Below are 114,967 nucleotides of genomic sequence, written 5' to 3'. Positions count from 1 at the left end.
GGGATCCTTTTGTCGCAAAGGGGTGACTTATCGCCCGGCGCAACTCTATCCGCCACTTTATTTCAGACATTGGAAATGTTCTACTTGTCTTATTTCCTTGGTGATTGGTTTCCTTTATTTAGTTTGTTTGTTACTCTTTATGTCTAGCATTATATATTTGACGATATGAGTTATTCGCAGCATTTAGAAGTACCTATTTGGTTTTCTTTGTTAGTATTTGTTTTTTTAGGATTAAGGTTTTGTTTATCGCCTACCTAGTACTGCATGCAAGTTCTTGTACCTTAACAGTGCATACATAATTATAAAAATAAAAATAACAAAGGGCCTCCTGTGCAGCACATTCCGGCACTCCTAGTTTCCTACCATATAGTTTGTCAACACCATGTCAACTATCGTGGGACCCCCACTCTCCACTCTGCACCCTCACTGGCTTCTGACTAGAAGTACAGTTAACTCTTCCATCTCCCGCCTTTATCTCGCTTGTCCCTTGCCCACTTAATACGGGAGTTATCTGAGCTTGACCAGTAGTCCTGTCATACTAATTGGGCGTACTTAGCTTTAGCACAGTCAGCCTCCTCTTTTCGTTTCTGGTAGGCACTGGAAGCTGTGGCTGTCTGTCTCCCTACTTCCATGATCCCCATAGAGGAACACCTCAGCTAGTAACTTCAGGGTCTTTCTCCTAGTGAGATTCAACTATAACCTCCTAGTCATTCCATTCAAGTTAGGATTGCCTTCCTCTCCTTGCCCTTCCACCTCTCTACCACCAGAGAGATCCCTTGCACTAAGAGAGGCGATCTCTCTGAAACCAATAAACAACATGACAGACACAGTAATACAGCTAGAGTTCAGTAACAGTCAGGTTTGTACTGAGGCCTTTGGCCCTTCCTCACCTTTCCTCTTCTGTCACGTTGGCTTGTCTCCTACTACTGTTGGTTGGTATTCTACTACCTTACTCTCTTTTTCTACCCCAGGTAGCCTCATTGGCCCTTCTAGATAGATGGCTTGGCCTCTCGTTTTACCAATACCACTTACTTACAGTAGGAGCACTTTCCTTATAGCTTCTTCTGCATACTCTCGTGAACTATATGCTTAAGGCATATATTTATGCCCCCTATCCGACATTGCCTGTTCATCATTTCAACCTCATGGATATAGTTAGTCCCACTGGTCTGACCAGGAATCTGGTTGTTGTAGGCAAGCGTTTGGCTTCGGCCTTCGGTCTAGGATTTTCTTAGTTAAAGTTTTTTTCTGTTCAGTAGAGCATGTACTTTCAGGACACTAGATTTCATTGCTTTAAATAATTGGTTTTTTGGACTTTCTGTCTTTACTGCTTGTAGATAGCTGTGCAAGAGACTAGCAGGTAAGCTTTTGATAATAAGAGCTAATTGGATATCTGTGGCTCTAGGCAAGATCCTCCCAAGTTCGACTCATGGGATCTGAGTATCAGGCACCTAGCTACAGGTGTTAGACTTTCTAGTTTCATAGTTTTTCTACTTGCTGATATGGAACAAGGTTTAGAGAAGGTGCAGGTCTCCATAGTGCAAGCTGGCAGGATTCCCAGACCTTAATATACATATAACAGGAGAAATGAAGAGATAAAAATAAATAAACAAAGGACCTACAATGCAGACTCCTCACGTAATGACTTAAGTTCTTTCCTATACTACAAGACAAATTGAGACTCTTATCTGCACAAATATCTGTTGAGACACTAAGTGAGATGGAGGTCATACCAAGAGGAATTAGATGAGACTATGAAGATATTGATAAGTATTATCAGAAATGATAACAAAGACGAAAGAGTGGCAGAGCTATTGAGAAATCAAAGAAGTAAGGTCATTAAATATTGAAGAACTACTATATATGGAGTAGGATTTTTACTAATTTCATATCTTCTTCTTCCATACAAGGGTAGCATTTAGTGTCCTTGAATTTCCATTTCATAAGTTCCTCAATATTGGATACAGGATAGTCTAAATAACACCACCCAGAAGAAATTATCCTTTCATAGTATTTAGCTACTGCGATATCACATGCAACATTGGATAAGTGTTTGTTTTACCTAATTTCAAGCCAAATTGGGTAAGTGTAAAATTTTCCTCCTGGTGGAGATAATATCCCATCAATGCCTTAAACACTGATGGTATTCAGTCTCTATATGAAAAGAAATTTTGATTCTTTCATTAGATCTTTGTTGATTAGGAGCACATTAGATCCAAAATCTAATAGTACTCACATCGTATATTTTTGCCTCTTAGAGTTGATAATGTCAATATACACATAGCCTTCAGAAATATCGTGGCCTAGAGTTTTTGGTATACCAAAGAACCCTCTATTGGTATAATAAGAGCTCTCTCTTGAAGGATGGATCCTGAAGTTGAGACCGTACCGAGATGAATTCTTCTCAGAACAAATATTATAAGATTTCGAAGTCTCTAGAGTAGAGTTTGAAGAAATAAAGTGGTAAAACTTGATATCATTCAGCTATAGCTTTCATTCAATTAAGTCCTGATCTCGGGAGGTAGTTCATTTCCAGAATTGAGGAGAGCTAGCATATATTTAAATTGATTTCATATACTGCCAGTTGCTCCCTATCACTACTCCACGTTCATGAGTACCCAACACTCTTGGGCTGTCTAGCTGACCTCCATGGGTCAGACCAAAAATCCTCTGCAGTGACCTAGATTACTCAGTGGTTTGCTAACATCTACCGGACAGAAGTATTTTAAGTGCTGCATCTTAAATCCAGGCCCTGGAGGAGTAAAAACTCTTCTTATTGCAGACAGGACAGTGGCGAGCTGACATGTCTGAGTGGATATAATACCAACTATGAAACTCTCTACCCATATACACTTAGTCTTATACAAGTATCTGCAGCTCCTGGATATCTATTTAGTTCTACTCTATACCATCTCATTCTGGATGATGGCCAAGTGGCTTCCCTCATTGACCCCTTCAGAGGTTGACTACCAATTAGCGCTACACCAAGTCAACCCTCCTAGAAGTAGGTCTCATCATGACCTCATACTAGTGTCTCAAAGTCCTTAACAATTCTCTAATACTATTACACTTTCAGGGCAACAGACATCTGTTACCTTGCCTATAGGCTGGGGGTAACTCCAGATACTACTTCTAACTTGAAAGTAGTATTACTCTGTCAGTTGTGGTCCATTTTGCACAAGACTACCTGGAAACTATTCTTCTGGTTCTCCCCCACCCTATTATATATCTCATGCACAGCCTTCAATTAGACAAAGGGCATGAGTGTATATGGTGTTCCTGGAGCGTCTCTATTTGTAGAATTTTACTAGGCTTAAAACGACTCTCTAGACAGTAGCCCATGATGCTAGTAACTTATACCTGGGCCGAGGGGGGGTGTTAGGTACCCTACCTCCAGGTTACAGCTTGTTCAAAGCACTACTAGTTGTGCAGAAGTGATCCGCATAATCTGATATTTGAATACCCTTTATAGTCTCATATGATAAACAATCTCATAACTTCCCCAGATGCCCTATGTAGCAAGTTACTTTCAAGGTAGAGTAACTTGGCTATATAGCATAGTAATCCATGGCTAAAGGTAGAGTAACTCTGGTCCAAAGGTAGGATAACAACACTCTGAATTACTCTAGATAGTAGGGTAACTTTACCAAGACTCACTGTCGTGCAATTCAGGGTAACTTAAAAACTGACTACCTGGATTACCCTACCCAGTAGGGTAACCAACACTCCTTACTTGTACTCATCTACTTTTTAGTATAGCATAGTATGTCTTCTGAGGTACCTAATCGACAGTACTTCTACTTAGTAGGATCTGGTCTATAATTAATCCTACTGTGATAGTCTCTTGACACCACTCTGGGTATATGTTTGGCTAACTGTAATAGTACTCCATGGAGTCTCATTACATAGTGTAATGCTCATGGACCTTACCAGCAATGCAGAATTCCTCTGGACTCCTACCCATGATTAGGTCTTAACGCCCTTAGGGAGTTGATTGGAAACACCAATATTATATTACATACCTACTATAGTAAACCAGAGTGAATATGGCTGATAACTAATGCATCAAATATTGGAGTTGGAGCACAGGTTGAACAAGGACCTTCACATAAATCAGCAAAACCAGCAGTATTACATAACAGGAAGTTCAATAATTCACCAATAAACTATGAAACCACAGACAAGGAGGCCCTTGCAATAGTCAATGCATTTACAACCTTCAACTATATCCTGATAGGCAATACTTTTGTCATTGTTACTGACTACCAACCCCTTACTAATCTGAAATCCGACTAGATCCTGGGAAGATGAAAAATGCCAGAGATAGGAGAAATCAGCAAATACGATGCTAAAATCATCTATACTCTTGGAACAACCTACTATTTAGTTAATACTCTCTTCTATATTTTTGAAAACCAAGTACTCCCAGATTCTGCCCTTGTCTATGACTACACTGAACAAAGTATAGATAGCCCAAATGATACCACCTATGAATCAGAACCACTAATAACTACATTCTGTGTAATTCCTCCTTCTGTTCCTTTCTCCTATACTATATATACTATAGCAGAATCCAAAAGAGGAAGAAATATTGATCACAACTGGAAAGACAATTGCATCCTGTGTAATACATCTTCTCATGAGTTTAATCAAGCATCCTCCTTTAGACCTACTATTACACTGATACCTGCTCTTTTCACCAGACTGAAATTAAGTTTGGCAACAACTCCTAGTGATCCGACTTTACTTCCTGTAAGTACTCCAAGAGTACTAGCTACAGTACTTCTTAGTAAGAAGAAAAGCAACAAATGATGATCGATGCTGTAGCTGAATCTGCCCAACCTTCCATTACCCTCAGAAATGCTACCCCAGGAAGACACTAAGATCTTGATCAGCTTGAAGAAGCGGCATCCTTCTTATACTCTCTACAGTCAGCTCCTCCATCCTTCCCTCCCCCAAGAGATTTACAACCACTATTTAGCAGACTCTTGCAAGTATACATAACAAAACTATCATCTCTGTTATCCTACAAATAATTCCTCAATACTGCTGACAACTGTATGAGACTTTTAAAGAAGAGGATTCGGTCAAGCTAATAAAAGAATCTCTCATTGCAGATGAATGGGATGTCAGATCTATCTTGGATTAATTATCCTCATCCTTCTGAAGCCAAATGATAGCAGGATACTACTATGACCCAGTCTATTTCAAAGCTATAGATAGCACCAAACATGGTGACCTTACTCCATACAATATATCTAATAGAATGGTTCACACAAGTACTCGCTATTGTGAACATTGTCTGTACATCCCCTCAGGCCACATATTCAATAGTAAGACTATCAGAGAATATGTTATCACTAAAACCCATAATGAAAAGCATCATGGCACAGCCCAACACCTCTGTTATGCCTTAGAATATGTTTACTGGCTCAATATGAGAAGTGACTTCTGAGACTTCATCAAATAATATGAACTATGCCAGGTAAATAAGGAAAGAACTCAACTACCTGAAGGAAAAGCACAGACCCTCTTGTTATCATGTGAAATTTTTGAATCCTTTGCTATCAATTTCACTAGACTATTCAACAAATCTGCCAGTTACCACACTACATTGCTAGCTGTGGATTGTTTCTCTACATATACATGGCTCCTACCATTGAACATTACCAACTCCTCTAAGGACACCTGGAATAATGTTCAGTGATATCTATTTACTCCCTACAAATACCCATTGTCTATTGTCAGTGATGCTAACACCTATTTCACATCCAATTTCTGGAAACAGATATTAACCTCTCTTGTATTTAACTATATAATGGCTGCTCCCAGGTATTACAAAACTAATGGACAAGCAGAACAAAATATCTGTGAAGTAAAGACTGGAATTCGAAATATGTTCAATAAACGACTGACCAGCTAGGAACCTGCCCTTGCTGAGCTTACTGCCTACATCAATGCTGGATTTTCAGACACTCTTGGTATGTCTCTATACAAGGCAATTTTCTGATGACAATATTCTCACATACCTATAATTCTTTTCAAAAACTCCTCCATCCCCGCTTCTGAGAATAACTTAAACTACCACCAAGCTATCCAGTATTATGCTTTCCAAGCTCTTAAAGCCACAAGATTCTGAATTACAACTCCTGCTCCGAAGCAGCAACACAAACATATTCCTATCCTACCTAGTGATATACATATTATCCATGAAAATATATTTATTACTAATGTTGAACATATTACAAAACTATAACTCCAATGGCGAGGACCCTTCAAAGTTCTATCCTTTGATGAGAATACCGTGAACTACACTGCCCACATGGATGGATACATGTATTACCACAATATTGCCATATTCTATGCCTCCGCTGTCAACAGATTCCATCCCAATTACAACTCCAAGTTCCCTGGATGAATTATCTCACATCCTGCTCCTATCACTATTGATAAAGAAGAAGAATGAGTGGTTGATGAAATCTAGAACCACTGCCTTTAGTATAGAAATAATTAGTTCCTTGTCAAATTAACAGCATATCCTACTAGCAAGAATAGATAGAAACCTCTGGAAGCATTAATGCACACTATGGACATATTCAATGAGTAGTGGAAAGCCAATATGCTGAACAATATTCTACCACCAACAATCAGTTACATTACTATATGGTAGACACTGACTATGCCAGAAACTAAGAGATGACATTGGGCATTAGAGACCAGAGATGATTTTTGGGCATTATACTTTGAGTCGGAATTCAAAAGCAGGGAGAAGAAGAATCAAACTTTGAAGCAAGCGCTCTACAACCTCATCTAGTCACTAAACATCATCCAAATATCTTAACAATATTACACTATGAGAACTTCAATGTGAGGCAGTGACAGTAGATTGTTAAATGATTATTGAACCAAGATATTACTCAACTTGATCCCTACTTTGCTAACCTCTTGGTCAACTATTGGCTCAAGTGCGATGAAGTATAGGTGGAAGTACACTGTAAATCTGGTTTTCGTGACTACTGCAACCTTCATTTCTTTGAGTCACAAAGTTTTGTTAGAGTTTCTACCTGTACTTGGTGTAACATTTATGATAATATGTTCTTAGCAGAAACTAAGTTTTTCGAGCCTTCTGAGGACTCTAATTTTCAGGATTATTAGGTTTTGTATTTTTTTTTTTTCAACAGTTGTTTTGTTTTGAGAAATATAACTAGTACAGGTACTCAGTTAAGGATTTTGTTTTATATTTTGTTTTATATATCGCATTGATACATGGTTTGTTTTAAGTATTCTTTGATGCTTGACTTTATTTTATGTTTTGCTTTAAGTATCATTTTGATACTTAAGTGGTTTTACCAAAATTGTATCACTTGATATCTTTGATAGGTTTTATTCATGCTAGACTTGAATAGATTTGTGTATTTAAAGACCACCTGATTCTACAATGGAAAAAGGCAGACTTCAACAAACAGTATTTCAATATACTTGGTTGAATGTTTACTCTATAGTTTTCCCAGTATACCTTTAAAGCCTCCTTAAGTTCGCAGCTCTCCTCTCCTCTCTGGTAGAGCAGGCCACCTGTCAACTATCGTACCTTACCCCAAAACGTGACTAGCACCTTGCGAACACATTACATGCATTGGAGAAACGAACTACATAGGCAGCGGGATTGCCATACCAAGTATTGGTGACTTTCCCAAGATAGGGCCTATCGGCCTCAGGGTCATTGGTGGGTTGCAGGACCAGACGAGCCTCCTGTCGGCAGGGAGCAGGGACCAGCTGTCTAACCGGAGGGGGATTGGGAAGAGAGGCTGCAGCGGCCATGACCAGGCGGGGAGAGGAGTGGGCCGTTACTATGCCGGTGAGGTTCTTGAGACTTGGTGGATGATTGGGGTGGTATGAGAGGTTTTGCGAGGCGAGAAGACGCATGAATCCAGGATCCGGCTGGTCTGGACGAGCGCCCGTGAGCTGGCTGGTAGTGATTTTTGGATTTGTGTTTGGGAGGAGGGTTGCGGGATGGGTCTGCCCATGGTTGTGATTAGTATATATTTGTTGTGTTTGGCTTGCCGGTGGGTAATGCTGTTTCGGCCGTATGCCTGTTAGGCGGTGTCGAGTAGGAAGCGAATAAATGATTTGAAAATCAATCCCAAAGCGGGACCAAGCTCTCACAAAGGAAGTCGGAACATTCAATTGGGTGAGACCAAATCTTTTGACGACTCACTCTCCAATCGAAGAAATGATTCCGAGGCTGATGCTGGCGCCGACGCAGGATGAAGTGTCACTGCAGACATCGAAGGTCATGAGGGAGAATATATCGTCGCGGCAAGCCCTGGTTTTGCCATACTCCACAGTACTCGAATAGGCGACAAGTGCATTGAAGTATATCCAGGTCCACCATATGATGATGATGCCGAGAAAGGTTAATCCCGATAGGCTTGCTTTGTTATCACTGCCGCTTGTTTTCCCATATTTGATCTCAATCCTGTTCATGATGAGTCTATCCGGTTTCAGAATGAATAATTTATTCCAACTGACCCTCGTGTCTTTATGGGATGAGATTCATATTTCCCACAAGCCTGACGTAAAACGGCTCCGCTGGGACCCAAAGAAGGTTTAACGATGGAGCGGGCGATACGAAGGGCTGCTTCTGGGCAGCAGCCGTGAATTGTAAGTGAGACAAGTTGTTCTCTCTAACTCATCTTTTCCGAGACTGACTACTACGGAGCTTTCATGTGGGAGAGCCACAACAAGAAGGTGCGCCGTTATTTGGCTCATTTCCCCGACAAACTCTTCATGCTCTTCATGTTACCTTCGGCTGGCATGGATAACAGATTGACGAAATAGCACTGGCCGAAATATTGCAGAAGGTCTGTTTCCCCCCGATCCCGATTTGACGCTCCATCAAATAATTGTAAATGTTTCCCTACCCGATGGCTGTAAGACTCACTTTGCGAGGTTATTAGAAGGGCAGGACTAGTGACCCTCAGTGCCATCCAGAGGCAGCGCAATAGTCCTAATGCAGTATATTACCATACTGCTTAGGAAATATATTGGTGTAAAGTTATTACTCAGCCAAACCTTTATTTCCCCATACACGTGCCACCTCCCCTGCTCCACCCAAATTTTACCTCAACTTCAAGAGCTGTTACAGGACGAACCACTCCTCTAGGATGAAATCCACTCCATAAATGTATTCTTTACATGATTTAGGATCTTTATACAGAAGGAATGAGCAGAATAATGGCATTTGATGTTGTTTGTTGAAAAGTTGAGAAATTTGGTTGTCGTGAATGTTGATTCTAAGTGGCCGACACCATACCAGCGGGAAACAGAGAATATTGTGGCGGAAAACTAAGGTTTAAGTTAGTATTGTTTCGGATTGGTTAACGGCGCCGGGAGATAAATTACTACGATACGGAGCGGGGGCCCTTTTGACAAGACAATGCTCTGTCCTTCACCAACCTTCCAACTAAGAGCATCGTAGTTACGATTACGACTCGGAGACGGGCTCCATCGAACAAGCGTACTCGTACACATTCTTTACCGTGGAAGAGGAGGGCGTAGTATCAGATGCCTGTGCTACGGAGACGGAAGACTTTTTCTGGATAGCTCTCTACGAGGGCAGCCGCGTTACACGCGGTACCCTTTAGGGCGGAGCGGTATTTCACATTAAAACATCCTCCAAGGGTTTGCTCCCCCCAAAAAAACAAGTTCATTGTTTCTGCGAAGACTTGACCATAAGGAATTGCCATTCGGTGTGGGGTGGGTGGGGTTGACAGATATATTCATAATATTACTCTTCTTTTTTTCCTCATTTCTTTCCTGCTTGGTACCAAAGGTTTACATGGCTAGATTCAGGGACGGGACCGTATCATGGTAAAAAATCCGAATTGCTGTTCCCTTTTGCCAACCCACGATAGAATGGTCACGATACAAAGGTCCGGTACCGTAGAGGTATGGGTCATGACACTGTATGGTGGTTAAGAAGGTTGGAATGGTACGATATCATCTCATAGCTGCGGTCTTTGTTATTAGTCCTGTTGGGGCTTCTCTATTTCTTTGGGAATGTTTCGGAAAGACATTCTCTTTTTAACAGGCCAAGTGATCATGCCCTGGCTTTCCCCCAAATTCCCAAGTTCTAGCAGTCAGATTGGCAGGATAGGATGATTGCGCCCATCCCTATCCCATCCCGTACCGTACACCACTCAATCACCACACACGCACCTCATCACGTACAACACAAACAGCGTTTTGTGTTCCCAACCCGATCAGTTGAGCGGAACTGGCATACCCAGTTGGCCGTACTCCCTTCCTTTGAAAATAGGAATAGAGCGAAACACAGTGGCAAAAGCAGCAGCGGCCCAATAGCCAGCACAGCACACAACTGGGCGCGAGCAAGCAAAGCCGGCAAAATGCTGGCCAAATTGGAAGCAAAAGCAGGCAATCATGGGGCGGGTATAGAAACTGATTTTGGATAAAGCTCACTTGAGCCCTTTTAAGCTTCTATCTAGATATGCGGCAAAAAAGGGCAAACCGATATTTCCGTCCTTCCAGAACGGGTTCTCCGGAGGCAAAAGACTTGCTCCCCAAGACTTACTGCTACCGGTTGTCAATTTCCAGAATCGTTGTGTTGCTCTGTTTTTTCCCTTTCTCTTTGGTAAAGGACGGATGGGGTGGGTTGACCCCACGGCGACTAGGGTTCCCAATTGGCCTCGTCCTCCTCCCTTCTTGTCATTTTTCCCCTCAATCCTCCTCCCCCCTTGCTCTCCTCTCGTTTTTATCCTTCTCCTGAAGTCTCATTTTTATTATTTTTATTATCCCCCCCCACTCCTCGTCAGTTTTTGAACGCTATGACAGCTATGCAACTATGATGCTTTAGTGACCGCACCCAATCCAATGGATCATCGTTCCCGATACAGGCCTGTGGAAACTCGAATCATCAGATTTTTCAACTCTTGGGAATTCACTATGCTGAGTTTTTCCGTTTTGGGCGCCGTGGGGGTACTCTGCTATCCATTTGGAGCACATTGTCCATAAAATCTCCCATTCTAAGGAAAAAATCTGACATGGGTTGCTCAGGCCTCTATTTGAGAATGGTTTAATCTATCCGTGGACCTGGTCTCTCCCGGGCTGGGCAAGGGTTCGGAAACCCATCACGATGACAGCGGGAGCTTTGGGCCGGTCTGAGGACGAGGTCGGAGATTTTCCCTCACCTTCTCTCCCCTACCGTATGAGCGAGTTTGTCTGCCTCTTTCTGGCTCTGGTTCTGGTTCTCCTTCTTGTACTAGTACTCAGTACTTTTCCTTCTCCACCCTGTCTCCCCCGCAAGCTTCCCTTTTTACTCCTATCGTGCTAGTCATGGTTACTGAGTTCTAAAGAGTTTCTGGCGGAGGGGGAAAGGTATACCCTGCAGGTTTACGGTACTGTACATGTACGAGTACAGTACAGCACTCACACATACCGTCTCCTATTTCGCATACACACACATATACGTCCGTACATCCTGTAACCTATAGTACTATGGTACATACGCAGCCGACCAGCGGTGCATTTCCTGCTCTCACGCTACTTCGCGCGTTAGATTTCGTACCCTAGGAGAAGCATTCTATCGCACAATTTTATCCCGTTCCTAAAGGAAGGCCGAAAAGGCAGCCAATTGTACTGCTATTGCAGATGGCTATCTGCTCCCCCCTCGACATCAAGTATGTTTGAACGGGCCACTAAGCGGAAGCGCACTCATCATGTGAGCAAAATTTCATGCATGCAGGATATTCTTTGCAGGTGACTTCGTTGGATGCGCGGGGGCGCGACACGACATACTCGTACAAACCGGTAACGCTCCCACGGCCACACCTACACACACCTTTCACTCAACCTATGCATTTCCACCACACACACAAGTCACATCGGGGCGTCCTGTGCTGTGTGTGTGTAAACCTTTTATTCTTCCACTATCTCACCTACTAATTAAAGTAATCGGAGTACGGCATGGGATACTGCCCCCAGCCCTGGGCCCCCCTCAAACAAAATCCTTCGCTACACCCCCCTGTAGGCCATACAAAAGAAACTCCCACTCCCTTCTTCCCCTCTCCCTCAAACAGCTTTGGTCCGTCACAAAGGAAACCCATTCCTGCCCCCCGGCCCCATGGTCGTAAACAAAAATAAAATCCAACAACAAAAGAAACCCATTCCTGCCCCCCTGGCCCCATGGTCGTGAACAAAAGAAATCCAAACCAACAAAGGAAACCTACGCCTGCCCTCTATGCCCCGTAGTCGTAAACAAAGAAAATCCAAGCGAACAAAAGAAACCCACGCCTGCCCCCTGTGCCCCGTGGTCATGTACATTATGAAATGACTATCTGACCAGCATTACTCCCCTGGTCCACTGGGCGCCTCCTCCGTGTCTTCTGTCGTCATAGCCTAGCGACCCCTTCTTGCCGGGTCGTGTATCCTGGCGTGTGCCGACTCATGTTGCTTGTCTCTCAGTACCATTTCCCCGCATATCTTGCAGGGCCGCCGTGGTCTGGGTTTCACTGGTGCCTGTGTTGGCTGGCTTGTGGGTAGATTAACGTTGGCTCCGATTACTTGGGCGGTGTCTGGTTGTTGGGTGCCGTCCCCACTCCCGGCCATCTCTGGTTTTCCCTTAAGTTCGTGTGGCCAGTTGTCCATCCACTGAAGGAGTTCCCCTTGCCTCTTGTTATCGTAAAGCCCGATCGCTGTGGCGGTCGTTATCCCGCATCTGTTTGCTAGGTGGTCAAAGGTTATTATGTCCCGATCGCACGGGCATCTCCTTCTGGCGCCGGTTATCTCCTGGTATGGCCAACCTGCCGTTGCCCTTAGCCCTAGTAGCCTTTTAAAGTTTTGCCTAGTTATGGCGTGCAGGTGTTTGTGCGCTTTGCCGGGCTTTCCTTGGTATCTGGTCCCCTCATTGGTGATCCTTTCTGCCCAGTCTTGTTGCATTCGGTTTTTAAGTGCGTCTTTGCCTAGCTGGTAATTGCCGGTGGTGGCGATAACGTTTTCTGCCCCGTGTTTGGCCATCCATTTCTTTGTCCAGGTGTTGTGGCGGTCCTTGGTGGTGGCTCGTAACGCCAGTAGGTTTTGTCTGAATTGCATCATGAGGTCTAGTGGTGGGATCCCGAGCTCGGTAAGGAAGGCCAGGACCGGTGTTTTCTTTTCCAGTCCGAAGGCAGTTCGGACTATCTTGTTGAGGGCCGCCTGCGCTTCTCTTAACAGGCCTTTGTTTCCCCATGTCTCTATCCCGTACGTCAGCTGTGGGATTATCAGACCCTTGATTAGCCGCAGTGTCGTCCCCGCATTCAGTCCCCCTTTGCTGTATCTGGATGTTACTGCCCTTATGCGGTATCCGGAGCTGGTGGCTTTGTTGATCCAGTGCCTGACGTGGTGGTCCCATTTCCATTTGTCTGTTAGGAAGTATCCGAGCCATCTCAAGTGGCTTTGAACGGGTATCTCTTGTCCCCGTAGGCGGACTTCGAACTTGCTCTGTGGTAGAGTGTGCACGAAGATTGTTTCGGCTTTACTGGGTGCGAACTCGTACCCGTCTTTGCCTGCGGTTGTCTCAAGTTCCCTAATGGTTTCCTGGTGTAGCCTTTTTCCTTCTTTTGCGTCCTGGTATGTCGTTGCTATCAGGATGTCGTCCACGTACATCAGGACCTTGGTTTCCGCTTTTTGGGATGGTATTGCCTGTACCTTTGCTGCCTCTAGCATGCTGATGAGGAAGAGTATTGGTGATAGGGGAGAGCCCTGTGGCGTGCCCTTATCAGTGGCATATCCTTTGGACGTCCTGCCATTGAACCGGTAGCTGGTCGTCCTGTCGGTGGCCCAATGTCGGACCCATTGTGGCAGGTGACCCGAGTGCTTTCCGAGCCTTTCGCACACCTTACCCATCTGTAGGTGGTCGAATCCCCCTTGGACATCGAGGGTGGTGATGCACTTGCCGGTTTTTCCAGTTGTGTCCATTACATTGTTTAGTGCTTGTATGTGTCTGTCGTACCATACCTCTTTCTCCCTCCAAACATATTGTCTTCCAGGATTTCGAGCCTTGCTATCCGTATGACTGCTGCTCTTTCTAGTGTTTTTGCCTGTATAGATTGTAGCTGTATCGGCCTCCAGCTTTTTGCCACTGTATATGATGGTTTGTTAAGCTTGGGTATCAATATGGTAGTACTGACCTTCCAGCTTTCTGGGATTCCTTCTTTCCATGCCCGGTTCATCATTCTTAGGAATAGGGGCTCCCGTATTTTCCTAAAGCATTTAACGAGCCTGGTGGTGATATTGTCTGGTCCGCTTGCTGCTCCGTTCGGTGACTGCTTGATGGCGGCGTCTAGGGTCTCTATTTGTAGTGGTTCCGGTTCGTCGTTTATTTGTTCCTTGGCCCGTCTCCTCTCTCCCCCGTACAGGGCCGTGTGGATTTCTTGAGCGATGTCCCCGTGTTCGGCTACTACTTCGCCGTTTTCCTTGGACAAAGCCGGTATGGGGTGCTTGGTGGTCCTTGGCCGGACCGTCCTGAAACATTCAGGATCTGTTTCTTCTTGAAGGGCTTTTCCGTTGGCTTCGAGTTTGGCTTCCATTATGGCTTTCCTCAGGTTTTTCTTCTTTTCCTTTAGCTCTGGGTGCCGGGGGTGCTTGTGTGCGAGTTTGAGGACCTCCTTTCGTTCTTGTTGCAGGGACTTGTTCCAGAACGCCTTGCATCCTGGTTTTTTTTGGGGGGTGTGCCTTCTGACTATGCGCGTGAGTTCTTTTTGTACTTCGGCTGGGTGGTCCTTGTGGTCGTCCATGAGGCTGATCTCGGCCCTAATGGCCTCCCAATCCGCCTTGTCGTGCCTTAGCGGCCTTTCCCCGTCGTCCCTCCATGTGAAACTGGTCTTTATTGCCAGTGCCCTATGGCTTGCTGTTGCCAGGTCCAATGTTCGTACTTCAATTTTTTGCCCTTTATCAGTAGCCACAAGGTCTAGGGTTGTTCCGTTTGGGTTGGTCGCATTGGGCGGGTGGGTAATTACGTGGGGGTTTCTCACTACCATATCCCTGTCGTCCATCCATCTGGCCAGCTTTAGTCCAGCCGTGTTCTGGCACCCCTGTGACCAAGCTGGGTGGTGTGCGTTCATGTCTCCTATTAGGATGTTGTTTTCCCCGTGTGTGTGCCATTGGTTTGTTGTGTCGAAGTCCTTTGCCGAGGGTCTCTGGTAGCCAATGGTAATCTCCGCGCCTCCGGTCCACAGTGTAATGTATTGTGTCGTTATTCGTTCAACCACAAACATGTGAACGTATTTATCTAAAATGTATACGGCACAGCCGTATCTCGTCGCCTTTGTGCTAGCGTAGCATGTAAATCCTTCCAAATGTATCCAGTCCTCGTTCTCAAGAGGGCATTCTGCAATCGCTATTATTTTCGGTTTTCGTTTTTTTGAGAGTTTCAGCAACTCGGTGACAACGTTCATGGACCCGCCGACGTTGTGATAAATTATATCTGTTGTCGCCATATTTATTCAGGCGTCGGGGAAGGGGCCAGCGCTGCTGGTGCTTTTCCTTTATCCGCGGCCGTGGGGGGTTGTACTGGGGACTTTGCCCTAGTCCTAGTTGTGCAATGGTTATCTCCGGCGAAATGAGAGGTTTCTTCGCAGTTAACACATCTTCTTAGGGTATGGGAACACATCTTCCCTTTTCCCACCGTGCAGTACGTCTGTGCGCAGAGGTGGTCTTTGGTGTGGTGTCTTCCTCCACAGTATTTGCATATTGCTTCCATCCTGCAATGGACGGCATGGTGTCCGAACTGTAGGCACCTCACGCAACAGGTTGATGAGTCTTTCTTTACATATTTCCGGAAGGTACACCTCATGCCAAAGATGGCCATGCTCGGGAGGGGTTTTTTGGTTTCGGCCATGATCCAGTCGTTTGCCTCTACCGCCACTATTGCTGAGGACTTGACTTTTCCTTCAGCTTTGAGCGCTGTCGGGGACCTGAGCCACTTAGGCCTGTCTAGCAGCCGGACCTGTGGGTTGTATTCAGAGATTTCCTTTGCTAGGTCCTCCCATCTGTCCGAGTCCGTGTCCCATTCTTCGGGTGTCCAGTCTTCGTCCCCTAGTGGTATGCTATTGATGACGATGTTGATGGATGGTGTGTCTGTGGTGATATTGAAGCCGAAAACGTCGATCCCGTTTAGGGCCTTGGTGATTGCCGGCACGTTGTTGAGGGCTGGTTCGGCCGGTAGGTCTCCCATGGTGGTGAGTACCAGGTCGTCATTTCGGTTAAATTCTGCGTATGCGAACTTAACCCTGGATGCCAAGTTGACCGCGTCTCTGATTCTTGCTGGTGACAGCCCTGCTGCTCCTATCCTGCGACCTCTTTCTACCGACCGGATAAGTAGCCTCCTTTGCCTGGCATGCGGGGTTGAGGGTGCCGAGGGTGCTGTCTCTCGGATGCCTGGGGCTGGCTATTGTCTTTTTTTCTTTGTTGGCACTAGCCGGAAGCCGTCCACGTCAATTCCGGAGGACGTAATGGTGGCCCATGTCTGTTTGAGCGTTGTTTTCTGCGGGGTGGTTTCGTTTGCCTTGGTACTCGTCCCGGTTTGCGGTGCCGGTACTGGTGCGTCTCCCTTAGGCTTTCTTAGAATTTGTTTTGGGGGGGGGGGCTGCGGTGCGGCGTTGCGGGTGGGGGGGGGTTTTGGTTGGGGGCTGGGGTTTGGGTTCTGGGTTGTCTAGGGGCAGCGGATGGGGTAGGGGTAGGGGTGTTGGTGTTGGATTGCCTGGCCCTTAGTCTTATTTCCCCAGTAAGCCGTTCCTCCATTGCCTGCATCTGCTCCTGGAATTTCTTTTCCAGCTGGTGGATGAAGCCCACCATGATGCCTACGGTGACGGGGCGTCCTAGTTCCTCCTTTTCTTCTGGTGTGAGTTCGACTTCCGCCGATTCATACAGGGAGGAGGAGGGGATGGTGGGGCGGTTTTGGGCATGTGAGGAGTTCGGGTCGTTGGTCATATTGCCTGTTAGGGTCCCCGGGATTTCTCTTGTCGTGGTCAGGGGGGAAGAGAACCGTACCTGCCTTGGTACACTCTGGGGGGCCGAGCTCTCCGGCACTTCGCTTGGTCCGTGGGCGTGTTGGCTGTCTCCTAACCCGGTTTGGTCTGTGTTTTTCCCGTTTCCCAGGGACATTGCTACATCTTGTGTGGCTTGCGTTTCGGTTATTCCGATGTCTTGAGACTGGTCCATGAGTTCGTCCATTTCGCCTAGCGGTGGGGAGGAGGCGGGTACCTGTGGTATCTGTGGATACTGGTACAGGGCTTTCTTGTGACGGGTGGTAGGAGGAGGCTGAACTGCTGCCAGGAAAGCTAAGGCGTCGGTGTCGGCTGCATCTACCGCTTCATTGCCAAAGATTTTCTGGAGTGTGGTCCTGAAACCTGGGAGCTCCGGTTGGGGTGCCGCTATGGTCGGGGCCTTCGTGTTTCCGGTAAGGAGGACGTAGCATGCATTAGTGCATCCTAGTTCCTGCCTGACCTCGGGGAAGGTACTTCCCCTGGCCACGATTCTGTTTCCCACGTTGATTAAGGCGTTGGGGCAGCCCCTTTGGTGCCTAATAGTGGCGAACATGGGGAGGGTTGAGTTGAGGGAAACTCCTTGAGGGGAGCCGGGCGGGAGGAGGCTGGGGGAATTGATCTTTGGGCTCTTGGTAGGGCTTCTCGGTCCTCCCAGGGGAGAAGGAGAGTGGGGGAGGTGCGGCAGGGCCGGAGACGAAGGTTGGGAGGTCATGGTGAGTGAGTAGGATGGTCTTATGGCCAGCGTCCTAAACTCTCAAAGGAAATGAAGCCTTAGGATGGAGGGCTGTGATTGGCCACACCACCTAAGGGAGGAGTATCGTGAGTGAGGGGGTGGAGTAGTTCTTTGAGTGAAAATTCTGGTTGTACCGGATAAAAAGATGATGTGTACACAAACAAAAATAAACTTGGTGTGGTTGCAGGAATGCCCCGCTAACTGTACCGGAATTTCCGAAATTTTTCTCGCTCCGTGTGTGTATGTGTAAACCTTTTATTCTTCCACTATCTCACCTACTAACTAAAGTAATCGGAGCACGGCATGAGATACAGCCCCCAGCCCAAGGCCCCCCTTAAAGAAATCCCCCTCGCGGGCCACCTGCCACAAAACATCATTACCCGCCCGAAGCGAGCTCGCAAACACTCCACCACACAAGAAACCCACCCCGCCAGCCCAGCCCAACCGCGCAGGTTCCGCCCTCCTCCTCGGATGCCCCACCACACTCGGCAGATGCACGTGCGCATAGCCCCGACCCCACTAAAGCACTTATTTTCTACGGTTCTCACACCGCCGCGTGACGAGACCGGGATGCTGCATCCGGGCCACCCCTCCCCAGCCAAGCCAAGCCAGCAAACCACCACAAAAATCTGCAGCCGCACCCCCAAAAGGGAAGCACCACCGCACCAGTCGGGCCACACCCAAAAGAGGGGGTGGCAAAATCATTTTCTCCGGGTCAAAGCCATCCCCCCCATAGCGGTTCAGGAACACCGGGTTCGCGCGGGGGCCCAGCTCGAAGCTGGGAAAAGAGAGTGAGGGGCGCAATGCCCCAAGGGCCCAAGCAGGCGAGAAGGAGGACCAAGGAGGAACCGGAATCGCATGAGTGTCCGAACGGTCGCTCCGAAGAGGGGGGGAGGACGGCCTCCCTATACGACCAACTGTATCCTGGCCGGAAACCAAGGACGTCCGACCGACAAGCAAGAGCAAAAGAACGTGGGGAAAAATAAGGACCGCAAGGTCCACTCGGTGCCGTATCAATAGGCAAACAAAGGAAAGCGAGCCAACGGAGCACAAAATGTGAACCTTCCGAAGGTGGGGAAGTTAAAGGCTTGAAGCCATCACGAGAAGCTCTTCAAGGGCGTTTGATTGGGTGAGCCCCCCGAACACCGCACCGATACACCTAACCCTCAGAGTTGAAAAGAAGGAGACTGTGTGTGTGTGTGTGTGTAAACCTTTTATTCTTCCACTACCTCACCTACTAACTAAAGTAATCGGAGTACGGCATGGGATACTGCCCCCAGCCCTGGGCCCCCCTCAACGAAATTCTTCGCTACACCCCCCTGTAGGCCATACAAAAGAAACTCCCACTCCCTTCTTCCCCTCTCCCTCAAACAGCTTTGGTCCGTCACAAAAGAAACCCATTCCTGCCCCCGGCCCCATGGTCGTAGACAAAATAAAATCCAACAACAAAGGAAACCCATTCCTGCCCCTCTGGCCTCATGGTCGTGAACAAAAGAAATCCAAACCAACAAAGGAAACCTACGCCTGCCCCCTGTGCCCCGTAGTCGTGAACAAAGGAAATCCAAGCGAACAAAAGAAACCCACGCCTGCCCCCTGTGCCCCGTGGTCATGTACATTATGAAATGACTATCTGACCAGCATTACTCCCCTGGTCCACTGGGCGCCTCCTCCGTGTCTTCCGTCGTCATAGCCTAGCGACCCCTTCTTGCCGGGTCGTGTATCCTGGCATGTGCCGACTCATGCTGCATGTCTCTCAGTACCATTTCCCCGCATATCTTGCAGGGCCGCCGTGGCCTGGGTTTCACTGGTGCCTGTGTTGGCTGGCTTGTGGGTAGATTGACGTTGGCTCCGATTACTTGGGCGGTGTCTGGTTGTTGGGTGCCGTCCCCACTCCCGGCCATCTCTGGTTTTCCCCTAAGTTCGTGTGGCCAGTTGTCCATCCACTGAAGGAGTTCCCCTTGCCTCTTGTTATCGTAAAGCCCGATCGCTGTGGCGGTCGTTATCCCGCATCTGTTTGCTAGGTGGTCAAAGGTTATTATGTCCCGATCGCACGGGCATCTCCTTCTGGCGCCGGTTATCTCCTGGTATGGCCAACCTGCCGTTGCCCTTAGCCCTAGTAGCCTTTTAAAGTTTTGCCTAGTTATGGCGTGCAGGTGTTTGTGCGTTTTGCCGGGCTTTCCTTGGTATCTGGTCCCCTCATTGGTGATCCTTTCTGCCCAGTCTTGTTGCATTCGGTTTTTAAGTGCGTCTTTGCCTAGCTGGTAATTGCCGGTGGTGGCGATAACGTTTTCTGCCCCGTGTTTGGCCATCCATTTCTTTGTCCAGGTGTTGTGGCGGTCCTTGGTGGTGGCTCGTAACGCCAGTAGGTTTTGCCTGAATTGCATCATGAGGTCTAGTGGTGGGATCCCGAGCTCGTGTTAAGGAAGGCCAGGACCGGTGTTTTCTTTTCCAGTCCGAAGGCGGTTTGGACTATCTTGTTGAGGGCCGCCTGCGCTTCTCTTAACAGGCCTTTGTTTCCCCATGTCTCTATCCCGTACGTCAGCTGTGGGATTATCAGACCCTTGATTAGCCGCATTGTCGTCCCTGCATTCAGTCCTCCTTTGCTGTATCTGGACGTCACTGCCCTTATGCGGTGCCCGGAGCTGGTGGCTTTGTTGATCCAGTGCCTGACGTGGTGGTCCCATTTCCATTTGTCTGTTAGGAAGTATCCGAGCCATCTCAAGTGGCTTTGAACGGGTATCTCTTGGCCCCGTAGGTGGACCTCGAACTTGCTCTGTGGTGGGGTGTGCACGAAGATTGTTTCGGCTTTACTGGGTGCGAACTCGTACCCGTCTTTGCCTGCGGTTGCCTCAAGTTCCCTAATGGTTTCCTGGTGCAGCCTTTTTCCTTCTTTAATGTCCTGGTATGTTGTTGCTATCAGGATGTCGTCCACGTACATCAGGACCTTGGTTTCTGCTTTTTGGGAGGGCGTTGCCTGTACCTTTGCTGTCTCCAGCATGCTGATGAGGAAGAGTATTGGTGATAGGGGGGAGCCCTGTGGCGTGCCTTTGTCAGTGGCATATCCTTTGGACGTCCTGCCATTGAAACGGTAGCTGGTCGTCCTGTCGGTGGCCCAATGCCGGACCCATTGCGCCAGGTGGCCCGAGTACTTTCCGAGCCTTTCGCACACCTTACCCATCTGCAGGTGGTCGAATCCTCCTTGGACATCGAGGGTGGTGATGCATTTGGCTGTTTTTCCAGTTGTGTCTATCACGTTGTTTAGTGCTTGTATGGCGTCTGTCGTACCATACCTCTTTCTCCCTCCAAACATATTGTCTTCCAGGATTTCGAGCCTTGCTATCCGTATGACTGCCGCTCTTTCCAGTGTTTTTGCCAGTATAGATTGTAGTTGTATCGGCCTCCAGCTTTTTGCCACTGTATATGATGGCTTGTTAAGCTTGGGTATCAATATGGTAGTACTGACCTTCCAGCTTTCTGGGATTCCTTCTTTCCATGCCCGGTTCATCATTCTTAGGAATAGGGGCTCCCGTATTTTCCTAAAGCATTTAACGAGTCTGGTGGTGATATTGTCTGGTCCGCTTGCTGCTCCATTCGGTGACTGCTTGATGGCGGCGTCTAGGGTCTCTATTTGTAGTGGTTCGGGTTCGTCGTTTATTTGTTCCTTGGCCCGTCTCCTCTCTCCTCCGTACAGGGCCGTGTGGATTTCTTGAGCGATGTCTCCGTGTTCCACTACTACTTCGCCGTTTTCCTTGGACAAAGCCGGTATGGGGTGCTTGGTGGTCCTTGGCCGGACCGTCCTGAAACATTCAGGATCTGTTTCTTCTTGAAGGGCTTTTCCGTTAGCTTCGAGTTTGGCTTCCATTATGGCTTTCCTCAGGTTTTTCTTCTTTTCCTTTAGCTCTGGGTGCCGGGGGTGCTTGTGTGCGAGTTTGAGGACCTCCTTTCGTTCTTGTTGCAGGGACTTGTTCCAGAAAGCTTTGTATCCTGGTTTTTTTTGGGGGGTGTGCCTTCTGACTATGCGCGTGAGTTCTTTTTGTACTTCGGCTGGGTGGTCCTTGTGGTCGTCCATGAGGCTGATCTCGGCCCTAATGGCCTCCCAATCCGCCTTGTCGTACCTTAGCGGCTTTTCCCCGTCGTCCCTCCATGTGAAACTGGTCTTTATTGCCAGTGCCCTATGGCTTGCTGTTGCCAGGTCCAATGTTCGTACTTCGATTTTTTGCCCCTTATCGGTAGCCACAAGGTCCAGGGTTGTTCCGTTTGGGTTGGTCGCATTGGGCGGGTGGGTGATTACGTGGGGGTTTCTCACTGCCATATCCCTGTCGTCCATCCATCTGGCCAGCTTTAGCCCGGCCGTGTTCTGGCACCCCTGTGACCAAGTTGGGTGGTGTGCGTTCATGTCTCCTATTAGGATGTTGTTTTCCCCGTGTGTGTGCCATTGGTTTGTTGTGTCGAAGTCCTTTGCCGAGGGTCTCTGGTAGCCAATGGTAATCTCCGCACCTCCGGTCACAGCAGTGTCAATGTATTGTGTCGTTATTCGTTCAACCACAAACATGTGAACGTACTTATCTAAAATATATACGGCACAGCCGTATCTCGTCGCCTTTGTGCTAGCGTAGCATGTAAATCCTTCCAAATGTATCCAGTCCTCATTCTCAAGAGGGCATTCTGCAATCGCTATTATTTTCGGTTTCCGTTTTTTTGAGAGTTTCATCAACTCGGTGACAACGTTCATGGACCCGCCGACGTTGTAATAAATTATATCTGTTGTCGCCATATTTATTTAGGCGTCGGGGGAGGGGCCAGCACTGCTGGTGCTTTTCCTTTATCCGCGGCCGTGGGGGGTTGTACTGGGGACTTCGCCCTTGTCCTAGTTGGGCAATGGTTATCTCCGGCGAAATGAGAGGTTTCTTCGCAGTTAACACATCTTCTTAGGGTATGGGAACACATCTTCCCTTTTCCGGCCGTGCAGTACGTCTGTGCGCAGAGGTGGTCTTTGGTGTGGTGTCTTCCTCCACAGTATTTGCATATTGCTTCCATCCTGCAATGGACGGCATGGTGTCCGAATTGTAGGCATCTCGCGCAACAGGTTGATGAGTCTTTCTTTACATATTTCCGGAAGGTACACCTCATGCCAAAGATGGCCATGCTCGGGAGCGGTTTTTTGGTTTCGGCCATGATCCAGTCGTTTGCCTCTACCGCCACTATTGCTGAGGACTTGACTTTTCCTTCAGCTTTGAGCGCTGTCGGGGACCTGAGCCACTTAGGCCTGTCTAGCAGCCGGACCTGCGGGTTATATTCAGAGATTTCCTTAGCTAGGTCCTCCCATCTGTCCGAGTCCGTGTCCCATTCTTCGGGTGTCCAGTCTTCGTCCCCTAGTGGTATACTATTGATGACGATGTTGATGGACGGTGTGTCTGTGGTGACATTGAAGCCGAAAACGTCGATCCCGTTTAGGGCCTTGGTGATTGCCGGCACATCGTTGAGGGCTGGTTCGGCCGGTAGGTCTCCCATGGTGGTGAGTACCAGGTCGTCATTTCGGTTAAATTCTGCGTATGCGAACTTAACCCTGGATGCCGAGTTGACCGCGTCTCTGATTCTTGCTGGTGACAGCCCTGCTGCGCCTATCCTGCGGCCTCTTTCTACCGACCGGATGAGTAGCCTCCTTTGCCTGGCATGCGGGGTTGAGGGTGCCGAGGGCGCTGTCTCTCGGATGCCTGGGGCTGGCTCTTGCCTTTTTTTCTTTGTTGGCACTAGCCGGAAGCCGTCCATATCAATTCCGGAGGACGTAATGGTGGCCCATGTCTGTTTGAGCGTTGTTTTCTGTGGGGCGGTTTCGTTTGCCTTGGTACTCGTCCCGGTTTGTGGTGCCGGTATTGGTGCGTCTCCCTTAGGCTTTCTTAGGATTTGTTTTGAGGGGGGGGGGGGGGGGCTGCGGTGCGGTGTTGCGGGTGGGGTGGGGGTTTTGGTTGGGGGCTGGGGTTTGGGTTCTGGGTTGTCTAGGGGCAGCGGATGGGGTAGGGGTAGGGGTGTTGGTGTTGGATTGCCTAGCCCTTAGTCTTATTTCCCCGGTAAGCCGTTCCTCCATTGCCTGCATCTGCTCCTGGAATTTCTTTTCCAGCTGGTGGATGAAGCCCACCATGATGCCTACGGTGACGGGGCGTCCTAGTTCCTCCTTTTCTTCTGGCGTGAGTTCGACTTCCGTCGATTCATACAGGGAGGAGGAGGGGATGGTGGGGCGGTTTTGGGCATGTGAGGAGCTTGGGTCGTTGGTCATGTTGCCCATTGGGGTCCCCGGGATTTCCCTTGTCGTGGTCAAGGGGGAAGAAAATCGTACCTGCCTTGGTGCGCTCTGGGGGGCCGAGCTCTCCGGCACCTCGCTTGGTCCGTGGGCGTGTTGGCTGTCTCCTAACCTGGTCTGGTCTGTGTTTTTCCCGTTTCCCAGGGACATTGCTACATCTTGTGTTGCTTGCGTTTCGGTTACTCCGATGTCTTGGGACTGGTCCATGGGTTCGTCCGTTTCGCCTAACGGTGGGGAGGAAGCGGGTACCTGTGGTATCTGGGATACTGGTACCGGGCTTTCTTGTGACGGGTGGTAGGAGGAGGCTGCCGCTGCCAGGAAAGCTAAGGCGTCGGTGTCGGCTGCGTCTACCGCTTCATTGCCAAAGATTTTCTGGAGTGTGGTCCTGAATCCTGGGAGCTCCGGTTGGGGTGCCGCTATGGTCGGGGCCTTCGTGTTTCCGGTGAGGAGGACGTAGCATGCATTAGTGCATCCTAGTTCCTGTCTGACCTCGGGGAAGGTACTTCCCCTGGCCACGATTCTGTTTCCCACGTTGATTAGGGCATTGGGGCAGCCCCTTTGGTGCCTAATAGTGGCGAACATGGGGAGGGTTGAGTTGAGGGAAACTCCTTGAGGGGAGCCGGGCGGGAGGAGGCTGGGGGAATTGACCCTTGGGCTCTTGGTAGGGCTTCTGGGTCCTCCCAGGGGAGAAGGAGAGTGGGGGAGATGCGGCAGCGCCGGAGACGAAGGTTGGGAGGTCATGGTGAGTGAGTAGGATGGTCTTATGGCCAGCGTCCTAAACTCTCAAAGGAAATGAAGCCTTAGGATGGAGGGCTGTGATTGGCCACACCACCTAAGGGAGGAGTATCGTGAGTGAGGGGGTGGAGTAGTTCTTTGAGTGAAAATTCTGGTTGTACCGGATAAAAAGATGATGTGTACACAAACAAAAATAAACTTGGTGTGGTTGCAGGAATGCCCCGCTAACTGTACCGGAATTTCCGAAATTTTTCTCGCTCCGTGTGTGTGTGTGTGTGTATTGTGGGTAGGTGCAAGGATCGAGGAGCCTTCACACATGCTCACTTCTCGTGAGCAGACAAAGGATGATGTACTCGTACTGTATCCAACATTACAATTACTGTACCCGACCACCTACCTACCTACCTACCTACCTACCTACCTACCTACTCAATGCCCACGCTCTAATAGACTAAATATATAACGTGAAGAACAGGCCTATGCACCTCACACACACACACACACTCTCTCTCTCTCCCACCCTCCCTCTACCGCTACCTCTCAAACCATCATTAAGACCAAAGAAACTTTTATATAATCCCACCCCTTCAAAACACATCAACCTCAGTCGCTACCTCGAAGCTCCCCCAATCCTGCTCATCAATCTTAATCTCCCACTGCTCCCTCTCCCGTCCATCTCCATACAGCACCTCGCACACGCCTCCAACGGGGATATCCATAACTGCATCCGTGCCCCTATTCCACAGAGCTTTCCAATCTCTCTGCCCGTCATTCTCTGATACCCCTGTACCCTTCCATCGCTCGCTGACGCTCTCCACTCGGCCTGTGCGCGCGGCTTTCTTCTCCTCCTTTTTTGGGGGTGCTCTGCGGGACTTCATTACCAAGCCGCCGTCCAGAGGACTTATCGGCGAGATGGCCTCCTCACCGCTGCTGCCGATGCTGACACTCACACCGCTATTGCCCGCACTCTCGTCCTCCGGGGCTTCGCCCCCGCCGCCAAAATCCACGTTGGCGATCTTTGCGGCGTCGTCGACTATGCATTCCAAGTGGTCTAGTCCCCGGGTTAGGTAGCCGGTGTTGTAGGCTGCCAGGGCAACGTAGATGTAGACTACAAGCATGACCAGGAAACTTGGTAGAGCGAGTGCCCACCATCTGCCCGGATAGTAGTATATTCCTACGGCATGCAGTAACGGCGATGGAGAGAAGGACCAGATTATGTAGATTAGGAACGCGAGACTGGATACGAGGTATAGTACGAAGCCATAGTACTCGTATGTGGGCACTTTTGGCGCAGCTCGTGGCGTGGACTGGGCGATTCGGGAGGAGGTCGCGACGGCTTCGCTATCGGAGGAGTCAGGAGTGGTGGGACGGGAGGGAGTGAATGGCGGGCGTAAAAGTGAAGTTAGCGAAGGCGATGGTGGTAATGGCTAGAGAGCATCGAGCGAAAGATTCATCATCATCATCAGTACGATGGGCCAAGGCCAGGGGGGGCGGATGCCGGTGCGCACTCACAGTCGGCGGCCGATTGTAAAACGGCGGAGCAAACGAGCTTGGGTGTAACATCCCACCTCCAATCCCTCCCATCCCATTGAACCCCCCTCCACTCAACGGTAGGGGCATCGAAGAACTGCTGGAAGACATTGTATCGTCATCATCGGAATCCGTCAGGGCGCTGTTTCCGCCACCACCACCAGTTCCACCAACACTGCCATTCCCTCCCGCTCCGATACCACCGATCCCGCCGTTACCGCCGCCGAAGGAGTTTCGCGTTCGTCGGTTCTCATCGCTATTCAGGTGGGATGTGAGGTTAGGGGAGGAGGCCGAGGTGGTGATCGGAGGCGGGTGGAGTGAGGCGGAAGTTGGTCGGGGCATGAAGATGAGATGAAGTTGAGGGATGAAGGGGCAGCGTAGTAACCGCAAGGGTTGGCAGAGAAGCAGGAGACTATGATAATGACACCTTGGAGCTCGACTGCTGCGCAGTACTGCCCACTACTTTACACAAATAATCGTTCTGCAATGCACATGCATGAACGGAAAAGAAAAAAAAATAACATCTACTGGATTCACCAAGCGATTCAAGTGACTTGCTTACATTCTAGTACTTTGCCTAGGGTGTGTGTGTATCGAATTTTGAGAAGAATAAGAAGGAAAACGCCTCCTCCCACAACCATACATTATTATACGCATTCATATTTCCCGCCTCTTCCATCATCCAGCCTTAACGCAACAACTTCAAGACCATGTAGCAAAAGAGGAAGAAGACCACAATCCCACCGTAGAATATCCATTTGTCCTGCATAGCCCTCCGCTCAATCATCCTGATTGTATCCCTACTCACCCCCAGTGTATTTGCGGCGTTGTAAAGCTTTCGTTGGGTGTTCTTCAACATCTGCCTTTGTTCACCCAGGTCCGCCAGTACAGCCCTGCCTCGATCGAGAAAGTCATCAAGCTGATCGTTCGTACGCGACATGAAATCTCTTTCCCGGAAAACGTGATCTTCTTGGGACATCGTATGAGTCTGAGCGCCCCCGGCCGGTGCGAACGGGGAATGTGGAGAGGAGATGTTTCGGGTATGCGTAGTATTCGCATAGGGGTTCTCGGGGGTCGCAGATGAATGTCCACGACGTCCGAGGAGTTCACCGCGAGCGACGGTATGCTCCTAGAATAAACCCATCGTTAGAGCTTATACGAAATCTTGCAATCGGATTTCCCCCATACAGCGTCGGCCCTTTCGCCCTTCAGCTTAACAAACTGCTGCCTGTACTCCGAAATCTCCTTTCTAAAATTCTTGACACGCTGAAGTGCCTTTTCTTGCTTTGCGGGAACGATCTCTCGCCTTGCCATAGAGTCGTAATCATCGATAGTTCGTGAGAGAGAAGCTAATGAAGCAGATATCTGTCCTAAATTTGGCGGATGAGCATCTTCATTTGGTGTCTATGAGAGGGGCTTGAATAATTTTTCCATCATACCTTGTAGGGCCGGTGACGAAGTTCCAGGGGACTCCGCGAATGTACCCAAGTCCTTCTTGATAGACTGTGTCTGCTTTAGGGCAGAGTTGAATAGAGAATTCTAAAGGGTGCTGTGTATTAGCCATCTGTTGAGGGTCCCTGGCATCGAAATGTTGCGGGAATAGGCTAGGTATACCATTTTACGCCGTGAGTTCCTGGCAGCTCCCAAAACTGGGCCCCGAAACGGTACGCTTGCTGAAAATACGGGGAAAGACTAGCTTCGGCCGGAGGTGTCACAAAAGAGGCGAATTTCGTGAGAAACTTCGGGTGATGGATTGGGAGAGGGGCTAATAGCCAAATAGGTGTTTCGCGGGGAATCGAAGGTTGTTTCTGGAGGAAGAGGACACTTGGAGGTTGTTGCACCTCACACCTCTCGGGAACAACCATTTGGGGCCATCGTAACGAGGCAGACGGAGAACTTGTAGTTTTGAACTACGAAGGATTTAGGCAGGATTACTTCAAGGTTCACGGCAACATCATTTCAATCTTTAACACGGGCAGCATTCGCCTAAATTGTCACAAATATTCCGGGGAGAGACGGAGTTCAAGGTTCAGTAATACTAGTCAATTGCCAACGTAATCTATACTACAGACCACGATGGTAACTTGATACATGACATGCAAGCTATCGAGGAAAGCAAATTATCCCCAGAAGCGACACAAATGTTAACCTCTACCAAGTAGAGGAACTTATTACGAACCTCAGCAACTGCTTGGGACTCTATACCCATACGCTCTGCTCGGGAAGTTTTAGCTCAGTTTCCTTCGAGATCAAACCATCCCAGCTCTCCCCCGCATCCCTGATGACACATGATAAAGAAGTGTAAGGGGAAAAAGATGAGTGAAAGAGAGGCAGTGATCCCAAGCAGCCAGTCCGTCCGGCTTTGGGTACGGCCGGACTGACCCACCACCTTTTAGGGGATGGCCTGACGAACTGTGGGAAAGCGGCTTTCCAGAAAAAAAGCCTGGCCTGGGCATTTGACGGCTTTATCTGGGCATCTGGCGGCTTTACCTGGGCATCTAGCGGCTTTGCCTAGGCATTTTATGGCATTGCCTGGGCATCTGGCGGCTTTACCTGGGTATCTGGCAGTTTGGACCCCTACTGCCAAGCCCCACAGCCGGGCGGTTGCCTGGGTGCCTGCAGGTTTTGGCGGCCGGACAAAATTCAAGCCGGACTGAACCAGGCTCTTCAAAATCTTGGCCGGACTGGCCGGACTGCCGACCTGCAGGCAAAGCCGTAGGTCGGCCTAACCGCTTGGGATCACTGAAGAGAGGTAAAAAAAAAAAAAAAAAAAAAGAGGGGGGAAATGCTGGTGGATTCACAAAACAAGGGGTTCTAATAAAAGTGCGATGCTCCAGAAATACAACCCATACCCATGTGATAGTAAGTAAAAAAGGAAATGGAAAAAAGGAACCCAAAACAAAAACACCCCGGACGATGCAAAATAATATAGCAACGGTGAAAGCGTCCTCCATCGACTGTTGTCGCGGTGAACTGCTTTACCTATTTGAAACCGGAATGAGCCCTCCCAATTTACTTTTGATGAGATGTCATGCAGTCATAAAAGAGAGAAGAGGTAATAGTACAAGGGAAAAGATAACGTTGTAATGAACCCTAAAGATTTAAACTTTTCTAAAATCTGTAGGAATTGTAAGCACAAATTCCCCAACGCCACGGGAGAAATAGAGGGAAAGAACAATACCATTGAGCACAGGGTAGATGGATTCGAAGGCAATGTATATCTCCTCGCGAACTTTCGCACCCGTCAAAACAATTTTCCCGCTCACAAAGATAAGCAGAACAATCTTAGGCTTAATCATTCTGTAGATCAACCCCGGGAACAATTCAGGCTCATAAGAGCTGAAGTGATGATGGCGAGAGGCGAGACCCTCGAGGCGAATGGGGAACTTGATATCACAGGAGCCAACAATGTTCTGGATCTTAAAATCCGTGAATTTAGCATTGAACCCAAGTTTTTGGATGATGCGAGCGTATTTGCGCGAGGCGAGCTTGGAATCATCTTCAGATTTGGCACCGGTGACAACCATCTTGCCGGATGCGAAAATGAGTGCAGTGGTTTTAGGTTCGCGAATACGCATGATAACAGCGGCGAAACGCTAAAAGTAACAGCATAAGCATATTGCTACAAAAGACTAGGGAGACAGCCAGAGTAGCAAAAAGCATGTTAGTACCTTGGGGTTGTATTCTGCGTTCCTAGCATGCAGGGCAATCGTCTTCAGATCCAATCGACAATCAAGATTGACGGTTGCGACGATGTTTCTTTACGCATACCAGTTAAGCTTGATGAATCAAAACCGGTTATAATTTGGTAGTACTCACTGCAATGTAGGCACAATACCACTAACGGTTGGTCCACCACCTGGGGTTGCAGCCGGGGTCGCGGGAGTAACAACTCCTCCGGACTGATCGTTGACTTGCTGCCCGTTCATTTGGGCTTTATGACTCTCCACGTCGGATGGAGGAGTCAAGTCGCCAGCACCACCGGGAAAAGACAAAGAAGCGGGGCTAGTGAAAGCCTTGGCTTGCTGGGCATTCTGGGGGTGGGAAATAATAGCCGCCATGATTAAGATCGATAATGGAAGTTGTTGTTTTTTGATGGACGAAGCGGTTGATGAGGTTGCGGATGGTTGAGGAAAAGGCTTCGGATGTGTGGAGTTGACGGGAGGGTAAGTTGATGTAATGGTGACGGAGCGGGGTATCAGGAAAAAGCGGTTTAGGGCAATGAGGTTGGTCGAGGAGAAGAACAACCAAATGTCTCCCCTACTTTACTAAAGGTGATATGGGGCTTGTAGAGAGTGTAGCCGTTCTAATCTGCAATAGACGAATCGTGAACGGGAAGGGTGATGAGATGGTGATGGATTCTATTGTTGAAAGATCGATGTCTGACAAGTGCCTCTCACCACGCTGACTAATCGCTCGGATGTGACCGTGTGGCGATGTGGAAAAGGAACAAAAGGAGTGAATTTGAGAAGAGTAGAGAGATCGCTTCAAGCAGAACGAACACTGATCAGGTCGTTGTAGAAGTCGATATTTCGGGTCTTGTCAAGGTGATGGACAAAACGGGGATATGATGTTTACGCGTGGAGGAGACCAGAGGTTTTTAAAGGGAGGGTGGAGGGATGCCCGTGCCTTTATATATTCTAGTGCCAAGACCCAGCCTGGTGCCGCGCGTCTGACTCAATCACACAACGCCGCTAAGCTAACCAGTTTCGGGACATAGAATGAGTCGCAGACTCTTTCTCAACGAGGCTGCAACAAAGATTTGCCTCCTACCACACAGCCAAAAGCAGCGACGGTCGCTACAACACGAAGGCAAAAATACTATGATATCTACAGAGTGCCATGCACATGCTATTACATACCAGCTACATCTGCATCCAGAGATGTAACCGAAGAAACTGATGAGAAGCTCTGGGGAACATAACTATCCAGAGGGCGGATCTCTTCCTCAGCCGGGGGATAGAAGGGGCGAAGAAGAAGGATAGCAGAAAGAAGGGGGAGAAAAGGAGAAGGGGGGAAAAATGATGGTTTTTTTTTTTCACCCTCCGGTGTGAACAGGGGGCCAGAATGCCCCAAGGCGTAAGAGCCTCCTTTCTTTTGTCCTAGATTGGGTGGTCAGTGGTTACCGCGCGCGCCCCTGCTCAGTCAGTTCCACACAGCTCCTTGTTTTTTCTTGCGTCCCAGCTCGCATCCCTCACTCACTCACACACACTCTCCCCAGCCTCCCTCCCTTCTCTTGTGTGCCGTTGATGTAGTCGCTTTGTCCCCTTCATTCGTCCTCCCTTTCCCAACAAGCAGTGCCCCCAGGGCGCGTCTCAACCGAGGGGGAAAAAAAATCGCTTGCTCTGTTGTCCAGAGTCGTGTCCACCCACTCCTTACGATTCTTCGTTAGCCCATGCTTTCTTGTTCCCCAAGCCCCGCCTCCCTAGATTCCGCCTCCTTGCTGGCAACAAGTTCGACTCTCTGCGTCCTCCCCTCATAGAAATAAAATGCCGAAATACTGAATGGGAAAATGGTTGCGTTGGTTTGACGATGTGAAGGCTGCTCCTGTTGACTGATGCTGGCTGACCAGCAAAGAAAAAAAAATAAAAAAAGGACATGCGAAGGGAAGGGAAATCCCTGCCGTCAAGGTGGAGAGAGAGGGGGTGAGAGAAAGAGGATCAAAGGAAGGAACGGATGGAGGGGAAGGAGCGAGAAGAAGAAAAGAGGAGGTGGTGAAGGTGCTCGCAATTTCGGAAAGCCCCTTCAGACGTAATCTCAAACAAATATATTTCTCTTGGCCAACGACTGAAAGAGAAGGCTGGGGTTATTTTCGGCTCGCCGCGGATTACCACAATATCGGTATTGTGACAGAAAAGCAAGTTACAGTAACATATGGCCGCACGCAGCAACTCTTTCCTCCCCTTTATCGATAACCCCTCACAGCAAGGACTGAGATTGGTCAGGTCTAGTCACCGCCTGCCCTTCGTTCATCCCCAGTACTAGTACAAACGCCATTTACCGCCCAGGCAACCATTCGCCTTGTCTGATATGACAAGGTCATTGTATCACGACAATCGAGAGCGTGCCATGCACACTGCACTGGACACCCTTCTCCGCTTTCTTCACAAATGCGTGAGTGAAGGAATATGATAGTGGGATGCTACTGGCATAATTCTTTATCGAAGAAAGTATGCTCTCTCATCAATCTCGGCGGATCTGCTTCTCCCCCCTATGAATGTGGCCATCATAGTCTTTCAGTAGACCGGTTGGTTGGCGGTGGATGGAATCGGTGAGGATTAGGGGCGGCGAGGTGTCACCAGTTATGGATTCGAAGATGACTGTACAGCAGCACCGGTGCAGTCCTCGTGCACTGTACCGGTATGGTATCGTACCGGTACTGTGCGAGTATGATACTGTACCCGTACAGCACAGTCTGATACGGTAATGAAACCAACAGCAACAATGACGGATTACAGCGCTGTACGAGTGCTGCTCACCCCTGTGATAGGAAGGCCGTTTCCAAGGCGAGCAGCCGTCAAACAGAAACAACTGCTGTCTTCTGTATGGCTATCAGTCCCCCTGATCCATCAAAGTTTGATAACGGTACTGCTGCGGACTGCAACCTTCCTTATCACGTGTTGTCATCCGAGACCTTGCCCAGCCCCTAACACTCAGAAACGGAAGTACCGTATGTCTCTCGAGCCAAACTTTTCCTTTCCTCTTCCTTTCTCACCCCATTTCCATCATACCGGTATCGGCCGGTGCACCAAATGATAAAATCGACTCGGAGCCCTCTTATCCGGCTGGAAACGAGGGAGGAATCAATATAACGGTATGTCAATAAATCCGCTCGATGCCGAGGGTTGAATTTCGAGTAGATGGAGCACAGCTCAGCACGCACCGTTCTCTTGAAGAATTTTATGGAGGAAGAGGCTTTTGTGCTTGAGCTTAAGCCGCCTCGAGTAACTTGTTTGCACCATGGTCGGAATCCGAGTAACGTTAAGCGATGGAGAATTTCGGCAGGGCACTGTGTGTTCGGTCTCACGGAAGTCACAAACCTCACAAACTTCGAAGCAGACTCCCGACATCAGAATTCCATCACATCATAAATTTTACGGTTGTCGGACAATGTCCTGTCTCGGGGGTTTCTGCGCGATTCGCCGTTCCCGTGTCCACACTGTACGAGTACTCGAGTACTTAAGTACTGGTACTTGTACTAGTACTGCAATGGACAAACATTCAAGGGACTTGTACCACAATGAATGAGTATGGATCTTGGATTTAACGCGATGTTGGAGACTTGATCTTACCGCTTTTGTTCAGGCTATAGACTACTTGTACTCGGGTACTAGTACTTGTACAGTTTGCGGAGAGAAACAACTATCTCCACGCCAAAGGTACAGGGTCACTGTGCTATTCTATGTAATGCTGACCTAAACCGCGCGAGCACATTTGCCTTCATTAAGGAAGCTTTTATCATAAAGCCTTATCGCTCGGAGTTTGATTGACTAAAAAGTGCCGATACTCGTACAAAGTTCAAGGCACTAGGTTACGGTATTCCTAGCCTGCTCTTGGTCTCTCTCGGTCACACAAGAATCCTTGCACCAACACACTTTCCAGGTATCGGCATGAAGTGCCAGAACATTGGTGTCTGAATCTGCTCGAGTAGCGCGGGCGCCCAGATTGTGCGCAGATAATGCGCCATACCGGTACTTTACTGTTCAAAATTTTGCCCCCTGTGTTCGAGCTTAATGCACCGGGTGTGTGTACCGTATATTGCATTATCGGTACGTGCAACAGATCTGGGAAACCGGTGGTATCGAGCTTCGTTTTATGGGTACAGAAATCGTGGAAAAGAGAATGACGATCTTACTGTCACTGGCTTCACGAATTGCGGAAATCGGACACTGAGCAATCAAGTCGTTTCTATTTTCCATTATGATATGAGCATTGAGGGAAAACGGCTTTCCTCATGATATCATATTATCATACTCTCTTCAACAATGACGATGCCGCAGTCTACCGGTATTCTAACCCAGTACTGTTCTAATCAGCCTTGCAGTTTTACAAACAACATTAGACTTAATTTATTGGGTACAAGTGCTATCAAATAAATAGCGTTATCAAGAGAAGCAAAATATTACTGAGCGCATACCATTACAAGTAATCTCATGGGAAAACCGTCAGATCGATGAAACCTAGACCCCTGATAACTCCCGTGAACAATCACCTCCAGCGCTATCATAATATGATAAATCATCTACACCGACTCCTCGCCCTCATCCCCAAAGCTGTGAATCTACGAACCATTAGGTCTAAAAAAGCCCAAAACACCTGACCGATGGAAAACACACCTTGCTCGCCAGCCCAACCCACTCATTCATACCCTTTACAACATACTCCCCACCCTCCTCTGGCGCTATATCATGACCCCAAACCACCACATCATCAAAATTCGCCAACCCCTTAAACACCTTGACTTCTCTCTTCTCCTCTCCCTCCTCCTCCATGGGCCGATTCCTCTTCGACTTCTCAATCGCACCCTTGGGGGCTTCATCCGTAACCGTTAATACATGCCCTATCCCCCAATCCATGATTAGCCTCCCATCCAATGCCATACCGGTAGCGAGCAAACAAACCAGAATACCCCTCCGGCAGCGAAACAGGCTTCCCAACTAACTTCCTCCCACGAAAATGCGCAACTTTAGTCCCTACGAGCCCGACCCAACAAACCCCACACCACGCCACACCCCCAATTAGCACATCCCAACCGAGCATGAAAAGAAAAGAGTGGGAATTAGAAACCGTCAACTTCACCAGCATTCACAACCCAATGCTTCGTAGCGTTTGCACTCCCGGTATGTTTAACATGACAGGGGAGGAGGTGGATCGTTCCGGGGGTTTCCTTGGAGGGGTGGATCGCGAGCATGTTTTGTCTGTTTATTTGTTTTTGGTTCCGGATCGCAGTTGAGTTACGGGTGAGTGGGTGTAGGAAGGAGGAATTGACTCCGAGTTAGAGGGCAGGAGGAGGGTCCAGAAGATGCGTTTGGAGTATAGCGCATTCTTGGCGGTTTGCGCGGTAAGTTTGATTGAAAGGTTAAAAAAGAATTTTTCCCGCATGCGAGTGATAAGTTACTAAATTTATGTTTCTCGCGGACCAAAACTTGTCAAGTATGATATTTTTAGGGATCTTTGATCCGTTAATCCCTTCCAGTAAACAAAGAGATGGACTTGAAAAAAATAATTGAAAAAAACACTTCCATCATACCATGCAGGGATCTAGAGGAATAGCATAGAGGTTTTGATACAGCAATTAAGGATTTAATATTGCTATATAATCAATTGAAGTAATATATTTTTAGTGGAGAATGTGATAGAAAATATGTTATTATAAAATACTAAAATATTATCATAACTTGGTTTAACTTTTCTAAATTCAGAATATCTAATTACTTTAAGTAAATAATAGGATTTTATCTTATGAAGTACAAGAAATTTAAATCATAATTATAGTAAATTAAAATGAATATAAGTTTTATTAAATAAAGTACTATCATATCTATTAGGAATACTTAAACTTAAAGGTGTACAGATCCTCTTTTACTATGTATAATATTAAGAAATATATCATACTTCCAATAATTTCCTCTCACCTAATTATAAGGCCTACTACATATTACCTTCCAGACTTTGGTCAATTGTATTCTGATACTAAAATGCAAAGGATTGGTAGCTTTCCTATAATACTATATAATAATTATTAGTATATTGTCACTATCAATTTAATAGGAAAACATTTACAGAGTACAAAATAGTAAACCTTTAATATAATTAGATAATATTATTATTGTAATAAATGGATATTTATACTTAGTACTATAATAAAGTAAAATCATTAAAAGACTTGTATTAATAAAAAAAATAACTTTATATCTAGAATATTAAGGATATCTGAAGTATATTCAGAATACGTCTAATATATCTTATTACCTATATAGAAAATCTTTGTATAGTGATATAGATGTAGAAAACAAATAATTTGTATTAAATAGCTTAACTAATAAATAATTATTTTGTATACCTTTCAGGATTCAAATTGATATGATTATTTTATTTAAATCTTATAAATATCATTTTTAAAATAATGATATGAAAACAGATTTTATTCAATTAGATACTAACTTTGACTGGATGTAGAAAAATGTTTTATCTTATTATTCAGATAATATATTTTAGCTAATTTTTAATAGATCATATTTGTAACGATCCCTCCTTGGATAGTTAGTTCTTGGCGACGGGAAATGATACTTCCTTTCTCCTTCAGTATCTTTCCTTAGTCTTACAATAGCACTAGGCCTCTTCCTACGTTACCGATAGTACAAGACCTTTGTCTTCTGTTGGGAACGCCTATCGTAAGCTTTCTCTAACTCTTCTTCGTGATGAACTTTCCTCGGCAGAACAATAACATTGCAATAAAGATAAAGATCGTAAGGTGTTTTATATTCGTTAAAGTAATAAGTAGGAAAAGTACTTAGAATTCAATCTAATTTTATTTAAACTTGTACCACCAACACTGGCATACGACGAGCCCCCGCCGGCACAGGGATACCACTAACCGGTATACCACTAATCCTAAGCTAACTAAGTCAATGGTCCTGCACCTATTATTCCCGAGTCATGCATGCATAGAAACAAATTACAAGACTATCAAACAACCCAGTGTCCGCCTCGGTCCAAGTCCGTAGCCCCTCTAGTATGAAGCCAACTAGTATTAAGCATAGCCTAAGCCGAGCAAAAGACCGACCCGACCAGGTTCCTCGCCCAACAAACATAAAACACTACCACCCGGTCTAAATACCGTCACACAAAACCTCCACCACAGTAGAAAACCAATATAAAACAAATTAAACCTACAAGCAGCATAATGGCAGGAAGGAGGCAACCCAGACGTCTACTTCTCGCATCCGCATGCCAGGCCGTCGACCCTATGAACCCACTTTGCCTGTTGCCTCCAAAGAGCGTACTGGTGAGGAGAACCTGTACCTGCTGCCTGTTTCCCAAACAACACAACATAAACATAGGAAATACATAGAGGTAGTGACAGACTGAAAAGGTCAGTAGAGCCTATCTCCCACCCGTGGTGCCATGCCTCCTCTTGCCCAAACCATAGCCCATCCAAAGAAACCAAACAAACCCCACAAAGCCCAGCGCGCAAGACCCAAACAAGTCCAACCAGGAGGTTGCAACCCACTATCTTCACAGGTAGCCATCAGCCAGCCAGGCCACTGGGGAGCTTTGCAGCACTCAGCAGCTTCATCCAACAGCTCTAGCCAGACTGGAAGTACTTAATTGGACCTCGCCCAACCTGATATAGGCCCAACCGGTGCTCGCAAGTGCCTCTCCCCCCCCAATCAGCCTCCCCCAAGCCCCACACACCAGACACTGTAGAGCCTATCCAGCCCCTCCAGCCCCTCAGACAGATCAACCATCCGACAGCTACAGGACAGCCTATACCCAGCTACATCAGACAGCCATTGGTCTTGGCCACGCTAACAGAGTCTCAACCGTCAACACCGCATAGCCGAGGAGGGCCCATCAGCCACAGCTGGGAGCCACAAAGGAGGCAGCACTAATACCCGAAAGCACTGGCAACAGCTACACCATCCAATCCAGCCGAACTGAAGTCGAACCGAGTTGGGAAAGAGTAAGCAGAGCCAGTCAAAGCCAGCCCCACAGGTCCGGCAACAGGTACGGACCGAACGACGGGTAAGAGGCATCCTCAACTGACGCGACAAGAAGGGAGAGGGTGAATGAACAGAAGCAGACAAACAGAAGGTAGGCCCCACTTGCAATGGGTGAAGCTACCAACCACAATCCACAACTGAACTACCCAAATGCACAGACAATGCAAGTGTCTGGCAGCCAATCGTCCTACACCATCCCAGGTAGCAACAGAGGACTACATCAGGGGGCAAGGTTTTTGAGGGTCAAAGCTATCCCCACTGAGGCAAGAAGGAAATACCTGACTGAATCACAGTAAATGCCACAAGGACTAAAGCTCCAAGGGAACGGCGATAAACAACATCGTAGGATTCCAACCGTAGAAACATAGCATAACGAGGAGGAGCTGGGTGGGTGCTGCCCCGCCAGCTGAGGAATAATGCGGCCAGTACGATGAGTTCAAGCTTCAGAAGGTCATCAGTCTAACCCAAGGGTATTTTGTATCATGAGAACTAAGGACTCCATTAAAACCCAACACAAACATGAGCTGGCCCAAAGAACGACACGAGTGATCCCCCCAAATACCATGTTCCATCCCCCCTAATCTAACGCGAAACCTGCGAGTAGACTATAGACAGGAAGCTGAAGACATTTTACCGAAAGGGGCTCGTAAGCGACCATGATGAAGAGCTCGAAGTGACAGCATCATGAGAAACCATCAGGCAACGAAACAAGAAGCAAACAAGTAATCTGCCACGCAACGCCTAACAGACCTCAACACTAAAGACCCCAGGAACTACTAAGCAAACTCAGTTATCTCCCACAGAATCCAAGACATTAAGGCCCATCATGGATACGAAAGAAATGCATGGGGTGAAGTAATGGTAAAGACGGTGAAAAGTACTTAGAACAAAGTGTGAAGAACCTATCCTTCTTGGCCGCATCGGCCTCCTTATATAGTGTTCTTCCCGCCCGTAGTCATGTGACCCAAAGTGGTCACATGTGTGAAACCAAATTATAACAAACTAGTCATGTGACCAAGATGGTCACATGCTCAAAACCCATGACCTCATAGCAAGATCATGTGTAAAAACTCATAAACCAATCATAACACAATAAACAAATCATATGACTCAACTGAATCATATGCATGAAACCCATGACCTCATAACGAGGTCATGTGCGAAACATAAATCATATGTGCAAAGCATACCTGCAAGGCACACTTGCATGGCATACTCGTCAGGCGCATGTCCCATGACTCATATTCGAGTTATGTGCGAAATCATCACAAATCCCACACATAACAAATAATATGACTCGAATGAGTCATATGTGTGAAACAATAACATACCTGTGACTCATAACCATGTGTCACTTGAAAACCTTTTCCTCGCCGAGCCACATTCGTGACAATATTTCTCCTCCCAGAAACTCTTAAGACATATTATAATTACATAAAATGTTCAAAATAATACAAAATTAGTGATAGTAAGTTTAATTATTCTATTTTAAATATGTTGGTAGTGAACTGAAAGTTAATTAATCATGTTCTATAGAAATTATATCATAGCAGCTTGCTAAAATAATTGTGATATATAGGAAAACAGTACAATATATGAATAATAATGAGAATATAACCAACAGGTTTATTGAAAATATTACGTACAAGGTTGAGAGAGCTATTTATTCCAGCACAGCAGTCAAATAGCTTTACAAACTAGGATTCATCTTTAAAGAATATTAGAAGATAATATATAATGATAGCTATGAATATCTGTTAGGCGGAGACAGCCTTATAGACTTTAGAGTTATCTAAGCCAACTAAGATTTGTTTTTGAAAAAGGAGATTGTCTAGGAAGACTCGGATTTCACTCATTTCATTTATGACTACTAAGAGCGAAGTAAGGTAAATAAAGTAGAATAGAATTGTGAACACAATATTATATTGTTAAGATCTCTTCTCTGTTGCTTGATGATGTCTAAAAGCTTAGATGGCACTTTGATATTTATATTCCACATCTGAGTGTTCACGGAATATATCTATCTATTATACAACTAGGTACCTTTCTTGCAATATCGGGTATTGTTCAAAGGTGTGAATACCTGGAAATCTTGAAAATCACCAAACTCTCTTCAGTAATTACGATATAGCTATCTAGGAACTATACTGTTTTCAATAGTAATTCTCTGATTATTAGAGTTTTTAGACTTATAGCCTAATTATTCAGTTGAACTGAGTTGACCCCAATTGTCTCCATCACTGATGAAATGATCAGTTTCATCTGTGGGTTTTATCTGCAAAGGTAGTAGTAATTACAACTTTTTTTCAGGTTACCTGACTTCAAATACTTATAACTCCATATCTAACTGTCAGATATCTTCCAGAGAATTTCCTACTAATTTGCAGGAAGCTATTTGACCAAATTAACAGATAATCTCTTGGTCGGCAATCCTTGGTTACTCTGAGTAACAGGATTTCTTCACCATTCTAGTATTGGGAATTATTCCTACAACCTTAGTGCATTTCTGGGCCTAGTTGTAATACTCTGTGAAGTCCATTAGCTTCTGTAGTAGTGTTTCTCAGATATTTAAACTCTTTTTATTATCATAGAATGAGTGCGAATATATTAGTTTCTCGTTGAGAACCTTTAACATTCGATACTATATTTTTGTACGAAAATGTCCTATTACTTACAGTCTATATCAAAGATGTTAAATTTTTAAACCTAGTAACTCTCTGAGTAGTTGATGGATTTACTTTGTTCTACTTCCCAAACTTGGCCAAAGGTCCTCTCTCATATATCCTGTGAACAGGTTCTGGTTAGACTGATGGTGGTGATGTATACAGTAATATTCCTACACTTTCAACTCTGTAGTATTATAGTCACAGGATGTAACTGAAATCCATAGGTAAAGTAATGTGTGGACCTGTTTAGGGGGCTAGAGTGGGGTGTTAGAAATCAGAGATTTCGATTCCAAGTGGGGTTACCCTACTTATGGTAGTTCCTAGGTATTGGATTTCGGTATTCCTAATAATATCAGAATGTTAAAAACTATCAGAATAATATTATTCTACTAGGCATGACAATATAATAAAAACAATTTATAAGATGGTGAGAATTTGAGTGAGATTTTAAATAGACAAAAAACATTTAGGTGGAGATTTGTAATTAATAATTTTTCTTATACAAGATAAGTGTATATTTTACTTTAATAATAGTAAATATTATATTTAAATCTATTTAGAATATAGACTACTACTACAAAAAATGTTATAGTTAGAGTTTACAAGTTTTTAACTTTCTTATACTAATGAGATGTCTTGTACATGATAAAGCTTGAAATGTAGCAGAAATTTCTAATAAAATAGAGACAAAATAAAGCAATATCATGCTTTAAGGTCCAATTTCCCAGTTGTAAAACTCTATTTACATTTAATAATACAAGATTATATCTCAAGTATACAAATAATACATGATGTATTTTAGAAATGATTTTAGATTTAGGTAGACAAAATGTAAAATGCATGTGCTAGTGTTAGGAATACTGGAATCTGATAGCTAGAAATCATCCTAAGTAGAATAATTGCACTCAGAATCAGAATCCCTGGTCTCCAACACCCCTCTCCAGCCCCCTTACTGGACCCACATGTCATCATATATCTCAATCTCAGGAGTGTCTTGTGACTATAATACTACAGAATTGAAGGTGTCAGAATAACACTATATACAACATTGCCATCTGACTGACTGGATTCGCTTCGTAGGTTATATGAGAGGGGACCTTCAGCTAGGTCTGAAAAGTGGTATAGAGTAAAGCTGTCAACTACTTAGAGAGTTACTAGGCTTCAGAGATGTAACAACTTTGATACAAGCCATAAGTAATGGGACGTTTTAATATGAAGAGATGGTATCGAATGGTAAAGGATCTCAACGAGAGACCAATACATTCACATCCACTCTTCGATAACCAGAAGAGTCTAGAACTCAGAAGTATACTACCATAGAAGCTAATGGACTTCATGGAGTATTACAACTAGGTTTTGGAACACAGTATAGCTGCAATAATAACTCCCAATATTACAATAGCGATTGAAATCCTGTTACCCAGAGCAACTAAGAGTTGCTAACCGAGGGAATATTTGTTAATCTGGTAGAATAGCTTTCTGCCAATTAGTAGAAAGTTCTCCGAAAGATATCTATCGGTTTCGGTAAGGAAGTATGAAGGTTTGAAGTCAGGTAATGTAGAAAGATTGCGATTATAACTACATTCACAGATGCAACCTGCAGATGAAACTGATCATTTTATTAATGATGGAAACAATTGAGGCCAACTCAGTTCAACTTGAGAACTAGGCTATAAGTCTAATGACTCTAATGATTGGATAACTACTATTAAAAACTGTATAGTTTTTAGTTAGTTATATCGTAATTGCCAAAGATGGTGTGGTGACTTTCAGGATCTCTAAGTGTTCGCACCTTTTAAAAATACACTATATTGCAAGTTATAATCAGAGAGGTACATAGTTAAATAATAAATAGATGTAGTCCGTGAACACTCAGACGTGGAATATAAATATTGAAGTGCCTCACAAGCTTTAAACATCATCAAGCAACAGAGAAGAGACCTTAACAATATAATATTGTCTTTACAATTCAATTCTACTTTACCTATTTTTTACTTCCCTCTTAATAGTTATAAACAAAACGAGTGAAGTCTGAGCCTTCCTAGACAATCTCTGTCTACAGAAATGAATTTTGGTTAGCCTAGACAGCTCTGAAATTTATCACCTTGTCTCTGCCTAACAGCTAGTATGACACATTTATTGTTGACTCTAACCACTTAAATAATTATTTTATATAATTTTTAATACTTTTTAATGAAATACTCAAAAGATTTAAGTTTATTATTACTGAACATGATTATAGACCACAAAATTGGATATGGTTTTTAATACAATATTCTATCCTATTATGTATTGAAATATCCATGATTCCTAATACTCACTACTTAGAAGGTAGATCCTATTATGCCTGTTGTACATTATTAGCAGTATAATCAGACTTTTAGGCTCAGAAAAGTCAATTGAAGGAAGTCATTTTAGATGCTGGACATGATATTGTTTTTCATCTAGTCTTCTATTATGAACTTAATTTTATTAAGTATTACAGATGGGTAGCAAAAAGGTATACAAGAGAGAATTATAAGTATGAGTATAAGTTTTTAAAATACCTAGTGTTACAAACTCAATATAATTCGTAAAGAATTTCAAATATTATGTTATTGATTAATGACTCGTTTGAGTCATATGATATTATGATTTTTGTTTATGTGTATGACTTGTTTTAAGACCATGTCGATTTCGCACATAACTTAGACTTTAAGTCTTAATTATTATATTATATTAGAATGTTAGTTGAATAGAAGTAAGCCTTATAAAGCTTACTCGGTTTTCATACACATGACTTGTTTAGGAGTCATAGAGACTATATGTATAACTTAGGTAGATATCATGAGGACAAAGAATTAAGTAGTTATATAGGGTGCAGCTACAATCTATATGTCAGTTGGATTTGTAAGTCAGTTGTACAAAGGTCTATATATAAGGTAATGGGTTTGGCCTTCGAGATAGATCTTCACGTAACCATCTAAGTTATTTCCTAGCATATATTTTTACAAATACTACTTTATATTCACACCTCATATATCTTTCTTACTGGAAAAGTATGACAAGTATAGTAAATGATAGTTGCTATTAGAGTACTTAAGAAATAAAGTATTTTCTTAAGCAATAAGAAACAGCTGCAAGGTGATCACTATATTGAAATATATTGAAGTAATTGTGCATATTACTTCTATGATAAGACTTGCTACGTGTTGAATAACTATATCCTATAATGATTGGGGAGTAATTCGAATACAAGTACTAGTACATTTAGCTGGAGTTTTTGAATAATTAATTTGGAAATACTGGACCAGTACTTAGAGAATTACGAAGGCCTACCAATCAAGTATCATTTATAGATTGAAGGAATATGAAAATCTTATATACAGAAAGTATACTTCACATTATTGTATGGTTAAATATGAGTAGAACTCATATAGTATAATTAGTTGATTAAACAATAACATCTACATAGTGTTAATTAGAATATACAATAATACTGCACATTTACAGCTAGTTTCTTTCTTGAAATAAATGAATTTATTGTAAAATTTAATGAAAATGAAAATACCTGCATAACATAAAGCAGAGACTTTGTGGAGGCAAAATTTGGTACTATTTACCTCTTACCCTGATTACATAAGGCGTCACATTTTGCAACGACATTGGTACAGGTTCTAGTCACCTCACACCATACCCAGGTTACCGCTTACTGCCGCCATACCGGTATCACATCCTGAATCACTTCATAAAACGCTTCCTACGTTCTGATCTCTGAGCGCAAAAGCAGCCCAGCCACGCACCGCTCTTGCCCCAGCCCCATGCAGTACCGTATGGTGCCTTGGTCGGTTGGATCAGCGCACCCACTCCTCCACAACCGCAAACAATCGAGTAAACAAATAAACAAACAAACAGAGAAACAAACAAGGACCAGGAAAGCGGACACCCAATAACAACAATCTTCGAGCCCGGTCGAATATCACATCACATCTCATCAACCAATCACACTACGTCACAAACAACGGAAACGGTACAGACCCGACCCTCCCTCCAGCCGCCCGTTCCGGTCATCTCCCCGCCGCCGCCGCTGCCTCCGCTGTTTAAAATCACTTAGTGTCCTGTACCTACGGCACGCTTCCGTACCCTACACCCACCATTTATTAATATTACTACTGTACGGATACTATTTTTCCCCTTTTCCCTGTCTGTCCCTTGAGCCCCTCTCTCACCTCACCTTCACTACCTGTCAATTTAATCACGGTGAGAGATGATAACCCCGACATGATGTCATATCACTCACATCATATCAAACACGTACTCTCACTCGGTATGTTATAGGACGCCACTTGCGTTGCGAATGGCAGTCTGGCATGGTACTGGTTCGTGCCCCTTATGTTGGTTGGTTGGCTGGTTGGCTATTTGGCTATTTGGTTATTTGATTTCGTTACCCCGCCGGTGGCTCCGGTGTACCGTACTGGCATTGCTATCTGGAGCAGCCTAAAATAGTCCTCACAGTCCCGGCGATAGTTGGCCTGATGACGTTTGATCGGCGATGGACTATAGTTAGGATAAAAATCGATTAGCAAGAATGCCGTGGATGCGTGATAATGGTGAACTCTCTCGGGTTTTTCTTTTGGGGGGGGGAGGTGGTCGGCCGTTATGGGGCTGTTTTGTCAGTGGGCCGGAGTAGAAGTGACTGTCTAGGTTCGAGCGGATTGGATATCTCTGTCTTCGCGACGGGAGTAGAGGGAGTTAGTTATTTGTGGCGAGAAAATATCCGCGATCGATAAAGCGAGTGAGAGATGGTGATGAGGTTGACGGGTGGTAAATTCGAGAAAGTTGCTTTTAGAGGGAGGATCGGTTTTGAGGCTTTTATTTATGCTTGGTTCGTGGGTGATTGGTATATCCGCCTCTTGTTTTTGGGTCGGGTATCATAATAAATTTATGACATTGTGTAGTCCGGCCAGTGCTTGCTTGCTGTGGGTTAGGCTGGGTTAGGCTTTGCGAAGCCTATCATATCGCAGTCCGGCCTGTCTGTGGAGGCCGTGTGGTGGGTCGCAACTGGGGATTATGATAAGTCAGGCTGCTTACCTTGGACCTTAGGGACTAAAGCGCGGGTGGAATTATGATAATAATAATATTTATCATATGATACCGGTACTGAATACCAAGACATAATCAGGGCTGTTACCTATTATTTCCTAGGATATGATAGTTACGATATCACACTATCATAGCACTTGGATTGCTAGACAGAACGCTGAGGTTGCTAGACCTATATTAGTCTACGTATCATACAGAAACGAAAATAATGGAATTGGAAAAAGCCCACGGCAAGCACTGCTCGTGTGGGAAAGGAAAACCTACCTGCCAGGGGGAGATCTGGTGCTTTGCAGTGGCCGGTTGGGGTTAAAGAGAGAGAGGGAAACTAAGACGATTGGAGGATGTCACACTGGTATTTATGCGTAAAACTACGCCCGATGTTTCCACTATTCATACAGATTTATCGCTAGCTCCAACTACATGTAAAATCCTCAGGGGCAAGCCATCTGCCAGCAAATAACCGTGGGCAAACAAACAGCTTGGCAATATACACACAATGCCAGGCACACCCTCCTCTATCTAGCACTTTCTACTTCCTGTAATAAATCTTCTTCAACTGGAAATGCAGTTGTAAAATCCCTTTATCAAACGAACTCCTGAACCCCCTCTCTCTTTTAGCAGAGTAATCCCATTCCTTATCAACAATCCTAAACGCCAAATCCTCATACGGAGGCCCAGCGATGAACCTGATAAGACAGGTATCTTCCTCTCCTGCTGGAGCAAAGCTCTGACCCCTCTTGCGTCCACCCTCACGCTCTATACGGTACGTAGGAGCCTTGGTCTTGTCGATGAGGTCCGGGTAGAAGATATTGAATTTGTATCCCTGAACGACACGGGGCGGGGGATTGTCGTGGTCGTAATGCGTTTGGTTGTATTTGTTCCATTCGTATCCCATCTGGACACGATTGAAGTAGCGGGGTTTGCGAGGACGGTATTTGCTTGCCCAGGCTGGTTTGGGACCTGTTGTAGTAACTTCCTCTTCGCCGGTGAAGATTTCTTCGTTGTCGCCGACGCCGCGAGCAACTTCCCGTTCATAGAGGGCTTTCGTAGCTTGCGAGAAATCATCGTTATCGAAAACTGCGGCAAAACGGGAGGTTGGTGGGGCATTGGGCGCTGGTACTTTCGGCAGTGCGCGTTTCTGCCAGAAGAAGCGTTTCTTGTAGGGGGCTTTGTATTGTTGCCGAGCCTTCACGGGGACGTAGCCCATTTTTTGCACCTTTTGGCGCTCCTCCTCTAGATGCTCGAGGAAGGCTTTCTCGTCGGCGGACTCTAGTCCTTTCTCTTCGTGGCGTAATCTTAACATTGGTTCTGGGTCCATTTCGATGGCGTAAGGCACAACCCGGGCTTCTTTGTAGACAACATTTTTCATGTCCTCCTGGACCCCTTCCGGAACCCCCTTTGATCCGCTGAGGATAGCCTCGAGCTTTGCTCTAACAGTTTTTGCCTCATCCTTCTGCTGCCTAACAAGAATCTCTAGACGACTCTTGATCACATCACCGTATATCTTCTTCAAGCTGGCCTTAGCTTTCCAAACCCTCAAGCTACGTAGGAGCTCATTCCAATAATCTACGTCAATCGGCTCGTTCGAGTTGAGCTTCTTGACGATTTGTGCTTCAAGTGTTTGTAGTTCTTCTAGAGACTTGGAGCTGAAGAGCTTATCGACATCTCCAGCAACAGAACTAACAGCTCTGCCTTCCGGGGCAGACTCCTTCGACTTGTCACGCCGGTCTCGGCATATGATCTTCATGGTCTGAACGCGAAAATTAGCTTTCGGGCTTCGAGGAAACAGCGGGGAAGTAGATAGCCTACAGCCCAGTACTCTCGATTATTATTGTTGGTCTCCAGCGAAATATAAGCGTCAATCTCGGCCTCCAATTCCTCCAGCTGCTTCTCATCCAACCCATCTAGTATAGACACCGGATCAATAACATCCAGATCCTCATCGGCAATCTCGTCATCGAGCGGACTCCTATCCTTATCGATAACCCTCAAATTTACTGCAAGCCAATCGATCGGCTTTGCCCTCCCCTCTTTAACGCGAATCTCAGCCTTCTTCTTGGCTTGTTTGAGCACGAACGTATCCTCCTGGTTCACCCACTCCCGCATTTGCTCATCCTCCTGAAGCGCGTTAAGTCTCGTTTGTTCACGAACATGGCGCTCCTGCTTCCGTCGCTCCAAGTGGTCATCTCCGCCGCCGCCGCTGGCTGCACTGCCTGCCACACGTTGTGGAGGGGGGGAGGGGCGTTTTTTAAGCTGGTGCTGTTTCCGCCATGGAGGGTTGAGGTCTGGTTCGGGAGAGCGGGTGCGCTTTCGAGAGCTGTGGTCTGACTCACGTTCTCGGTAGGGCATTTCACGGCGGGAGGAGTGTCTGTTTGAAGATGACATCGGTTGGATTATAAGTTAGGTGGTGGTGAGGGAGTGAAAGGCTGGAGACTCGTGATGGAATGAATGAGGTAAGGCCAATCCATGCCAAGGCGGCTAGGGGAAACTTTCCGAGCGACCACTCGTGACAAGATTTGCGGCTGCACTTCTTTTCTATCTCCGAACAGTGATATCTGGGGAAACAACCGCATCCTCCACGACCCACGCCCCACAATGCCATTCGGAACGAAAAAAGTCTACCTGTAAGTTTGTTGATTCCTCTAATTGAGCTCGATTGCCCAATTCCAACTAAAAAAAACCCTTCCTAGTCCAAATTTCACCCTTGGACTCGTCCGAACATCCCACCTCCCACCAAACTACGCACAATTCATCGTTCCCCTGAACATTAACAAACTAGATCTAAAAGACTACCTGTTACACGCCTACAATGTCGAAGTCCTCTCCGTAAGGTCCTTCATCCAGCAACAAAATATCAAGCGGGCCAAGGACAAGGATCTCAGCCGGCCGAAAATTGAATGGTATCGGCCCCGAGCAATCAAGAAGATGACGGTGGAATTAAAGGAGCCATTTGTGTACCCGCCTGAGCCCGAGGACCTATCACCGTGAGTTACCTTATCCGATGTTATTTCTTTTCTTTTCCTCCTCGGACATCGCCTGTTGCCAGTACAAGTATACCGGTGTCCCGACGGCTAATGGTGATATTACGGTAGATGGGACGACAAACTCTACCACGCCCTCGCAAAACAGCGGGAAAGAGAAGGGGAGAATAACCCCCGCGAGCAGCCGCAGAAGCCTGCAACGCCGGCGAGGAGGAGGCTACGGGAACAGGCGGAGGAATTACTCGCGAAGAATAGAGATACAATTGAAGTGGAAAAGCACTTATCGGTGTGATAGCGCATGCTAAAGAAATAAATATCCACATACATACACATACACGCTCCAATCGTGGGTAGGGCGGAGGAACATCAACTGCGCTTACAAATATTACAAACCTTTAACTTTCCGGAACGGAGCTTTACTCATTGCCGTGAGCCATTGAGGCCCTTGCGCTACAAGAACATGGTGCCGGCGTTGATATGCAAGCTGGTTAATATCGCGCAACGGGGTATTACTCGAGCAGAGAACACACCCGACGCCCAGGTTTCGCAGTACGATAGTAGCACGGTACCTCCTTCATGGTATCACATTCCCCGATGACGAGTTATGCATGGGGAAAAGGAGGAAGAAGAAGCTCTGACTACTAGACCTAACTAACCGTTGTTCGGAGTTCTCCTATGGAAACTCCGCTTGTTGGAATCCGGCCTGCTTCCCTGTACCCACGCTTCACCGGACTTGACCCCCACTGAAAGCACCCTACCATATCAAAAGCAAAACACAAATTAAGGCGGAAGCGAAATTCAGAATGCAGGGACCCTAAGCTTAAATTTGATCCCCCCTAGCACCAACTTCGCCCGCCCCATAACTCCTCTCTTCTTCCTTCTTCCAAGTCTATCATGCCCCACAAGAACCCATGACATCTCGAAAACGTTACCCGTATCATATACTCGAGTACTAATAGTACCATACTCGTCCTTTCCCGGTATGAGGAAGAAGCAACGGGAATGGAGACTAAGAAATAAGAAAATATATAAAGGTGAAAAGAACAGGTTACTCGAATACACAGGAGAAATATTCCATCCCCCCACGTGCCGGTAACGTAATAAGCAAGGTATATATAAAAAAACAAAAAACGCGGAACCACAGTGCCACAAGAAGGGAGAATAACGAAAAGTAAATTCTTATCGATTTCGGAAAAGGTCGTCCGTCAGTTTGTCTTGTCTGTTCTTCAACTTTCTCAATTACCGGTATTCTTTTTCTCTCGACGCCACGCTAGGGGAGGTAAAGTTCGAAATAAACGAAGCCCACCACGGAAGTAAAAAAAAAAAAAAGGAGGAAAGGGGGGGAAAGAAATCCTCATTATCCATTATCCAGTTCCGATAGCAAGTAAGTACGTTATCATAGCTATGATATGATACTGCAGTAGCTGCATTAATAGTACCCGAGCACTGATAAGTTAAATTAGTATCGTATCATACCCCATATAGTAGAAACAGCAAAAGTTGGAGGAGAACCACCACCACTACGATAACCAGTACGAGTACAGGGTACTGGTACCGGTACCCGCCCAGGCTAAAAGCACCGTACCCAAAAAAAACAGGGATTAAAAAAGAAGAATGGTAAAAATCTGCCCGTATCTGAACGCCAACACAAGTATAGTATGATATATCCCCCCCATTCTGGGTACTCTATTAGTGCTAGCACTTTCTAGCCCGTGAAAGCACCGTGCCCTGCTCCCCTGCATACTCTCCTCACTTTACTGTTAGAAGGAAAAGCAAACCCCTCACAACAACTAAAACTCTAGCTAGACAAGCCCCCTGATACCAGCCAACCCACTCCCGGTCGGAAACCGGCTCTTCTTGTCTTTCTTCTTGTCCTCCTTTTTCGCCGCCTTTTCTTTTTCCTTCTTGCCAATGTTCTGGACGCCGCCTGGGTGGAAAAAAAAAAGAAGTTAGTTATGGTGCGGTAGGCGATAATGTGTAGTCTATGGGTATTCTGCTTATGATATTCTATGTGGTAAAAGAAATGGGAATTGGGATGAGAAGTCAAAAGGGGAGTGCAAGGGGAGGAAAGGTACAAGGGTGTGTAAAACATGTAACCTGAGCCACAGCCGTTATCCCAGACAAGCCACGTTGGAGGGAAAGGGGAGGGAGAAGGGAAGGGTTTTATCCAGGAGTGTTGGTTGGTTGTGGGTGGTGGGGGCAGGGGGTAGGAAAAAAAGAAAAGGAAAAGAGTGCCGCTGCCCATGGGATTGGAAGCACATATGGCTTGTACTTCTGGTCCCAGGAAATTGGGCGTGTGGGCTGGAGTCGGCTCGCTCGTGGCGTATGGGTGTGGTGTGGCATATTTCTCCAAATGTTTTACGTTTGAAAAAATATTGTTGGCACAGCACATCCGGTATTTGGAGATAAGAGAAGAGAGAAATTGAGAGGAGTAGTTAAGAAATACAGACGAGGGTAGGGCCAGAAAGCGAAGAAGCAACGAACAAAACCAATTAATGATAATAAAAATCAAATCACGAACCTCTTCCTCTCACTCTGACTTCCGAGCTGGCCTTGATTTTCTCCTGCCGTCTTTTCTCAGATGATGTGGTGGAAGTGACTGTCTTCATACTCTGGTTATCCGCACCAGAAACCGTGCTCCCGACGATCGAAGGCCTACGTTTTAGTGTGGGTGGGTTGGAGTGCTCTTGAACCGGCTGCTGGCCTGGATGATTCCGTTGGTGTTGCTGCTGATATGATGGGTGTTGATGTGGTTCTGGACTGCCGAATCCCATCGAAAACTGGCCACCCCCCATCGCTGTAGCTGGCCCAGGAGAGGTATAACCTGGCGACATAGGATGCATAGCATTATTTGGAGCAGCCTGGGTATTCTGAGCACGATCATTAGGCGAAAAATACATATTCTGGCCTCCCGAATAGTTGCTTTCCGCCGACTCAGGATAACTGCCCGAGTGGGGGCTTGTGGACCCCTCCGAGTGATAAAGGTGGTTACCCCCACGCGGGCTATGGCATTGGCTACCTTCACTGTCAGAGAGGGCGAGTGACGAGTGCAAGTCGTTAAATCCCTGACTCATAGGGGATGTTTGATGATGGTCAAGGCTGCTGTGATGTGGAGGAAGGTTTGAAAGCTCCCGATCCGCTTGAAGTTTGATACACTTGATCTTTAAATTGTAATATCTGCTCAGAAGCTGGTTGTGTTCATTCCTTAATGAAGCGAAACGAGCATTCGTGGCCGAAAGGGCATTATCAATCATCTCCTGGAAAGCCTGTCCAGGGGCGGCAGGCAGAGAATTTGACAGTGAGCTGATCCGTGACTCTAATTCTTGGATTTTGTTCTCGTAGCCGCTGCAATTGTTAGCACCAAAAGCCTGTGATAAACGGGTACGGAACTCACCGCTTCATGTCCTGTGCCTCCTGCTCCCGTGACTGTAATCTCATCCTGATCCTTTCGGCGTGGGCTAGGGCGGCCTCTTCACTTTGTTTGCGCATTTCGATTTCTTCAGAGTGAGATTCGTGCTGAGCCAGCTTACTACTAAGGTGATCGACGAGTGCTCGGAGTTTACTGACTTCCTCCATCTCTGATGAGATCGATTGGAGCTTCTGTCGAGATCGCAATCCTTCTGCTTCGTTCTCAGCCAGTAGCTTCTTCAAATGGTCTGCTTCCTCTCTGGCCGCCTGGAGAGCTTGTTTTGTTGACTCCTCATCACTTCTCCACGCCATTTGCTCTTCTCGCAAGCTTCGTATCTTGAAATTGAGCTCAGCTTCCCATTTTTTAGCTTGGGATTTACTCTTCAAAGCCCCCTGCCTCGAAGCTGTATAGGCCTTTTTCGCCTCTTCTAATTTAGCCTTCAATGTCTTATTAGTGTTAATCAAATTCTGTGTCTCTGCTTCCGCAGTGGCCTCCTTAATATGCTTTCTCTGTAAATGGCCAATATGGGAAAGATGTTGCTGTTTGAGATAACGCTCGAAATTTAAGTCATTCTTGAGCAACATCACCTCCCTTTGTAGGAATGCGATAGTCCCCTGGGTATCGGACGCGGCCGGCCGAAGCGCTGGTGACCGCGGTACTGTATTTTGGCTGAGTGAGTGAACGTAAGCGTCGAGCCGGGGTGAAGCCGTAACACTTCCATATCCTGGAGGTGGGCCGGAAGGAGGTGGTCCAGGAAGCGGTGGTAGCGAATGCGTTGAATCGTTTTTCATAGACTCATGCAAGTTTGCACGCAAATTCTCTTGGAGCCGGATCATGTCTTGGAGCCGCTCTTCTTCCTCACATGGTGCTATCGTGTGCGGTATTGTCGGACTATCGGGTGTCTTGGAATCCCGAGGTATTGTATACGGGGAATCCCGCGAGTGGGCCCCATATCCTACGGGAGGGCGTGAGAAGAGGCCAAGGACCTCAGTGCAATTATTATTTGGGTATATTGCAGGGGTATCGCCCCTCCAGCTTTGCGCAGAGGCGCCGGAATTGGATGCATGGTCATCATCTACGGCTTCAGAAGACAATAGGCTTTCATTAGGAATATCCTCTGTAGGTACCAGTGCCTCGGGGAGTTCTGGCTTTGCAGGAGCAGCTGGAACAGCCCCTTTAGCCCTTGGGTCGTGTGCAGAGCCCATTGGGATACTACTATTAACAAGACCGATACACTCCGCCGTCACGTCCGCTGGTTCCACCTTCATCCAGCGGCTTTGGTCGGTTAGTTCTGTCTCAGCTGTCAGGTTCAGGAAATTCGGATGAAGTGTGTGCCGTTGGCGGTATGTTTCTGTTCGCTGCCTTATTGTCTCTTCGTCGATATCTAAGTGGTCGATGTCCTTGTAGTTTGCTCGCTCCAGAAACTTATAGGGCTCCCGGATGAACGCCATAAGATTGAGGGGATATAATCCATAGAGGAAAGTGAAGTAATCGCTCACATCTGGGGTTGTCGAAGTTGCAGTCTCGAAGGAAGAGTCCAATTTCTGCCAAGGGCTACCCCAACTTCCGCCCTTAGCCTGAGGCAGAGGAGCATTTGTCCTAGAATAACTGTCTTTGTGTCCAGCAAATTTCATCTCTTCCAAACGCACCACACCAAACTTATCCCAACAGAGCACCCTGGTGTAGGCCACGAAGAGTCTGGGCAGATAAGGTGCTAATGAGTTGCACAAATGAGGCATGAACATGATCAAGACAGTCAGCGCTAAAGAAATGACTGTAGTCGATGTATCGTTCTCAAGGCATTGTAGAAGGTGGTCGAGGAGTTCGGTCTGTAGGATCTGGTAGAGGTGCGGCCCCTGTAACCGCACAAAACTGCACAACAAACCCAACACTTGCAGTCTGTACTCCTTCTGCACCACAAAGCTATCGATCTTCTCGAGGAATACCTATTTCCCTTATCAGCCTTAATCATTCGCAATCTTGCAAAATCATGACTAACCTTTGGCCTCCTTTTCCCAAAGGCCAAAAGCACAACCTCAACATTCGCAGAAACAAACCTCTGCTTCTGCTCTTCCTTAAACCCAGCACCTCTATCTGACGATATCAACTTGGTCTTCTCCAGAAAAACCTCAAACAGCTTATCCGTAAATACTGCCGATCCCCTTGCCTTTTCTCCCGTCGGGTCATCCTCGTCATCATAAGCTAGCACGCTGAGAACTATAGCCCGAGCATCCGCCACAACAGCCTTTGCTTGCTCCATGGAATCTAACGTTGGTCGAACGAGTATATCCCACCACTTTAATAACCTCTCCACACCGACCAGACCAGGCCGAAGGGCTCGGAAGCATGCTAGAAATGTAGCATGATTCTCTGGCCTGTTTCGGACCTTCGATTCATGTAGATTCAACAACTCGTCGTGAAGTCGTTGGGAATCGTGATCATCCGAATTTATATGTTTGTTGAGGTAAGCATGTATGACATTAAGGACGTCTTCTGGTAAAGGATAGAGAGGAAACTGTGCAGACAGGGCCACATTCAGGGTTTTTGATAGGTCCTTTAAAGATCTGTTCGGGTCGGTCCGGTCAATTAGCTCTAGTGCTAGTGACGTCAAAAGCTTCCGTCAAAGATCGCATTGAAGTCCCACATGATAAGTGAAAGAGTCAATCTTGAAAATGGAATGGAGCACGTACCCCCCAGACATGATGTTATCTATCTGCCACCTTCCGATGATCCCCGTAAAGAATAAAGTAGCTCCTAGTTATGAAGGAGGAGGAAAATAGCTTCTCGTCCAGTATTGTCTATGTTGATACGATAGCTCTTTCGTAGTTGATGTTCGGTCGTCGGGGGCAAAATCCCGTTCACTCAATCACTTCTTCGTACCTTCAGCGCTGTGAGTGTAATGATTTTCCTTCTCCGAGGGCAAAGGGCGAGGGAAGAGAAGGGGAACCCTAAATAAAAATGAGGCCGGTTGGAAAACTAATCCCAAAACACACAATTTTTCTTTTAATAACCTATCCTCCTCTCCCGTCCTACTCTGTTCTTCAGGCAAGGGACCCGGGTTGATATGGCGACAAGGAAAGATTGGGCAGGAGATATAGAACGTCCTCAACAGGGCAAGGAAAAGGCAATCGAGAAAGCAAGGAGGGGTGGTCACTCTCGCTCCAAAGGCGAGCTATTACCGGCAGGTTAGAGGATGCTTGGAGGAAAAAAAATTTGGTTGACAGGCGGATAAGAATAAGCAAGAAGGAATAGTCTGAGACAACCGGCGGCGGCGGCGCCGCACAAGCGTCACTGTTGACGAGTGTTTTGGGCTGACACCGAGCGGATAAGAACCACACGATCTACTAACGGGGGTTGAAGAGCTGAGAGGTGCCCTTCCGACAACCACGCGGCAACAGTAAGTTAGTAACAAGGTCGAGGGATCAAGGAAGAATGTTTCCTGTGTGAATGAGCAATAATAAGTTGGGAACGCAGATCCCTACTTAGATGGTGGGGCAATAGGGACCACTGCAGGCCGAGAGAGGTTGGGCGAAAGCGGTGGTGCAGTAGTGTGGAGGGGGTGTGCAGCGGGGAAATTCCACTGCTGGGGAAGTTTTCTCGATGGGAGAAAAATGATCAAGAGCAGGCACGAGCGAGGAATATATGCACAGCGGCACAGAAAACGACCTCCAGAATTTACTCCACGGAACACACCATGGAGTAAGAGTTGCCTCTGCGGTGATAAGGATACAGACCATACCTAGTTTGTGAAAAGGAGAGAGCAAATGGTGGCATGGGGCGTGAGTAGATGTTCATAAGGTATCATACCGGTACTCGAGTATGGTATTTTAATGGGATGAGGATTGATCTGGGGCTCCACTCGTACCAGTAAATACACTCTCTATTAAAGTATTATGGCACCCAATATTCTCTGCAGCGAGCATGCCGGTATTGGTGACAAATAGCTCCAACATAACTTCACAAAAGCTGCTCCCCGGACCTGCACGAGTACGGTACAGTACCCTGGAGTCATACTACAGGAAACTCGGTTTTTCTTCCACGCCTGATGCGCACCAGAAGGACCGGATCAAAGGTGCTCGCTGCATAACTTAGGAATGTTTAGTGCGCAGGGAAAGCTTGTGGGCGAGAATCGCATTGTTCTTCATTTCCGTTTTCGTCCCTTTATTTTATTTTTTTCATTTTCGACATATCCAATCTCGAGAGATATTGAGCGGTGTCATACTCGATAGAGTGGATTGGACACTGTGGCGGATACCTCGAGCCTAGGTCTCCACAACCTACGAGTAGGAGGCGACTTGCAATACCTAGTCTACCTCAACAGTCAAGGACGAAATTCCCCAGTTGAACCAGTATGAAGAACAACGGGAAACCGTGGGCTTGGGAATTGACTGAACCAGGAAGGCGCCAATCTAAAAAGAGGGCTGATCGGAGCTGGCCGTTTTGGGTTACCGGCATTCTACTCGAGCACTTGAGAGTATCGTAACTTACCGATATTTGTATCACGCCCCACAGCTAGCTTCACGTACAGCAAAATTTGATTAAACGCATGGACCCTTTCCGTTATCAAGCGCTCTGGTTTACTATCGCATTACAGTAAAAAGTTCTGAGATAGCTTAGCGTTAGGTACCGGAAGCCATCGGTAGAAGCCTACTACTCGAGTACAATGATCAACGCTAATCCTAGGGTTTCCTACCGTGCCCTGATACTTCTATGATACAGTTGCTATATGCAAATGGTACTTTTTGGTATGAGATATTACGAACTTGGACTCCCTTGATCTCGAGCACCCTATCAATATCCCAGGACTTTGTTTAACGAGAGTTTTTCGGGATACTTCATTTAATAGGCGCCTTTCACTGCGCCTATGCAATTACTTTTTGCCTGTTGATATCGTTTCGTGCAACATTTATTGCCCCAGGTCCCAGCCTCCCTAAGGCCAGAGTTTTGGATCACATGAATGAGAAGGAAGGGCATCTCTCCCATCCTACCCCCTCTTCCCCTGCGAATAGGGGAAGATGTCCCACCCACCCACCTGGTGGCAATTGATGCACACATGATCGCACGGTGAGATGAGGGGGCACCCGGAATTAGCAAACCAAGGCGTTTGATGGAGTACCGGTATGGATTCAAAAGCGCTCGTAGGGCCCAAGTGCATTTCAGTTCGAGGCATCCATTCTGTGAAAGGTGCAGTACCGGCAACTTCAGGTATCGTCACCCCCGTGCGGTATCGTGGTTCGTTCTTGGTTGGCCGCTTTTCCTTCCTTAGACACACCGTCCAGCATTCCGATCGAGCCTCGCTCCATTTTCGCGCCGTGTTTGGGCCTTGATTCGTAGGAATAGGGACCGATGCCCTCTTGCTAGACGCTTTTGCTGTCTCAGCTCGTGTGCTGGTATCGTGTCTCCTGATCCACCAGGCATTTCCCGTCCATGTGCTCCAGTAGCCCAGTGGCAAAAAAGGAAATGCTAGTATCATGGTTTTCAGTTGTTTATGTAAATAGGAATTGCCCCGTCTGCGCCTGACTTATCGTTGAAAACGGGATTCTAATTCAGATCCTGCACGCTTAAGCAATAGAGTGCCGTATCTGGCAAGAATTGATACCCTTTCCGGGAGGTTCTGCGTGATTCCGCCACTGATTCGCTCCCACGCAAAATCCCCCATGCTCGTCCCAATACTTTACGCCTGCCCCGAGTGTATTCTGGTGATGCACTGGTACTGTACTCGTACGAGTAACTTAAAAGTCGGCCGCTTCCGGTCAACAATACCGGTATCGGACAGGCTTTATGCATCTCTTGCCCTATGTGATATACGATGTTATGGAATTGCGGAACCAGTACTGAATTCTTTGGGAGCGCTCGTGAAATAAACTATCCCATGGTTTCTCTGAAACGGTCGAATGCGTATCAATCGAATAAATTTTAATCCCAGAGTAGCAAGGCGCGCTGGAGGGTGATTAATATTTGGAATCGTGATTTGAGATTTCGTCTGAGCTAATTTAACTTGGATTATCACCCGCAAATCCGAACAAAAGCTGGTAGAAGATTAATAATTAGTAGTGGTTTAAGTTAAAGTTGTCAAGAGGCGATCTCGGATCACGATTTCAAATCGGAATCGTGCCGCCAAACGCCTCATAAGATAGCAGAGAAAGCCGGGTTTTCAGTCTTTTCTAGTACTCAAATGACTCAGCGCTTCTCTTGGCGGGTGTAGTTATTCTCAGCTAAATAACAAGGTTCAAACCGTTCTAGGACGGGCTTAGTGGGCCTGACTTCAATATGAATTTGACCGTTACAGAGAGACCAAGGGATAGAAGTTCATAATATTCTGGAAGCTTTTTTGTACGAGAGTGCCAGCACGGTACTGTACTAGTACTCGTACTGAGTTTTGAGTAAGCTTCCAGTTTCAGTTCCAGTTTGTGTACCCAGAACCCATCGCCCCTTATCGCTTTACTTTAAACGGTCGCCAGGATGTAGCAGTTTAGTCCTCCTCTTCCCCCCCACAGACAGGAAGTTCAGATGTTTCAGGGTGCACGAAATATATAGCCCATCCAAGAGACTGCTTGCGGAAAAAGTCTACTTGGGTCGTCGAACTTGTGTCACTAACTGCCGGGGTGCCGGCATTGCTATGGTAAGCACATTTGACTCGGTGGCATCCCGCACAACTCTGTTGATGGTAGTACTGGCCAGAGTGCAAGGGTCCTGAACGCCGGCTTTTTTCAGTACACAGGGTAGGTCATCGCGTGGGGGTACGAGAGTTAGCTCTATACCAGTACTCGAATACCGGTACGGTACCTCTCACCTCGGCCCAAAAAGGATTTAGTGCAGTACTTTTTTTGCAATGCACTCCATCGACATTCTGTTCAACAGGGCTCTCCGAAAAGGCTGGGTATCGTACGGCAGTTAGAGGATGCCGTGTCTTTGTTCCTCCCACAAATAAACAGTGGGGCGGCAGGAGGGGACTGTGCAGGCCCCGTACGGTCGTCTGACATTTTTTGCCCATTCTCGTAGACGCAAGTTTAGATATGATACAACAAGAAAAAGTCATTCGTGCCCATTCGTGAAAGCACCACGCCCCTGCCAGAATCACCATCAAGCATATCGCGTTGAGTTGGGGTCCGCTCCAGTTCCAGTTTTAACCTTTCTGGATTATTACGCACAAGCCGGGGGATGCTTGTACTAGTACAGTACTAGTCCTTATCCTTGACTTTTGACTCCAGGAAAGGCAGGTAGGGAGGGGCTCTCGCGGTTGTCGCCAACAGATTTTTTTGCAGACGAGACGGGATGTCGGATAGTAGGATTTCTTGAAACGCCCACCTTAAATTTATTCCTCCAATTGACTAGTCGGTAAAGGAGCAATAGTTACAGTGCCAATCATTGGCTGAGCAACTGGAAACCGGCAAGCCACATAGGTTCCGCAGCTGTAATCTCGGGTCCAACCTTTCTGCTTTTCTAGGGCTCAGGGGTCCTCGCTATATCATACCATTATCTTGTAGAGCACTCTACCGCATGGGCAGTGCGATGCCAACGTATGATATGCACGGCGCCGGTAGATAAAAAAAAAAACTCCTAAAGAGCCCACGGAACGGGAGGGCTAGAGACCGGCTTGCAACGGAAGAAGGATATCGGTAGTGGCTTGAATCAGGGGAAGAGGAGGCGCATACCGGTACTGGTGAAGGAGATCCGGTACTGCTTGTGGAGAGTTATGTGCGAATTGGGACAGGAATTTTCTGTATCATACCCATATCTTCCTGTTTGTAGTGCAGTTGTATGCCGGCACGGTAAGTGGTCCGGATCGTGTCGCCAGCGATCGCCGAACGGTCCCGTCCGAGTGACGCTAGGTCAATGCAAAGACTAATGATATGGAACCATAATAGAGTACCGTACTCTACACTGCCTGATATACTAGTAGTGCAGTGCCGAGAGCTAGAATATATTAGTATAAAATGAGATATTGACCTTTGATCTCTGAAAGGTAGTGTATCTGGGATTAGATGTCATATTGTGAAGGCCAGGTAAGATTCTATATATGGCTACAAAATACCTGGACTCAGATCTACAGTTGTAGTTTCCCGTAACGGTATACTTGAAGAACCTACAACAGGACGGATTCTGATATACCTCCCTAGCGAAGCGCCTCTGCATGATATTTCAATAAGCCTTAGACAACTCATATTAGAGCGTTTGACCAGTATCTATGAAAGATCTTTGAGAGCGTCCAGGCCTAGGTAAGGGCCAGTTAGACAGGGGCAATTGAAAATTTACAGAGGGATATTTCCCAGGGGCGATCCCGGAGACAAGCTTTGTGGGTTCGATGGAGGTAGGTTGCCTGGCACATCCCCTTAGAACTTGGAGTAAGTGAGGTTAACTTGCCAGTCGCGAATAATTTACTCGAGCACAAGTATCGATTGCGAAAAAGGAATTTGTTAGGATGATACTAGTATGGCTCCGGTAGCGATAAACCTATAGCCGCCCCTTCCTTGCCCTCTTTCCCTTGCCGTGCCGGTAGGATAGAGGAAAACAGAACCCGGACCGCAGTCTGCAGTTCACGCAAAACTCATCTTCAATGACAAATATGCACGAGCAATTCCTAAAAAAAGACATAGATAGTTTAGCTAAATTCGGCCTAGTGAGATGATGCCCCCCCCTCGAAGATGTGTGTGACTTGGCTACTTTTTTGCTCAAGTTTTGATAAGTCTCTTGTTGTAGGTTGCTGGCGGTCATTACCAGTAAATTTATGATACTTGAGCTCCCGCACAGAACCCCTAACACCAAACCCATAGATCATGGTTTTCCGGGGATTAAAACCCATAGATTGATGTAGTAGATGACTAACTGCATATCGATCATCTTGAGGTCAGAGGGAAAGAAGCTTTCTTGTTGGTGGTGACGATTCAACTCGAAACTACTCGCGCGGCCGAGTTGCTATCGGACACCTATATGGAGTAGTGATCGGCGGACCAATAACAACCATATGCCAGGCAACATACTTATTAATCATATACGGTACAAGAAAACCAGATAATTCAACCATTGAAATTGTTATTCCCATCGTGAAGTATCACCCTTTGAAGCTTCTCATGAAATGATTGACACTTTTGGTCAATCACAGCCTGAGGAAGTGCTTCCCAAGTCCTTGCAAGTGCCTCCTTCGCTTGCTCAACAGCCATCCTACTAGCTCCGACAAGCTGCCATGTAGAAACTTCATTCTTTTGGTAGTCCCAAATGGGTTCAATTTGATTCAAATCTGGTGACTTGGAGGGCCAATCTAATGTAAAAATACCTGATGACTGACGTTCATCATAATCAATTCGCCGTGCCGTTTGGTGACTAGGTGCATTGTCCTCAACTAAGTATAGTTGTGGCACTCTACGTATTTCTCTGATGGACTTCATCCAGGGATAAAGCTTCGGTCGTAGAACTCGTTCCCAATATGATACCCAATTAATTCCTCCCTTACTTGTAAATCCTAGCTCCGCCTCTTTAAACACCTGCTCTGCCTTTCTTTTCTTCCTTTTATTCCTCCCAGTACACCTCTCCTCTTGGTTCTAGACCTCGATGTTGTTGTTGAATTCGGAAAGTATCCAGTGCTGCCAGGTCCTGGAAACTTGGGCCTGCTGTTGGTTAAACTGCTGTCTCTCCTGCCGTATTTGGTTTTCCTCATTAACAACTTCTTGAAACACAGCCTTCTCCTCAACTGTATCCTGTTCCCAAATATGATATGGGCCTTTAGCCCCTTGAATGATCGCACCCCAAAACATGATCCGAATAGGTTGTTTTTCCCCATCCCTATCATGAATTGCGTATTCATTACTATCAATACCCCGATATCATGACACATTACGTTGGCGAGGGGGTTTTCCAAACTCAACCCACATCTCATCCATAAAAACGATAGTATTAATAGCAATTTGTAGTGCCATATGTGCAAAGGCGAGGCATGCTTCTATGTGGGCAACTGACAGACTCGGCTTGTATGCTGGCTTTCGTCGGAAAATGTCATATTGACTATGAAAAACTTGCTCAAGAGTTGAACGTGCTGCTTTGATATCTAACTCTTGTGCAATCTCAGGAAATGTCTTTTGCCAGTGCTCCTCATCTTTTTGACTAAGGTCACGGAGAGCAATTGACTCCTCACAGCCCATAGGAAATCGCTCGGGATTGCCACCTTTCTGATCATCATCTAAACAGGCAAGAACATCTTCAAAGTCCTTTGAATCTGCTGCGCGAGTCTAACATTGAATATTTTAGAACAGGTACTTCAAGATATAAGTTTTTCGATATACATACTCAAGTAGCCAAATTGAAGTCAGAAAGCATTACCGCAAAGTTCGCTTAGCCACCTTCTGATTTCAATTCGGCCACTTGAGTAAGTTATCAGATTAATGATATGCTTTCCTTACCGTCAAGTAAAACACATCATCAATCTAATGACTTGAGGATATTGAACTTGTACTAGGTGCTCTTGCCTTTACCTGTTTGATGATACCCTCAACAGTGGACTTCTTCTGTTTCAGCTTTTCTGCTATCACTCGATATGACATGTCCGTGTGCCACTTTAGAGTCAAAATCGCTGCTCTCTGAAGCAAAGGAACTCGGAGAGTTGACACTTTTTCACTCAGCGGAGCGGACATTTATTTAGAATTTTGAAAGGTATAGCAATAGTATGGGGAGTTGATTAATATTGGGTACAGAGGGGCAAATCAGGAGGTTGTGAAAACCTCTATGAGATCGCTTGTTTTCTCCAGTATATCAAATTGCGCCACCCAGCTTGGCACTATTAAAAGGCCTGTTTATTTGTTCGCCGATCACTACCCTATATAGGTGTCCGATAGCAACTCGGCCACATGAGTAAATGGCTATCAACTTATTCCCTGCCATGGCTCAAGTACTGTAGACTACTGTACAGTACGAGTACGGTTCATCACTCTAAAATCTGCTAGTCTACCTGCTGTCATACTCGCACGTCTTTGCCAAGAAAAACACCGTGAGCCGAAAACAGGAGATTTTCAATACATGTCGCAAAGTAACAGATATCTTAAACACTCACATGTTGCACTGTATTTTTTAAAGAGTTTTAAACCAATACCAAACCAGATCACGGACACTTGATACCTACAGGTACTGGTAAAGTACATTGACAAAACTAAAAAAATCCATGTTTTATGCCTAGCAGTAGGGAATATGAAAAACAACAATCCACTCCTATGTATCCTGCCCCAGCCACAGCATACTATAAAAACACACACCCAGCTCAGTTGGCTGTGCGAGTATAGCCAGTCCTGAGCAGAAAGCAGACAGCATCCCCCTGGGCTTGTGCTCGCACTCTGTCATACTATGCTTTCTTGCTCCTCGGCCGGTATCTCGTACTGTAACACTGTGCTAATCAGACAACTTTATCAATGCCTTCTAAGAATTCAAGGAAACAGTACCTTGTAATACTTGAGGAGTAACTAGCAGACTAGGCATCAAAGTTGTTTTTTCTACCGTTTTCTTTGAGTTGCCTGAGATTTGTATGAAATTTTTGGCAATGATGATCAATAACCTCCTGTGGCATTGTATCCCATTCATCATGAATGATTCGTTTAAATCGATCGATTTCGCTGCGTGATTGGCCCTTTGGGCATGGGTACTTGGCGAGACGATTTTTAAGATATCGCCAAAGTGGCTCTATCGTATTGATATCGGGGGAGTTGGTGGGCCAACAAGGGAGTCTATCAATAGGTGAATCTTTATGGGGAATTTGTTTGATTCCGAACTTAGATGCTTCTTCAGCATCTATTCTTGCTGCCTGTGTGTGGTTACCGGCATTATCCTCAATAAGCCAGATATCTATTTTTTTCTCTTCTTGAACCTTACTTAGAAATGGATACACCAGTGGATGTAAGACTTCTTTCCTATACATAAACCAATCAAATCCCTCTCCAGCACTCCTAGCTGGTACCTCCTCTCCAAACTCTCACTCAGGACGTCTTGGTCTTTTGCGTGGTGCTGTAGGTTCTTTAACCCAGTTGTACTCTCAGATTTTTGCATTCTTTTTCTCTAGTTCTTCATATTCAATAGTACCTGGTACTACTGCCTTCCTCCTCTTATCAGCCACTCTCTCCCGCTTGGCTTGATTTTCTTTTTCTAGTTCTTTATTATTCTCCACTCGCTCCTCCGCACTCTCCTTTTCCCAAATATAGAGTCTACCCTTATAGCCTATAGTAATACAAGCTGAAAGTATAAGTGAAAAGACTGGTTTATGAAACAGGACAACATAGTCGTAGGGATTCGAGTTTTGAGGTCGAGTGATTTTCTGCCGTCCACAGGTACCTCCTATTTCAATCCAGCTTTCATCTGTGAAAGGAAAGCATTCTAAAGGTTTCGTGAGTGCCCAATCAGCCAGTACAACCTGGGCTTACCAGTCTTTGGGCTGTAGTTTTAGCTTTCGTCATAGTTCAAAGTGGCCCAAATCATGATGCTCCTTCATTATCTTATATGCATATGATTTGGAAATGTTAACTTCAGCCTCTGCTGCAATTTGTGGGTAGGTCTTTTGCCAATGTTCCTCATCACATAAGGCAAGATCTCATAATCGTTTGGAGGTAGCAGATCCAGGGTGAATCTTTCGCAGAACAGTTGCCTTGGGTCAAATTTGATCGTGAAGATTTTCGAGCAGGTGAAAGATATCTCGACTCTCTGATCTCCTCTTCTATATTCACTGATTAGTATAGACCATACTTAAATGCTCATCTTTCCTACTTACCATTACTTGGAGCCATGTTCCTTTTATTGTATTTAGTGAAACCCATGAATTCAGAGCCTCATAGACATCTAAATAACTCATTCCTCCTACTTGAATTAGCGTAACAATTGCACTTCAGATTGGAATTGACAGGCTTTCTCCACTCGGCATTTTTGTAGTGGAATAAGGTGCTTGGTTTGATCTGATCGTGGAGGATATGGTTGCTGTGTAGCTCTACTCCTAGTTGTTTCTTATCTATGGTACCTTGTCGTCATAGTTTACCCCCCCCATTTTCGGCTCACGGCGTTTTTCTTGGCAAAGACGCGTGAGTAGACTACCATGGCATGCTGGTAAATCAAGAGTCTCTGGGTGTTACCCGGCCCTACAGTTGCCGCCCTGCTTCAGGCCAACAGTTCTTGAAACCTTGGATGACTTGGCAGCCACGCGAACGCGTAAAGCGTGTTTAGAAGATCTGACTCGATTCGATTTAATCCCCACTCATCTCCATTCTCTCACCTATTCTACCTCTCAACGACTCACAAGTAAATACATCATGGGTGAGAATATTCCCATCAAACCCTTTTATGCAGTTTATACTGACCTGATCTTCAGATTACGGCAATAGCTATGGCGGAGGGGGTTACACCTACGGGGCAGGCGGTGGAGCAGGCGCAGGAGGATTTTCTACCAACTACGGCGGTTCGCAGGGTGGGAGTCAAGCTAGTCCAGGTGGAAGTGCTTCACGCGGAGTAAGTAGCCCAGGCTATATATCGCAAACCTCATCCATCTGAATCAAATTAACATCTGTAGAGTCGTTCTGCGAGCACTCTTCGTCCTGTCACAATTAAACAGGTACTTGAGGCCACCCAGCCTCATCCGGAAGCTGAATTTAAGATCGATGACGTTGAGCTAACTCAGGTAAGATACGCATGGTTGTTGATGCGTTGTTTATTTTATGAGCATATAACTAAATGTCCGTCACTAGCTCACCCTTGTTGCACAAATTCGTGCCGTCAGCGAGCAAGCAACGAACCATACCTATAAGATGGATGATGGCACTGGCACCCTGGAAGTTAAGCAATGGGTTGAAGCCACCGCTGTTCCTGATGGGCCTTCCCAAAAGCTTCAGCCAAACCAATATGTCCGGATTCTGGGTACCCTCAAAGCCTTCGGTGGCAAACGCCACCTCGGTGCCCATCATATACGTCCCATCACGGACTTCAATGAAATACACTACCACCTTCTAGAGGCTACGGCAATTCATTTGCACTTGACAAGAGGCCCCCCCGAGCAATTTGGACAAACGACCGGTGTGATGGGACACCAGATGCATGACCAAGGGCGAGATGTCGCGATGAGTGGTATGGGTGCGGCGGTCAGAGGCGGAGGAGGGGCCTACTACTGCCCACCTAATGCCAGCCCGCATTGTAGGAGGATCCTTGATGTGGTCCGGTCCAAACCGCAACACACAGATGGAACACATGTCAACACCATCGCGCAAATGTGTGGCTTATCCTTGACTGATGTCGAAAAAGCCATCTACGAATTGACCGAGGCCGGGATTGCGTATACGACAATAGATGATAGTCATGTCACGATATTGGAAGAACAAACCTAAAAAAATGATGGTTTCCCTACTTCCTACCCGCATTAGCCGGCGATATTTTGTTATACTTTTCTTCTTTCCTCTTGCCCTTCGTTTTTCGTTTTTCCGGGTTACGACTGGGTAGTGATGGGAAAATATCTAATGTAACGGTAGTCTATGAGAAGAAAAATTCATCACGATAAGAGCAAGGGGGTGCCATAACGTAATTTACGGGGGAACCTACAAGTCTAAAGGTTTATTATGATAGGCAGTGCCCTAAAGTACAGTACAATATCTAGCACAATATCTAGTATCTCGGGTTAGATAATCTATCCCTTCGTTTAAGAAAAGCCATTTGTATCATGATCAGATTCTTAAGGATTTTTCAAACACTGTTCCTGCCATTCTGTCTAGTATAAAAATTGAAAAAAAAAAAAAAAAAAAAAAAGCGTAAAATTATATTTCCCCCAATGAATAGAGTGATTGCACAAGCTTTGCATGCCCCCAGTCAACTATCTTGCTTCCGTCCGTGGCTAACCCTCGAGGTTGTAGTCACAAATAAGAATCAGTAAAAATAGATTTCCCGAATTCGACCACAGAATATCTTCGTAACAAGTTAACTCTCCATACCATTCTTTCGTGATCTTCCTTGTTTTTATGGTTTGAGCAACCTTATGGGGGTTCAAAGTGCGTGGACAGGTTTTCCATCTTCTGAATTTAAATTGTAGAGAGAAGTACGAATGCCTAAAAACCTCGCATATAACTACGGCAACTCAACCAAGCTCGGGTATGGCCCGAATTTGCTGGCTGGCTTCACATCGTTGCGAGTAGGTTACAATGACAAAATATTACTTCAAAGAGCTCTCTTGCTAGCTAGTGATGGGCTGTATTAATCAGCCTGATCGCACTTGTTATGTGCGAGATTTTGCGGTAGTTTATAAGCTAATTTGATAATTTAGGACAAGATGCTCAAACTATTAGGGGTTACAGTAACTGATACGGACGCATCTGCAAAAGCTCTCGTACCCTCCTTGTTCTCCTGTTGTTAATACGGTAGGTATGCTTCTTGGGGTGCAAGGAAGGGGATGAGAATTCTATGGCTGTTGCTGTATGATACTGTACTCTACTCCTTCCAGCATGAGGAGATCAGGATATACTATGATATTAAATTTTGCGGCCTGGTCAAATTGTTATACTATATTATAGTCTATAATATTATTGAATAATGAGAACATTGATTTTTTTTTTTAGCGTGTACAAAGTAGAAAATTGTGAAACTGTTCGGGCATCCGGAAATTTATGCCTAATGGTTGATGGGGACGGTTTATCTCTTACGAGAGGGCTTCTGGATAGGTAGGTTACTTAAAGTGAAATATATTGCCTATATGCAGGATTAACATATTATCGTCATAGATGTAGGCTCAGAATAGCTAAAATGCAGGCACTACCGTTGTTACGAAGCAAAACCTATTGACTACGGTACTTTGCTGTGGGGTATTGAGTTGTCAATTTTGTGATTTCCATCACATCTCTTGACCAGGATCTACATGCTGAGTGGCTTCTGGGCATGGTACTGTAACTCACGTCGTTATCGGTAGAGCTGCTGCGATAATAGGGAGTGCGGTAGACTACCGTGCTGTGCGGGAGATTTGATACTCGTAACATACCGGTACGGGACCGGTAGACTGATGCAGATTGCTCCAGAGTGATGCGGATTAGACTATGCCAAGAGAAAAAGGGATCGCAGAGCCGCTGGGCTGAATGGGACCCCTGGCAAAAAATACAATGCTTGCTGCTTTTTATATGAATTCGCCACCCTCAGCACACGACTCCTTTCCTGAACTTCATCGCTGGATTAACTTGTCCTTGTGCCGAAGCTCCAAAAGCCTTTAGTTGTTGACATTCTAACTCCAGTCGCTCTTTTGTCTTCCGTTCACTGACAGTTCTTCCACAGGATGGAGGAACCGATTGGCTCTTCCGAGCCACTAAGTCTCTATCTCCCACTACCATATCGAGTTCTCTTGGTTACCATCTTAGGTCTGCCACGACTCTCAATAGCCCATCTTATCGTGATCGACCTTGTGACTGATTTGATCTCTTGAAAGGGGACAGGGATATGGCTGTTTGGCCTTAATCTACACTATTTCCAGATCGTCCGGATCGATGCCTCGCCGATGCTACGGTACACTCGCAGTTCCTCCGAACCTCCGCTTCACAAGTCGGTTTATGAGCTCGCTTTTCTATTGGCACTGTTGTTTGGGGCGAACGTCACGGCCTTTTGGGTTTTTACCGCCGGGAACGAGGAGGCGGTCAAGAACTTGCAGATGCTGCCTGTACTACTGTTCCTTGCCGTCGTGGGTATGTTTTTATGGCCATTTGGGGGCTGGCACCATAGGGGCCGCTGGAGGTTTTTGAGGTAAGTCACCTTTTGTTATGCTGCGGTGGATGCTTGTTCCATATTGGATTATATGCGGGCAGTAATTTAAGCCACAGGTAGCTAATCGGGTTAAACAGGATGCTTCGTCGGGTTCTTATCGGTGGGCTCCACCCAGACCTTCGATTTGCCGATATACTTCTCGCCGATGCCTTGACCTCTTATGCAAAGGTTCTTGGGGACTTTGCGGTGTGTGTCTGTATGTTCTTCAGTGGATACTCTTCGACAAACACCATCCCAAACCGTTCTTCTGGTGGGAAGTATCTTATGCCTCTTGCTATAAGTGTGCCCTACTTGATACGGTTTCGGCAATGTTTGATCGAGTATGTTCGGGCCCGCCGAAAGGGCTTCCCGTCTGCAGAGCAACGAATCCATCTCTACAATTCTGTAAAGTACGCCTCGGCGTTCCCGGTGATCCTGTGCAGTGCGTTGCAGCGTGGATATAACCCCGATGAGCCGCATATGTTCTCACGCTCAACTCTCTCGAGGCTGTGGTTGCTTGCTGTGGCGGTCAACTCGCTGTTTTCGTTCTACTGGGATGTCGCAAGAGATTGGGAATTGACCCTGTTCTCTTCTCGCCGCTCCTCGGGCGAATACCCGTATGGGTTGAGACCGAATCGTCATTTCGTAAATAAGGAGCTCTACTATGGAGCCATCATCATTGATTTCCTGCTCAGGGGAACCTGGAGTGTTAAGCTCAGTCCTCACTTGGATCACATCAACGAAATGGAAGGTGGGATATTCCTCCTGGAGCTCCTAGAGATCTTTAGGCGATGGGTTTGGACCTTTTTCAGGGTTGAAAAAGAGTGGGTCATGACCCGCGGCAGCGGGGGATTAGGGTTACTAGAGGGTGGCGATGGCGTATTGTTGACTGATTTTGGCAAGCTTGATGAGGATTAGAGTGAAAGGTTCTTTTACGTCCGCTGGTATAGAATTGTGCGATTGGAGGAGGGAGGGATGGTTGCGTTGGCGCATCACCCGCTCTAGCCCCATATTTATTTATTTTTTAGGCAGTATTGGGTTTTGGCAGGTACGGGGACTGACCTGGGATAAAGGGAGGAAAGATTTTGTACTGTTTATTGTGTAATAAGTTATAGAGAGCCCGTGAGATGACTCGCAACGCCTTAGGTTGGGTTTTGGGGAGTGGGCTTGTCGATTAAGTTTTGATAGGGGTTTTGGCACCATGATCAATTGTGTATCGAAGGTATGGAAACCCCTAAGTCCAAGGGAAATATCTATAATATAACTCAGCATCGGCTTTGGTTCTTTATGGACCCCTCTAACGTATTCCTTACCTCTAAAAGAGCGTTTTCTAACAGGCGTTAGGGTTGTGATATCCAAGTTATGTTGTATTACTGAATGTTGTTTGTATGGATTTTAGTATAATCAAGGTGATGGGGGGTTATGTTACTGCAAGGGGTACAAGATCCCGATGGATCGTTGAGCCTCCGAAAATACTCCTGCCCTCTTGTGAGGAGGTAGGCATTACCAAAAATTTTGCCCCCATTTGTATGCTCCTTGATACTTTTTACCGGTATGGGTCGCTCACAACAACTACGCGTCACCAAAAGTCACTCGACAAATCGTAAATCGGGTTGTTGAAACATACTTCTCGCACTACTGCAGTGTTACTCCTATCGTACTACTGATACTTTCTCCTTGCATTAAACCTGATGGTGCATCTAGACATCCTAAACTACTCGTATTGAAGATACCTCCTTGCCTTTCTCACGCACCACTTTTCTCTATTATTGTTATTGCTTGCTCAAGCCATTTGTCTTGCTCCAAAACAGTAGATAGTCAGGGTCTTTAGCTCTTCCCTTTGAAAGCGTTAAGCGTTCAATTTTCTCAAGCAATCGATCACTTCTTCATATCTCATATCATCGTTCTATCCAATATTCTCACAACACGGGTAACAAGAATGATACGAGTAGACCGATCGATGAAGTATATGGGCCAAGAAAAAGGGGGTAATTGATCATGCATTGGTAATTTACACCGGGGACTAGCGGCAGAAATTAATAAAAAAACTGCGAATTCCACTTTTCTAGACAAAAATTGGCTATCAGCAAGAATTACCCTACAATGGAACCCTCCCCAAACCAAACTTTATACTATCAAGATTCCGTTTAACCTTCTAGTCCCTTCCTTGCCATTCGGGATTCTATTTTCGCGGAATGTGGGTTAGAATTGGTTTTAATAGTTAGGGAATATGTCAAGGATTGTTGCTGACCTTCTTGAGAATAACTAATCCCTCAAGATTGTTGCTCAGAGAGATATATTCGTCATCTTCTAGTTCCGCCCTCTCGCCGTATGCGAGCAATACTGGTGTGTTCTGTGTTTGCCAGCCGGTGATAGTTTTTGGTCGGCCCGCTTGACCAACTACGTCCACTGCTTGACCGACTCGTACGTTTACGGGCAAGGGCTGGAGGTTCTCGTCTAGTGTGATCAGGAAACGGGGGTGCATCGCTGTGACGAGGTAGTACAACAGGTAATGTGACGACTCAAGGATGACTAAAAAGCGTCGAATTAATTCTGATCCCAGGAGTGATGAACGGAGGTCTGTCAAGGGTACATACAACTCTTAGCATCAATCAAGCTCACCAACACCGTTAGTAAACCAGCAGTTGCGACTCTGCTCAGTACACTTCGGTCGTTGTGGAATGGATTTAGACTTAGAGTTCCCTTGCCCATGTGCAATAGACCCTGTGCTATCCTGACCATGAAGAGTGAGTTGGGGTCCCGGTGGTAGTAGCTTGCCAACTGTCGTAGAAGTTGTGCCAAACGCGCATTATTTGTTCCTGCACCAACCAACCCCATGGCAAAAATCGCGTTTATCGCGACGTCGATATCATTGTCGTGTGAGTATCGAGAAAGAGTGTCATAGACCTTGATCTGGGGGTTTGATGCGCTAAGGAGACCCATTGCTAGAGGAACAGTCTTACGAATAATTCCATCTCCGTAGTGCATTAGATGGCCGAATTGTCTTAAGGCCATTTCAGCACCAACGTCTTCTCCCATAGCAATGAGTGCTAATCCTAATACCGCATAAGACTGGAACAGGTCCTCTCCCTTCTTTTCGTCTTCAGAGGTGTCAATATGTTCGTTGCAAAGGTGTAACATGCTTTGGTATTTTAGCACGTTGCCGGTTCCAGCATAAGCACAAGCATCCACCAGAACCCCACCGTGCTTGGAAGTAGGGTGTTCAATAGCCTTCAAAGTTTCTAACGTGACATCCGCATCGTCTTGCCGCCCCACAAATAGAAGTGCCAGGCCAAGCGCAAGGAACCGGCCCCATTTGTCCTTCAATGAAGGATCGTCCCCTTCTGCCCGCTCCATCAACGTCTGTATAATTGCACTGGAAATATCGCCATTGCTTGACCCAACAAATATCAGGCCAAGGGACAAGGCGGCCATGGCAGAGACCTGTAGCGTGATGGAGGAATCACCGATAATTGGTAGAAGTTGTTCCAGGAAATCGGCTCGCTGCGATCCAGCGTAGGCAAGTCCAAGACCCATTATCGCACTCACTCTAATTGGAACGCTCTTGTTTTCAAGGTAGTCATCGTTATAGAGAAGAGCCATGGCATGGTCCGTCTCGCTTCGAACTCCACAGTTGAGAATTCCAATGGCAAGAGCAGCCCCAGCCTTGATGTTTTCCTCCTCTTGCTCTTGATCCATGTACTTGTCGATAACATCCAGTCCATCAATATTCCACTGGTATAGCATACCAATACTTGCGGTTGCGCTAAGCATCCCCAAATCTTTGTTTTTGTAAACCCAGCTGTTACTCTCATCCTCAACCAACATCAGCTTGTCTGTTCCGAATCCAGCATTAACAAAGCTGTTTACAAAGCTGTTGGCAAGATTCTGCTTAGCAGAATCCACACTTCCTCCGGAGCCACGGGAATTCTCCAGATGAGATTTGTAAATGTCTTCGGGGGTCTTGGGATCAAGGATGTTGAGCTCCTTCCCAAGAGCCGCAAAGTGCTCCGATAACCTTGTATTGTTGAGTGCCTCATTTATGTCCTGATCTGGGGTGTCCAGTGAGATTTGTTGTCGAGCGACAAGGAAGGCAAGCTGTCTTTTGAGCACGGGATCCTCCGCGGCATCAAGATCCTCCCTTATCAAGTCTACATCGTTAAGACGAATAGCAAGAGTAATGGCTTGGGCTAGCTTATTATATTTGCGGTATATGGAATGTGCTGTCTCCAGAGTTGTCTTGTCATCGGGGGGGGAGAGAAGGGGCACCATACTATGGAAAATGTTAGCAAGAGCTTAATCCAGAACTTTTGTTTTTTGAGTCTAATCTCAAGAGCGCACCTGATCATATATAGCCCTACTCTCTGATAGGTATTCTCGTCCAAGAAAGGCGGAAGCTTGTCGATGATCTCCAGTTCTAACAGTAAATCAACAGCATCCGCTTCTGCATTGTGCTTGAGAAAGAACGGGATGAGGGACATTGTTAGGCCAGTCAAGTCTTGTGTATCTTCTTCCCTTTCTTGGCGCGAAGTGAACTCTGCACCGATCTCCAAGGCCAAATGTCGGACGTATTCGTGACCCCACGAACCGGGGTCTTCCATAGGGGCCAGCAGTCTATATTTGAGCGAATCCAGTCGGTTCTCGTCTGCGTATGTCATCCCGAGAACGGAAAGAACATCGGCCATGGCAACCTGTTGGTAATTAGCCTGTGGCCATAGCCATTATACTGGGAGTTGCAAACAAACCTTATTCTCGCCCTCCGGCCATTGCTCATAAAGTTCTGTAAGAGACTTGTAATGGGGGCGTAGAAATTTCAAAGGTTTGGGAACAGCAGTCATGGAGGAAGTCGATGTTCGGATAAAGGTTTTGATAGCTTCCAACGCAGGTTTGTAGAGTTCGGCATTGGGTTCCTAGAAAATCAAATGGTCATCGATTAAATCGCGGGTGATCAAGGATAAGATCAGACAAACCTTTAACCGTTCGACCAGCATTTCCAGCTCTGATTTCAGCTGTTGGTCTTCCTCCGAGAGCTCTTCTATTATTTCCATCAGTTTCATCGACTTGAAATGCGTCATTATCAGAAAAGAGCCATACCTTCTTGGAGTTCATCTTTTTTTCCTTTCTTTACTCCATTCCCATTCTTCTCCTGTGCTTCCTTAAAGGCATCGCCGTCCTTCTTTTCGGGGGTATCTGCGGCCTTCCCTTTGCCTTTGTCGAGTTTGGTCGACTTCTCGTTCTCCTTTGCCATAGCGGTTAGAGCTAATGTTAATCGATGAGGAGCGGGTAGGAGAGAAAACGATAGTAATTTAGTTGATGATGGGATTTGTGGTGATAGGGTTGTTGGGGGTTTTATTGGTGACGGGGATGGATGGATGGACGGAGGGTGGAGGGAGAGTGCAGGATAGCTAGTTGAAGAGGGCAGTCTTCAGAAACGCCTCTACTGCGTTTCACAGACCACCGCCCGAGCATTACAACTTATTTCTTGGCTCCTACCATCTTAGTAAGGATTTGTCTTTAAGCAACCCTCCCAGCGCAAAGTAGACACAACACACAACTTCATCGGGACCCATTCCTCAGACCCGAACCCGAGTTCGAAGTTTTGAAGGATCATAGATGTCACAAATCGGCCGAAAACTATTACTTCAAGTTCCAACTCTACTATTTCTCTCCCCATCGAATTCAACTGGTATCCCGATAAGGACACTGCCGAAGGCTGCATCGGTCCGCATTCTTTGATGCAGGAATGATGGTTCCCCCTTTGGACCCCCGTGACCCCCGCGACCTCCACGCTCGCCCATGGAAACGGCGTTCCTCTTCCGTCTCCGCCCCATACTTCCGCCTTCCTCGACGCAGTCGTCGCGCAACTTATATCTGCTGGACTGTTGTGGTATTTGTGCTTTATTTCGTTCTCAATTCGGCAACGCAGTGGTCCCATGTACCAGATCCGAGATCTTTCTACAGCAAGGGTAGCAACGTTCCGATCCAGTACCCTAATTTATACCCTAGCCTTTCAAAGATTACGGGCGGCGGAAACAGAGCTTGGAATAGGAATGTACTGTTCGTGGCAGGGAATCTAGATGCGGCTAGCAAACTTGCCGGAATTGCCTGCGAGATGTCCATGTATGGGAGGAGCAATGTCCATTTTGCACTGATAGGAGATAGCAACATGGATATGGAGCTCTTTCGGGAGCTCAATGGAATTACGGAAGAGAATACTGACTGCAGGGCAATCTTTCACGATGCCCGTGCTGATTTTATGGACTTAATGTCGGTTGAGCGAAAGATGCTTGTTGTCAGAACGGCACTCAGGCATCTAAGGGACTTTATGCACCCTCAGGTGTTAATAATGTCAGCAGAGCATGAGCACGGCTGGCTCAGTGCCACTATAACAGATACGGCGAAGAAATTACAGATGCCCGCGATTGAGCTCCCATGGGACGCCGCAGATGGCTTGAGATGGATTACCAGGTTAGACAGTGGCTCTTTAAGCGGTAAGTTGCTTGTACAAGCCTCGCTCTATCCCTCCCCTTGCGCGAAAAGAATTAGCTTACGAAATTTGTGTTTATCTCTCTAGCATGGCATAAACCTAACTTCGAGATAGTCATACATGCAGACACTCACTCTGGAAACTTGGAACGTCTTCTCAAGTCTTTAGAGTCTGCATTTTACCCGACTGCTCACCACCGACCCAAGAGCTTAACTGTTATTCTCAATCCTTCTGTCCCTCTCCATCCCTTTACCAAATCATTCCTCTCAAGTTACTCTTTCCCTTCCCCGAGCAGAACATTCATCAGGCGACCTCTTACCGCCCCTCAGAATCCACTTGATTCCGCGAAGCAGTACATTGAATCCTTCTATCCAGATAGTGATGACACATCCGTTCTGGTTCTTGACTCCAATGCTGAGGTCTCAAAGTGGTACTATCATTACCTCTTATTCACAACCCTGGAATACAAGTATTCCTCCTACCAGTATCACGACGCCGCTTCGCTCTTTGGTGTTTCGCTTGAAGAACCACCTTCGTACCTGAATGGAAGTAGTCCCTTCAATGTGCCTACCCCACCGAAAGGAAATCAGCCGTCACCATTCCTGTACCCAGTTCCAAACATACGAGCAGCGCTATTCTTTCCGAAATACTGGAGCGAATTCCACGCTTACTTTTCAAAAAACCTGCTTTACCCCCACCAATCCTCAACCTCCCAGAACGATACTGAGCCAGAACCCTTTCCATTGGGTGACGTGGCGGCAAATTCTTGGATAGCCCCAATATTGGACATCATTCGGGCGCGAGGCTATGTAATGCTTTATCCAGCATTCGCTTACGAGTCTCTCGCAATTGTACACCATGAGCAGCCATCCTACACTCGCTCACCCCGGAAAGGGAAGAAAAGAACTGTCAAAGAGAAACCCCTCATGGAGAAAAACAACCTCTTGGACTCACTCCCGAATGGCGATCTGCCAGTATATAACAGCAGACTGCCCCTAATAGATTGGTGGGGAAGGCCTGCGCTATGGGATTGGGTAGAGTTGGACGCACTCTATTACAGAAAGTACATCTCTAATTGTAAGGTGGAGGATACTGGGTTGCCATGGATGGTTCGCGGTGTTGATGACATATTTTGTGATCCCAACGGTAATAGTTTGGAATGAGTGTTTGAGTTATGTTTGAAGGCAGGGAAGGGGGGAGGATTTATAGAGGATTGAACGATGTAGGCGCGTATGGAACTATTGGCGTTACTTGGTTAAAAAAAACATTTTTGCGTTCTGATATAACGGTTTAGTCTTTGTTTAGCCTCCTCTGATACTGCTCTGCACGTTTGTACGTTCTTTTTTACTTGAGTTCCAAGATATAATCTTGTAATAGCCTTGACATGTGGTATGGTTTTAGAGAGTTTCCATCAGTGTCACCCACTCGAATAGTCTGATCTTTTGTTTTGTTCCCGGAATTCTCAGGGTGTTCCTCATTGTGGTTAAGTTCCAATATCATGTTTGCAGCCGGGTCGAAGCCAGACAGCTAAGCTTGGAATTCCGATACTAAGAGTCTGGCTTCAACCTCTCACAACCTACATTGTGTATACCCTTTCAAAAACTAGGCCACCTAGTGGGGAACCCGTTTGCTAATGCCCGCAGCGACTTGCCAATTTTCATGGCTCTTATATATCGGCAACCATCCTCTAGCATAGTGAGATCTTAATACAACAAACCACCCGAGTATGTGGGACCACCCCTCAATTGATTTCCTTGTAAACTTACTGGATTTTCTCAAAAAAAAAGGGGGGGGGCCAAGGGACGAGTAACTAAGTGCCAGTAAAAGACACAAGATCCGCTCAATATTGTAATAGCTGAGGTGAAACTCAAGCCTCTGCCAGAACTTGTTTGCGAACTCTGCAATTCGAAATGGGTCTTGGGGATGGCATCGTGTGAACCTTGGATGGAGGGCTCCGTTTCTTTTCTATAATAAACCCTTGGACTCTCTTCACGGCATTGTGCAATCCGTAAAAAAAGGTATAAGCTGTCAGGCACTCTTTAGAGTGCCACAACCTTGGCACGAGTAGTTGGAGGTTGCTGACCTGGGATTGTTTTGCGACCCTTTTCACCGGTTTTTTTTTTCTTTTTCTTTTTAATATAGATATTCTGTGTGATTGATGATACTGATTCTAAATACCGTCACCCTACTGCCCAGCCACCTACACCTGTCCAGAAAACTCACACTTTTACCTTCTGTAGGTCCATACCCATGCCAAGGTTATTATGTCAACTTCTACTTAGGCCCCTGTGCGCCAGCCCTCTAATCTGTATAGACACTTGTACGTTGACTAAAGTTCAACCTATCACCTCAGTTGAACCTGCATACAACTCTCAATACCTGATGCTTGATAAGTGGGGTAATACAGGATTATAGAAATAACAATAAGATAGTGATGAAGGTTGACACTTTATCACGAAGTGTTAATTTTATCAGGTGATTTGAATCTGGGCCTCTTGGCCAGAAGGGCTACTGACTTGAGCTTTGTGCTTATTTAAGGCAACCTGAGTAAACTGAACTCGCAAATATATTTTGTAAACATCCTAGAATACGGTTTGAAAGGCAAACCGGGTTGCGCCAAACAACATCAGGGTATTTTATGTTGGTTTGCTCATCAAGTCGCCTCAATTTAAAATGTTTTAAGAAACTGCAACAAGAATCACCTTACAAAGGCAGGCCGGTGTAATATAGTGGTTAATATAGTCACCCAATAAGCTTTTGTCTACTTTAGGTTAGCGCTAAAATTACGTAAGCGCCACAGCAATTTACTTGTATCGTACATTGTACTCTTGGGATTATGGTGAATAGGTCTTACAGGCGTATTGGGCCATGTATTGCGGGCTCGAGGGGGGTGGATTCCTGTTAGTAGGTTTGTCGGTCAGCTGGGCGGGCAGCAATTGGAGGTTCACATGGTGTCACTCGGTATCGGGGAAAGGAATGAGGTGTTACTACACCATGCGCATTAACCACATCTTGTAAGGATAGTGCTTCCATGTGGCCTCGCCCTGTATATTGTGCAAGCACAGCCTGGACTAAAACCAGAGCCCTAGGATAGCCCCTTATGAGAACGTAAATCACTGTGAATGAAAGTAAATGTAGAAAGTACGACCCCCCGCCATAACTGACCCTTCCGCCTCTCGGCCCTAAACCCCTTCGCTATTCCCAAACCACAATCCCCTATATTCCTATAGCTCCCATGGTCTAAATTGCCCTGTACCATATTAGCCTTAGTCTGGTGGAAGGGCTCTCGCCGGTCGGAAACATACCTTTAGATTTTTCAGAGAGTCCTTGTATTGTTTGGGGAGTAGGGGGCACTATCTTTGCGACCCGCTACATACCGTTCCCCAGGTGGCTGATCGCCGTTGGCATGTCCTGAGAATGCTACAATTTAGTATTCGTTGATAACGGACCCATTAATGAAGGGGGCGTATCTCTCATTTCCCTGCGGGTCTTTCTTCGGGATAATAATTTCCAGGTTCGCCCCAATCTCCAGCTCGGGTATCCATGATATGCGAACTGTGGATATCTCGTTTTCATCCATCTGTAGAGGTCATCCTCTGCAGGTCGCTTGATATCCCCAGGGATCCGACCATATGTGTAATCCTGCCCGCCCAGATTATGCCTTTATGTAGAGGTCACTGGCCCCTGCCTATATCCAGCCACCTTATGAACAGGTTACTTAGCCATACATAACTAACGTTTCAAGGGAGCGTTTCCTATTAGCTTCCCCACAGCTCTGGCTCTTTCACCTTTATCTCATCTCGGGCTCTCGGACCAATTCCCATAGCGTTATCGACATTCCGAGGCTGTTCCGAGTGTTCCGCGAGTATCCTCTCAACCCTATCATCCGATATTCCACTCATGGGCTAAAGGCTTCATTCTGCAAATGCGGAGGAGCTTCGGGTGACCCTAGATAAAATGTGGACCGGGTGGGTCTGGCCGATAGAGACATGGTCTATTGTGCTATAGGCAGCGGGGGGCGCAATATGTATTTATAAATACACATGTTGATAAGCGCCCATAGCGGAAAGCACGCCCTCTCAGTGATAGGAGTTCCGGGCTCTGTGTTGTGTTCAGGTATTCCGAATACATCTTAGCCAGCCCGTCGTATTTCCGCTAGAGGATCGGTCGCCGGTACCCTATTGCCTCGGGGGACAATCCCTGGTGCAACACGCCTAGGGATTTGGCTAGGACGCCTCACACATAGGTTGGTCTGTTCAACCCCTTAAAGTCCTTGGCTCTCCGGGGGGGGGGTGTATTGAATGATATGGCTGTGTGTTACGAGATGTCTAGAAGGGGGGCAGCCCCTTCCCCACTTCTGGGACAGCAGTGATGAGATCGGCAGAGCCTACTCAGGCGGGAGCCCAGCAACCTACACAAGAGCATTATACTATGTACCCGCGTATAAGGTTCAGCAAACTAACACGCAACCCCCCATCCCACTAGACCCCCCATTCTGTATTCCCTCCCCACACACAGTGGTGATATGCACATCGGGCCCCATAAGAGGGGATTCTCTGGACAGGCAGATGGCGCCTTTATTAGGGCAGCCCGGAGTTACCAGGACCCCCCACCGTCAGCTGAGCACTCTGGCTGGCTCTATGTATTGCGCGCTCTGGGGGGTCAATTTGTAAGAACCATGTCAGACAGCAGGGCAGCGGGGAATACAGAGCGGTGACAGCATATCACATGGCTTTGAGAGACAAGAAGGAAGTGGTAGCGCATGACGTGTAATAACCCCAGCGGGGTCATTGATATTTCACCTTCTCTCCTTTCCACCGCTAGCTAAAACAGACCTGGTACACTTACGCCCAATGGTAATCCCCCGCCATCTGTAAAATTAGGTACAAGGGAGTTGCAAAAGCAATATTGGCTTCCACAGCCTTCCCAATCAACAACCCAGCAGCTTTGTATTGGCCATCCTCAACCCCAAACACGCAGCCTCCTGGATCCCCACTGCTCGCAAAGGGTTTACCTCGTGGTGCAATTATTGCAATTTCGTGTGTTGGTGCACCGTTGTCCCAATGTATGAGGGTAGCACGATTGACCTTCCCGCAAGTTACCCCAGTTGATCTTCCTATCTTTTGAACGCTTAACCCAGGATATAAATCCCCAACATCGGAAATACGGTCCCCTTGGTAGATATTTTCTCCATATCTGAATGATTTTCGAAAGGTTAGCAACATTCAAAATACAGGCCATGGAGAGGAAAGGGTAAGAACATACCTATCCCAATTACAACGAAAAATCAACCAATCCAGCCTTGTAAGCCATGACACCTTGGCAGAGAAATGAGGAAGGCATTTGCGTCTGAGCTCCTGGTCATAGCGGTGTAAGAGATCACTGTGGGGTCCAAAGCGTGAGCGGGCTATACTCCCGAGGTTTGCCCCACTGAGGAGGCCAGTCTTTGGCTCCATTTTGTTGGTAGGATCACAAAATCGCACACCGGCTGGGCAATCATGGAACTGGAATCTGCCTAGTATTGTGTGGGCTTCGGCCTCCTTGATGGGCGTAATGTGCACACGGTCGGACAATTCTCCAAGGGTGGTATACCTCAACAGGCTTTTGAGACGACCCGTAACCTCGAGTGTTGAGGGGGAACAAACTGGCATGCCTGTGAGTCCACCCGGTAGACAATGCGCTGCAGTAATTCCATAGACCTCCCCTTCGATGGAGGTTCTCTTCAGAAACCCCCCAAAACTGCCCGCCCCGGCAATGCTTCCTGCTCCATAGTTAGATCTTAGTTAAAATAAAGTGACATTGGGAAAGAGCTTGCATACTTTCTATTCCAATCGAACACCTTTCCAGTGTCAATTTATCAACTGCAGTAACTGGCTCCCAGGCCCAGTCGCTCTCCAATTCATTCAACGCCAGGACACAATCATCACGAACCCATATTGGCAAGTTATTCGGAGGGGGGGGGGAGAATAATATCAGGCAGCTCAGACAGCGGAAGCCCAAATACCAAGGTTGGAATTACTGGTCTCCCATGGTGATTAACACCAGCCAAGATACCATAAGCATCTTGCGTATGTACAAGGTTGAGGACCGTGGCAATGTAAGTGGTGATCGCCGTTGTGTCGAACTCAAACGATTCCGGGAGAGGCACAATTGCTGGCCCAACTAATCCGCTATCCATGATGTCTTTCCTTGTAGTTAGTTGACCTATTCCAATGTGTGGCTCTTGGAATCCTTTGTGACTGCTCCCACTCCGCACCTGCAACTGTGTTGCTGTGGGAACTGCCTAGCACTCTAACGTGACTCTCCCACCAGTTCTTATCTGTTATCGGTTAGCGCTCCCTGTAAGTAGGTAGCATACCAAATGAGACAGCAATTACCGTATAGTTGGGCCTTCTGGAGGGTCAGCACTTAGGATTCACGCATTAGCCAGATTTCCTCGGCTTAAAACCTTTCCTCATACAGTAGGTTTGGGGTACCACCAACTTAAGATAGCAGAAATGAGAGAATTATACTTTGGTTGGTGAGCTCGTTTCAGGGAGGATGGGTCGGGAAAGCAAGATAAAGGAGCGGATAGAAGGTATTTGTTGGCGAGCGCAATGGCGACTTTGTCCAGCGTAGTGATCCATTTAATTTTGTTATTATGATACAAAGATGACGGTTACGGTATCTGTTCCTGCAGGGAGCATGAATTATTACATGGTCTTCCCTCAGTGATCTTTGAGAGGCCTCAGTCCTCTACTGACGACAATAGTACTGTTCTCGCACTGGCTAATGTCAATACTCCAAGGCGTGGACCGAGAGGAAGGGGCGGTGGTGATGATGGAAACGGAGCCAGGGGAGCAAGAGGAGGTGCTCACACTGGGAAGAATTAGGAGAGTTACCAGTTAGTTGGGAGGTTGGGCGTTTTTATCTGATTACTCGAATGTCCCTGGATACGGACAAGGTAGTCTGATAGCGTTGGTGCCCTATTTCTATTTTAGATTGTGTGAATCCTTGGATAAAGAGAAGAGCTTTGTGGGTGGAGTGGTTGGTAATATAATGCTTTTTTCTCCTTCCCCTCCTGGAGGGATGTCTTTGTGAGGTGCGGTGATGAGGTGGTAATTACTAGTACAGCAACTCTACGAGTACTGATCGAGCCGTTCATTTGGTGCAGAAACAAGATACTTCTCTTCCCCCCACCCCCGCCCTCCACCACCTTGCCGTCCTTCTTTGCAGCCAGCCCCAATTGTCAACTCTCCCCGCCCACAACTGTGTACCTGAAGCCGCGCATATCCGCCTGCACGCTCAACCCATCTAGGAAGTCCCCCATCCTACTTAACATGAACGGCGGTAGCAAGATTCCCGCGATGGGTACTATATCGGCGGAGAGGTAGAATAGTAAATCTTGCTGTGCCGAATATCCGATATTTCAGGAAGAGGCATCCTGGAATAATTAGCTACCACCGGGGGGGATGGGGGGTGAGGAAGGACCTGAACCGTATTCATAATATCCGTTAATACCAGATGTAGATCTAGATCTTGCAGCTTTCCTGCTGTTTGGGGAGGGGTCCTTTGTAGGAACATGTGATGCACTTTGTCTTCTGAGGAGGCGGGGTTCTGTCCAGCTGAATTCGACACTGCGTTTGAAGGCTCTTGCTAGGTCGAACTGACAGCGGCGTGTGTGGCTGGCTAGCCATTCCAGGCCATATACACAGCTGTGTTTATAGCTGGTGATTCAGGTGTGCACCTCGCAGTCGCCGTAGTGTGCAATGCCTTTGGGTGGAGGAGGTAGAAGCCTATGGCATCCAGGCCATATTCGGATAGCGAGGGGGAGGGTTTGGTGGAACTGCTGGCTCTCTTGCTCATTTTGTAGCGATTGATTGTCCAGTGTGAGTGTCAGGATGTGGGATAGCAGGGTCAGGTTAAGGGTAAGGAGGAAGGCGGGCCAGTAGATTGCTTGGAAATGGAAGATCACCTTGCCTATCACGCATGTGTTTGCTGACTAAAAAGGGGTTGAGGGGGAGGGAGCGAGGTTGGGTATGTGGTGTTTGTGAGGTAATTTGTTAGCGCGTCAAGGCGGACGTGGATCGCCTGTGAGGGGGTCTGTGGCCATTGGGGTGTCTTAGTGGAGGTGGGAGCTCAGGCGATGGATGGGTAGAACTTCCTGGCAGCTTTTCGCCTCCAAGATGGCTCCCTTGTTGCGCCCGCGGGAATGATCGAGTCTGGGTTTGCTCGGTGGAACTCTAGGAGCCGTGGGGCGAGGGCTGAGAGGCCAAAGTAGTAGTTTGTTTCTTCTGTCCATTTCACAGCTTTCTGCATCTTAATGGAGATCTGCTGCTTCCTTCCCGATTCTGAATCCACTACTACTGAAGTTAGGCTGTTCAATGGGTAGAAGCTCTTTTCCTAGAGCATGTGCGACGTGTTCCAAGCATGCGCGTCATGTGCACGATACCTCAGCGATATCCCTTGCTCATTCTTTGTTCACACATCTGTTTATCCGTTCGCCAGTTTACCCGTATGCTCATTCCTCTAGCTGTTTGCCCGTTTGTTTCGCTGTCCGTTCTTTCGTTCGATTGTTCATTTGCTCATTCCTTCACCCACCCATACGGCTACCCATTCGTTCGCCGCCCGTTCACTCGCCGGTCCCTTTGTTTGCTTGCTCGTTCGCCGTATGGCATGTGTGGGAGGTATACGGAGGTGGGGGGGGAGGTATACGACCGGGGGAGAGAAAGCCGTACGGCTATGGGAGCGGTATGGCTGTAGGAGTCTTTGTTGTATTTTTCTCTGTTAGCAAGGAAACGCGCGGAGGAGGAAAAGGGCTTACTGGGATGAGTGTGAATGTGAGCTCGAGTGTTTGTGTGTTTTCCTGTATCTCTTTTGTTAGCAAAGGAAGCGGAATGGGGGACTTGCGTGGATGAGAGTGGGGGAGTAGGGAAAGCGGTAGGAAGGATTGGAAGATTCCTTTTTGTCCTTCATTTATACTACCGTCTTTTCCACCTACGTTAATGTGTTTGTTAGTTGCGAGAAGTGCGAAAGAGAGCGGTACAATAAAGATAGTGATCGAGCGTGCAAGTTGTGAAGGGAAAGTGTCCGTCCGCGGGGGTGAAAGGTTTTTCTTACCCAGCTTTTTCATCTCTGCCTGGTCTTGGCGTTTCGTTTGACAAGAGTGATAGCCTGTGACTGCAGTGTCATGAGTTCTGCTCCGGAAAGTCAGCTGTCTAAAAACTCTCGGCCGTACCCTCCCCCGCCCGGAGGAGCAAATTGACCCCCGCTTCCAGTACCAATATTCTACACCGACAGCACGCCAACAAACTCAACTCCCGTAGACATTTCAGTCCTCGGCCCCATTATCGGCAGTGTGGCGTTCCTTGTACTCGCACTAGCAATAATACCATACATAGCGATTGAATGCCGGCGCACACAAAGTCAAAGTCCAGGGAGGAGACTAACCCTACGTTTGGGACCCTCCCCTTTCTCCACGCTCTACGATGAGGAGGGCGAGAAACGACGTACGCGCTCCCAAGCAAGAGGTATCAGCCTATCAGCCTTCGGAAAAGAAGTCGGCATCTTCATCCTGTAAGGAATTTGTGGTGGTGAGAATTTGTGGGGAATCATGGTGGATATTTTGTGGGAGATCTATCGTGGGATGGTTGCGTAGCAGAGCCAGTGGAGGAAAGGGTGCATAGGGAATTTCAGTAGGGGGGTTTGCGGGACCCAAAAGAGGGGGACGTAACAGGAAACATTTCCGTTGGAACCTCCGTTACAATTGGCCAGGTAATTCCTCCAAAAAAAAAGCAACGCGGTTCGATATGATGGAGTAATCCCATTGTCGTGTTATGGTATACGAGAAGGAAGTTAGGTCTAGTATCTTTAGGGATGGATTTGGGGTGGTATCAAAGTGGGCATAACCCTGACTTGTGTGTAGACAATGCCTTGCGCATCTGTCAGGTTTATCTGTAACTAGCAGGAAGTTTCTCTCCACAGTTGAATAGAACGAACAATACTTCATCAAGACCAACAGCATTTTCTTCCGTGCCTAACCGATCGATCAACATCTATCAGGGAACTGGGCCGGGGGCCCATGGGTTTTGGGACCGGGGAGGCCCCGAAACGAACACTATCAGGACCTAAGCCGTACTATATGCATATTAGAGTTGGCTTCTGCCTAATAGCGGGGCAGGGTGGGTTTGTCACTCTGGAACCCCGCCGTTATGCGGGCCCGAGGGGATAATTTGTAGTTCCCCCCCGCCCCGCCCCCGTCTGGCGTCTGATGCTGGTCTTTCCCTGGACGGGGCCATGTTTCTTCCCACCCAAATTTGATGGGGGCCGTCTGGGGCCTGGGTAGGGCGGGGCCCCTTCCGGGTGACAGTGCGGGAAAAGCTTGACAAAACTCTCCACCCCAGGCCGGTGAGCGGGCCGGGGCGGGGAATGGGGCTGGGGGTCCGTGTTTCTCGTGGGCCAGAGGCCCCATAACGAACATTAGCAGTATGATTATCATTCGGGATCCATGTGGAATAGTCGGGCGCGAGTTTGTGTAGATGTTGTTCTATCGCCCTTGGATGGTGTTTCTTGGCATGGATGGGAACTGGAGAGGGTGATTGGGAGGTTCTTTCAGTAAGGCAAGTCTATAAGAGAAAATTGGCGGACTGCTATGAAGAGGGGATTCCCCTTATGGAGATGAAACTCTTTCGCATTCCCTCGTAGCCCTTCTCTCCTGTTGGCGAGTGATCAACAGCACCTTCGGCTGTTCCCTGCCCTTCATTAACAAGCATAATCACGAAAGATCACTCGAGACCCATCTCACTGCAAAAGCGTTGGAATTTCAAGAGTTTTATATTGTAATTTTAGTAACAACGAGTCGGGTAATAATGCAAGCAACCGAAGTTGACAGAGGGTATTAAAGGTGAAAAATGTTCCTCCAGCCTCATGATTGCCAGATAGGTCAACTATAGATGTGATACCACCTTGTTGTTCGCCACAATTTATTTCGCGCACGCCTCCTACAAACCGATTTTGGACTTCACCATTTTATCTCCACCAATCAATCCGCCGGTAGCTCTCTATGAGCTGCTGATAAGCCGGGGAATGTGTAACACCGCAGGGTTCTGACTCCGTGTGTTGTGTGAGGGGATAAAACAGTCATGGCAGGTAGGTCAACTACCAACCGATTATCATTTACAGTATGTAGATAGAATAGAGAAGGGATTACCGAAAGGACTTCATGTCATGAGTGTTGCTCTCATGGTGGGCTTTAAGTGCAGGAGTACGAACGAATCTCTTCCCACACTTAGGACAGGGACAGACAAAGGCTTCAAGCATCTTATTCCAATACGCATACAGGTTCTCCAGCGGGCCACTGTCTGCTTCGGCAGGGAGAGTGTAGTCGAGAACACCAACGAGGTTCTTTAGTACGCGTTCCATGGACTTAAAACCATTGGGGGTTTCAGCAATGGTGGTTTTACCACCTGGGGGAAGAATCCCCGCACGCCAGGTGTGATCCCTCTCAGCAAGGAGGTTGTTCTCATAATTCGTGAGCTGGCTAAACTCTTCGGCTAAGATCATGCCCTCGCACTGTCCTGATTCGATGTGCTGTGTGGCTCCAGAGATGGAGGCAAACATGCTATCACAGCCGGGACACGGGTAAACTGCTCCTGGATGGTGGTTGTAAAACAAATTGTAGTATTAGCGTGCCAAATATCCTCCAACAGTGGAAGGGAAGAAGAGTTGGAAACACGCATGATTCTGATGAAGCTCAAGCTCCCCTCAACCCCAAACTCCCGAGAACATGCGCGACGAACCAGATGCTCGGAATCCTCCATCTGGTGCACTTTCAACTCCCCCTCATCCTCGCAGTGAACCCTGCACTTCCCACAGTAAAAATGCCTCCTGTGGTCATTCCTACTATCCCCTTGGCCCGTATGGGGATGCAAAGCCTCGGCACCCAAAAAACGGACATCATACTTCTCACCCATGAAATAGTCACCTTGTCCCCCATCCTGACTCCTAGCCGGCTCGCACACGGGTTGGTTCTGAACTGTAAGGATGTCATAGACTTTATCGAGTTCTCGTTAGAAATCTTCCTCAAAGGTTGGTTCTGCTGCTCCTCTCATATTGCAAAAGACAAATTGGCGAAAATGCCATCTCAGGAGACCGTCGGATATACGGTGGGGATCGTCTGGGTTTCGGCATGCTGGATGAAGAACCCACCATGATATCCAAAAATATCATCGGCAAACACAACGACCTTGTACGCGTCGTCGACATTAACAGAGAGCATGTATCGATCAAACATTGAATGAGCGACTTTGTTGAGAAGAAGCCCATTTTGGCATGAGTGGATCTTTGTGGATCCAGTGTTATCATCATCCATGTCCGTTATGAAATGCGAAAATCTGAACTTAACCTAAAGACTCTCCTATTGAACTGGGAAGATATGGGCTGCTTCAAAGAAACACCACTCCTGAATTTTCATTAAATCCTCTGTCATGGCAATGCCTGAGATGACACATTTCGCATCACGAGCACGGATTTCCTTCATAAATCTGGTCTGCCGGGCTGACCTCGCGTTCGACCGATGCTGGTTGAACAAAAGCTCCTGGTTAACCCGAATAGGACCTGACATAATTAGTCATTATAGTTTCTACCAAATAAGTATACTATAGGGGTAGTCAAATGTCAGGCGAATTTGGCCCTTGTCAGACCCGTCACACGGTACATACCATTACAATATAAGTCGTAATCTCCAATTGCAAGGGACAGGTCGCTTTGAGTCACAATATGATCTGAACCCCTTGCCTGAACACGCAAAGACTTCCCCTCAGCCTCAATGAAAATTTCGAGGATAGAGAGAATGTTTGCTTCAGTTATAGAACCGTTTTGATAAAAGCCTCCAAGAACCACCGTGGGATCGGAAGCATCGTAAAAACGAATATTGCGGATTCTGGAACGACTCGGTGGCATTATATATCCTTACGGTAAGCACTGGCTCAGTCGGTAGCAATTCTGGGTGGTGAAGGTGGTGAATCGAAAAGAGGGTGGTGGAGAGGAGGTTTGAGTAGAGAAAGACTGTGTGGTAGAAAGATGGGAGAGGTTTAAGCAGACAAAAAGATTTTCTCGATGACGCGTGGCTTCCAAATTCTGGAGTCAGGCCTCGTTATGTGAGGTTTGGGATTTCGAACTTACTTGTTAAATTGATACTCTAGCATATTTGCAAATATCGCTCAAGACCCGTGATTAGGCCCGCTCTGCCACTAAAGGTTCTCTTCTCACTCCTGAGGTTCTGGGATTGCTTGGTTCATTCTATGTGAAATAGGACTCATGATAATCGTAGTAGTATTACCGCTTGTTTATTATATGGAGGATACACAGCTGTGAGCTGGTGAGGAATGCCTGTGAGAGATTATTAGTGGGCCATGAAGAGGGGATTCCCCCTATAGCGCTAAAGATTATTCACATCCTCTCTTGTAGCCCTTCTCTCATCCTTCTCTCATGTTGGCGCGCGATTGAAAGCATCTCCGGTTGTTCCCCACTCGTCATCAGCTAACATAATCACAAAAGATCACTCGAGACACATCTCACGGCAAAAGCGTAGGAATTTCAAGAGTTTTATTTTGTGATTTGGAAACAGCGAGTTGGGCTCCCAAAATGCAAGTAATAACACAAGCAAAGGAAGTTGTCATAGAGTATCAAAAGTGAAAAAAGTTTCCTCCACCCTCAAGCCTATCAGACAGGTCAACTATAGATTTGATACCACTTTGTTCTTCCCTATTTATTCCGCGCATGCCCCCTACCAACCAGTTCTGTACTCTACCATTTTGTCTCCACCAATTAATCTGCCAGTCCAGTGACTCCCTGTATGAGCTGCTGATAAGCCGGGGAACATTTAACCCCGCAGGATTTGGACTCCGCATGCTGTATGAGGGCCGAAGAGGAGAGAAAAAAGTCACAGCAGGTAGGGCAGCTATCCACCACTTAGCATGTATATGTATGTATATAGAATAGAGAAGGGATTGTCTAAAAGGCTTCGTATCATGGGTGTTACCCTCAAGATGGACTTTAAGGGCAGGAGTAAAAGCAAATTTCTTCCCACACTTGGGGCGGGGACAAACATAGGTTTCAGCCACCTTATTCCAACACGCATTCAGGTCCTCCATCGTGGTACTGTACGGTTTGACAGGGTGAGTGGCATCGGGAACACCGCCGAAGTTTTCCGGAACGAGTGCCTTGCGCTTGGGGCCGTTAGGGAACTCAGCAAGGGTGGTTTCATGATGCTGGGAAGGAATCCTAGCATGCCGGGTGTGAGTTGTAGAACTACCGGCGGGGGGGGTGCTTAGGGAGATCCCTCCTGTCAAAAGGGTGGTTTTCATTATTGATGATCCTGCAAGACTGCTCGGTTAAGATCTTGCCCTCGCACTGTTTGGATTCAATGTGCTTGGTGACTCCAGAGATGGAGGTAAATATTCTATCACAGCCGGGACAGGGGTGAATTGCTTCTTGCTCGCGCTTGTGAAACTAATTGCAGTATTAGCTTGCCAAGCATCCTCCAAAGGTGGCAGGGAAGAAAAGTTGGAAACACACCTCCCTCAATCGCACAGCCATCTCCAACTCAAATCTCTCTTTCTCATACGGGCCTGCAAGAGTTTCACCCAGAATATCGGTTCCATGGTCAAAATTGTACTCGAATAATGGTCCCCCTTCCCCTCTCATATTGGCAAGGACGGATTGGCGGAAATGCCACCTGAGCAGTTGGTCGGACACACGGTGGGGATCGGCTGGGTTTCTGCACACGGGATCAAGAACCCTACCATTATATCCCAAAAGATCGGGGCCAAATACAACAACCTTGTACCCGTCATCCGGGTTAACAGATATCATGTAACAATTGAACAGAGCTTGGGCACACTCATTGAGAAGAAACCCATTTTGAGCAGAGTCAATCTTCGAGGATCCCGTAGAATCATCAATGTCGGTAATCCATCGTGCAAAGCCAAGCTGAATCCATTGACTTTCCTGCTCAAGGGGGAAGATATAGGTAGCTTCCAAACCAGTCTATATTCCCAACTGAACAAAAGCGTCGGAGTAGGCAGCGCCTGAGATAACACATTTCTTATCACGAGCACGGATTTCATCGCAGAATCTGGTCCCCATGCTGACGGCGTTGAGAGAAGAGAGCCGCTGTATCCAAGGCTCATTGGTAACTTGGATAGGATCTGCCAAAATTAGCGATTGAACTTTCTACCAAACATCTGCACAGCAGACGCGGCCCGCAGAATTTCGGTGGGATTAGCGGCCGAAACATTTCCGACATCCTGGTTTGGTACATACCATCACTGTAAATATTGTAATCTCCAATTGCAAGGGACATGTTGCTTTGAGTCACAATATGGCCTGAAATCCTTGCCTGAACACGCACAGGTTTCCCGTTGGTAGCAAGGAGAATCTCGAGCATAGAAAGAAAGTTTGCTTCAGTTATAGAACCGTTTTGGTGGAGGCCTCCGAGAACCACCGCCGGATCAGAAGCATCATAAAAACGAGTATTTTGGAGGGCAGAACGATTTGGGGAAGGCATTGTATATCTTTGTGGTAAGCACTGGTTCAGTCGTGGCTTTGAATTGAGAAGTAGCGGATTGAGTTGAGAAGAGGTGTGTGTTGGGGAAGGATGCTAGGGATGTTGCCAAATATGAAACTCGGAGAACGCCAAGAAACTGAACTGAGGTCAACCTTACCCTAGTTACCCTGCCTTAACTTCAAGATTACTCTCATACCGCAGACCGGACCATGTGCGCTGTAGTCCAATATTTCCTCTTCTGGGAGAGGGGCGAAAAAGAAGTACACTAAGAAACTTGACTCTTAATTTTTTAGGAGGTTGGAACAGCGATTTTGAAAGGTAAAAACTCAACCAGAATGGGGAAATTAACTAGGTGGGACAATTAAAATAGAATCAAATGGCCCCATTTGTCAATTTCTTTTTATTCTTTTATGCTAGCTCCTATTGTTGTCTCGGTGGATGAGGGATGGAAAATAATTGCTCATAGTTTAACTATTATGGAGGGCTCTAAATTTACTATCTTGGTGGCAAAAGGAATTGATCCTCCTCTAGCACTTGGCACTTTCTCCTATGTTCCGTAGAGTGCCTATTTTTGTTCAGTGAGGGTTGGTGTAACGTGTTCGCTAGATGCTACTCACGTTATCGGTAATGAATACGATAGTTGGCAGGTGTGTGCTCTTCCGGAGAGGAGGCGAGAGCTGAGAACTAAAGGAGGCTTCGAGGGCGTACTGAGGAACAAAGGAGTAACTGTTCAACCAAGTATATTGAAATACTGTCTATCGTAGAAACAGGCGGTCTTTAAATACACAAATCTGTTTATGTCTAGCATGAACGAAACTAGTCAAAGGTATCAATCGATACACTTTGGTGAAACAAACCAAGTATCAAAGCGATACTTAAAACAAAATATAAAACAAAACCAAGTATCAAACGATACTTAAAACAAACCAAGTATCAAAGCGATACTTAAAACAAAACATAAAACAAAACCAAGTATCTGTAACTATCCTCCTCTGGATAGTTAGTTCTTGGCGACGGGAAACGATACTTATCTTTTCTGTCTTCTTCTTTCTTTGTCTTACGATAGCTATAGGCCTTTACCTACGTTACCGATAGTACAAGACCTTTGTCTTCTATCGGGAACGCCTATTGTAAGCTTTCTCTAACTTGTCTTCTTGAAGGACTTCCTTAGCGCAATGATAACGTTGTAATAAAGATAAAGATCGTAAAGGTGTTTTATATTCGTTAAAGTAATAAGTAGGAAAAGTACTTAGAACAAAGCGTGAAGAACCTATCTTCCTCGGCCGCATCGACCTCCTTATATAATGTTCTTCCCGCCTTTAGTCATGTGACTTAAAGTGGTCACATGTGCGAAACCAAATCATAACAAACTAATCATGTGACCAAAGTGATCACATGCTCAAAACCCATGACCTCATAGCGAGGTCATGTGCAAAACTCATAAACCAATCATAACACAATAAACAAGTCATATGACTTGACTGAGTCATATGTGCGAAACCCACGACCTCATAATGAGGTCATGTGCGAAACATAAATCATATGCGCAAGGCTTACCCGTAAGGCACCCTCGTAAGGCATACTCATCAGGCGCACGTCCTATGACTCATACTTGAGCCAGGTGCGAAAGCATCACAAATCCCACACATAACAACTCACATAACCCGAATGAGTTATATGCGCGGAACAATAACGTACCTGTGACTCATACCCATGTGTCACGTGAAAACCTTTTCCATGCTAAGCCATGTTTGTGACAGTATCAAACAATACTTAAAACAAAACATAAAACAAAACCAAGTATTAAACGATACTTAAAACAAACCAAGTATCAAAGCGATACTTAAAACAAAACATAAAACAAAACCAATAACTGAGTACCCGTACCGGTTACATTCCCCAAAACAAAATAACTGTTTTAAACAAACAAAACCTAATAATCATCAAAAGCAGACTCTGAGAAACTAAAAGCTTCAGTTTCCGCTAAGAACTGTTCATCATAAGTGTCACACCAGGGACAGGAAGAAATCTTAAGAAAACACTTAGACTCAAAGAAATGTAAATCACAGTAGTCACGAATACCAGATTCGCGCTATACATCAACCCAAGCATGGTCACAATCAGGGCAGTAATCTATCCAGAGGATTTCGAAGTAGTCTTCAAGTTGGATAATATCGCAGTTCAACAACAGTCCAACAATCTGTTATCGCAGCCTCACATTGAGTTCTACATAGTTTGACATCGTTATAGTATTTGTATGGTGATTGGTGATCAGATAAGGTTTTCGAGAGCCTGCTCCATAGCTTGATTTTCATCATCGCTGCTTTCTAATTCCGACTCAAAGTATGGTGCCCAAAACCCATCCCTGGTTTTGAGTTCTGCATGCCATCGCTCAGTTTCTGGCATTGTCGGTGTCCAGCACATGGTGATGTAATTGATCGTTGGGGGGAGGGATTCGTTTGGCATATTGTTTTTCCACCACTCATTCACCATATCCATAGCGTGCTCTAGTCCTTCTAGTGGCTCCCAGCTGTTCTCACTCGCCAGATATCATTTCCATTTGACTAGGAACTGATCATTTCCATGCCAAAGGCGATGGTCTCTGATTTCTTCAACTTCCCATTCATCTTTCTTGTCAATGATGATAGGTTCAGGTCGAGAGTGGGTTCTTCCAGGGAACTTGGAGTCGTCATTTGGGTGGAATCGCTTGACAGCAGAAGCATGGAAGACTGCAGTATTGCGGCGGTACATGCGTCCATCCATCTGGTCAGTGTAGTTTTCTGTATGCTCGTCAAAAGATAGGACTTTGAAAGGTCCTCGCCATCGGGGTTGTAATTTCTTGCTGCATCCAACATTGGTAATAAACATGTTACCATGTACCATGAACATATCACCTGGCGGAATAGGGACATGTTTGCGTCGTTGCTTCTGAGCAGTAGTGGTGCTTCAGAATTGGGCAGCTTTAACAGCTTAGAAGGCATTATTTCGAATAGCTTGATGGTGGTTTAGGTAGTCATCAGAGGCGGGGACTGAGGAGTTCTTAAATAGTGTTGTGGGAAGGAGAGGGTATTGACGGCCGAAGATTGCTTTGTATGGAGACATTCCTAAGGTGTCTGAGAATCCGGCATTGATATATGCGGCGAGCTCAACAAGAGCTGGTTCCCAGTTGGTTTGTCGTTCATTGATCATGTTCCTAATTCCGGTCTTGACTTTGCGAATCTTTCGTTCTGCCTGACCATTGGTCTCATGATGTCCAGGGGCAGCCATAATGTGGTTGATTTCGAGGGAGGTCAAGGTTTGCTTCCAGAATCTGGCGGTGAAACGGGGATCAGCATCACTGACAATAGATAAGGGGTACCCATGAGGGGTAAATAGGTATCGTTGAAGGTTATTCCAGGTGTTTTTGGAGGAATCGGTAAGCTTCATTGGTATGAGCCATGTTTATCCAGAAAATCGATCCACAGCTACCAAGATGGTGTCATATCCTGCGGACTTGTTGAATGGCCCAGCAAAATCGATGGCATAGGATTCGAATATTTCACATGGTAGTTGGAGGGTCTGTGCTTTCCCTTCAGGTAGTTGGGTTCGCTGTTTATTTGCCTGACATAGTTCACATTGTTTGACGAAATCGCGGAAGTCCTTTCGCATTTCAGGCCAGTAGACATATTCTGAGGCATATTGGAGATTGCGGTCCGCACTGTGGTGTCCTTTGTTGTGAATCTCGGTGATGACATATTCCCTAATTGTCATTCCATTGACCATATGGCCTTTTGGGATGTATAGGCAATGTTTACCATAATGGGTACTGGTATAGACCATTCCGTTGGATATGTTGTAGGGGGCGAGATCTCCATGCCTGGAGCTATCCATAGCTTTGAAGTAGATCGGATTATGGCAATATCCTGCTATCATTTGGCTTCGAAAAGAGGAGATTAATTCCTCTGTAGTTGATCTAACATCTCATTCATCCTCAATGAGAGATCCTCTTGTCAGATTAATAGGAGCTTCCTCTTCTTCAAACGTTTCATAGAGTTGTTGGTGATGCTCGGGAATCGTAGGAGGTATGACAGAAACAATGGTCTCATTGTTGTAAACTCGTAAGGGTCCACTATACAGTGGTCGTGAATCGATTATGGGAGGAGAGGATGGCGGGACTGACTGTAGAGGTTGTAGGTAAGATATTGCATCCACGTAAGCTGCGGCTTGTTCGAGTTCTTCAAGACCTTGGTGCCATGTTGGGACAGGATTAAAGGTATGGGGAGGTTGGGTCGATCCATCTTCATCGATCATCTCTTCTGCTCCTTGTGTGGTGTCGAAGCTGGTGTTTTTGGAATCATCAGCAGACATATAGTACGGTCGCTGGTATCTGTTGCTGAACTTAATCTCAGTCTAGTGAAAAGGGCAGGTGTCATAATAACTGTGGGACCAGTGGAGTCTGCTATGTTCAAGCTCGTGAGGAGGTGTGCTGCTGAGGGTGCAATTGTCTTTCCATTCGTCATCAATGTCCTTTCCTCGTTCAGTTCTGGCAGTTCTGTACATGGTGTAGGAGAAAGGATTGGAGGGAGCGGCAGAACTGGTTGTAGCCATCGATGGTTCTGGCTCTTATGAGGTGTCGTCAGGAGTGTCTTCGCTTTTTCTTGTGTGGTCATGAATGAGAGGAGGATCTGTGAGGTCTTGATTCTCATATAGGTGGGAGAGAGCATCAGCTAAATAGTTCGTTCTTCCAGGGGTATAGATGATTTTTACATCATATTTGCTGATCTCGCCTATCCATCTTGTTCTTCTTCTTCCAGGTATTCTTTCTGTATTAAGATTAGTGAAAAGTTGGTGGTCGGTAACAATAGTGAAGGTATTGCCCATCAGGATATGGTTGAAAGCGGCGAGAGCATCAATCACAGCTAGGGCTTCCATGTCTGTTATTCCATAGTTCATCTGCCAGTTAGTAAACTTCCTGTTGTGTAATGCTGCTGGTCTTGCCATTTTATGGAAGGTCTCTTGTCCAACACATGCTCCAACTCCAACATCTGATACATCAGTAATTAGCCATATTGGTTCTGGTTTACTATAGTCGATAGGTTGTATAACATTGGCGTTTTTAATCAACTCCTTGATGTTGGTAAAGGCTTGGTCATGAGTGTGGGTCCAGACAAATTCTGCATTGCCGGTAAGGTCTGTGAGCGGCGCTGTCACAGTGGCGTGGTGTGGTAGGAACTGGGAAATGTAGTTGACTAGTCCTAGGAATCGCATGAGTTCTTTTTGATTCCGGGGTATCGTCCATTCCGTTAAACAGGATATTTTTCCAGAGGCTGCATGTATTCCTTCATCATCTATCATATGTCCTAGGATATCGAGCTTATCGGCAAATAGAATTGATTTGTTTCTGCTGGCGTAGAATTTAGCTTCTCTTAGTTTGGTACAAACCAAACCTATATGGTAGGCATGTTCTATTTTGGTATTTGAGAACATGAGAGATATCATCAGTGTAGACCCAAACAAAATGGTGGAGGTATTTGCTTAGGAGGTTCTCCATAATTCGCATAAAGGTGGCGGGTGCATTCATATCACCTTGTAACATAACTCGGCTAATGAAACTTCTAAAGGGTGTTTTGAAACTGTTGTAGCGTTCGGATTCCGGATCTAGCCTTGTTTAGAAGTAGGCATCGCTTAGGTCAATCTTGCTTCGGAATCTAGCCCGTCCAACTGCATTCAGGATCTGGGTTTGGTTTGGGATAGCAGAACTGTCCATAACCGTGTTTCATTCCGTAGTTTGGGGTCAACTAAGGGGCGGATCCTTTTTCCATCTGCTTTGGGTTGAACTAACATAGGAGCGGCACCTGGAGCTTCTGCTCAGTAGATGACTCCTCTTCTTTGTTGTTGGTTGATCCAGTCACATGGTGGACCTTTGTATGCGTCAGGGATAGAGTAGGTTAGTTGGTTCTTAAGATTAGAGGGGTCTCAGAGGCGAATGTGGTGGTTCACTTCTCTCATATGCGGTAGTTCTTCGGGTATTTGCTCAGAGAAAACATCAGAGTATTCATCCAATAGTCGTTGGGCAGTTGCTTCACAGACTGCGGCCCAGTACTTTCCGCTTATTGGCTTGCATGAGACTCTGACCTTCTGACCTGGGAAATCAATGGTTGATTCCCCATACCTGATTATAGCTTTGTGGCGGTTCAGGAATGGCATACCTATTAGGGCATCGTATTTGGCTAGATTTCCAACCAGCATTTCCTGGGGGAGTAGGACTGCAGAACCAAGTCGAATAGTCGTACTACAGATTTTATGGCTTGTGGATCGTGATCCTTTTACTGCCATATTGACTGGTATGGGTTGGTTAAGGTCTCAAGTTGGGAGTCCATGGACAGAGACAAAGGCATTACTGATTATATCTCTTCCGATTGCGCCAGTGTCGAATAGGACTCGAGTCTTTTTGCCATTGATCAGAATAGTACCTTCCAGGGCGGTGTGTGCTTTGAATATAGCTGGAGGTCGAACACTGTTGCATTCCACATCGATATATCCGATATAGATCTCCTCATATTCCCTGGGTTGGGTATTATCACTATCACTCTCAACATTGTTGGCCGATGCCTCTTGCTTAATTGCCTTTCCTTTCCCTTTCTTCGTAGGGCAGTTCTTTGCCATGTGTCCTATTTTTCCACATTCAAAACATTCTCCTTTCTGCTGTCTCGATTCTTTGGAGGATTTTGTTTTCTTCTTGAAAACCCGTGAGGTATCGTCTTCAGAGTTGCTGGAGGCCTTGTGTCATGGCTGGCTATTCCTACTAGAGGATGTCTGTATTTTGTAGGCCTTGGTCTCATAGAGAATGGCGTCCTTTCGTTCTGCTCTTGCAATTATTACTACAATATCGTTGCTGTCTTCCTCGAGTGGTTCTACTTCTTGCCGGAAGGTAGGGTGCATAGTATCGTAGAATTCTCGCTTCAGGATGTAGTTGGAGATACTTCCTTTCTCCATTCGGTCCTTATACATCATCAGATCTGTAGCCATATTGGTGATTCTCTTGATATGTGTTCCATTAACTTGCTGGAGATGGTTGAATTTGTTGTATAGGAGGTCATTGGTGATAAAGGATTGGAGTCGTCCTTTCAGGTAATCGAGAACTGTAGATCCTCTTAATCTTACATTCCCGCCGTATTCCTTATAGCATTGGTGGTATGCGTCAGTTGCCTTTCCTTCACAGAATGATCCAATGTATAGTCCTGTCGTAGGATCTTCCACATCTTTCCCTTGCAGGAGAAGATAGTATGTGAGTTCCGTCGCCCATTGGTCAAAGGCTTCAGGTTTGAGGTCTTTTCCTTCCCCTGTAAACTTCGCAGGGAGGTGGAGTTTAAACTTAGAGGGTTCAAATGGTGCAGGTACTTCCTCTGCTTCAGGCCGTGCCCGTGATTTTTCTCTTCCAGAGGGCCCTCCTTCTGTGCTAGCCATGTCTGATTTGCTACTAGATTCAGGATTGATTGGAGGTTCAAAGGAAGGCTTCTTTGCTGGAGTAGAAGGGAATTCTCCTGGAGGTTGTGTATCTTCCGTGTTTGCAGGATCGCCTGGCTCTTTAGCAGAGCGCCGGGGTTGTTTCTTTCTTGTAAGGTCTTGTCATGGGATTTGTTTCCCACTCCTAGTCGTCAAACACTCTATCTTGGATTTGAGACGAAGCCGAATGTGCCGTGATTCTGCCGCTTCTTTCCACTAGCATTCTGAGGTGGATATCAATAGGTTGATCAGGCCTAAATCCGGGGACAGGTTCTTAACCACTTGCTGAGGTTAAAAAAATGTAACGTGTTCGCTAGTGTCACGAACGTGGCTTAGCGAGGAATGTGTTTTCACGTGACACATGGTTATGAGTTACAGGTATGTTATCGTTTCATGCATATGACCTATTCGGGTTATATGATTAGTTATGTGTGGGATTTGTGATGCTTTCGCACATGGCTCAAGTATGAGTCATGGGACATGCGCCTGACGAGTATGCCTTACGAGTGTGCCTTACAGGTAAGCCTTGCGCATATGATTTATGTTTCACACATGACCTCATTATGAGGTTATGGGTTTCGTGCATATGACTCAGTCGAGTCATATGAATTGTTTATTGCATTATGATTGGTTTATGAGTTTCGCACATGACCTCGCTATGAGGTCATGGGTTTTGAGCATGTGATCACTTTGGTCATATGACTAGTTTGTTATGATTTAGTTTCGCACATGTGACCACTTTAGGTCACATGATTAAAGGCGGGAAGAAAACTATATAAGGAGGCCGATGCGGCCGAGGAAGATAGGTTCTTCACGCTTTGTTCTAAGTACTTTTCCTACTTATTACTTTAATGAATATAAAATACCTTTACGATCTTTATCCTTATTACAACGTTATCGTTACGCCAAGGAAGGCGCTTTACGAAGAAGAGTCAGAGAAAGCTTACGATAGGTGGTCCTGGTAGAAGACAAAGGTCTTGTACTATCGGTAACGTAGGTAAAGGCCTAGAGCTATCGTAAGATAAAGGAAGAAGACAGGAACAGCAGTATCGTTCCCCGTCGCCAAGCACTAACTATCCAAAGAGGGATTGTTACATTACAAAGCGTCACCTAGTGCGACGCCAAATGATACAAGACGGCATCCTTCAACCCAGACAGGGAAGGAGATATTGACATCGACGATCAAAATCTTAATATAGGAGGATTCAGTGACGACCTAGATCACGTCTCAGCAGACCCCTCGAGAGCAGCAAGCCCAGTAACTCCAGAGAAAGGATCAACAGTCAATAGCTCTCCTGCTGGAACGCCATGACCTGAGAGAATGTCGGGATCCACAGTACCTGGGCCACTGGCCCCAGCCGCTCCGGCACCAGGAACCAGCATACTTGGAATGACTGAAAATCAGTTTCAGGCATTTCTTGCAGCCACGCGAAATACAGGGCAAGGAAATGTCCAACAACTAAAAGCAAAGGAGCCCAACACATACGAAGGAGCCGAAGATAAGCTACGAATATTCTTAGCGCAATGCGAGGGATATTTTGCAGTTAAGGGATATAGAGATCACCATGATGAAATTAAGATTTCATATGTGGAATCTCTACTCAGAGGACTCGCGGGACAATGGATCATGGCCTTCCAAGATGGACGGAAACAGAGGGAATGAGTCACGTATGAAGAGTTCAAGGCGACACTCTTTGAACAATTTGGAGACCCCAACGCCAAAGAAACAGCAAGACGAAAGCTAGAAAAACTCCAGCAAGGAAAACAAACGTTCTCAGCATATTGGAACGAATGTCGACTGTTGGAATACGAGGCTGAGTTTGATGATGCGACTCTCTACATCATCCTTCTGAGAAACTGCAGTGAGAGACTCCGAGAGGCATGGGGAATCTCTGACCTGCACTATACGACAGCTGAACGATTTGCAAGATGGGCAATTGACAATGAAAGCAAATTAAACATGGTTCGGAGCAACTCGGAAAATACTATAGCCATAGAGTGGTCCAATCATCCAGGAATGTGGACGGGACCTTCAAAACGCAAGCACCTCGAGGAGAAAGTCGAGCATTACCACCAGGCGAACCGATGGAATTAGACAAGTCAAGAGCAGGGCCTGCTCTGAATCTGTCTATGGAAGAATACATCAGAAGGATGAATGGGAAACTATGCCTAAGGTGTGGAAAAGCAGGGCATCGGATACGAGAATGCAGAAGCCGACTGGACAACGGATACCAGGGAAACAGAGCTACTGGAAATAATCGTTTCCAAAATCAGAAAAGAAGAAACATCCGCGAAATGATAGCAGAGGATTTACCGGCGGAAAACGACCAGGGTTCCCAGTAAACAGTGGTCTGGGAGACCCAAGATGTGGACCTAGAAAACCCATCAAATTAGCAAACTACTACACGGTACTACACACGCAAAGAGGAGAAGAAGATGGAGATCATGTGATGATCAAAACGAAGATATACAACAGAGAAAGCGAAGAAACGACAATATATGCAATGCTCGACTCTGGGGCCACTGAAGACTTCATCGACAAAGAAATATGCAACAAATACGGCCTCCATACCGAAAAAGCGAAGAAAGCAAGACAAGTCTACTTAGCGGATGGAAAACCAAGCGCTATGGGTCCTATAACCCATACGGCGACAGTACCTATGAATATTGACAGCCATAGAGAAACAGTAACCTTTCAAGTGGCAGATCTGAAGAACCATGAGATAGTCCTAGGGATGCCATGGTTACGGAAGCATAATCCGACGATCGATTGGAACAAGAACAAGATGACCTTTACAAGGGAACTATGTACGACACAATGTCTCAACAGTTCACCTCTGGTCTACTCAATACCGATACAAGAAGCGGAGTAAGAAACTTTGCATGCAAAGTTTGCCGAGATGCGGCAAGACAAGAGGGTCCGGATACAAAGACTGGACCAAGAGGCAAAAGTGCCTACCAAGGGTTCCAAAGGAGCAGCAGGACACGACCTATATGCCAACGAAGGAATCAAGATACCGGCCAATAGGCAGGCAATGATAGCGATGGGAATAGCCATTGGACTCCCAGAAGGCACCTATGGACGAATAGCACCCCGCAGTAGTTTAGCAGTCAAACACCGACTCATGACCATGGCAGGGGTGATCGACGTCGACTATACTGGTGAAATCAAAGTGGTCTTGGCCAATCTAGCTCAAGAGGACTACCAAGTCCAGAAAGGCAATTGAATCGCACAGTTGATAATCGAAAAAATCAACAAAGAGGATCTGCATGAAGTAGATCAACTGGAAGAAACCATAAGAGGAAACAAGGGATTTGGAAGTATGGACCAAAACCAGCTCGATACAACAAAAAGAATTGAGATCAAAGAGATCACAGCACAAACCTTTGGACGATATTATCGAAGAGGAGATACAACCGGAATTCTCAAATGGACATACGAAGACGAAAAAGCGGTTCTATCAAAAATCAACATCAGCACAGAGCTAGCAATCCAGGACAAGAAATAACAAAGCAAAAAAGGATGGAAAGAATTGGTTCCAAAAGAATATCACCAATTCACAAATCTATTCCAAGAAGAGGAAGCTACGGAGCTACCACCTCGAAGACCAGGAATCGACCACAAAATTCAGCTGGACAAAGACGAAAAAACGGGAAAGACAAAAGAGATTCCCTATAAGAAATTATACCCCCTAGGGGAAACAGAGCTCGAAGAACTTGGGAAGTACATCGAGCAAAACCTAAAGAGAGGATGGATTCGAGACTCTTTCGCGTCAGGAGGATCCCCAATACTATTCGTCAAAAAGAAAGACGGAAAAATGAGACTATGCGTGGACTACAGAGCCCTCAATTCGGTTACAAAGAAGGACCGATATCCACTACAGTTGATTGGGGAAGCACTGGACAGACTACGATCAGCAAAATACTTCACCAAACTCGACATCAAAGACGCATACCACAATATACGCATCAAGGCAGGAGACGAATGGAAGACTACATTCGCCTCAAGATACGGAATGTTTGAATACTTGGTTATACCCTTCGGGCTAACCAACGCACCGGCTTCATTCCAGAGATGGATCAACAAGGTACTTAATAAGTACCTCGACATATGTTACATCGTATACTTGGATGATGTACTCATATACTCGGAAAATATACAACAACACCAAAAAGATATCAGCAATATCATGGTGGTAATACAAGGATCAGGAATGAAGATCAAACCAACAAAATGCGAATTCCATAAGGAAGAAACAGAATACCTTGGATTTATCATCAATCGAAGCGGGGTCAAGGTCGACCCTGTTAAAACAGCAGCCATATGGGATTGGGCCAAACCAAACAACAAGACAGATGTCCAATGCTTTATGAGATTCTGCAACTTTTATGGAAGGTTTATAGAGGGGTTTAGCAGGCTTGCAAAACCACTCTATAACCTAACGAAAAAAGACAAGAAATGGGAATGGGGAGAAACGGAACAAAAAGCATATGATGCAATACGAACGCATCTAACATCGGCACCCATATTGGTCCATTTCAACCCAAACCGAAGGACAATGATCGAAATGGACGCCTCAAAATATGTATGCTCAGGCATACTATGGCAACAATACGACGATTGAAAATGGAGGCCAGTGTCCTATTGATCCAAGACAATGACCCCTGCAGAGTGCAACTACGATGTTGCAAACAAAGAACTATTAGCAATAGTTCAAGTATTAAAAGAATGGAGAAGATAAGTTCGAACAACAACCATCCAGTCTGAGTTCTAACCGACCACAAGAACCTGGTGCCATTCATGACTACAAAAGAACTGAACCACCACCAGATAAGATGGATGGAACACCTCAGCAAATACAACTTCAAAATCGAATACCGACCAGGCAAAGAAAGTGAAAAGCCAGATGCTCTCACGAGGATTGCAAGAGACAAACCACAAACGAAAGAAGACGAAAGGATCAAACAAAAAACACGGACTCTATTACCAAAAACCTACTTCGAGGCAATGGAGGTTATCCAATTCACATCAAAGGAAGAAAGAGGAATTGAGAACGCAAACAAGAAAGACAAAACAATCCAGACAATAAGAGAAGCCTTAGAAGAAGAAAAAAAGGAGATGAAAGGAATTGCACTGGGGTTATGCCAATGGAAGAACAAAAATATGTGGTACGATGGAAAATAATGGATCCCGGAAGAAGAGGAGATAAGGACAGACATCATACGACAACACCATGATATCTGAACGGCATGACAGGGAGGAACGGCTAAAACCACAGAATTCATCACGAGGTCATTCTATTGGCCAGGACTCCGCGAAGATGTCAAACGATATGTCAAAAACTGTGACATATGCCAGAGGACGAAAACGGCTAAACACGCACCATATGGATTACTAAAATCAAATGAAGTCCCCGAACAACCGTGGGAAACAATTACTATGGATTTCATCACGGACCTACCAATATCGGAAAATTGCGATAGCATCGTGGTTGTGGTGGATCGCCTGACCAAAATGAGTCATTTCATTCTGGTTAGAAACGATATCAATACGAGGGATTTTATACAAACATTCTTCCGAGAGGTCTTTCGACTTCACAGCCTCCCAAAGAATATCATTACCGATCGAGGAACACTATTCACATTGGAACTATCGAAGAAAGTAACCGGAGAAATGAGGATACAAAACAGAATGAGCATAGTGTTCCACCCACAAACGGATAGACAAAGAGAATGGGTAAATGCGATACTCGAACAATATTTAAGTGCCTATGTCAACTATCAGTAAGATGATTGGTACAAGCTGTTATCCATGGCCGAATTCGCATACAACAATGGAAAGCAAGAAACAATTGGCATGACACCCTTCTTCACAAATTACGGACAACATCCACAAAGTCAGACCACATATCATACGATTAATGATGTGATACCGGATAAAACAGATATGGGGAAACTACACGAAACATTACAATACGAAATGAGTCAAGCACAACAACAACAGAAGGAACAATACGATAAGCACTGAAGACCAGATCCGAACATACGACCAGGAGATATGGTATGGCTAACACCACGCAATATTCATACAACGCGACTATCAAAGAAATTGGACTACAAGAAAATAGGACCATTATGGATACTGGAAAAAGTGGGCAGCCGAGCTTATAAACTCGACCTTCCCCCCTCAATGCGAATACACAATACATTCCACATCTCACTCCTCGAACTACACAACGACAATAAGTTTCCTTCACAAACACTTATTCCTCCCCCTCCTATCAAACTCGACCGAGAACCAGAATACGAGCTCGACGAAATAGTCGATTCCCGCTTCTTCCACGGTCACCTCCAATACCGAGCCAAGTGGACAGGATATTCTTCTGAACACGATAAAACTTGGTACTTCGCACACAACTTCGAAAACGCACAAGATGCTATCTCAACCTTCCACCAGTGATACCCAAGCAAGCCCGGCCCAGGTGACGATCACGTTCAACCAAGACAAAGGAGAGGGAAAGACTCCCGCACTGTTGCAGCAACACGAGGGCTGGGGCGATAGCCCCCACCAAACCACACCCACCAGCCCCGAATACTCATTCATGGAGCCAACCGATGAAGAACTCAAGGAAAGGGAATGACAAGCACAGCATAATGCCATGTCATGGACAGTATGCTACGATGACGGTTGCCAAACACACTTTAGTGACAAAGAAGGCTCGGGATGGTTCCCGAGGGAATGTCGAAAGCGTGGCCCACGCCCAGACTACGTCCTGAAGTATTGGCAACAATGCTTCAAAAATGGGTGCAGGATGCACAGGGCACAAAAAATATCTGCGGGATTCTACCCGCAGAAAGATGGAAGCCGAAAAGAGTTGGAAGGAGAAGATGCCAGAAAGGCATGGGCTGCGAGGACGCGGTCCAAGGAGGGAGGGGCCCAAAATTCCTCAGCAGACACGGAAATGGATGTCAGGAGCCTACACAGGCAGATCTGGGAACTCCGAGAACAACTGGGCCAAGCCGAGGCCACAATTTCGGCAAACGACAAAACGATCGTGGAGCTTAGACAGCTGAACGACAATCAGCAGCACACGATCGAGATGGCAAATCTGACTCTGGAATCGGTAAGGGTCAGATGGCGGACGGCAGACGAAAAGTTCCACAAGCTGAGAAGAACCATGCGCTTGGCAGGACGGGAACTATTGAAACTGGGAGAAAAAGCCTGATGGGACTCAGGCTTAGGAGGAGGGGAGCTAATGTCACGAATGTGGCTTAGCGAGGAAAGGGTTTTCACGTGACACATGGTTATGAATCACAGGTATGTTATCGTTTCATACATATGACCTATTCGGGTTATATGATTAGTTATGTGTGGGATTTGTGATGCTTTCACACATGGCTCAAGTATGAGTCATGGGACATGTGCCTGACGAGTATGCCTTACGAGTGTGGCTTACAGGTAAGCCTTGCGCATATGATTTATGTTTCACACATGACCTCATTATGATGTTATGGGTTTCGTGCATATGACTCAGTCGAGTCATATGAATTGTTTATTGCATTATGATTGGTTTATGAGTTTCGCACATGACCTCGCTATGAGGTCATGGGTTTTGAGCATGTGATCACTTTGGTCATATGACTAGTTTGTTATGATTTAGTTTCGCACATGTGACCACTTTAGGTCACATGATTAAAGGTGGGAAGAACACTATATAAGGAGGCCGATGTGGTCGAGGAAGATAGGTTCTTCACGCTTTGTTCTAAGTACTTTTCCTACTTATTACTTTAACGAATATAAAATACCTTTACGATCTTTATCCTTATTGCAACGTTATCGTTACGCCAAGGAAGGCTCTTTACGAAGAAGAGTTAGAGAAAGCTTATGATAGGCGGTCCCGGTAGAAGACAAGGGTCTTGTACTATCGGTAACGTAGGCAGAGGCCTAGAGCTATCATAAGACAAAGGAAGAAGACAGGAAGAGAAGTATCGTTCCCCGTTGCCAAGCACTAACTATCCAAAGAGGGATTGTTACAGCTAGATGCTACTCACGTTATCGGTAATGAATACGATAGTTGGCAGGTGGCCTTCTCTTCCGCAGAGGAGGCAAGAGCTGAGAACTAAAGGAGGCTTCGAGGGCGAACTGAGGAACAAAGGAGTAGCCGTTCAACCAAGTATATTGAAATACTGTCTGTCGAAGTCTGCCTTTTCTATCGTAGAAACAGGTGGTCTTTAAATACACAAATCTGTTCATGTCTAGCATGAACGAAACTAGTTAAAGGTATCAATCGATACACTTTGGTGAAACAAACCAAGTATCAAAGCGATACTTAAAACAAAATATAAAACAAAACCAAGTATCAAACAATACTTAAAACAAATCAAGTATCAAAGCGATACTTAAAACAAAACATAAAACAAAACCAAGTATCAAAGCGATACTTAAAACAAAACATAAAACAAAACCAAGTATCAAAGCGATACTTAAAACAAAACATAAAACAAAACCAAGTATCAAAGCGATACTTAAAACAAAACATAAAACAAAACCAAGTATCAAACAATACTTAAAACAAAACATAAAACAAAACCAAGTATCAAACAATACTTAAAACAAAACATAAAACAAAACCAAGTATCAAACAATACTTAAAACAAAACATAAAACAAAACCAAGTATCAAACAATACTTAAAACAAAACATAAAACAAAACCAAGTATCAAACAATACTTAAAACAAAACATAAAACAAAACCAATAACCGAGTACCCGTACCGGTTACAGTTGGTCACTGCGGCGGGGAGGTCGATCTTGCATGTAGCGGAAAGTTCGGAGTGGGGGGGGAAGGCCAAAGATTCACCAACCCCAAGACCATAACATATCCCATGGCATAACAAGACATCCATCCAAGTAACCTATGATTCATTATTGATATGGGTCGTACTTTCTACTTTTGCTTTAGTTCTCGGGAATTTACGTTCTCATAATGGGCTACACCAAGGCTCTGGATTTAACCCAGGTTGCATTTGCACAATATATAGGGTAGGGCCATGTGGAGGCACTATCCTCACCAGATATGGCTGTTGTGCATCGTGTAGTAATACTTTATTCCTTTCTTTGATGCCGAGTGACAGCTTGTAATCCTCCAATTCCCGTCCGCCCGGCTGACTGATAAACTTAATAGTAGGAATCCACCTCCCTGGAGTCGGTCCAGGGCCAATACGCCGGTAAGGCTATTCATCCATGAGTACAAGGTACAAGTATATTGCTGTGGCGCTTATCTAATCTTGGCGCTAACCCATAGCGGATGAAGGCTGTTGGGTGTGTACTCATGCCACCGGAATTAGTCATAGGTCACGTGAAAAGAGGCTTGGTTAATTAACATAACAAAGATAAGCAGTATTGTGATAGTTGACACAAATAGAAACAATAAAGAAAATCCCCGAAGTTAAGTACAATTTAATACTATCCATCAAAGTTGTTTCGTCTACCATTTCTAATTACAAGTTCCAACTTGTTCTTAAAATCAGTAGAGCAGTTATGAATGGAATCCATAGAAAGCCTTACCCATTCCTGTATCATAATACCCTTAATCCTGTCAATAGTAGCCTTACTAGTTCCGATAAAGGGACCTTGACTAGCAATAGAATCTTTAAACTCATTCCAGACAATCTCAATTTCATTCAAATCTGGTGAGTTTAATGGCCATTGGCAGCGATGAATATCAAGACTATCCATCTCGTTTGACCAGCGTAGATCTTTCGTAATAGCTCCTTGGTGACTAGGAGCATTATCTTCCATAAGGCAGACCTCTTGATCAGGATTGGCATGCTTGATTTGTTGTAAAAAGGGATACAAATGAGGATATAGGATATGTTCTTGATATCGTACTCAATCAATTCCACCAGTAGTTCCTTTGCGCTCAATTTTCCTGTATTTCCAAATACGCTCTGGACCAGGACGTGGATATTGGTGGCCTGTGGTAGTTCGAGGACCATGAATGATATTATAATGAATATTATGCAGTTGCTGATACTCCTGTGTACCAGATATCAAAGCCTGTTTGCACTTTTCATTAACAATTGCCCAATCTCTAGCTCTCTCCTCTTCTACTAATCTATCATTCTGCTTTTTCTCCTCTTCTGATTCTCTCTCCCAAATATAGCCAACAGATTTATAGCCATCAGCTATAGCTTCCAAAACATAACCGTAACAGTAGACTTCTGCTTGGTTCGAGCATAGTCATAAGGATTCGCACCCCGTGGTTGAGACTGTCGATATTGGCGACACTTTCCCCCAAGCTCCACCCATGTCTCATCGGTAAATACAAAGATTGCCCCCCTAGACAATAATTAGTTTTATAATTTAATAAAAAGTTTAAGTATACTGACCGATTAACCTTATTCAAGGCCCAAGTCGCGAACTCTACTCTGCTTTCCTCATCCTTACTATTCAGCCTTGGCTTTGTTCTTACTGCATAGCGATGAATATCAAGAACTTTATGTACAAAGTTCTCCAATGTTTATCGAGCAATATCTAGTCCCATCTCTTGAGCGACATCAATCCAAGGCAGATCTTGATGTTCCTTATCCTGTAAAATCCGGTGGCGTAACTCTTCTGCTTGAGCTGAACCAGCTACCAATCTTGGTGAGCGACCAGGATTTTTTACCGTCTCCTCCCTATCACATTGCCGCGGTTTCAATTGCTGAAAAAGAGTATAGACCTCATCGCGGAAAAGGGACAAAATATTTTCAGGTTGTTGCCAATTGCATAGTAAGGTATCAGCTTTTTCAATAACTTCGCGGCAAAAGTGGGAGGCTACATCGGGGTGGATTTTCAGAATTCAGCTAATTTCTGTTCACTTTTTGCCTGCAAATAAATGCAAGTCTAAAGCAGCTCCTCGGACTAAGATGGGTGTATCCATTGCGACAATAAATCTTAGGAAATAAAGTACCATAAGAACTTGAATAACTGGACTATATACTATGTAGTCCGATATTTCCTTCTCTGGGATGGGGGCGAAAACATACCAGGAGAGGCAACTCAAATGTCCTTGCACACTGTCTGATTATTTGAGTCCTTACTGTAGTGGATTGGAGACAAAAGATGTCAAGGATATGAGCAGGAAGGCTTCTCAATTCGGTCGTGGAGTTGACGATAGCTGACGTTATGTGGGACGGGAAAACAAGTTAATCAACCATGTCCAAATTCACGTGACCTATGACTAATTCCGGCGACATGAGTATATTAGACCACTATTCTCGCCCGAAAAATGCCAAGCCTCCGAATCCAGCCCAGCCCCGTCTATGCCCATCAATCCATCATCCATTATCCTCCATCCCTCTGCCCCTCACTCGCCGGCCCCTCCCCCACTTCCATTCTTCCTATGCGTCAAGATTGGGGGAATAGACATAGCCATGTCGCGTACCAAGGTAGACACGACCTGATGCTACATCCCTATATTCCTAGAAACTCTATGCCGTACGACCGGGCCCCAAGGGACAAGTGGCAACCCGGGGGGTGTGGCGTATTCACAGAAACCTATCCTTACTCCTGGCCTTGTATACCTATCATGCTATCGCTGCTGCTACTACCGCGGCAACCCACCCCCTACCATTCCTGGTAATTACTGGGGTGATGATCTCCACATTTGTGAGGCAATGAGGGGAGCACAGAGGGGGGAAAGTAGCATTACTGAGGGCGTGGCTACAGAAACTTGGAAGGCTAATGAACAACTCAATGACTCGTGCGTGCGGAACGAGGTAATGATCTTTATGTTCTTGGGAGGGAAACAATGTGTACTCCTCCAATGCGAGAAATGGGTTCTGGTGACAATAGCGAAGAGCCTCAGGATCCATCGGAGAGTACACAAATGCTTGTTACAACGTTCCCAGAGAGTACTGTAATTAAAAACACTGCTGCTGGTGATAGCATTTCGATCACCATTACAGATACCGGCAAGGTTTATGGGTAGAGAACATTTACAGTATGGGGTCAATTCTTCACTTGGGCTTACAAATGTTAATGATTCATTGTTTAGTACTCTGATTTGGATGATAGTTGCAGCGTGTAGAGGTATCGTGGTGTTGTGTGGGTCCACTCTAGACTCAAGCCTCTTGGCGGCTCGAGTCCAGGTGCGACCTAGGCTCGCGAACAACACTACTCTCCTCTTGTGTTTACTAAAGACAAGAGGAGAGCCATCGGCATCAAGGTCCACTCCTCCTCCTCCTTCTCCGCCCCTACCCTTTCGAGGTGAGCCATTGGCTGGGCAACCTGTGCTTAGGGCCTCCTATGCAGGCGTCTTTGGGGGTGGACAATGGTGGAGAGTCTCGTCCGGCTGCAGCAGCCGGGTGGGGCGGCCATAGTAGGGACTTTGCGATTTCGCATCTAGAGTCAAATCCTAGCGATCTGGTTGGTCTAGAACCGCATTTGCCTTAAATCTAGACTCTTTTCGCAAAGTCTCTAGTATCTCTCGTAGATTCTGTACTCGCCCTCCTCTGGTATGCCCGCGGGGAGGTAGTAGCCATACTGCTTGCGTATCTGCCAAACATATTCCTCCACGGGCGGTTTTATAGTTGTCGCGGGGGGGGGGTGAAAATTCATCAATCAAGGCTCCTTTTCTCTTCTTTCTTTGTATCCGGGAATGGGGGAATAGATATTATCCCACTTTGTGAAGCACCACGTTGTAATTACAATCAACCCGTAAACCGCATTACAATACAACAACCCGCATCAATCACCCTCATCTCGAACCCCCAACAAGCGCGGCAAAGAGGGGCAAAAAATCGCGCTCGAAAGCCAGGCCCTTAAAATCCACCTCCCTGGTCCATGCAGAGCCCACACCAACAGAAAGAATGAAGAATAGAGTACCGGCTCAAAAGAAGGATGCTGAAGCGGAGTTTCTTGAAAAATTAATCTTTAGCGACACGGAAGGTTTCAAGGATGAGTTGGATGAAGTTGATGGTGGAGATTCAGATGAGAAGGACAAAGGAGGGATTGGGCTTGTCGGAGATGGAGATGGAAATGAAGATGCGGGATCAGACCTATAAGCGCTTCATGATGATGAATTATTCTTTGTCAATGAGGGGCGGTCCGACACCGCTATAATCCCCTCCGAGAGTAATCGGGATGCCAGCCATGACTCTTCAGAAGAGGAAGGAGAGGAACGTCTTCCAGCATGACAAGACTCCCATGACGAAGTGCACACCATCCTACTTGCTAATCGGGGCTTGCTGCGAATGCTTCGGAACACCGAGACTAAAGACTTCGTCAGCGGGAAGGAATATTTTACGCGGCTGCGCAGGCAGTTTGAGAGGATCTATCCCGTGCCTGAGTAGGCTGTTAGTGATTTGGTTAGGAAGAAGGCGAGGTTGTATGGCGCAGGTTGGGGCGAGTGATTGCTTGTGAGGCTTTCTGCTTTATTTTATTTTATTTTCTTAGTTCTTTTAAACATGTGAAGGGAGATTGTTTTGCTAAATGTTGACTGGCTATGCCTGGATGTTGTGGACGTGATTGTACAGAGTATATATACCGAATTGCATGCCACATATCATGATTTATTGGGGGTGGGGGATATTGTACCGGTGAATCTACTGAGTACAAGTGCTAGTAGCTATCTTGATACCATGCACCTAGTATCACACGTAACCTGCCATATATCCACATCATACATCCATCCCATCCCAACTGCAATCATATCGCTCCAACCAGCTTAGCTAATCTGCATCACACCCTACTCGTAGAGTACAAACCTTACGGGGAACCTCACGAAAGAAAAATAACAAAAACAAATCGCTCCCTTTATAATGTGTCCTAAAAGCAGATATCATATTACAAAAGGAGAAAAACAAAGGAGACAAAGCCTCAATAAGATCTACCAGAACCGCTTTTCCCCCTCAACACCTGAGATCAATCCCAACCCTCTTCTCCTTCTCTAACCTCATACATAATCTGCACAGCCATGAACAACACTGTGCATACAAGAGAAACAAAACCAAACCCCTCCCAACTCCCCAACACGCCGGGTCCTAAATCCCTAACACCCTCAGCCCCGATAGCAAATCCAACAAGGTTTGCCGCCCCCATCATCATAAGTACGTTCCCAACAGCGCCAAGGCCAGAGAGGTATCTATACGCCCTCTCCTACCCTTTAAACCGTCACTTGGGAAACACCTTCTGATAAACTAACTCCTGGATAACGAACAATACTACAAGCCAGCTCCAGGCAAGGGGTTTAAAGCTAAGATCGTGCCAGAGCGCGACAAGGGTGAAGACGGCCACCACGTTCATGATGGGCCGACTGGCACCACCGAAAGGGATGTATATGTAGTACACGATCCAGCGGTTGAATCTGCGGTGCCTGGCGCGCCAGAAGGCGAGCGCCGAGCAGTGACTGCTCATGTAGCGCAACATATTCTCCGGTGGGTCCATGTGGTCCACGAGTGCCCAGAGACGGAAGAAGTGCCAGGGGATGAGTAGCCCGAGCCTGATGATGTGCAGGTTGAAGTACACGATCATGGAGAGTTGGAAGGGCATGTAGGAGGACCAGGAGTCGTAGGTGTACCCAGTTTTGCTGATTGCTACGACATAGAGGTAGTGGGCCAATTCCATTGTTAAGATGGAGGAGAGGAGGCGTAGGCCGTATTTTATTACGAGGGTTGGGGAGGTGGTTGGTTGGGGGTAGCGTTGCTGGGAGCATGATTGTTAGTGATCGGAGGGGAGGAGCAGAGGGGAGGTTACCTGGTGAACAAAATCATTGAAGGTAATGATTGGTCCTACGAGGCATAATGGTGAGTATAAAATGTGGGCAAGGTAATTGAAGAATCCATAGTCTTCCATGGTGGCTGGTGTATCGATCCTATCCCGCTCGCTGATGTTTGTAGGGTTAAGAAGTTTTTTTTGTCTTTTTCTTGAAAATCAGTCGGGCGCCCTGAGCTTCTATCTCGTCTGAGAAATTCTCCTCGGCCTCTGCCTCCCCATCCCCATCAGCTCTTTCGACGTCTTCTCTTCTTATAAGACTACGTACCTCCGGAACACTTCCCACATCTCTTCCAACAACTGCATCGCTGACCCAGGGAGACAATGCTGGGTGGTGGGGGACAGCCAAGGGTGTTGGAAATAACGGAAGCGCAGGTAATTGTGAAAATAAAGAGACTGATAAGAGTGGAGGAATTGTATAAGGTGATAGATAGAGTGAGCTTCAAGTTCTTGAGATATTCGCAATAGCAGAAGAGTTCGCTTCCTTTTCTAACTACATGACCAGGTCCTTCTTAATAGGATCTGTTTCCTCCAATATAAAGTCTGTGTGGGTGAAAATTTTCATTCCCAAGCAAGGGAGTGAAATATTTTCTCCCGCTAAAGAAAAAGAGTTTTTCTACCAGTAAGGGGTAGAGAGTTTCAAAGGAATGAATGAAACAAATAGCTTGAAGATATCCTGATCTCCTAACTTCGCAATAATGAAACAAGCAAGGAGACTACCAAGTGTTTGAAGGAAAGAAAGAAAAAACTCATGTGACGGGGACCAAGAATCCAACAGTAATGATCGGTAATCCCCAGAGTTATATATTTCCTCCTCCGTACAGCAACCACAAAAATCTGGACCGTTTCTTGTTTCACCAGCCATAAATCGGACGATAATTCCCATTCTCTCCCTCTCACTCGTGAATGGGATGACCTCTAGTACCTAGGTGTGGACAGAAATTTTGCCAGTATCAACACTTTGTAATTTCATGCTTTTGCGATCCCTAGACGACAGACCCAGCTCAACACTCTCTGTCTGTCGCAAAATAGCTATCTCACCTGTATTTGATACCTGATACGTAACTGTAGCCTCCAAAGCACTCTCGTAGGTATTAGTTGTAAGAGTAACATTGTGACCTAACTCAAGAATACATCCCTAAACTCTGGACCCCATCTCCCTCCCGGTTCTTGTGGTAGCAACATCCAGCTGGACCCCGGGAGCACTCCCGGAAGTGCGACTGCTACCATCAAAGAATCCGAGTCTAATATAGTCCCTAACTTGATCCATAGCTTCACCAGCATAACTGACTGTGTCAACATGAATCTCCCTCAGTCCTTTGTTGTTCTGCATCAAGACTGCAGTCTTACAGCTAAGAAGGTACTCCACTCTCACAAACCTCCTCGGGAATGTTGCTAGTACTAACCAAAGTACAGTATCCTTAATCCCCTTATCATGTTCAATAAACCACACGTACGTGCTCTTGTCCATGTCCAAGTTGACCGTCAAGCCGATTGGAATACTAGTCAAGAAGAGTACCGAGAAGCTAGGGGTTTTGATGTACCACCAACTTCTGCTTATGGTTTCATGGGGACTCCCGCGGTCTATAGTACCTGGCTTGTTTTTGTTATTCTCAATCAAAAATGCTGCTACCAAAGCTATACTGAATGAAAATATCAGAAGGGAAGGAATTTGTCAAGTTATTGATATCCTTTTCCAGCTGGCCAGTGTTATTACAGGAGCAAGACATGTGACGTAGTCGGTCCGTGCTATGAACGCGAGCAACTTGTCCA

The 114,967-nt window shown here is 46.2% G+C and overlaps 12 protein-coding genes; 4 read left to right on the top strand and 8 right to left on the bottom strand.

The window, feature by feature from the left end:
- Positions 1-25,317: 25,317 nt before the first annotated feature.
- GSTUM_00003165001 (uncharacterized protein) lies at positions 25,318-26,677 on the bottom strand (the record flags this gene model as incomplete). XM_002836821.2 has 3 exons in its annotated part: positions 25,318-25,580; positions 25,731-26,232; positions 26,318-26,677. The coding sequence occupies 3 exons, from the start codon at positions 26,675-26,677 to the stop codon at positions 25,393-25,395; spliced, it is 1,050 nt and encodes a 349-aa protein (XP_002836867.1). The 3' UTR covers positions 25,318-25,392.
- Positions 26,678-26,879: 202 nt separating this feature from the next.
- Positions 26,880-28,200, bottom strand: GSTUM_00003164001 (uncharacterized protein; the record flags this gene model as incomplete). XM_002836820.2 has 5 exons in its annotated part: positions 26,880-27,464; positions 27,524-27,705; positions 27,775-27,874; positions 27,950-27,975; positions 28,029-28,200. The coding sequence occupies 5 exons, from the start codon at positions 28,198-28,200 to the stop codon at positions 27,024-27,026; spliced, it is 921 nt and encodes a 306-aa protein (XP_002836866.1). The 3' UTR covers positions 26,880-27,023.
- Positions 28,201-29,397: 1,197 nt separating this feature from the next.
- Positions 29,398-31,966, bottom strand: GSTUM_00003160001 (uncharacterized protein). XM_002836819.2 has 4 exons: positions 30,155-31,966; positions 30,007-30,094; positions 29,517-29,931; positions 29,398-29,453 (listed from the first exon to the last, which is right to left on the bottom strand). Exons 1-4 carry the CDS (start codon positions 30,394-30,396, stop codon positions 29,437-29,439), a joined length of 762 nt encoding a protein of 253 aa, XP_002836865.1. The 5' UTR covers positions 30,397-31,966; the 3' UTR covers positions 29,398-29,436.
- Positions 31,967-34,239: 2,273 nt separating this feature from the next.
- Positions 34,240-35,276, bottom strand: GSTUM_00003158001 (uncharacterized protein). XM_002836818.2 has 4 exons: positions 34,957-35,276; positions 34,672-34,895; positions 34,473-34,616; positions 34,240-34,358 (listed from the first exon to the last, which is right to left on the bottom strand). Exons 1-3 carry the CDS (start codon positions 35,138-35,140, stop codon positions 34,578-34,580), a joined length of 447 nt encoding a protein of 148 aa, XP_002836864.1. The 5' UTR covers positions 35,141-35,276; the 3' UTR covers positions 34,240-34,358; positions 34,473-34,577.
- Positions 35,277-46,164: 10,888 nt separating this feature from the next.
- GSTUM_00003157001 (uncharacterized protein) lies at positions 46,165-48,194 on the bottom strand (the record flags this gene model as incomplete). XM_002836817.2 has 2 exons in its annotated part: positions 46,165-47,559; positions 47,619-48,194. 2 exons carry the CDS (start codon positions 48,192-48,194, stop codon positions 46,339-46,341), a joined length of 1,797 nt encoding a protein of 598 aa, XP_002836863.1. The 3' UTR covers positions 46,165-46,338.
- A 210-nt stretch (positions 48,195-48,404) lies between these two features.
- Positions 48,405-48,797, top strand: GSTUM_00003156001 (uncharacterized protein; the record flags this gene model as incomplete). The annotated part of the gene is made up of 2 exons (XM_002836816.1): positions 48,405-48,433; positions 48,500-48,797. 2 exons carry the CDS (start codon positions 48,405-48,407, stop codon positions 48,795-48,797), a joined length of 327 nt encoding a protein of 108 aa, XP_002836862.1.
- A 797-nt stretch (positions 48,798-49,594) lies between these two features.
- Positions 49,595-55,743, bottom strand: GSTUM_00003155001 (uncharacterized protein). XM_002836815.2 has 6 exons: positions 54,890-55,743; positions 54,199-54,763; positions 52,185-54,145; positions 51,391-52,135; positions 51,312-51,337; positions 49,595-50,717 (listed from the first exon to the last, which is right to left on the bottom strand). Exons 1-6 carry the CDS (start codon positions 54,898-54,900, stop codon positions 50,540-50,542), a joined length of 3,486 nt encoding a protein of 1,161 aa, XP_002836861.1. The 5' UTR covers positions 54,901-55,743; the 3' UTR covers positions 49,595-50,539.
- Positions 55,744-65,261: 9,518 nt separating this feature from the next.
- Positions 65,262-66,861, top strand: GSTUM_00003154001 (uncharacterized protein; the record flags this gene model as incomplete). XM_002836814.2 has 5 exons in its annotated part: positions 65,262-65,286; positions 65,331-65,474; positions 65,530-65,666; positions 65,728-65,835; positions 65,903-66,861. The coding sequence occupies 5 exons, from the start codon at positions 65,262-65,264 to the stop codon at positions 66,533-66,535; spliced, it is 1,047 nt and encodes a 348-aa protein (XP_002836860.1). The 3' UTR covers positions 66,536-66,861.
- A 1,443-nt stretch (positions 66,862-68,304) lies between these two features.
- On the top strand, positions 68,305-70,219 carry GSTUM_00003153001 (uncharacterized protein). XM_002836813.2 has 3 exons: positions 68,305-68,539; positions 68,615-68,918; positions 69,017-70,219. Exons 1-3 carry the CDS (start codon positions 68,458-68,460, stop codon positions 69,834-69,836), a joined length of 1,206 nt encoding a protein of 401 aa, XP_002836859.1. The 5' UTR covers positions 68,305-68,457; the 3' UTR covers positions 69,837-70,219.
- A 682-nt stretch (positions 70,220-70,901) lies between these two features.
- GSTUM_00003152001 (uncharacterized protein) lies at positions 70,902-74,291 on the bottom strand. XM_002836812.2 has 7 exons: positions 74,013-74,291; positions 73,889-73,953; positions 73,664-73,828; positions 73,260-73,609; positions 71,516-73,191; positions 71,016-71,450; positions 70,902-70,941 (listed from the first exon to the last, which is right to left on the bottom strand). Exons 1-6 carry the CDS (start codon positions 74,164-74,166, stop codon positions 71,152-71,154), a joined length of 2,709 nt encoding a protein of 902 aa, XP_002836858.1. The 5' UTR covers positions 74,167-74,291; the 3' UTR covers positions 70,902-70,941; positions 71,016-71,151.
- A 197-nt stretch (positions 74,292-74,488) lies between these two features.
- Positions 74,489-76,835, top strand: GSTUM_00003151001 (uncharacterized protein). XM_002836811.2 has 2 exons: positions 74,489-75,409; positions 75,493-76,835. Exons 1-2 carry the CDS (start codon positions 74,665-74,667, stop codon positions 76,566-76,568), a joined length of 1,821 nt encoding a protein of 606 aa, XP_002836857.1. The 5' UTR covers positions 74,489-74,664; the 3' UTR covers positions 76,569-76,835.
- Positions 76,836-88,958: 12,123 nt separating this feature from the next.
- On the bottom strand, positions 88,959-89,063 carry GSTUM_00003148001 (uncharacterized protein; the record flags this gene model as incomplete). The annotated part of the gene is made up of 1 exon (XM_002836810.1): positions 88,959-89,063. The coding sequence occupies one exon, from the start codon at positions 89,061-89,063 to the stop codon at positions 88,959-88,961; it is 105 nt and encodes a 34-aa protein (XP_002836856.1).
- Positions 89,064-114,967: the final 25,904 nt, after the last annotated feature.

This window comes from Tuber melanosporum (genome assembly GCF_000151645.1).
Source record: "Tuber melanosporum whole genome shotgun sequence assembly, scaffold_161, strain Mel28".
In the NCBI taxonomy this organism is placed as follows: Eukaryota; Fungi; Ascomycota; class Pezizomycetes; order Pezizales; family Tuberaceae; genus Tuber; species Tuber melanosporum.
Note: the sequence above shows the minus strand (reverse complement) of the source record. Positions and strands in the feature narration are given on the sequence as shown.

What these genes read in the sequence shown, in the direction of transcription:
- GSTUM_00003152001 (XM_002836812.2), bottom strand. Translation starts at nt 74,166, where the DNA reads ATGGCAAAGGAGAACGAGAAGTCGACCAAACTCGACAAAGGCAAAGGG. An exon ending in GGCCGGAGGGCGAGAATAAG is followed by an intron (nt 73,610 to 73,663) that starts GTTTGTTTGCAA and finishes AATTACCAACAG; the next exon opens with GTTGCCATGGCCGATGTTCT. An exon ending in CTTGATTGATGCTAAGAGTT is followed by an intron (nt 71,451 to 71,515) that starts GTATGTACCCTT and finishes GACGCTTTTTAG; the next exon opens with TCATCCTTGAGTCGTCACAT.
- GSTUM_00003155001 (XM_002836815.2), bottom strand. An exon ending in TTGGGAAAAGGAGGCCAAAG is followed by an intron (nt 54,146 to 54,198) that starts GTTAGTCATGAT and finishes TAAGGGAAATAG; the next exon opens with GTATTCCTCGAGAAGATCGA. An exon ending in GAGGCACAGGACATGAAGCG is followed by an intron (nt 52,136 to 52,184) that starts GTGAGTTCCGTA and finishes TAACAATTGCAG; the next exon opens with CGGCTACGAGAACAAAATCC.
- GSTUM_00003158001 (XM_002836818.2), bottom strand. Translation starts at nt 35,140, where the DNA reads ATGCTGGTGAAGTTGACGGTTTCTAATTCCCACTCTTTTCTTTTCATG. An exon ending in GCTGCCGGAGGGGTATTCTG is followed by an intron (nt 34,896 to 34,956) that starts GTTTGTTTGCTC and finishes ATTGGGGGATAG; the next exon opens with GGCATGTATTAACGGTTACG. An exon ending in GGGTTGGGCTGGCGAGCAAG is followed by an intron (nt 34,617 to 34,671) that starts GTGTGTTTTCCA and finishes AATGGTTCGTAG; the next exon opens with ATTCACAGCTTTGGGGATGA.
- GSTUM_00003153001 (XM_002836813.2), top strand. Translation starts at nt 68,458, where the DNA reads ATGGAGGAACCGATTGGCTCTTCCGAGCCACTAAGTCTCTATCTCCCA. An exon ending in TCTCTTGGTTACCATCTTAG is followed by an intron (nt 68,540 to 68,614) that starts GTCTGCCACGAC and finishes GAAAGGGGACAG; the next exon opens with GGATATGGCTGTTTGGCCTT. An exon ending in GGCCGCTGGAGGTTTTTGAG is followed by an intron (nt 68,919 to 69,016) that starts GTAAGTCACCTT and finishes CGGGTTAAACAG; the next exon opens with GATGCTTCGTCGGGTTCTTA.
- GSTUM_00003160001 (XM_002836819.2), bottom strand. Translation starts at nt 30,396, where the DNA reads ATGGCGGCTATTATTTCCCACCCCCAGAATGCCCAGCAAGCCAAGGCT. An exon ending in GGTATTGTGCCTACATTGCA is followed by an intron (nt 30,095 to 30,154) that starts GTGAGTACTACC and finishes GTATGCGTAAAG; the next exon opens with AAACATCGTCGCAACCGTCA. An exon ending in ACGCAGAATACAACCCCAAG is followed by an intron (nt 29,932 to 30,006) that starts GTACTAACATGC and finishes TGTTACTTTTAG; the next exon opens with CGTTTCGCCGCTGTTATCAT.
- GSTUM_00003151001 (XM_002836811.2), top strand. Translation starts at nt 74,665, where the DNA reads ATGGTTCCCCCTTTGGACCCCCGTGACCCCCGCGACCTCCACGCTCGC. An exon ending in AGACAGTGGCTCTTTAAGCG is followed by an intron (nt 75,410 to 75,492) that starts GTAAGTTGCTTG and finishes TTATCTCTCTAG; the next exon opens with CATGGCATAAACCTAACTTC.